Below are 144,179 nucleotides of genomic sequence, written 5' to 3' on the forward strand. Positions count from 1 at the left end.
GAGCATCCTCGCAAAGCGGCTCGCGGGGAAAGGGACAATTTCCCCGTGGGGTGGGGTGTGTAGGTCACGTAGGGTGAAGTGTGGACAGCACAGACCTGCTCTACAATCACAGGGCAGGGCCAGCAGGGGGGAGGGGGGATGCCTGAACGCAGCAAAGCCTCAGCACGAGGAAGGATTTCCTTCAGCGCCAACATTCAGAAATAAAAATGTAGCATTTCCTATTTGTGAGGAGCTGCCTTGATGTGATTTGACCTCTCGCTGTTCAGGTAAAGCAAACACGACAAGGTCGCTGCGTATTTCAGTGGCAGCTCTCCTATTTCCATAGGGGGAATATTGGGGAGTATTTTTTCCATACTTTACTCAGACTCTTCAGCTCACATTCACTCAGGAGGGAAGTGCTTCAACGTTCGGTTCCAGCACAAGCCGAGTCTGTGCACTCAAATATCCTTAAAGGCAATTGTATTCTACAAATCAGAGATTACGAACAACAAAGACATCCTGCCTTTTCTCTGAAAAGAAAGCCAGAAAGCTGACAAGTAACTGTTGACTATCCAAAGAAGAGGCTAAGAAAGAGTCTCAGTATGTTCACAACATTCTACTATTTTAATTCATCTAAGAGGGAATTAAGAGAAAAGCAAGCACTGAGTTCAGCCAGAAGTCTCTCTTTGCACCGAGACTGCCTGGTAAATTCTTGCATTATTTACAAATGAAAAGGAAGTGGAGAACAGGAACCCAAATGACTAAACATGATGTTTAGGAGAAATAGAGTGTGTCTGTTTTCCATAGTGCCCTGGATATAACTCACATTTTGCTGTTACTTACCTGTAATATTTTTATTTATTCAGCATAGTAATTATTCCTAACTTACCTCAAGTGCATTTGCCAGACACAGAGGAGAAGACACTTAATAAAGTGCATTAATAAAGTGAGGATCACTTAATGATCACGCTTGCCTTATAATGATCAGGCTGTTAAAAGCTCGTGTAGTACATTGATTCTTACTCTACAATCACCAGGAGACTAAAGGCAGCTAAGGAAGGGAAATTCCAGAGGCAGGAACTGCCCCAACCAAGTTACCAGACTCTGACAGAGTCAGAGCAAAGACAGCAAGCAAAGCGCACAAACTGGAGGGAAAACCCAGCCCCAAAAAGAACTGGTGCTTCTTTGTACAGAGAATTTTTAGCTGATAAATTGCCAGTAGGCAGTAATTTCAGTATTCTCATGGAATAAATCTCATCCTTCCAGCATCCTGTCTCTGGTAACAACCAATATTCCCTGCAGCAAGGGAAGGTGTACGGCCCCACCTGCCCCACTCTGTACCTCAACTGGGCAGTACAGAACCACAGGGAAGGACAAATCCCACCACCCCAGCTGGGAAATCTCTTATGTGCACGAGCACTTATTTAAATCCTGCTTGGAAGGACTATAAGCTACAATTCCAGCATTGCCATTTGCGTTTCTGGTTGTAAATAATTTGGTTCATTTCCTCCTGCAGCTCTGGGTCCCCCAGTTGAACGCCCGAGCTGCCCTTTGTCCCTCACTAATGATTCCCTATTTGGCCCATTGTTGTTCTATTCTGAGTTCTCCCTTTTGCTTTTGTTACAGCCAAATGTAATGAGAGGCAGCAAACTGGCCCGATCTATGCCCTTCATTATTTTATTTTATATGCCTCCACCACATTCCCGCCTGCTCCTCTTCTTTCCAAACTAAATAATAATCCTGCCCTTTTTAAGGGAGCTTTATGGGCAAGACTCTCAGAGGGTGCTACTCATTTTCTTCACCCTTCTCTGGACCATTTCTATTTCTGTCATGTCTTTGAGATAAGGTGACCAAAAGTGACCACGATTTTCAAGGTAAGGACATGCCATTGATTTATAAATGTATGGCATTAAAATATTTTCTTCCTTATGGTTTATCCTCTTCAACCACCCCCCTGTTATATCCTGTTTCTTTTGGCATAACAGCCAGCACCATCCTAAAGAGAAGCCTCCTTAACTGAGCTGAATTCATTGCCTCTTAAGTAAGTACTAATTCAAAAACTAAAAGCACACCCAAGAACCTGAATTTCACGGTGGGCCATTTCATTATATTTACCAATACACAGTCAGATTAGCTCTGGAATTCATCAAAATGTTATAGAACACTGATCATGTCAGTCCTGCAGAAAGTAGAAATGAGTAGTGGGGTACAAAAGGAGAGGTTTAAAATTCTATTTTTAATGATATTTTTCAAATCAGCCCTAATTATCAGCATTAAGATCAGCAATTCTTCGTGTTCAGCTCATCAAAAACATCAAGACATCACTGTCTTGCTTTTTGTTCCTTGTTGTTCCTCACAAGTAGCAACTGCAGAGGAACTAGGATAGAGGTTAACTTTTCTGTATTTTTTTTTCCTCTTTTAAAAATCTGTTGATAAATGCATCACTGAAAGACACTGAATCAGAGCCCAGAAACTGTGAAATTTAAGGATATGTGAAGCATGCACAGAAAGAACATATGCTTCCCAATGTCCTCAAATCTGCTTCAGTCCTAATCCTGGAAGGACCAGCTCTAAAGGGGAGAGAGTAAATGAAACTTCCATCCCTCTGTCAAACACAGGAGCACCAGTGCCCAGAGCAGCAGGAGTTTTACTGCTACAAAAATTGGGAATGGAACCAAGAACACCAACACATTTCACAAAAGCCACTGGGAAGCCATTAGTCTTTTACTCACTGAATTACAACCGGGCATAGGCAAATTCACTTCAATAAAATAAAGCCCAAGCCACCCCAAACCTTATCAGATACAAACCAGACCTTTCTGAAGCTTTGCAAGAGGCCGTATACTTTTGTTATCATTTTTTCTGGTTTGTATATTCTTCAGCTCCCTGGCTTTGGATAAAAGCACCTGAAATGTCAAGATACCAACTGCTCCTGCAGCATTTTCAATCTGTTTTATAGATTCAAGTGGCTTGGATATTTAAAGTGCAGTTTAGTTTGCCCAGTGCATAAAACTAGTATCTGCCTTCAAAAAAGAACATATTAAAAAAAAAAAAAAAGGTGTAATTTCTGCCTTTGCAGTGCACCAGTCAGGGGGACAACCACACAGAAAGCTAAATTAATACAGGTAGAGTGGAAAGATTAGGATCTTTAACAGTAGTCAGTTAAACTAAACTCGAAGAGAAGATGGAAGTAAACATTCAGCTTAGGGGCACTGTGGTAATCCTGGTGACAATAGAGTTTTTTCCATTTGTTCTCTTGCGTTTAATGTTAACCAGTGCTCTGAAAATGCAAGTATTACATTATTTCCTTGACCTGTCAAGAATGGAGAGGAAGAAATGTCGAATGTTAATTGTAAGACGGAAAGGAGAAAAAAGAAAAACCAAAAAGTGAAAGGACCGTTTGAATGCAACAGGTACCACTTCAGGCTTCACTGGAGGGCAGAGATCCTGCCCAGGAGTGGCTCTTCAACCCAGGTGTCTTTACTAAGCCAAGACTGACATAAATGCCCATCATGCAGGAGCTTTGTCATTGGTAACAAATGTCTGCCAAGGCTGGGATGACAACAAAGCCGCAACTTGTGCAGCTCTCAGTAAATGGGATTTCAGCGTGGGTCTTCAGAGATGAATGGCTGGCAAAGCTGCCTTGCCTGCCAGCTTCACCTCTGTCACCCAACCCACAACAATTCCTTAGAGGAAAGCACATTATGGAGCACAATATCTGCACTAAAAAGGATTAGATGTACTCAAACCTCCTTGCACTCTGTGGTCTTATTCAGACACCACCATGGACTGAACTGCTCCCGTTGGTTTTATTTAGACAAAACCTTTTGAAACAGTCAGTGCAAAATGATGGCTACAGAGTTACCAGCATGTACAGGTTCTTCCTTTCCACTTAGGTGTCTGGAGCCTTGGGTCAAAGGTCATATAAAACAGACACATTAAACTTTGGGAAGATAAGGTCTGGAAGAAATTATTTACATTACTGTTTTTTTCCCCCCAACTCACTTGCCCAGCCTGAGTTTGCTCTAGAGAACAGAACTGTCCTGATACCAGTCTCAGGGAAGTGTTCAACCAGCACCAGGCCCAAGGAGGCCAAGCAACTGAGGCTGAGTGTCTGCAATAATCTCTACAACAGCCTGCACAATGTCCCCTGCTGCTCTGTCATCCCAGCAGGTCACCCCCACTGCACTTCTCATGTGCTGCTGCCAAGCAGTGACTCAGGTATAAAGTGAGTGTGGTGTTTTTCCACAGGGAAATTCAGAGCTCTAACAGCTCCCCCAGCCTGGACAGCCCAGGGAGCTGGAACCTATCCCTTGGGAAAGCAGGATTGATCCCTGCAGCCACAGATCTTTGCCCTGTATTTCAAGTTTGGTATGTGCTCAAATCCCTGTTCAACGGTGGCTTCCTGGGAGGTGGCTCAAAAAGGCTTTCACACAACTGCTTCAACACTACTACTAGAAAACAACTACTGAGAAACACGGCAGCAATTCCTGCAGCCCAAACCAATCAGCCATGTGGTTCCTTTGTGGAGCTGGGGATGGCTCCCGGGGCAAGGAACAATCCGTTCCCACTCTCCTTCAAACATCCCCTCGCGGCGTGGCCCGTCCCCAGCTCCCGAGAACCACCGTGCCCTGCTCTCCTGCAGGTGAAGCCCTGGCTCTCTGCTGCTTTACTGAAAGAAACCCTTCTATTTTCCTGCTCACAAGTGCTCTCGGGAGCGTGGTCACATGACCGGGATAATGACAATCTGTCTCTCTGCTAACATTTCTCTACTTTGGTTATTTGTTTGATAAAGTGAGGAGCTTCCCTTTTGTTGCCCTTCATCAGAGCTTAATGTCTTTACTTTGGGATCAATATACTTTATGAATAATTTTATTTCCTTCTATTTTTATGGTCTTTTCTCCTCATTATCATACTGAGTTTATTAGCTGGTGCTGTCAGTATCTTTACCCTGTCATATGTTCCTGAGGTACAGTAAATATCACTTGTGTTGTAATTAATATGCACACCCTCTGCAGTAATTAAAGCACAGACCCCTTCAACCAGCTGAGCTTCCTACACTAATTCCACCTTATCTTCATAATGAACTTATTGTAATCTGAAACTACCACTGAATATTGTTCAGTAAGGATAGAAGAATGAAATCTAACGAGATGCAATAATATTTGTGAACATGTTAATATGGAAAAAAAAATGAATTTAATTAGCATTAAATCTAATTAAATTTCCTGTACAATCAAAATCCCCCCATTTATCCCACAAAAACACCGATGGTGCAACACCAGTGCCCCTTCCGAGATTTACCCAAAGATGGAGACCAGAGGCCTCATCCTCTACCGATGGAATTCTCACAGTTATCTACCTACAGGGCTCCCAGCCCAGGGATAATTATAGAAAGGACTTGGAATCTCTACTCAGGGATGTCATTTGGAATGATGATGGGAAGGTAAAGATGGAGAGACATCCAAAAAAGGACCCAGCACTGGAACGGTCTGGCAAACCCTTCCAGCAGAGGAAAGGAGAGGAATGCCGAATGTATAAGCATGGGAGTGTAAGAGAGGATGATTAAAGGGAGACTGGCTACAAGAAATGCAGTTCCTATTTTCTGAAAACATTTCCATATGGGAGACCAGCGCCTAAGGTGCAGACTCACACAATAGGAGGAAAACTGGCAGGCTCCATCGACTGAAAATTGGCTGAAGGGCAAGAAACAAACAGTGGAAGTAAATGGGATTATTTCAAGGTGGAAAGAGGTTACCAGTAGGGTACAGCCCAGCTTTCTAATTACTCACAGTAATGACTTGGATGATAGTATGGGAAGGATCATTTCCAAGGTTCTAGTAACTGGGAAGCACAGCAGTAATAAATACCAATGTAATCCAATAGCCATTTCATTAATAGTTAATTTGAGAGCCAGGGAAGGTGCACAGTGTTTGCCTGTACAATGAGGCAGGGCTGGGACACACAACAGCACAATGACCTTCCCTTGTAAATGGTCATTCTAGAAGAGGCTTAAGCACCAGCTCCTTGTGCTTTATTGATTGGTGTCAATCTGTCCAGTTCCAGAGCTTTAACTTTGCTTGAAAACGTGCCCTTTGCTGTCATTCTTTCCCTGTAACCCCCTATCCATGCCTCGTTTCCTACACCCAAAAATGACGTGGCCACATCTCGATTTGGGACTCCCTGGTTGACACCTGAACAGTGAGGAAATGAGTTGGCTTAAAGACACGTGTGGGTAAATAAGTAAAGGAAGAAAAAACCCCACCCTTAAACTTCTGCTAAGCTGGACTGACACAATCGAGTGAGTAGGAGAGCAGTAGGATTGTTCTCTTCCATCAGGGTATGGAAAGCTACCCGAAAATGAGAAGCCTGTTCCCAAATTCCCCAAAAGAGGAGGAAGAGTCATATTCCATAAGCCACTGTGGAGGGACCCTTGGTCCTGACAAAAAATGACCTCATCATGGTGATTTTTTCTGACTTGTGAAAGAATTCCTATCCAGATGCTTTCACTCACCTTGCAGACCCTGTGAAGGCACACACAGCCAAAGGAGGGAACAAACCCCAAACCTACAGTGCTTCCTCTGTTCACGATTCACCGGCTAACCCCAACGTGCACAAAAACCACCTGAAAGGTCCCCTCCCTGCCTTCTTTCTTCTGAGAGAAGTACCAGAGACTGACTCCACATGTTTGCTGAAGTTGGAGGACTAAGGAATAAGCAAATCTGAGCATTTTTAATTTTCTCTCCAACTCTACTTGGGAACTGGTGACCCAGCTTTAACCTCTCACTAAAATGAAATATTTCAGCTATTACCACTCAAAGCCACTCAAAGAATTTTAAACTTGGCAGTTCAAAAGAGTGCCAAGATTTTAAGCTACAGTGTATCACATCATGCCAGGGAAGGAGCACGAGAAGAGAAGGATATAGAAGGGGCAAGAAAAAAGAACGTGCAAAACTAGGAGTGATAAGAGAGCAGAAATAAAGATATAAGGGCAGAAAATACGGCAGTTTTTTCTCCTCTATCCCTTTCATGAACCCCGCAGTCCTTATCTTACTCCTGCTTTCTACATTTTACATGCTTCTTTTTTTTTTTTTTTAACCCCCCTCTGGCTGCTTCCTTATTTCTGGGCTTGATCACAGTATTGCTCAGTTTAGAAGAGCAGACTCTTATCCTCAAACTGTCTGCCTGAGGACACCTTCTAGGAGTCTGCATCCCCTAGACCTGACGGAGGCAGGTCTGTCTGCAACAGAAGTGCTGGTACCTCCTGCTCTCAGCGCTGCAGGAGCAGGGTGTAGATGGGCCACTGCTCGGCCTCAGGAAGGAATTTCTTAGGAACCTCTTAGTAACTCCATAGTAGGGTGTAAATGGGCCACTGCTCAGCCTCAGGAAGGAATTTCTTAGGAATTTAGTAATTCCATAGCTCTGTCCCTGCAGCAGGTGCTGTCACCACAGCTAAGGATTCTGAGCACCAAAGGATCTGAGCGCCAGGGAGAAGCAACTGTGGGTTGTTCCTCAAAGGAGATGAGGGAGGAGGGTGACAGTGAAGTGGGCAGGGCAGTGCCCTCACCACAGTCCCCAAAAAGGTCCTGTGACAGAGACTGGCATCAGCCAGTGATTGCCAGAGCAGCTGATGGAGGAACACTCCGGTGAATCCAGAGGTGCATCAGCAGGTCAGGGGGCCAGACCAGGCCCAGCCAAGCACAGGCTCACCTGCAGCAACGCTCGGGCAAAGAGCCAGGCAAGTGCCTGAGCCTAAAGCAGCTCGTGAGTAGAGTGGAGGAAGCCCCAAGCCCACTTTTCCTGCAGCTCTTTTCAGCTCCTGAGCAGAGTGGAGGAGCCCCAAGCCCGGTTTTCCCGCAGCTCTTTTCACAGCAGCCGTGTCCAAGGTTACGCAGCTGTGCCATGGCACAGCCAGCAGTGCTGAGCACAGGCAGCTCCAAGTCTGACAAGGTTCCTGACACTAGGAGGGGAAATGTTAGCTTAATCAAAAGGATTGCTGCAAATCTCACTTTAATGTCATCCTTAAATAGTCAAACACAATTTTTTGTCTTCCATTCAAGTGCCTCGTATAATCCAGAGTCACAGGCCAGTTCTGGCAGTAGCAAATGGCAAAGTGCCTGCCTGTGTGGTCCTTCTGCCCTCCATTTTCTTCATCCTCTTTCTCTCTTTGTAATTTTTTTTCTGAGTTATCTTTTTGGAGCAAAGAATAATACTGTGCCCCCCTGCAAGTATTTGGTCATGTAAGTACATAGCTCTTACTCACTTTGAATAAATTCCTAAAAACTAACTTATGTTCTGCAAGCAACATTTACAGAACACACCCCAAAGCATCAGAGTGGGGAAAAAAGCAAATGATGAGAAAAGATCTCTCTCAAACTTCCTGTGATATTTTAAAGAGTGAGGAGGGAGCACAGGTGGCCTCTTCTGTCCCCTGCATCTTTTGGACTGCTCAAGAGAGGTATTTAGGCCAGTGCCACCTCCTGTTCTTTGCAAATCCAGCTTTTCCCCCCTGACTGACTGCAGATACAGCTGCCTGTTTGGGCACAGCCTGGTCACACAGAGAACAGAACTGGATGTCTGGGCCTTACAGCTTTGAAAGGTTGAGTCCAACACCTTGGCAGGACCAACTATCTACTTTCTGAGGCCAGACACAGGACAGGACCTGTTTTACTAATGGCTAGGACAATTTCTTCTGAAGCCCAGAGGTGGATCAGGCAACAGCATCAGGTCTTTGTGTGAAACTGCCTGGTTTAGCCAAGGAGCATGAGAGAAGTCCAGCAGATTTACTCCAAATCTGTCCTCATGTTATTCTGGGTCTGACAGGTTGGTCTTTTCTGACACTGAGGTTTTTCATTGCTTTGCACCTTGTTTAGTCATCAGTAACAGCAGAAAAGGTGTGGAAAGTGCCTGTCACTTCTCCTTCCCGTCTCACATCCACTCTGTGCAGGTGTGACTGACTACAGAAGGCAGACAGGAAGGGATAACCAAAATGCCAGTGTCCATAATGCAGCCTTTTGCAGGAGACTGGCTCCTACGTGTGCTCTTGCTGGATTTCCAGGGGAAATCTGCCTGGGATCTCCACTGCACCAGGGATAACAAAGCTGTTGTTACAGTTTCTGTGGCTGAGGGATGCATTCACTCACTGAACAAGTCCCCTCTCAGAATCAGTGGGAGATGTGCTTTTTCAGAGGCCTTGCAAAACTTGTTCCTAGGCAGGTATTTAGAAGCCAGTCCATGGAATTAAATACAGGTAAACAGCACAAGCCTTCTGAGCCAGTCCCACTCACACCAGGCAAAGCCCTCTCTCTTCAGTCTGCTCATCATGTGGGTTTGAAGGCACTGATAAAGGGAACCCACTGAGAAATAAAAATAAACGGATGTAGATGAAATCAAAGTGAACTGAGGAATGAAATGTTTGCTGTCAGCTCCCCACCTCACACCTCAGAGCCCACAAAAGGCCAGCTGTGCCAATACAGCCAGGGAAACACCACAAAGAGTGAGAGGATATGGTGACCTGCAGCAGATTGACTGTTCCATGAGCAAACAAAGGGGAAGGAGGTGCCCCTACCTGCTTCAGTCTTGGAGTTTCTGTAACTGCCCCCACAGTAGTTACTTCATCAAAGATTTTTTTTTTCCCATTTACCTACAGTAGCTTCAGCTAATGAAGGTAGTTCTCAGTAACATTTGGATTTTATAAAGGCCTAAAGGACCTGTTTCCAGGGTCCCAGGTTCCCAGGCTGTGGGAGTAGCTCAGACCTGAGAGGGGTCCCAGCCCAGCAGCAGCAGAGGCGCGCTGTGACAATCCCTGCTGCTGCCACTAGTCTATGCTGTTGGATAAAGTTCCAGCCGGCTGCGGGGAACTCGGCACCAACGCGGGGATGATCACTTTTGTCTCCAGTCCTCTGAATTCAGTCGCAGAACGGTTTGCTCTATTGTTCTGTTCTGTAAAGTATATTTAGCTTGCTTAATTAACCTATATTTCAGACAAGTCGTGCAGGCGTTCACCTAACTCTGTATATGCCTTTGTGATTAAACTTTAATGAAAGGGAGACCAAAGTAAATTCCTCCACGCTGTGGTTCTGAAACAGACACACAAAAAATCACAACATAATACTTCTGTCAGGTGAATTATTATTATTATTATGAATTTTCTCCGTGAAAGAGAAAAGAATATGGATCAGAACGAACACAGGGCTGAGAGGAAAAGGTGTTTCTGATTATGCTTAATAAAGGCTACTTCAACTGAAGGCAGGCACAGAGATGTAAAACAGTTTGATGTCAAATTTGGATGGGGCACAGAGCACAAGGGCTGGTACACAGGTGTCAGAAGAAAGTTTACATTTCTTTGTAATGTGTGTGAACCCCCACCTAATTCTTTCTGTTTGTACTTTCTCCTAAACAAGAACACAGTAGTGCTATTCCTAAATCAGAAAAGAAAATCAATGCCAGGCAGACGTGCACTCATAAGCAGCCCTACAATGGCCAACCAATGTGTGTCCGTGAAGGAAAAAAAAGGGAATAGATAAAAACCAGATTTCACTTTCAAGCCTCTGGTGGATTCTTAAAAACAACGGAAGGAAAAGATGATTTTATCCACTGCTGGGAGAAAAATGCTTTGCCCAGTGCCCTCTCAACTTTCAATTACAGCAACTCGAGGGTCACAAAAATACACATTTGTTTGCTCCTCAGTTTCATGTTAAAAGACATTTTCAAAAGATATTTATTACTAGAATGTGATGAAGGTTGATCTGATGAAACACTGGCATTATTATGATCTTAGTACATATTAATGAACTTTTAAAATGCAAATCATTGACCCACTAGGTGGTCTCATGGTCTCATAAATAGCAATCTTTTGCATTCCAGCATCCAAATACCTAGTTAGGAGCTTTCCAGAATGCACATTATAGGTGATACAGACCATAACAAGTACTTTGGCAAGGGAAAAAAAAGCCATTCCAGCCTATTGTGTCAATTAAAATGAAGGGGGTTTTATGTTATGAACCATATGTTCAAAGAACATTACATGTAAAATTACATACAATCCTTCTGACTAGGAAGAACACAATAATCCTGGGACATTAGTGGATGGCTTCTGGTGGAATTTAAGGAAACATTTAAACACAATTAATATTAAACTACAGAAAATGTTTACCAGTTTGTAAAATTATCAATTCCGGGTTTTACTGATCCATTTACGAAATTAAGCCAATATATCAAAACTAATGTCTTTCCTCTCTAATTATTATTAATAAAGACTGCTTATTTCCCCTTAATAAGAATTCATTTTCTCCCTTCAAATTAATACCAGTCTGAGGTAGCTCAGGCACCACAGGGCCCGATTCCAGGCTCGTTGTTGAGAAGTTCCTCTGGAGTAGCTGCAGAGCTTTCATGTGGCAGGACCTACACCTGGCAGGGGAGCAGGATCTACCCCTTCACCTGCAGGCTCTTTCTTGGAAATTTTTCTGGTCTAAACTCCAGATCAAACCCTCCCTCAGTGCTGAGCAAATTAAAACCATCAGAACCATCAGCAGCACTATCTTAGCTCAGGTTTTGGGAGCCCGTGGAGCGACATGCGCTGATTTTCCCCAGGTGAGCCTCCAGTTTGGCCACAGCCATCAGCAAATCATTCCACATGCTCAAGCAGGGGAAGAAATACGCAGGAAGGGCAGAATGCTCCTAAAACGAACCAGGGAACCCTGGCTAGATTTCTGTGGCTGTCAGGATGGTCATCCTGGAGGCTTCTGTGGATGTCCCGGATCACCCTTCCCTTGCTGGAAGCGCTGCAGCCCCAGACATGGGATCTCACATCTCTCCTCTCACTCAGGAGACACCTGGCAGAGTACAGCAAGGAGAATTCCCAGCCTCTAAGGAAGGGGAAGCTGAACCCCCAGGTTTTACAGGCAGAGAAGGGGGAGATTGAAGGCTCCCTGCCTGCAGCCCTCCTTCCCTCCTGCCACCAGCCCGGGCTGCTGGGTGAATGAATCAGGCACTGCTGGAGGGGAATGCTGGGTGAATGGGGCACTGCTGGAGGGGGCTCAGAGGATTCCTGCCTCACACCAGATTTTTGCAATTTTCTGCCCCAGTTTGGTGCAGTTTTTTAGCTTCTGCCCATGCCTTTCAGTGGAAGAGAGTCCAACTCTGCAAAGCCGTGAGGGCTTCCCTTGTTGTTGGGCTGTTTTTCCCTCTCCTAAGCCTCGTCTGTTGTTTTAGAAATGCCCTCCTGACACACACTTGTGCTTGAGGAGGTCAAGGAACTTTTGCCGCTCAGAAATGATGTTCTCAGTTTATCCACAACCTCTGCACAGCGACAGCAGCTGCAATCACACACCCTGGTGTTACCCAGCATTTAGCACAGCCCTGACCTGACAGTGCCACCCTCTCCAGGGAGGAGAGGTAATTTAGACTCCCTGATAGCTTTCCTCTGTCCCACTCGGGAGCACCGGATGCTGCTTAATTGTATGTGGGCTGTGCTTTGCTTTGTGCCTCTTTCCAAATTAAACCACAGCTTCTGTGCTCCTGCTTCAGCATCCGAAAGCTGCATCTGCACGGCATCTTCACCCAAGCATCATAAAAAATGCTAAATGACTTACGTAGGTCTTCTCACTTAAGGTCATTTCAATTATGGCAACATCAACAGATGTATATGTTCATTAATAAAAGTGTGATATGTGTTTGTGTCCCTCTGAAAGTTCAGTCAGAAAATTATAGATTACACTGAGACACTCCAGGAATTGCTACTCTGTAAGTCAAATGCTCTATTATTAAAAATGTCATCCCATATGAATTTCATAAATAGCAAAGCCAAGAACAGAGTAACCATTTTAAAAAGTCTAGAGGGGATTCCATAACAACATTTAAATGCATTACTACTCAAACAATTTGATTGGATTATAAAATATTTAAAACTGCAGCTGTACTTGTGGTGTTTAATGTTGACTATTTTGATTTCTGGAATACCTTACCTAAGAAGTACAAGTTTACAAAACTAGTTCTCTAATTAGACTATAAATATACCAGAAAATCTATAACCCATGGAAACACAGAGTTTCCAAAGTCCTGTGTAGAGCTGGATTATTCTACACACACAAATAAAAGAAATCCGAAAAAAGAACATTAAGCATTAGAGTTCATTCAGGACTTGCTCCTGCAATAAAGCTGGAGCTGATTTTGCCAAAGGTATCCTAATGACTAAAAATAAATATCACAGGAGACGTAGGACAGTGTGTTCTACACAGAGACTATGGCCAGATTCTCGGGTGGTGTAAACTGGCACCGATCCACTGTAGTTAATGGTTACACTGACAAGTTTTGGCTGTGATTTCCTTCTGTGTCCTCTAACATTTTTTTCCCAGGATCTCTCTTACATATGTATTAGGTATGTTTGGGTTTATAATTAAATCTTCATTGACATTTTAAGCAGAAAGGACAATTTTAAAAGCTATTTTTCAGGAGAGTAGCTGTGTATTAATCCACAAATATATCCTGATGCCCATATGTTATAGATAGCCTTTCATATGCCGACTGCACCCCTCCTGCCAAACTCCCTGTCATCTCCGCTGCTCCACCTGGATCAGTGTCAACACACGATTCAGCCAGCAGAGTCGTGTTATTGGTCACTGCATTTCCTCAAAAAGCAGAACCTGGGGTGGGTTACCTTGCTTCAGCCCCCACTGTCCCAGGAATGCTCTAATATGGGAGTTACATCCCCTCATTCCTCAAGATGCTTTGTTTTAGGCCACCTCATCTGCACACATGCAAACTCAAAACGCCCTTCTGAAGCTTCTCTAACTGTGCCCACCATTTAGGCTTGGCTTGAAAGCATCAGCCCCGTGGCTCAGCGAGCCAAAGGACCTTGCAGCCCCTGCTTTCCTGAGGGAGAGTCACCTGTGTTTATTTCTACTAAACAGGAATTAACTCGGACCTCCCTCCACAACCTCATTTGGCAGAGTTAACTCCAGATTCCAGAGTCACCGTTAAAACAAAGAGCACATCTCACCCGTTGAAATCAGTGGGAATGAGACTTAGTAACACACACAAGGCTATAACAAAGATAATCAAACAGCAAAAGGATAATCCACTAATTGTTGCAATGAGGCGGAACATCTCCACGGCTCCTCTACAGCTCGCCCTGGGCTGAGCCGTGCTTGGAGTTCCCCAAGTTTTTATCATTTTAAAGTATGTCAAGCCTGTGCACTCCAGGGCACAGCAGGGAGCAGGGGGAGGGCTTTGCCTGCCCTCAGGTTGGCAGTTGTAGTCAAGGAAATGCAGCTCACCCAGTTCCAGCAGACCGAGGAACGCTCCCCGTTCCAGACGAGGACGTGCGAACCCACCGGGCCTCCCAAAGCGGGCCAGTGCCTCGGTCTGCTTCCCCAGGAACCCTTGGAACAGCACCCGGGCTCCAAAAGGGACACCAGCCTCAAGTTTCTGTCATTTTCTGGGTTTCTATATGACAAAGAGGCCAAGGGCTGCTGAAGCAAATTAGGATCGTGCTCTCAGTATATCTTTAGAATTATTTTGTTCCCAGCCTGAAAGCAGAATTTGACATTCGGTAACCTTTGTAAGTCTAAAGAAATGCTATTGACTCCACTGCAACTACTATCAATTTACCCTCAGTGTAAGTGGCAGTGGAGCTGTGCCACACTTTGGCCATTACTCCAGGAATTCCTATGCTACAGAACAAGCCCAGCAATTATTTGTGGTGTTTTTATTTTAAATGCCTGGCTTCTTGGAGCGGGGTAATTTTCATGAGTGGTCCCTGCCCTTGATCATTTCAAATGGTGTTTGAAACATTTGGATCTTAAAATTCTCACTGCCTTCTAGGAATATCCCCTTTCCTCCGACTGCTTCTGGAGTCAGAGCTGTGCCATTCAGGAGAGGAGTTCAGGAAAAGGTGCACTGGAAATCTGTGCACGAACCAATGTACAAAGTGGAGAGGTGAAAACATCACAAAATTAAAGAAAATGCAATGCCAGCAGAGCTCTTAATTTTTGGCTGCCTTTACTCCTCTCACTCTCCCTACTGTGTGGTCTTCTTGGAAAAAGAAGTAGGTATTTGAAAAGTAGATGAGCAAACATTTACTTTTGGATGCAGTGAGAAGGAACCTGCAATACCCTTCCCCCTTATTACAACTTCCAGGATGATCTGTCAGCCCGTGGTCACAGGGGGAGCAACTTCCACCTGGAGAAAGATCAGTCTCCTGCTGCATTCCTACAATATCTTGGATGTAATGGAAAGACATCTCTCAACATTTTGTATTTAAAAGTTTACTCCACTTTTGTAGATGATCCTCTAAGTCTAATTAGTCCACAGACTACTGGAGAGACAAAGCATTTCTGGGAAGGATCAAATGTAAAAAGACACCCAGCTTCACTCTTCACCACTAAGGTAGGCTTTAGTACTCCAGTGTTAGAGTGGAGGGGCTGTATTTTGCCTCAGTGGAGTTATTCTTGATTTACACCAGGTTAGAATTAGTCCTCACAACTGAAAAAATCTATTCTACCAGGCTGGTGGGGAAGGCATTGATCCCAAACAAATAAAATGACCTTCTCCTTCAATTACTTTGGTCTTCTCTAATTAAAATAATTTTGCTAATGAAAGCTGCAAAAACATTCACACAGTCTCATGCAGTCAGTGTGACCTTCTGCTGATGCTTCTGATGATGGTAAATACTTTACTCACCAGAAAATGTACGAGCTGTAGAGTCTCCTGTACAGTGTGAGAAACCAGAAAACCTGAAAATGGAGGTTCATGAGATCCTCCAGTGGCAGTGGCAGGCCCTGGGCTCTGTGCACGGGGGCTTGAAGGAGCTGAAGCATCTCCTGACCTCGTGGTTTCATTATTTCTTATCACCTACCAACCCCAGCCATCGGTATGATTTGCAAACCACACCTGCAGGGCCTCTGCAAATAGAGGATGGTTTTGGTGACAGTGTTCCTGGGGATGGAATTACTGACTCAAACAGGCAGGTAGAATTTAGGCAGAACTTCAAACTAGTCTATCACCTCCCTTCAGTTTGGGGTGCATTTCACATTAATCTATATCTTCCAAACCTTTAGGCAGATTGACCTGTATGTTAATCATTATCAGGAATGGAAAATGTGGGCTAAATACCCTGCTCCACTTTGAGAATTCCAACCTCTTATTTTGTGCAAGTTCAGCAATCACAACACAGTATTTGAAGAAGCCTCTTCCCAGAAAAGTTCAGATTCCCACTGAACCACCACTTGCCATGCAATCAGGAGTGAGGATCACAGCCCTGAAGAGCCCCAGGATTACAGAATTACTACAGAATGCATGTAAAATAAATGCATAAAATTCCTGTGTCCAAGAAACAACTGGACATGGCACTCAGTGCTCTGCTCTAGCTGATGAGGTGGTGATCAGGGAAAGGCTGGACTTGATGATCTTGAGGTCTTTTCCAACCTCAGTGATTCTGTAATTTTTCCTTTCCATTTATCAAAGTAAAGAAAAATAATTAATAAAAATATGTATGACTGGGCAGATCATGGGTCTGGTGTGCTGAACACTCCTCATCTGTTCTGGACAAAGGTTATCTCTGCCCAGCTGCTGCAGGCACAGGAGCAGTCAGACACCTCCTGCAAGGAGCACGTGCACTCCTCCCCAGCTCACTTAGGTAATGTCTGCCATATGCTTTGAAGTAGGATGGTTTATTTCCCTACAAAATTTTTTCCTCCTGTCTTTAAATATTTGCCATTAGAAATCTGGATAGTCTTGTTATATTTATATAAATGCCACTCCTTAGACTTCCCTGATATCTTCTGGCAATGAATTATTTATTCTAAGAGCACACTGTATACTCGTTTTTAACACACAACCCTTCACTTTCATTGCAAGTTCCTTTTGCTCATACTATAAACACTGCATGGTTGAAAATCAGCAGGGGAAGAATCCCAGAAACCCAAATCCTGATAGATGCAATATTAACATCCCTGAACCAGTGTGTGGTTTCATACAGGGGCGTGTTTTATCCTTATTTACTGTTTGTGTGGCTGCAGCAGGCAGAGAACCACACAGCTGGGAATCAGGGCTGTGTTCTTCCAGGTACTCTGCAAAGAGCCTGGCACCTCCCCAAAGGCCACAGTAAAGGGCAACAGAAAACCCAGGAGGTTTTCCAGATGTCATTTACAGGTCCCAGCTTCCAATGGCCTCACACTCCCATCCCTGTGCCAATCTGTATTTGGGGTCTCACATCTCTCACTGCAGACACTGAACTGGTTTGACTCCGTGAGGCAACAGTAAATCAGATAATTTCCCTGTAAACTGGTGTGCAAGGAAGCCTGGAGGCAGAGGAATTCGGAGTGAGCTCCCAGCAGGGCTCCTCTGGTCCTCTGGAAGCACAAAGGCTGCATGCCCATTTTCCAGGGTCAGCCCACTCACAGCCAGGTGTGGGGGCTGGGGAGAAGCAAGAGGGTTGTGATGGGATACCTTTCTATATCTGGGATAGCTTTCCATGTGTCACATCCCTTCCCCCACACAGCCCTGTGTAACTTCCCCGATTTCCAGCGTTCTGGCATTTACAAAGGATTGTGCCAGGCTACATCCTCCCAAAGCAAAGCCTTAATCTGTTTTCAGTCAGTCACTTTTTTTTCTTTCCTGGCAGCAGATATAAGGCCACACAGTCAAATAATGAACTTGTCTTTCATTTGGATATAGTTTATTAATGACAAAAACACTAATCCATTAATCAATTTAAAACAAGTTGGTAAATGAAAAAAAATTCTCAGTCTCCTTTAGTAAGAGGATCACATGCATCTTAAAAGGGGGCCATTATCTCCATGGGTTTCTCAGCTGAAGTTAAAAATCTAAAAATGATTTTCATTCATTTCTCATTAATATGCAAAATTATTCAAATTAGATAGTAATTAACCATCTACTCAGTAGAAAACCTTTTCATGATAATTTATGATAAACTCGGTAGCAGCTTTGATTGAGATTGATTTTTGGTGTTGAGAAGCTATCATGAATACAAAAAAGCACCTGAAAAAATATTTTTAAACACCTAACTCACTGCTCAGCTAATTATATGGGAACCATGTTCCCAGATTATTTCAAAGGAAGGCCTATAGGCAAGATACTAATGCTGAATGAAACAGGCAAAACATCCTTTTGAGTTTGTCCTACATTTCATCTTAAAGCTCAGCTTTCTTCACATCTCCCAGCCTAATTCATTTAGAATGTTAAATGTTTGGCGCTGTTTAATTCAGCAAACGGCGACAGTGGAGCCAGGGCTTTGCTCGATAAGGCTTTACAGGATCGCTTTCAAGATAAAACTGTGCGGAAAAATCAAAAATGCATTCAAGGCAAACTGTTGTTTTACAGCAGGGCGTTCCTGGGAGCATCGCTAGGATTTGTAAACAGGCTCCAGGTCTGGTTTGGCAGATGGGGCTGGGGGCCAGGGGGTTCCAGGGTTAATATCACGGGCACGCTGCACGATGGGGAATATGGTTTTGTTCTCAAGAGCAAAGAGGAGCTTCAGGAGTGGGGACGTGGTGGCTCTAAACACTGGGGATTGCTGTTCAACACTCTTATTCTCCTGAGGTGGGAAAACCAGAGGGAAAGCAGCACTGACCTCGTGCTGCTGGAGCAGCATCAGGGGGAGAGGAAACCCCTGTTCAATACCCACTGCTACCAGTGGGAATTGCTGTGAGCACCCAAGACAAAGAGGCAGGACGGTGGAGGGAAGGAAAAACTGATATTCCTAAAGGCTTTTCCTCTGAACCTGATCACAGAACTAACAACTGATGCTCTCCTAACTCACATTCTGGGGATTCTGTGTCATTTAAATAACACCAACAGTAACGGGAGAAACAGGAACCCCTGATGCCAAACCTCTGGAACTCTGTCACCAGGAGGGAAGGAGAGAAGAAGAGGAGGGGAAGGGATCAGGTTTTGGTTATGAGCTCTGTGACTGTCCCAGGTTTAGCTCCAGAGCTAAAAGTCTGTTCTCCAGGGTGAAATCAAGGCCATGCCTAAGCTGCACCTCACCACAGGGAAATCTGTTCAGTCCTTACCAAGACTCAGCACTGAGCAAACAAGTACATGTCTAATAAACCTGTAACCAGCAGCAAAAGGAAAGCTTTGAGTAAATCTCCACTCCTATAGGTGCAGTAGCACCAGCATTCCCATACATTAGGGCTTGGCTGAGTTCTATTTACTTTGCCCCACTACAACCTGCAAACCCCTTCTCCTCCTCAGCGAGCTGTGGAAATGTCCTGGTTAGTGAATAGTCCCACCTGCACTTCTCAGCCTCCTGTTCTTTCTTACACTGCAATGCATTTGCCATCCCTTGAGCCAGCACCTACAGAAGCCAAGGAACACTGGATGTATTCCTGTATTCCTGCATTGTTCCTCATCCTTCACCCTGCCTCGATTGCTTCCAGATGGCCCTGTGCTACAATGGCTCCTTTCACTCCTCCTGGAAGGCCCAGAGCGTGGCAATGGACAACCTTCCCCCAGAGCCCTCCTTCCCGCAGGCAGGGAAGGGACCACATTCACCCTCATCACATTCATCCACAGTCCTGACGTGGGAATGTTTGCAGAGCGTAATACAAACTCTGTCAAGGGGTTACTGATGATACCCCAGTCAGTATTCCTTCTTCCAGGGACATGGGAGAGTCATCTTGGATGTGGTACAATCCTTTCAGGATACCGAAAGCAGAACTCCAGCTCAGGTGACATGGCACAGATGGGCCTCAAAAAGAAAGGCCATTTTGGGGAAGAAAACATCATCCCTCAGCTGACATATTTAACTGCTGGATCAAAGGGAAGGGAGTCCCACAGGGAAAGATGATAGAGAATTTGAGAGGGGCTGCAGCAGTTAACAGTGCTTTCTGGCACAGCAGGGCCTAAAAGGAACAAGGAATTGGTGCCAAACTTCCCATCCCTTGCTTTTCAATGATCTACTTTTCCTACTTTTTGAGAGTTAAATAGATTCCAGGTAGCCATGTTTTTGACAAAAGCAGAAATAATAACAATCCTCCAAGTACCTAAAACCTTTTCTTTTACTCCTTCCATTGGAATGTCTCAGGGGAGTTTGTAACTATGAACTTCCCAAGTGGTGAAGCACATTTCCACTTATTTTACTGAGCTGGAAATGGCAGCAAAGGACAGGTTTGGTGACTTGTCCAATAGGTCAGGTAGGAAGTTTTTGTCAGAAGTAGAAAGAGTTCCTCAGCATTAACCTGGAGCCCTCAGCATCAGTCACTGGATGTTCTTTGGGGTTTGGAAAGAAGAGGTGCCCGTGCAGAAGTCTGGCCAAGTGAGTCTGGAATCAAACAAGCCCTGATAAGCAGGTGCTTTTCAGGCCATGGGGAACTGCAGGAGCAAATAACACCCACACTTCAGTGGGATGGGCACTTCTTCATTTGGAAGACAAAAGCTTAACAACATCCAAAGGCTGGCAGTTGGCTCCTGAAAAAGACCAACTGGAAAGCAAGTGCATCTCCCTGACCACTCTGCACCGCTGCAACGAGAACAAAGCTCCCCAGGCCAGCAAGGCAAAGCCAGCAGACCAAAACAGAACCCAGCTCAGGAGGCTGTGCCTCCTCAAGAGTGCTGGAACAACCCCTGCCAACAAAATGCTACCTGGATCCTGGAGCTAAGGCTGCAGCTTCAAAGAGGATTCAGCATGAGGTGGATTAACGTGTGGCCCAGCTGTGGAACTGGGCAGCAGGGACACCACGGGGGCTGCACTGGGCAAAGCTCCCCAGGGGACAGCCCAGTGACTCTTTGTCAGGGGGTGAAACTGCAGCTTTGTCCTTGGGGGGTTTTTTGGGTTAATTTCTTTTTGCTGCTTGTGGAAATGTGAAACAGTTAACAACCTTGTTTCAATAATATGCAATTCTGAGGGAGGAAAAATTGGGGACCTAAGGAACCTGCCTTTTTTTCCTTCCCTTATTATAAAGTCATTTTTCAAATCACCTTTCTGACACATTTGTCCATATTGATTAGCTGCTTTCAGAATGACATTGTCTGACCTGTCTAAATCCATCAATTGCTCTCCTGCTGATGCTTCATTCCCAGGCTACTTTAGCTTCTAATGGCATGGTATGAATATTATTCATAAAGTCTTTTCGCTGAAAAGATCAATAATCACATACATCTTACGTTTGCATTCTGGGTGTTGTTCAAGAAGCCCTTTAACTGGCCACAGACTCCTCTATTTCCCTTTTATCACTGCAGACTGTAAATGTTTCATTAGTAGCATTTAGAGAGTACATACTTGATACTATATCCCCAGGAGTTTCAAGTGAGTTATTAGGAACTTGTTCAGCATTAGGATTAATGCATATTCCCAGTAGCTTTCATTGCATTTCCATTCCATGTGCCACAAACTCTACTGTTAAATATGTTTTGTCCACTTAGGAACTGTTTGGTAGGGAAGGCATTGCCTTAATTGTTCCCAAGACATTGGGTAATGCTCTGCTGATGGGCCTAAGGTTGAACTAATAGGCAAGTAAGCTGCAGTTTAGCTTCAGCAGGTTTTAAAGTACTAATGAGGCACAATATAATGAAGTTAAGAACTTGTCAAGACGGGCAGTTCATATAAAAAGTTGAAACAACCTTTACTTTTTTTTTTTCCCCTTTAAAAAAAACCCAAGATTATCCCAATGCTGAAGGGATTTATTCAAGTTAAATATTTGCTGGATTATTAGAATTTTTAGGAAAGGTTTTTTAAAACTTGATGCCCTAGCTGAGCAAGGGGTAAAATTTATCTGACTATCAGTAGGTCAGATACATTTGTAAAATACAGAGTTTTTGGTTTGCAGGAAGGGTGAGTTGGATATTTTGTATTCCAGGCTGCTTTTCATGCAACTGCTTGTCTATATTTAGCAGCTTGGCAGGCTGGGCAATTTTAGAGCCTTAAAAGACCAAATACTGACTAGTCACCATTTTAACTTTATGGTAGTTTCCTGGAAGAACAAAAATGCAACATTCTAGGTATTTTAGTAACTACAGGATTGATTGGAACTTCATTGGGTTTTAACTACTGCGTGCCAGGCTGTTGTGCTCAGAGACAGAAAATATTTCATTTTCATTTTCTGACATAAAAGCCTAAGTGTCCTGCTGCTGAGATGTATCAATCAAAGCAGGGGCTCCAGTGGAATATTATCCCGGTGCTGGCATGAGAGGGAGAAGGACGCTGCAGCTCCCAGTCAATCGGTACCAAATGCATTCCCAGGCATGAAGAGGCTCCTGCAAACACTTGAGCAGAGCCATCACTTCAGGGTTCAGAAAGTGGAACACGGCACTTCTCACCATGCTGGGGGATTTTTTTTCTTTAGAACATAAAAGTGTTGCTTTTACATCGAAAAGGGAAGATTCAAACTCGTTTTGAGAAGGTTCATTTATAGACAGGCATTGCAGACAATTAAAGTATTCTGTGGGCAGTGCTGTCTCACAGATGTTTGGAGAAGGGTTATAATCTGCCCAAATCCAGGTTTTTTTTTTATGGAGAGCACTGGAGAGCTGCAGCAGTGGGGAGGGACACTGTAGACAACACATTAAATTTGGTTTTTTCTGACCACCTCTCTGGCCATGAAGCTCATGGTTATTGTGGATGACTAAAATAAACGTATTCCCTGCACTTGAAAATCTCTAACAATTTTAATGCTGAGGAATGAACAGAAAGGTTTAATTAAGAAACATCCTGGATTATATTACACCTTAACTGGGCTTTTTCTTTCTAACTTAGCTGCACATGGATCTGTAGTGCCAGGCTTTACAAATCCAATGCAAACCTGTGCCAGTGGACAGGCCATCCTCCAAGCACCACTCCCAGTAGCTCACTGAGCTGTGGAGCACAGATTCTTTTCCTCCACGGGAGCTATTCAGTCACATTTCCTCAGCCAGCTGAAATATTCAAATGAAAGTTGCTGCTACAGTTACAACAAAACAGAAGTTTGGGGTCAGTTGTGTTTTGCTGTGTCTTGCTTGCAGTGAAAGAATAAAAAGACTGAACTGCTTAAATGATAGATAAAGAACGTATGACCTGCACGGAGAAACCAAACCTGGGGGAAAAAGGAATGGGAAAAAAAGAGTCCAAAAGATGAAGTGCTCAGGAATGTGGGATCTTCTGGAGTGACTGGCCCACTACAGGAGAAAAGGTGCCTTTTGCACTGGAAGCCACAGAAACCATTTCTGCACATGCTTTGGATGCTTCTCCTGGCCCACTGCCAGCTCCTCTTCCTCCCTGCATGCAGCCAGTGCCCAAGTGTTCCTGAACCAGAGACCTGAGCCTGCTCTGCAGGAAGGCATCAAGGGCAAAACCTAATGAGTGAACATTTGCTAAATTTTGATGGTAAGAGTTGCTTCTTATCTCTCCTTAGCAAGCTGCCCTTCTCTAAGGGAGATGTGGGTCAGAAACCTAAAGAGGCACAAATGAGCCTCCGGAATTGGACCCTGACTGTTGCCATCAAGAGTATTTCCCTTGGTACCACCAAGAGGGGAAACATTTCCCTCCCACACACAGTTACGCCTCATCACTTTGCTTTTGCTGACCCTTCCCAAGCCCATCTCCTCTGCGGCTTCTCCTACTCTAAGTCAGTTTGAAAGTGCTGGGCTTAACCCTGACCCAAAGGATGAAAATCACTGCCCTGCAAGGAATGCTGCAGCTTTTGTGCTGGTTAACACTTACTCCTTACTTCTGCCCACCACATCATGGACTTTTTCTGGACTCAGGATAAAGCAGCAAGGAAGAGAGGGAGAAATCCAAGCAGAGGAATTGTTCTGAAGGCTTGCTGTAATACAATTTATGATGCTTCCTGAGTAGGGCTTCCTTTAATATAATTGTTGAGATTTTCACAGTAATATCCCTTTTTTTCTAAGTGAAGTAGATAATATTGACAATGCTGCCAAGTAATTACACCGGCAAAGCAAATCCATGGCATTGTGCCCCTACAATTCCTCCTCTGGCTGCCCAGCATGCAGCTCAGCAAGCAGGGATACAGGCCACTGACAGTAGAAGAAATTGCTTTATTTCTTAATTGTGAAGCTGCAGGTTACAGAGATGCCACTCACGCTTGCAATGCTTCCCAAATAAATAAGGGATCGTTTTATAGCTCAGCAGTGTTACTACAAGAGCACAGAATGCAGAGAGGAACAGGCACTTGTTGACACTTGGGGCAGTGTGTTGGGAACTCAGTGGAAGCCAGACAAGATTTGTTCACGTGGTCCCTTCCCTCACCAACCATTTGATCAGACCAGAGGCTGAGTTACTGTGGGAACTTGCTCTGTCACTGATGAAAAGGAGCTGACAAAAACACTTGAGCCAAACTTACATTTTCTCCCAAATTGATGCCTGTGATTTGGTGACATTCAGGGTGACAATAAAAACAGACCCTGGAAGTGAGTAAACAAAAGCCATCTCCTGCATAAGCTCATGCTTTGGGGAAGGGCTTGTAAACTCCAGCTCTCACAAAGTCCTCACCAGTACAGGAGCATGGCAGCTTTTTTTCTCATGCATATGGACAGACTCAGAGTTCTCAGGACTGCACGGAACCCACAAGTAATGGATATGTCATTGAACCCAGAGCTCTAAAGTGGAAGCCAATGACAGCCATTCTCTACCACCCTTCTAAAGGAAGATTAAAAACAACCAACCAAGCTCCCAAAAAAATCAAAACCCCAAGGGTTTCACTTTCAGCAACAGGCTGAGCTGTGCAATTCCTCCAACACTCATCATCACTGACCTCAGGACACCTCTCAGCACCAGCTGATGACATTCCACATCTTCCTATGGCAACCACCTTTGCTGTATTCTGATTTAGATGTAGAACACTGCAGATTTTGGAACTGGTCCACTGTAACTGACCACTTTAATTACTGGGGCCTTACTCATTTGAATTATTAGTTCAGATTAATTGAAGAAGTTTGTTCCCAAGCCAGTGCTGCTCTTTCAGCCCCAGAGAACCTGAGCCAAACAGTAACACTGTTCAGAGGAACAGGGATGAAATTTTGGTTCACCATCTTTAATTTTTATTTTTAAATGTTGTAAATACTGCATTAACTGTGTTATAGTATAGATGGTGATCTCTTGAATTTCCACTTTTTTTATGGTCTGGTTTTTTTGGTACAACAGTTGCTGCCTTTTCACTCTCAGCAAATCAAGCCCCAGAATTTAAAGTGAGATCAGTGTATAACTATATATACATATATGTATGTGTGTGCTATAAAAACCACAGCACAAATATCTGCATATGCTGTGTGTTTTAAACACACTAATCTAGGGCTCTGAAAATATCCAGTATGTGAGCATTCTACTTTTAGGTCCATGGTATTTAAAATGGCTAAGGCTGGCTTTTTGCATTGCACATGAGGCTTTTTTCTGTTGGAAAAATAATAACTGTAAATCTGTTTTCCCATGCCCAAGTAGTCCTTGATGAGACACGTAAGGAAACGCGGCGCGGACTGTCACGAGCGGAGCAATAATCATAAAATTAGAAACAAAAGAATGAGACAGAACAAAGCCCTTTTTTTTTTTTAAAGATTCTAAATCACACACAAAACATTTGTTCTGCTCCAGCTCTTTGTGAACTAATTGGCTCTCCTGGAGGGACAGGTAATTGTACTTGACTACACAAGCTGTCCTGAAGCTCCCTTGGAAAGCTCCAGTAAGCTTCCAGTGTTAGCAGCCATCAAGGATTTCACAGGTCAGGCAGCGGATCGATACAGCTAAAAGCAGCAGGGACTGCAATGTCGACAGCAGGTTTCAGAAAACGCTGCAAGTGCCAGTTTGTTCCCCTTCATGCAGAAGCTCGAGACAGCTTAATTAACCCTTGGAAAATACAATTTATCCAGAGGCTCTGCGGGTCTGTACTGGGCCTTATTGGTGAGCTGATAGCAGAGATAGTGTGGCTGGCAGCTCTGAATTCCCATTTCCCCTCCTGTCCTGTTGCAGTGGGGATGCAAACAAAGCCCGTGTTGGGGGATGTTGCCCTGTCCTGAGGAGCTGCTCCAGGAGCCCAGGGAAGCAGCTGCTTTGTTACAAGTGGCTGGTGAGTGCAGCAGGAGCCGGGCTGGCAGAGCATTGATCACTCACGTCCTGGGCTCTGTGTGTGTGTGTGTGCAGGGAAAAAAGAGAGAGGGGGAAAGAGTCATCTCCCACAGGTCTAAATGCTTCTTTGCCCTCTTGTAAAGATGTTCCCTTGTTAGTTGTCTACTTTTACTGTCTTTTAATACCACATGGCCATGAAAAGTACAGACAAGGTAATTTTCCACATCCCAAAACACCTACATTTTAGAAGACAAAGAACTTGCCAGGGGTGACAGACCAGTAAGAAGTGAACTTGTCTGATGTGATATTCAAATTTGTGTCTCCAATGTCAGGCCAACAGGCTGAAGGGTTTTTCCTTCCACAGCTCTTTTCAAGCTAAGGAAATCTTCTAAGACATGCACAGAACAACCAAGAAAGAAAAAATATCCCAGTCACTGAGGCTTGGCAATTTTCACACAGAAATCTGCCTGTGAATCCAGGTAAATTATTTATACTATTAACTACTTTTAAATATGAACTATAAGTCCATTAGTTGTGTTTTTAACGTGTGTAGTTTCAACTAAGGCATGTAAATGTATCTTGCTCAGTTTATATTTACTTCCTTTAATGAATGAAAACCTGTCCCTTTTGTTTGGGAACAGTGAACTCTCCCTGGAGGAAGCAAGGCAGACACCACTTCCTTTCCACTGCTTTGTTACTGTTTCTGATGGTGAATTGAGTAACATTAAGCAGATAAAATCAAATTAGAAGTCTGATTTCCATGTGTGTGCACACGGATCATCACATACCCTCACACATACACTTGAAGACTTGTGACATTAACTGTGCAGCTCTGAAGCCACATTTTCATCTCCAATAACCACTCAAGGCATAGGAATTTATGATGAAAATGCTGAACAACAAGCAATGAGGATTCTAAAAAGGCAAAAGCAGGCCAGACTATCTTTATGATTCTCGAATAAGCACACTCAGAAAAATGGCACACGAAAAGCACCTGACAGAATTAATGAATGCATCTATGTCACAGTCCCACCACCCAGGAACTAGATATTAATTTTTCAGGATAGCTTGTAGGAGACACTCTGCCAGAGGGAGAGGAAGAGGCTGTCTGAAGGTCTGCAAGCAAAGGGTGATGACAGACACTTGACACATTCCAACCTGGGGTTCCCTACCTACTGCGGGGCCAGGAGGGGCTGAGGTGGGTCCATCTCACATTTGTATTAATGACAGGCAAGAAAAAATAAACCCTGTGGATGAAGAGCTTGGACTTCCCCATGGAAAGAGCAGTTTCACATGAGCAAAACCATCCTCAGTACAAGCACATTGCACTCTTCTCAAGAAGAGGGTTTTGCAGATGAATTGGCAACAAAAAAAGACGGAAGTAGGTGACAGAAAAGAAGTTTTATGGCCACTTACACCAACTGTAAGTCTGTCTCCAGAATCTGAGAAAACATCCTACTGCTTTAGAAGTCTTCCCTTCCAGTTTGGACTGCACCCAGAGCCCGCTTGGAAAGAGCACAGAATCCAGCTGGCTGTCCAAGGCTGGTGACATCAAGAGGGATAAAAGAAGCATTGCTAAACATGTTGTCCCAGTTCTTAGGAAAGCCTGAAACTGGACTGAGATATGTGAAAGAAAGATTTATGATACTGCTCCAACATTAATTTTAACTGAACATTTCTGACTTCAGAGTACACGTGTGTGTCCATGCAAAGGTGCTGAGGTGCTCAGGGATGAAAAGAACTTTCTCTTTCTACCTCTGTTTCTGTTTTTCCTGTCACATTATCTTTTTATCTATACTGCCCTTCTGTTTTTTACTGGTTTGGGGTTGAGGTTATCTTGCAACATTTACCACTGTAAGGCCCTCATCTCTACTGGAACCACTTGGTGCCACAACACAGCAACATCTGGCCAGCTGTGGGGTGCATGAGAACAATCACAAAATCTGAACTTAACATCACAATATTCTTTTGTGCTTATGCAGGAGGTACAGATCCTCAAGGAGAGCCCTGCTCTGACATATTCCAAGCAGTGTTATTCATCAGAATCTGTAAGAGCAAAATCTAAATCTGACACACCTCCAAAATTCCATTTTAATAATATCAACAAAGAGCTTTTACAGTCCCACAAAACAATTTAAAAACTAAATCCTCCTGTTAATTATCAGGGAGTGCAGGCTCTCCAGGGTTGAGTACCTATTTCTGTTTAAAGGTCGACACTTTAAGTGCTCTAAAATCCACGCACTCGCTCAAATTGCCTTGAAATGTGGGGCTTAGGGTCACGTTTGCCTGGGCTTTTCAAGATATGCCTGAAAAAACCAGCTTTTCCTGAGTGATAAAATGCTGATAAACTGTTTTTTTTCTATTCTTGCATGTCCTTAGTGGGTCAAACCACAGCTTTATACAACGTTTAGATGTTCTTAACATTCAGCACTTGGCACCCTGAGGAGGTCAGGGTCTAAATCCCAGGCCTGAGAGATTAGAGAACATATCAGGATTCTGAAATCAAGAGTGGCTTCCACCTTACTGACCAGCTTTAAAATGAGCTGGAGGGTATAAGAGGATGTATAAAATCAACCTCCTCTATGCCTGGTGGCTGTTTTCCTTTGATCCTCCAAAGGAATTCTGAAAACCAACCGGGTTGGTATTGTTAGCGATGCAAAAACCTTTGACCACAAAGACATATTTTATCGTGTGGGGTAAATACAATTAAAACATTTCTCAAAAAGCAAGTTACACATATGAATTCTTGCTTTGAAGGCCAGGGAAACTAATGAAGGAAGGTCACAAGACTGCAAAGAACTTGAGGAGACAAAGGAGGAAGGGGATGAACAACTCTAAAGCTCTTTTTCTACCCTCTTAAATGTGTTTCAGAGGCTCCTCCGCAGCAGGTTGAGGTCCTGGGGAAACTGTTCCTCTGCAAAGAAAGGATGGGTGTCCAAAAGCATCTCCTACTCACATGAAAGGAACAGAATTTTAAATCTGTGAAAACCAGGACATCCAAAATAAGAAACCTGCCTTTTCTCTCAGAGGGTGAGTTGGCCAGACCTCACAGGTGACTTGGACAAAGACACGGAGAACAAGGCCACAGCAGTGGGCTAATAAAAAGTCAGCAGGTTCCAAAAAAAAAAGGGATTTATTACCTTATTTCTAAGGGGATATTGGCTTAATGAGACAAGAGAAAGGGTCTGGAAATTGTGACTGGGGAGACTCCGTGTTTTCAGGGAAGTTACAGAAGACAGACTCCCTCACCAGTTTTATACTGCATATTTAATATTCCTGTAGCCATCCCACAATAAAAAAAAAACCACAACCCAACACCCAAATGTTGGGCAATGTGTCATATTTGTGATTTCTCTGTTAGTAAGCAGGAATTTCTGATTACACAAAGCATCTGCTTGCTGATGGTGTTGTGAGGAAAATATGGTGGAGTTGCTGACCAGACGCCGAGTTATTTCCCTGCAACGATTTGCTGGGGGGCTGGCTCGGCTCAGGCCATGTGGTGGCAGCTCAGCAGGGGGAAGGGGACTCGAGCTTTGATGTTGTTTCAGCTCAAAGAGTCTCAAACTCATGCCTGTCCTTATATATATAAAAGGAAGACTTCATTTGTGCTCCCTGCAAGGGCATCAGTTTGTTTTTACGGAGAGCTTTGGAATTGGCAGTTTGGAAGAGTCAGAGGCCCCTCCTTTTCCACCTTTACATGCTTGTAATGCTACCACACCAAAAAAAACCCTCCAAAATAGTTTGTACATTCTTATATATGTGAAACAGGATGTCTGTGTATGTGCTTTAATCAGTACAAAGTTCTGAACAGTGGTTTAAAAGATCCCCAAGCTGTCAGTGTGGTCAGGCTGAATTAACTTAGAATTTCAAGCGAAAATGGTGCTTGAAGAGAAAGTATCCCAAAAGGAATTTTCCCAGAGGAAACTTTGCCAGCACCAAAAATGGGTCAGTTAAGTTTGTGCTTGTACAATGTTTAGTCTAAGAACTCTCGATATGGGTATCACTTATTGTAAGTGTGACTTTTTCTGTCACTGCTTCAGAGAACAGTGAAAATCATTATATAACCTTTTGGATTTGTTCTAATTAGATTTTTAATATTTCATTCATGTATTTCCCTGATGTATCACATAAAAATCATGCAAAATAAAAGCTTACCAGGTCATAAATTCACTCCTTTTAAGTTTTATCTATATTAAGTTCAGTGTCTTAACTCTTCTAACCTTTCATCACTACCATCCACAGAAGACCAAATGGTTTTGGAAAGCCAAAAGGCATCAGGAAAGTCACCAGAGCCATGAAAACTCACAGCCATTGCTCTATCCCAGAATGGGGAGACACACAGAAATGGCACAGAATAAACATGGATTCAAGTCAGGAAAAATCACCCTCCTGCTCCTATTGCTGCCAGAGACAGAGAGAATACAATCTTGCTGCTCCTGAAAGGAACTTTTAAACTCCCTTTGCAGCAGCTTAGGAGACCTGGCCTGGACACTCCAGGAGAACTAATCTGCTTTTCCAGTCTAGCCAAAATACACCAGTGCCCAGCCACAGCTCTGAGAAGGGTCATGGTTGGGGATGTCACACAGAGCAAAGGGATTTTTGCAGAAGAAATGTTGCAGTTGAAGGGGATGGAGTCAAGGACTTCAAAATGTAGCACCATTCAAATGCACAGAGTCAGGATTGGAAACGGGACCGTTCCAGTTCCTCTGGCAACACTGCTCAGAAAAGCAGGCCCTAAATGGTTCTGTCAGCATTGGTGTGGCACACAAACATTAAGTAAATATTAAAAATACTGAAAACCGTTTTATCTCTTCACATGAAGAAGTTCTCATCAGGCACTTCACTGCAGCCGGGTGGCTCAGGCAGGGTGTGTGTGACAAATAATGACAATGGGATGATCAGCAGTCGGCCCCTGACACGATGGCTGGAGAAGCCACCAACACATTTGTGCACAGACACAACAGCTCCCAAAGCCACAAGTCTCTGCTAACACAGGAATTTGTTGCTCTAGGTAACTACCCCCAGGGGAAGTTAGTCCCAGTTTTCCCTTCAGAGGTGTTGTGGCTCCATTCCCTGAGCTTTTTAAAGGCCGGCCCTGGGAAACAAGCATATGGAAGAGGGGTTTTGCCTTGCTAGGAAGAACACAAGGACCATATGGTTAGAAAGGGACAGGCTTCAGCTTTTCTGTCAGCATGAGGACTGTGCACACTGCAGCACAGAATAAAGCTTCTGAAAGCTGTGGGAGAAAATGGTTAGTGTAAGCTATTAACTCTGTAATTTTCTGCATGTGCTGGGCAAGGATCCTGGGAAATAGCAGGACTCTCTCTGCGGTCACAGGGACTATAAAGCAACCCTCAACAACTGTTTAGAGAGGAACCTGGTTTAAATCTTGAAAGCCTGGAATCACTTTATTTAGTCAGCAGTGGGGCAAAAGACGATTTAGAAATAGCTTCCTGGTGTGTCTGGAAATACATCTGTATTTCATCACGTAATGGAACAAACACGGCGTGTTCCAGTGCAGGAATGGGGTGTATGGATGATGTGTTCATTACAGGTACAAATTAGGAAGCTCCTTTGGGAAGATCAGGCTGTTCTGAAGGTTGCTGTCAGGTCAGCTTTACTCCAAAGCAGCTTCTTTTTACACAACCTGGAACTGCCACACGTGTCTAGGCCGGGCTTTTGTTCAGCTTTCAGAAATTAACTTTTCTTTCAAACAAAAAAAAACCAACCAAGCCCCAAACAAAACTCTCCACATATATAACCTTTAAAATCAACAGAGGAGGCTCTAAGCCAAACTCTCAGAAAGCAGCCTAAAGCCAGCTGAAACACAGAGAATTTGGGATTCAGTTTGGAGCTGCCATTACACACAACAGGTCCATCACCACAGCAGCTTCCCAGAATGAATATTCTGCAATCTTGCAGAGCCTCAAAGAAAAACTGAATCAGACTGTAAATACACCTGATCCAGGGATGATAATCCTGTCAAAAAACCTGTGTCCAAGTTCCTTCTGAAGAGCCAAACACTTTAGGAAGAAGAGATACGGACCATATTTTGTGATGTTTCTGTACAATGACAAAGGTCTTGTTGACAGAACTGCTTGGAAGAATCTTTGAAAACCTTCTGCCAGAATAAGTTGTGCAGGAAACCTTCCTTTTCTTTAATAAACTACAATTTCATAACACTATATTTAATAGAACATTATACAAACCTTAACTAAATGAAAATTACTCTAGATATGCTGTTCTATATGTTACAATTTACTCAGTGGATTTGTTCAGAATTACAGAAAAATGACAAATCATTAGTAATTATAATCCCTAAATGACAATTTTAACAAGGGGGAAAACCAGAGGAGAAGGCAAAGAACAGCTGACAGAATTTTCACTTGATTTAAAAAAATTAAAGCTTTTAATCAAAGTGTACCTGTGAAAAGCTATTTTGGTAGTGAGTTGGAATACTACGTCTCTCACACAAGGTACAATTTACTACGTCTCTCACACAAGGTACAATTCTATGGATTAAAATATAAAAATATAACATTCAAATATGTTCTAAACACATTCCTTGGAATCTAGAGATCATCTGGTATTTCACTCTGTTCCTGAGCTTTTCTGGGAAATCAATGCTTTAAATCAAGAGAAACCAACCAAACAAAAACCCAACTACACCAAACAAAACCCCACACAGACTGAGACACCCTGTGAAAACTCAGATTCTTATGACTGGCTGTTACACAACTTGGTCAGGCACCTGCAAAACATGCAGCTCTCACCACAGTCTAAATAGTGATCCAGGTGAGTTTGTTTGGCTCCCTTTGGTACCTCACACTGCTCAGTTTTCATTAATGAAGTCATCAGAGTAATTGTCTGTGGAAGCTCAGTGAAGCAGAGACCTGAGATGCCACCGAAACCCTGGGAGTGACTCTGGACTTCACTGGTGAGCACACCAGGAAAAGCACCTGCTGTTCTCCACTCTCAACTGCTTCCCTCTCAAAGCACTGCAAGTTCTTTAACAGGTTCTGCCCCTCCCTTTTATGATAATCCAGAGTCTAAAGCTTGGTGCAGACAAGAGGCTTGTGAGTGGTTTGATGCATAAACTACAAAGCTTTGGTTTTTTTTTTCCCAAACTGCCAAATCCTCAAATGACCCTGTGCATGAGCACCATGTGTCACTGGGGACAGTCCCTCACACACCAGCTCACAGCACCTTACAACACAGGAGCTGTTTTCAAACAAAAGAGAACCAAGCAACAAACTTGCCTGTTCTAACAGAACAATAAAACTCTGAAGAACAGCAGAATAATTCACAGAACTCTCGGACTTTCCAGTACTCTGTCTGTATTTCTGTTTCATCTGCTTGTGTTCCTTGACTCATGCAAATGTCAGCATGAAAATCACACTTATAAACACGGCCCTCTAAGCATTTGTGGGGTTTACTGTGCATTTTGAACAAGCTTTTTGATATTTTCGTTTTACAACCAATTAATGAAAGCCCACTCTGAGCCATAAAGAGGAAATAATGTCAGGTTCTGACAGATGTTTTGCATGCATTCTGCATTTATTACAATGTTTGCACTGTAAACTTGGAATGAGAAACTGCAAATAAGGTTTTGTTTATCCATTGCACCTTAAAAATAAATCTTGGGGAGCCCTCGGGAAAATAAATGAAAAATCATCCCAGGCATTGAAAACAAAGTTCCTTGAAGTTACAGAAGTCTCCAGCATTCCTGCCCAAAAGAACAAGGAACTGTGTTCTTTCCTGATGCTCTTTTACTTCTCTTTCTACAATCTCTTTAAAGCTGGGATAGAAAATGTCTGTTGCTGTTTTTCCACTTACTACACTGGATGTCCTTTGCCTTGTGTTCCCTGGATTTCCCTGCAGGAATCAGGAGCTGGATGACTGTCACCAGAACCTTCTGCAGAGGCTCATCTGTGTCTTTCTGTCTTTCTCCCCGTGATTATTGCTTGCAATATCTCATTAGCCTGTTTTGTCCCCAACTACAATAAGAAGGTGGCTTTTATGCTTTCTCTGTTTAGAAATGACCTCTTTGTCTAATCCATAAAACTCTTTCTTCCCTTAAATGTTCTTTTTTTAAAAAGCTATTATTATGGCAGCAATAACAGTAAGTAAGAACAGTGATGAAATTAAAGCCTTGCATTAGACAAACAGAAAAGCATCCCAAAACTGAGGAATCCCATACAGAGAGTGTTTGGAATTACCTTACTCTTCCTTTTGCCAAAAACTAAGCCTGTGTCAGTGCAGAAGAACTGGGGACAATAACTGACTTGCAAGAACTAGAAATGAACCTCACTCCCTTGTGCATTTAGCTATTAAAAAAAGAGATTTAAAAGCCACAGTGGAACTCCACTAAAGAGTCAAGGAACAAAGCACATGAGAGCTACAGAATGACAAGATCATTGATAGCTTGAGGGGAACTTGAGAACTTAGACACAGAAAGAAAGTGTTGTGAAAATTAAGCAATTCTAATTCGTCTAGTTGTGGGGAACAAGTACCTTCTGCAGGGCATTAATACTGAACTGGTTTCTTTTTGGATTACAAAATTATGTAAAACTACTGAGCACAACTGCTACGAAACTAAAAATAATGAATATATCTGACTAACAATACAGCTGAAAGGTCCAGAAATTCCAGAGCTGTGAAGGCTGTGACAGCCTCTGTGATCATCTGTTCTAATAACCTACAAGCTATAAAACTTCACCCTGTAATTTCCACACCCAAGTCAGTTAAAGGGGCTGAATTTGTGGCCTGTCATAACTTGGTAGGACGGAAGAGCCAATAGAAATTTCTTTTGAAACAAAGTTTACTTTTATAGCCTGTGAGCAAGAATTAATTTCACAAGATCCCTGCAAATCTTCCTTCTCTTCTGTAATTCATATTTTGTGGTCAATACAAGAAGCAAACCGAAAGGGTTTCAGACATTTTAAAGTCACCCCATCTTTGGAAAGCTGAGGTATAGATTTGCTTCCTCTCCCTCAATCCTGGGACTCGAAATCCATCTGGAATGGCCTCCTTTTGGTTGTGGTGCTCCTTATGCACATGTCCTTACATAGAGCCCTTCTACAGTGCTTGTGTTCCTCTGCTGTGAGGGTAACATTTACCCTGGCTGCAGTATTGCTTCTTTACTTGCCTTGGGGACAAATTTACACAGACCTTCCTTATAGATTTTCTGCCACCCATTAGAATAGGGGATGTAATTCCATTTTGTTTATGCATATTGTCTCTCTCATTTGGATTCAGGTGCCCTTCACTCCTCAAGAGCAGGGTCAGCTCTTTAACAGAGGAGAAGTGTGAGACTGCACTTCCCAATCCAAAGGGGATGTGATCCAGGTGGCCATCCTTGCTGGATTACACATGGCCCTTGTAGAGCTTACAATGGTTTGACAGAATGCCAGCACAAATCTGTATGACTTTATAAAGCCACACTGCACACAACAGTTGCACAGCTAAAGCTACTTCTTTCTCCTCACAATGTTTCACGCCCACCTCTGACAGAAACTTAGCACATGCCAACCAAAACCTCTCCCCAAAATTCCTAGGGTGTCAGCTGGTTTCCAGCTTCCTGTCCCCAAGCATTAACTCCCTCAGGTGCTGCAGTGAGCCACATTACCAAAAAGCATTCAACAGAGACCTACTGACCTCCTGTGCATGGACACAGGCAGTGGGTAACAGGGGAGCCTGGAAGGTGTGTTTTTTCCCTGCTCCACAGAGGCAGGCAGAGAACTGTGGGTGGGGGAGTCCCTTTTCCCAGCTAACAAGTGACAGGACGAGAGGAATCGTCCTTAAATTCTACCACAGGATATCCAGTTTGGACTGGATATTAGGAAAAAATATTTCCACAAAAGGGTTGTCCAGCACTGGAAGAGGCTGCCCAAGGAAGTGGTGGATTCATCCTGGAGGGATTTAAAAGAGGAGTAGGTTTGGAACTCAGGGACCTGGTTTAGTGTGGTCTCAGCAGTGCTGGGTTAACAGTTGGACTTGACAATCTTAGGGGTCTTTTCCAACCTAAATGACTCTGTGATTCCATTCTGTGTGAACGAGGGGATGGACTGGGATAGATTATTAGAGCTTAATGACCTCTTGATTAATTTGCTGTTGACATTTACTCTGAGGAGGCAGCAGAACAGAGAAGACAGCCATAAGCAAAGGGAAGGCTGTCCCTGGAGACTGTCTGGGGTTTGGTGTTTTCAGTGCTTTCAGTGGTTATGCTAAACAGCTGTTTCATTATTTATGTAAAAAGTAGTAGCATATGAAGGCTGGGATTCTTGGAAGGCAATCTTTTTTCTTTTCCTAAAGACACATGCCTCTGGATTCCTGCAAGTGGTATTTACATCCTTAAGGGATTTCCTCAAATGCCTTCCCATGCCAATCTACTTTCCATAAAGCCCCAGTGGATGAACCACTCAGTTACAGCAGGTCACTGCAGTGACGTAATGACAGTGGCAGGGACACTCACACAAGGCAGTTTTATCTCATACAGGCAGAAAAATTGTAGTGAGCTCAGCTGAATTTCTATGATTTTGTGAAATTCTAGATACCAAAGTGAAATATAAATAGTCTTGAACTTTTATGCAATATTAATTTACATCTTCAAACTGTAACTTCTACGTATGGTACAATTAATTCCTCACCCAGTATAAAAGCCCTCATTAGATGTGCTGTGTCACAAAAATTTACGTATCATCTAAGGAATCAAATCCCCAGTAAAGAGATTAATACAGTACATTACACCATAATGCACAAAGAAATCAGATATTTCTTACAAAAACTTTAGAACCACAGTCCTTTATCATCATGTGCAACTCACAGACTCTCCTGACTAAAGGTGCTGGTTTAACACTAACACTTGGACTTGGGTCTGTTTTTGCTTCACCTGTTCTTCCACACTATGGATGCATTCTCCACCAGGGTTTGAGTTCAGACCAGGGTTATACTTCCAAAGCAAAGCCCCTGATTGTCTCCCCTTACCATGCCTTGGTTTGTGGTACAAAACAGTTGAGGAGTATGAGAACTAATTCCTCCAGGAGTGAAAGAAGCCACGAGAATCTTGGAGTGAGAGTGGATACATCTAGAAAGGTGAGCTCTAGAACACTGATGCTGCTGGGCTGAGTTGCCTTTTTCAACTCTGCACATCAAGCATTACTAAAACCCAATCCTGTGGTGTCCCCAGAGGGTGAGTAAACCTGATCCATATATGACTGATGTGGGAGGAGAAGCTGAATGCAGTGGCCCATCCTGACAACAGCACAGCACCGGCAGAGCAACTGATGGGAAGCCCAACTTCTGCTCCCCTCCCTCCTCCAGCAGCAGATGGAACTGCTGTGTCAGGAAGTGAGAACTCTTGCTAACTAAGCTCCTGCTCAGAGTGCCCGAAGTCCTTGGGATACCCCAGCACTGAAGGAACAGTTTCTGCTTCCACACCCCCTTTGACACCCTGTTTGCAACTCTGAGAGATGGCTGCTGTCATTTGCCCCAGCTCGCTCAGGAATTCCCAGGGCCACTGCTGTGCCTATAGAATACCTTAAATATTGCCCACACAGTCTCCACTGAGCAGTTACAGCAAGTCTGCAGTGTACTGTAGTAAAGCAAACAGCTGCACCCTACACAGAACAGTTCAGAGCTCCAAATGAAATACTGGAATGATCTCTCCAGTGCATCCAGCTTTATTGCACAGAGAGATGAGTCCATGAAGACTGTATACACAGAAGCATTATTTTTTGATGGAAGGATAGTACTTAGCTTTTAGAGAAGCAGAGCTGCCTGGTTTTCCTGTGCTCCACTTGTGAGCACCGTGTACCCAGCTGTCCCCTTTCCACAGCTTTATGTACCATTCCATGTATTATTGATACTTGGGAAAGGCAGAGCCACACAGGAGTCAGAACTCGTTTACATTTCAGTTATGTGCTACAGCTATTGATGCTATTGTGTCAAAGGTATTTCTGTTTATTCAGCACTCTCATGATCCATAGAGGATGCAAATAAATTAAAAAAAAAATTAAAAAATGAAGTTTCAATTAAAGGAGTTGTGATATTTCCCCCCAAATATATTATAGTTCTATACTGATTTAACGGCCTGTTACTTTCAAAGTGACTGCTTTTAAAACAGTTGCACACAGTTGCCTGTATCATTACAGAAGCACTGCCAAGTGTAGAAGTATGGAATTAGGGCACTTACGTTAAAGAAAATTAAGGCAGAATGCCCATCTCCTTAACTTTATGTTCCCTTAATAGACACTCATTCTTCATCTTTTTCCTTTCAAATGTAAGAAAGCTTGAAAGACTTAAAGCAGGGTTCGTTTAATAAGAGAAAATAAGAAGCCTGCCACACAGAAAATTACTAAATTATGCTCAGTTTAGGGGTTCCACTCTTCTCTTTTGCCTCAGGCTTTTGGGACATTAAGGCCATGTTATAAATCCTGGTCAGTGCTTTTTTCTAAAGAGCAGAAATGAGAGTTTATTAGCATCACAGTGGTTGCCTCAATAATGACAAAACAGTTGCTCATTACTGCTCATTAGATTCATATTAGATTCATTTGCAGTAGCAATACATCTTCTATTCGTCCTTCACTGCAAAACAACAGATATGATTTGACACCTGCTGTAGTACAGAATTCATCAGAAAGTAATAATACAAATAGGATTTCAATGGATGGACTTGGTCTTCTGCCTCTGATGGGTCTAAAATTTGTCATTTAATGCAGAATTTATATAGGATAAATACCCCAGCAGGCAATCAGCTCCTTTAAATCATGTGCTCCAATAAAATATCACACCCAGAAGCAGACAAGCGAAGAGCAGACACACATACAAGCAAATTCATAGGACCCTGTGCAGTAACATACATTAACTGTGTCTGTTGATAACCCTAATATGTAAGTTAGTTACTAATTTTTAAAGTCACAGCAACGTGCAAAAAAGTTACATTTTCATCAAAACATTAAGCCAGCAAGTAAACAGTTCCAATTTTCCCTTGAAAACTTCTGGGACAAACTGAGCCCAGGATGTTACTGGAACACTAGTTAAATGCCATTGTCTTAATTTACTGGAATAGCCATTATTGTATCTCTACACTTTGGAAGCACCAAACTAATAACAGTGCTTAAATTGGTTGAAATCACTTCTTTTCCTAGAAAATCCTATGGGGAAAAAACAAAATTATCTCAAAACTCATCAGTTCTTGCCTTTTTTTCCCCATGCAAGGGATGAAAGTACATGCAAGTAATAGGTGTTCACATCATGAAGCAGAGAAAGATGGGTTGATTGCAAAATCCAGCCCTGAATATCCTAAAACATTATAATACCTACTTATAATACACATCATGATACCTGCAGCCTCATTATTACCTTTCTTGGTACTTCTGAAGGTACAAAACAAATACTCTGTTTCTGTTCTCTGCCCAGCTCTTCAGTCAACTATCAAGATAATTAATTCCCTACCACTTACTGTTTATGCAAAGAGGTTTCTGTGTGTTCCTACCCCTCAACACACCTGACATCTGAAAAGCCACAGAGTTCTGTTTACTCTGCCTCTGGCAAGAAATTTCTTCCCCATTTCTTATCAAACCTGTTTCTTACAGGAATTGCCCTCCAGCAGAAGAGTTCCTCTTCCACTCCAGAATCCAGCTCTGCTTTTCACAGAAAAACTGGATATGATCATTGCCCTCTGCCCTGTTTGAGACAACCTTCATGATTTAACACTTACAGAGTGGACAGGATGTGAAGTTGAATTCTCAGTGAAAGGCTACCAAGTATGTGTTCTGAATTTCATCAAAAAATATTTGATTTGATACAACCTTAGAATCAGGTCTGACTTTTCTTCAGACATCTAAAGGCCCGTTACCTGCTCATGGTCATCCTGTGATTCTTCTCTTCTTCCTCCAAACCAGCAGTTTCAAGAAGCACAACCTTAAGTTTTGTACCATGAAATTCTGTTTTGTTTCTCTTACACCAACACTCCAGTGCCTCACAACTTTATTTTGCAGCAAATTGGTTAAGGACACATCTGTTTTGGTTTTGTTGCTCATGAAATCAGCAATACTGAATGAAACAGGTCCTGAGGTAGATCCCTTGGAAACTGGTAACCTCTCTGTCGGTGGGTATTTCCCCTTTCAGTTTATTACTCATTGCCCATCATTTCATTTTTGTACTTACACATTCTCCAGCTTAATTAATAGTTCCCCATGTCATTCAGCATTAAAGCCCTTGAAGTCCCAATGAATTGGTTCTATCACAATTCTCTTGTCTACCAAATCAGTTTGCTTAGCAAAGATAGATACCAAGTTATTCTGGCATGATGTAGAGCAGTAGTGCCTTTTATTCCCCTTTCCAGTTATTATAATGGACTGTGATTATTCTTTCTTTCAAAATTAGTTCTAAAGCTGCAAAGTTTTGAAGTCAGGCTCCCAGATTTTTAGTGGCTTATAGCACAGTCCTTTCTTAATTGTAAGTATTTCCTGTATGGCAATGGGTCATAGTGGACAAATATTTATTTCCTTTGGTTCTACACACTCTGGAATGGAAGCTGTCATCTTCCCTGTCGACTTGTGTCAGCTGGCACAAAGCACTCAAAATATGTATGAAACAGAAAGACTGCTGATACAACAGGGTTTATAAATCCTTTAGCTAAGTGGGTACTGTTTTCTCAGGAATTATAGAAACTATTCAAAGGTTATTTCAGTGTGTGATCTCTTATCCCTGCTCTTTATAGAGCAGACTTCAGAAAAAAATCACATACAATTCTTCTGTGAGGAGTATTTAAAAACAACACACTTGCCTTGGTTCAGCCAACCGTCAGAACAGCAGCTCCAAGCCTGGATTTTCAAGAGTCACTAAAATGCAAGACAGAAGAGAAAAATAAATTAATTAAGGAAACCCTCACTTGACTACGATAACTGCTTTTAAACATCAGCTGCTAAGAAAATTAATAGCCTGATTATTGAAGAAATCAGAGCCCCAGACACTGAATGCCAAACCACCAAATTCTCCCATATCTTCTCTCCACCGTGATTCTGCTCATGGAATTGACCCCCTGGCAGTGGGTGGTGGAGCACCATCAGGTTAGGACAGTGCCTTGCTTTCCTGGGAATGCTGGACACATGAGACAGCACTATTTTATTAGGCATATCATACACTATATTTGTCACTTCACGGCTGTTTTAAATGAAAAAACTCCCAAACACACCCCAAAACCAAAAAAACCAAAACACAACAACAAATTGGAAGGAGTCTTAACAGTCATTAAAATCAACAGCTTCCTGATCTTTCCTGGGAAAGAAGGCATTGGCACCCTGCCTCCTTCCTTCTGGATGGGATCTGAGAATAACAATGCAAATATATTAATATTGCATGGTCAGGGCTACTTTCTATTAATATGCCATTAATAAAACAACCTTTGCACTACATTTAAAGATCATGAAGATCAATATTTATTCTGAGGTCAGGGGAAAAAAAAATCAATCTTGCAGTAAAACGAGTCATATTTAATATATCCCCTCATCATAATTAAGTTTATACATAAAAAGTAGCATTGATATGTGAATAATGAATGCTATGACAGATGAGTTTCCCTTCTTGAACAACTTCATGTGGTTAATCTCAGAAATGGAAAGACTGAAGTGAATATGTGCACCTTCTCCCCGAGTGCTTTCCAAATTCCTCTTGGCTTCTCTAAACCTGTTCACATACACTGCTACAGAGTTCACTGCTTCTTGTTGACCAAGAACACTGGTGTGCTACTACTAATATTCCTGTAATCTCTTTATCCCATTCCTGAGAATCTCAGTGCCTCCACCCAAGCCACCCAGACTGCTTCAAATGGATAAAATGACACAAAAATGAAATTATTCATATAAAGTCAGTCAGTAGCAGAGCCAGGATTAGGACTCCAGGAATTAGTCCCATAAGGGAAATCATTCCTGATCCCCCTCTCTGCTCCAGCCACTAGACATCCTGCTCTCCCTGCAAATACAAGGCATTCCCACAACAGCAGTAAACTTAAATCACCTCTTCACACATTTCTGAAAGAAAGTAAACATGGGAAAGAAAACGCTTTTCCTTCAGTGCTCCGAAATAAGTGCTTTCTAAAGGCACCAGCAAGGAAACCTCTGACACCCAAGAGGTAAGGAACACATCCAGGGTCTGCCTGTCTTTTCAGCTACAGTGACAGGAACAGGGAGTCACATCTCATCCCAACAGCCATGAAAATGAGAACAGGAACAGGCTCAGGGACAGGAATCCTGGCCCTGGCTGAGCAGACAGATCCTGTAGCTCATTCAAAAACCAGACAGCCCTTGTGACCTGCTTCAGGGCTTTTGGTGCCTCTGTTGCCAAAAGGTTTGCCCTTGTATTGAATCCCCGATCTGGTTAGTTCAGAACTGCTGCTCAGTTCCATGGCATAGGTAGCAGGGGGAGTGTTAAAGGAGACTGGGTACATAAATTCCAGAGGCTAAAGCGTCCCCTCTAGAAGTCTGGGAGTCATTCATTCATGCCACTTCACATTAAAGCAGATGTCACCTATTGCCATTGTCATCTCCTGTATTTTACCAGCACCAGTCAAATAATTTCCAGTATTATATTTCAGAAGAAATTCCCAAGATCTCCAATGTTCTGTATTTTCTTTAAAGAGAGGAGTATTTTCTTACCTGCCTTTTAAAACTCTCAGCTGCTTTCCTCTGCTCTGTTTAAAATGTAAAAGCCTTTAATACTCTGAACTCACCATGAGATGCAAAATACAAGAAGTGTCTACATGAAAAACCTTAATCAGTCAGGAAGTTGGTAAATGATGCCTCCATGCCATCCATATTGAGTGTCCATTACTCCTGGACATAGCACATTAACTGACTCATTAGCTATTTCAAACCATATGGACTTAGGTTTGGGTGGGTTGCTCTCATAATATCCTGAGGTGAGCTGCCTAATTATTGTAATTAGGTGATCGCAATCAGGGGGCCAGTCACACAAAATGGAGCCAGGAGTCTCTGAAATGGGTGTCAGCGCACCCAGACAATGACTGAGTTGAGCAACGTGGCCCCTGGATGTTGGAGATCCCCTGATACTGCAAAAAGTAATTACTTCCAAAGTTGTGAGGAGGTGGCAGCGAGCACAGTGACAATGGAACAGGCACAGCCAGAGCAGGGGACTCTCGGCAGATGCACCAACACAAATAGGTTTCCCAGCAGAAACCGAGAAACTTGATGCCTTGCTCTCAATGGTCTTAATACAGGGATGTTACATCTCTAGAGTAAATTTAGCCGTGATATTTTAAGCAACAGTGAGGTCTGGAGAAGGGGGGGGAATTAAATGTGGAAGGGCTAAAATGTCAGCGTTAAATACCACAAAAGCATCACAATGCAAGAGTGAGAGAAGCTACAAGTGATCACCTACTGCAGTGAATTTGAGGGGCTTTGAGCATGTGATACTGCAAGATTTCAGATAATTGACTGCAACAGTCTGTATTCAAGCTTGGGTTTGAGCAGTGAGAAGAAAAGAAGATTAGAATAAAGGGAAGATGGACCGAATGTTGAACGCAGAGTGCTTTAGAACAAAGACAGAAACAAACACCGTTGAACTGCACACAGGATAAATCCTCCAGGGCAGGACCTGTGGCCTTCAGCTGTTTGCAGCCATGTGCCAATTGTCAAACAACAGCAATTTGACAGCATTTCTGGTTGATAGAGGTAGGATTTGTACAATTTTACTCTTATTAGAATACACACCTTTCTCCTGTAAGGATTCTTGAATCTGGCAGTAGTATTGCCTTGAAGGGAAATTGCTTCTGTAATATTTAGGCTTTCCTGAAAGAACAAAACGAAACAAAACCACCCTGGTATCTATAATTATTTTGGCCCTTCTTCCCCCTTACATCACCTAATTTGCTAATTTGTAGCAACTATGAAGGCACAGAGGCTTTAACCTGCCTAAATGAGGCTCACTTTTGGAGGGTTGCTAATGAGAAGGGTAGAAGGAAAAAGCCTTGTCTCCAGTTCAGCCCAACAGGAAAAGAGGATTCCTTAGTCCCACCCACAGACACAGGGATGTGCTATTTATAGGGCCAAAGGGCCTGCTATCAAGTTCTAATCTGGTTAGAGCCTTTCTCAGGTAAAGCCTTTGGTCTGTTGATTTTTAAAAATACGTATGTGGCAATTTTGTGTTTTGCAGTGTCTGAAATGGAATTGTAAAAAATTTGCTAGTAACATTCACATACTTTTTTTTTTGGTGGGCCTACTAGTTACTGTTACTTATTAATAAAGATCTGGATTTAAATAATAAATGCATTCTTCAGGAGTGGTCTGGTATGTGCAGGAAACTTTTCTTCTTAGTTTTGGTGCTTTTATTTTGGTATGAGTGATATTATTAGTCTCTATTACATTCTTATACAATTGCCTTTGTAGATTTTAAACTGTTGTAATGAATGATAAAAGCTTGAAAATCTTTTAACTTCATACCTATTCTCTTTCAAAAAATAAAACCCAAACAACCCAACAACTCCACAGTAAATTTCCATGACTTGTAGGATCCATACCTTTACACCACAGAAGGTTAAACTGCATGAGCTGTGAAGGAGCTGCAAGACATCACGGATGGCTCAGGCTTCAGATACTCTTCCATTCGGATGAAGTTGAGGCTCTCAACTTGCAGTTTCTTTTCCTAGAACAAGAAAACTTTCATTTAAAAACCTTAACTACCCCTGCAGGTGAGTGTTGTAGGAGTCAAAGGGATGTCATGTGGTCTTGATGCCTAAAATGGAAGAACTTTCTGGACAATATTAATATAGATAAAGACTGCAGCTTTCAAAGCCTGTAATAGATTGCATTATGCTCCTGTATCCATTAGCGATTAAACAGACCCCTGTGCACCTATTTTTACTTTTAGTTTGGCTATTAGCTTTTAATGGCTATTTTTGAAATAGCCTTTTTTTGATTGCTTCATTATTCCTCAGAACTGCATGAACTTGTTTTCTTTTTTGGTGATCTTGCTCATGAATAAAAAGAGCTAAATGAGCTCAAAACAACTCATATTTATAAGCTGGGAAGTTTTGCATTGAGCCCCAACCTTTTATTAAATCAATGTATCCTCCCAACTTCCTGATGTTAAAGTATTCTCAGTGGTTTTGTGGGGACAAAAGGCAACTCCAGTTCTAAAATACTTAAAAATAAAGCAAAAATAGGAATATCTAATCAGTTTTGTTTCTTTAGGATCACATCTCTTACTATCCATTCATATTCAATTTATTTTTTTTTCTCCACACAATGTCTACAAATTTTGAGTTTTTTAATTTATGGTGTTTTCTCCTGGATCTAAAAAAAAAAAAACAAACAACCACACACACCCCCAAAAAAAACCAAACCAACAAACAAAAAAACCCACACAAAAAAAACCCCAAACTGCCTTGAGCTATGTAACAATGTAGATGTCTGCTAAATGTCCAGATGACAAAATAAACCACATCTGACTTGTTTCACTTTCTTATTCCGGTGAAATTTTGTGGGCAGGGAAAAAATCAGAAGCAGGAAGATCTCTAATACACTTTCGTTTCAGTTTAATCATGTGGACACCTCTTTGCAACAGCTGAGCAAAAAAAGCCTTTTCCTTAAACAGAGCCTTATCCTCTGATTCTCAGGCAAGTATTTAGAGACAATTTACTTCTGAAAAGGTTCTTCACCCCTAGCAGAATAGTGGTTTCACCCCAGGTAACAGATATACTAAGCACTGCTCAAATTGAATATAAGTGTGAATTCTCTCCATAAGTGGTGATGGTTTCTTTGATGCTGGACTGGGCATCTGTGGTTGTTTGTTTCTTTTAAATAAACAAAACAACCCCAACACCACCCTCTTATAGTCTGTTTTGACAGCTGTTGCTAAAAGGGGAAACCCACCCTATGAAATGCTTAATGGCAATCTTGAATTTGTACTCTTTAGGGCCGAGCTTTCTGCTGGCGATTTTTCATGGTCCTTTCACTGATGATAAAACCACAAAGCCTGCAAGTCTGATGAAGCAGAAAGGGTTTTTCCATTAAGGCTTAATTTACCGATAGCAATATAGACTTCGTAGTGTCATAATGTGTATCGCTACTTTTAAGTTCACCTGCAAATTATGTGGTTGGTGAAGACAACTCTGGATTTTGATTATTCTGGAACTTTTTTTAAAACTTTTTTTTTTTTAAAAAAGGACTTAGAAGTTTAAGTTTTAAACCTCCCCTTTTTTTTCCTCCTCAAAAGGACTTGTAACCATGTTGTGGTGGCCCCCAGTGAGACCTACCTGGGGGAACAGGTCTCGTTAATAAAGCAAAGCTGACACAAAATGGCGGCCTGTGCTCAAAATGGCGGCTTGTTTCCCTGGGATCTCGGGGAACTAAACCCCACCTCCCTGTGTCCTTTACTGCTGCCTTCCAAAGTGGTGGGGCTGAACCACCCCTGGGTCAGACACGTCTCCTGGAGCACTGGCTGACCCACCATTGCCCCTTCCCCTGTGCTGTTTTGGGGTACCTGTGTTTCTCTGTGTGAACAGCGATCCTTGTCCTCTGCCAGGAAGATCCTGAGGTAAAATCGAACTGGCCTGAGGGGTGGCACCATGATATCTGTGACTTCACTGCACCTCCTGAAGGGTTTTGCTGCACCCCAAAGACCCTGTGAGCTAAGGTATTTTTTTTACCTCAGTCAGGAAACAGTCTAATCACCTATTTCACTACACACCAAATAACTTTTTTTTTTTTTTAAAAAGGGAAAGAAAAAGTTCTTAACTTGCAACGCACAGATGAAAACAGTGGGAGAGCTGAAGAGGCCTGGGGCAGTTTTGCATGTCCCATCTCCCCACTCCCTCTCTCTGCTGCTCCATCCCCCATCTCCCTGCTCCTCCATCTCACTTTTCCTCACCCTTGGGGCTGAGGCGGCTTGGCAGGTGCCATCTCCCTCCTCCGACTTCCATCATCTCCCTGAGGCGAGGAGCCAGTGCGCCTGGGGGCTGAGGCAGCTTCGAGGGCGCCATCTCGCTACTCCGTCCCCCATCCCCCTGTTGTTCCGTCTCTCAACTGCCAGGCCCAAATCCCCTCTCCATCTCCCCATTGCTCTGACTACCAACACGCAGCTCTTTCTCCTGGCTCCATCTCCCCGTTGCTCCGTCGCCCTGAAGGGAGGGCGGTGTTGGCGCCTCACGGCCAGGCTGAGGGGAGGCGGGAAATGGCGCGCGCCCCGCCCCGCGCCGCGCCCCTGAGGGCCCTGAGGCGAGGGCGGGAGGCCCGGCCCGGCTGGGGCTGTCCCGGCCCTGCCCCGGCCTTGCCTCGCTCCCCGCCCAGGGTTTCCCCGCAGGAACAGGGCATCCAGACGTCCGCTCCTCCTCCTTCTCCTGCTGCTGCTGCGGAAGTTCCCGGCCGGGAAGTTAGCGGCCGGCGGCGGCGGGAAGCCCAGGGCGCTCTGTGGAGGTGCGTGAGGGGCAGCGGGACTGAGGGGCAGCGCCTCGCGCCCCTGCTCGCGCTGCGGGCCAAGCCCACCGGGGGATAAGTGTATCTTCCCGCAACTTTTCTCAACAAACTTTCTCTTTCATTTTCTCCCCCTCTCAAGGTACGATGCCGCCCAAGGGTCCTGCCAGAAGCAAACTGCCAGTCCCTCTCCCTAAAGACATGATCCTGAAAGACACCGAAGGAAAAACCTGGAGGCTGGGCAGTCAGATCGGCCAGGGAGGCTTTGGCTTGATCTATTTAGGTAAAAAAGCGGTGGTAATTAAGAGGGTGACTTGTAACTTCTGAGCTGGGTAAAGCAGAAAGGATTTGAGAAGTTACTGTTGTTTACATGCTGAAGCGTGGTTTCTTGAGGGTGATCCCCTGCAGTTCCTGTTCCATCCCTGCTGATGGTGCGGAGTGTTTTCCACGGGCTGTCCAGCTCAGTTTCTGGTTATTCTGGTGCGCTTTTCTACGGATCTTGGGTGGGGCAGTCACGGTGCTGCTGTCAAAGAGCACTGCCAGGTGATGCTTTTCAAAGGAAAAGTTGCTTTTGTTAGGCACTGCTTTGGGTTTATGCCAGTCTCATGCTCTATAGCACTCTTTCAGTTTCTGGCTGTTGGAAATATTGTTTTCTGGCCAAGAAAGCATCCAACATATGTAACAGGAACAAAAGTTAGCTGGGTGTTGCCTCTAAATTCAAATCTTTTCACCAGAGGTGGAAATGCCGTTCTTTATTTGCTCCGGCCTAGATATGAGTCTGAGTTTTCTTCAGAAGTAGCTGCTGCATTTCAGTGAGATTGTGCTTTATGAGGAGTGAGTAGTTCTGAAAGGCAGTTTGTAAAGCATTCTGGGTCACTGGAGAGTGTATAATGCATGTTACTGTTGCTGGGCTCTGTGAAAGAGCAAATCCTGTGTTCAAGGCGGTATTATGAGTTTGGTGGTTTGGTTTTTCTTTTTTCATTGCATACACAAACTAGTCCACAGTGACTGTTCAGGACTTGAACTTGTCAAAATTGAACTTGAAATCGTGCTAGTATTGAGACAGGAGTAAAGAATTACCTAGAAGCAGTTCAGTATGTTGTCCCTGGAGCCAAACATGATCTATTTAAGTTAGAGTAATACTAACTCCGTTAGGAATATTAATGCTTACAACTTCATAAGCAACTCACTCCTGTACACAAACCAACTTCCTTTTATGCATAAATCAGGTATATCCTCTTTATTTAAGCTTCTCCTTTTTGTGCGTTTCTGCTGTGGAAAATACAGTTTTGATTGTTTCCCAGATGCTGCTTGTCAAAAGGGGTTCCCAGTTGGGCTGTTCTTCCAGCTATTTACATGTGGCTGTAAACTACAGGAGAGTGAACCATTGGACCTGTGCATCTGGACTGAGGTTGCACCTGCACTTCAGGTTGGAGTGAAGAAACTTTCTAGGGGGGAAAAAGGAGTAGTCTGGCACTTTGTTCCACCAAATGCTTGTACAAACAGAGCAGAGCAATTTCAGTAATGACCTAAATTCCACTGCTTCTGCTTTTCTGCAGAGTAAATTCATTCACTGAGAAACCTGGAGAAATCTAAGGCTGTGTATGTGCTTGTGAGTAGTTCGGTGTAACCAGGGAATGAGGAAATGGCAATAATCAGTGGGTATGGCCCTACACCTCCCCTTTACTGAAATCCAGGGTTTGTTTTATATTTGGCTGGATTTGGTGTGGCCTGCTGCACTGCATTTCCTCACCAAGGGCATGGTTGGAGGCTGAAGGAATTGGTTTGAACCCTGATGTCACTGTTAGTAGTTGGAGCACATCTGAGAGGTTCCTGTAGTGGAGTTTCTGGTTTGGTTTCCTCTGGAATTCCTACAGTTCACACCTCACTGCTCTGCAGATGGAACCAGTGGGAATGATGGGGGTTTCAGCTAAGTGCAGATACAGAGGAGTCAAAAGATAGGGCACTGTTAGAATATTTGCATTCTTTTTCCTTTTGGTATCTGTTATCTTATGACCTTCTTTGAAACATTAGTTGGTTACATTTGAGAGATGCTGTGCATAGAGCATATATGAGATGTAACCATAGAAAATAGACCTTAGCATGAGATAAGTGAAGTGTCTCTGGATATTCCCATTCAAGGATAAAGGAAAGGAAGCTGGAAACTTGCAGAAGTTTCCCACAGAAGGGTCTGAGGGAGCTGGGGGTGCAGTGCAGAAAGCAAGACCATAGTGGGTGTAGTTCTGCAAGAGTAATAAACCAAAAGACACGGTGTTCCTGAATCACTCAGGATACAGCTCTGTCATTCTCTGCTGCAGTCAGATCCCACTGGGCCTTGTGGGTGCTTTAGCACATGGGATTCAGTCAGTTCCATGCAGATTTGATGAGTTTTCTGCCTGATCCCACCGACCACTGAGGTGATTTCATATCCTGTGGTGTTTGTTGCAGTTTGGCTCCCACCGAACTGAGGTGGATTAGATCAGAAGAAGAATACAATCTGGGACCACTGGTGTTCTTTGTTTTCTCAGAAGTGACAGAATGGCTGAGGAAATGCAGCTACCACTTTTGTAATGGTATTTGTGTTCATTTAATCTCTTCTGTCAGAAGGGACAGTGGATGTTACCTGTAGCACTGAACTGAAGGCTCAGTTCCCCCTGTAGCTCATCCTACAACTACAGAGGAAATGGACAACATTTGTCCATAAGTATTGACACTGACTGAAGTTGTCTTTCTTTGTCCACCTCTTGATCTCTGATACGTGTTTATATGATGTGAATCATACCACTGAGTAGCTTTTTGGGGCTTGATGCTACAAAACAGCTTTCTCTGAGAGCCAGGGGATGTGGAGTAGATGACAAACCTTTGAGACTAAGATAGGGATGGTTGGTGAGAGACACCTTTGTGCTGTTCAGACTGATTTTTGGTGCAGATTGTGAGAGAAGCACTAACTTTCAGGGAGGGGTAAGATAACCCAGAAAGGACTGTGGAGAACTGGGCAGACAGGAGAGTGGAGGCAGGTTCGATTGCCTGCCAGGAATGAAGAGCACAGCCCTTTTATGAAAGTAAAGGTTAACTTTGCCAGCTATATCTTTTAATAAGTGTTTTTACAGTGGCAGTGTAAAGATTTTGATGTGCGTTGTTATAGCTTAATTTCCCATTAAGACTATTCCATACTCCATTAATCCATAACAATGTTCTTGGGGAATTTTACAGTATCTCTGCAAAATATATTTACAAGGGGTGCATTCCATGGAGGAAGGTTCTGTGCACTAAATCAAAGCTGTTCAGAGCCCTTTACTGACCCTGAGACCCAGGATGCAAATAGTTCCATGTGCTTGGAAGTTACCACTATCTGCAAGTTCTGTCCTTTCTGTCCTGCCTCACAAATGTTTTCTGATTATTCTTTCTCTTTCCAGTCTGTGCCAACTTGCTCATTTCTTTGTTGCTTTGTTCCTTCCCTTGGATTCCCTTTGCATTTTCACCTCAGCCAGAGCAAATCCAGCAGCAGCAGATCTCCGAAACTGATTCCTCCCAGTTGCTGACAGAAGCAGCAAAAATCCTCTGAGAGATGTTCTAGATCTCAAAAGCATTGCTTTTGTCATAGCAAGAACAACATGGATCATCAACAGGAATTACACCATTGTACATTAGAAGTTTTACTGTTGTGTGTTACTGATGTTGATTTGGTTTCAGGCACCTCCGAACTGTTATCCCTTGGATAAGGGGGAGCAGAGGGAAGAGCAGCTGAGGAAGAACATGACATGGTGGTGGTCTCACAACTGGTTTGTAGCCCTGTGGAGAACAGTGGCAGCACACTGGAAAATGAACCAAGAGTTGAGGAGCCTTACATTCTCTCATTTGTCACAGTCAGTAATTAACAGCAGTCTTTATATAAATCATCCTCCAGTCCTGCTGCAAGCACTCTATTAATGCACAATTTGGAGTGAAAATTTAAATGCAGAAAGGTCACACAACGTTTTGTTAAGATTCCTCTGTCACAGTGGAACCTGCTGTACACAGCACTCTCTCCTTGCAGGCTTCCTTCTCATGGAAACTGGTGGTTCTGCAAAAAATGTATTTTTTTAATATTTGTATGCACAGGGGTTTGTTAGATGGTGTTCATCATAGTACATTCTGCCCTCGATGTTCTGGCAATCAGGCTGAGAGATTGAGAGACATTTGTTTCTGTTTCAAAAGCACTCATTTCCAGGGGTAGTTTGTATAGTTTTGAGCGGGGGGTACAAGTGTAGAGGAAGAGAAACATTGACAGAAGCACACTCTGTCCTTGTCCTGCTGTTCATTCCTTGGTTGCTGGGAAAGTTGGCTTTAGCAATTGTTTCTGGAGAAACAAAGTACTTCAGCAGTTCCTTAAATTAACTTCACTGAAAATATTTATTAGAGTGAAGCAAATGAATTAAAAATGCAGTAAAAATGGTACCAAAAGATATAAATTCAGCACGATTTTCATTGGCTCAATGGAAAGAAGAGTATTAATAGCAAAGCCCTGTAATTAAAAGCACTGGCAGGTAACTCAGGGTAGGGATGGATTTTTCTTAACCCTCAGATGTTCAAATGCATTTCATCAAAGGTCTCATTGTGAACCTTAGTGTGAAAATAAATTCATTAGCAGGCAAACAGCAATTCAAGAAGGAGTGTTTTTGTCTAGTCACTAATATTAAACTGTACAAATACAGATATTGCAAGCAGATTACCTGATCTTTCACACTGTAGGCAGACCAATTATAAATTCAGCCTGATTTTGCTTACTCAGGGGGTACTTAGGGCTGAGCACAGGGTACAGGGCCAGCCTGCACCACCTGTTCAAGACAAAATACTCCCTCCTTCAACTGGTCATGACCGCTTCCCTTTGAATCTTCCCCCTTCCCTTTGTTTGGGTCCTGCCCGTGAGCTACAGTGAGTCTCAGCGCTGCAAGTGTAACTCATTTTTATACAACATTCTAAAGCCTGTTTGTTACAAAGTGTGCAGAGACCATTCCTGTTCTGCTTTAGTGTTGTGCCACATTGTGTGCTGGGTTTTTTCCCTATGTGAATGGCCCGTGATTTGGGAGCTGTTGTGCTCTATCTTAGTCCAGCTTTGGGGAGTTCTGAGAGGGACTTTGATCCTGCTTTGCTGACTTAATAGTAGAAAGTCAAGAGAGCAGCTTTGACTTATCTGTTTGTTCAGTGGGGATGTATTTCCGAGCAGGAGGAGCTTTGGAGGGAACCTGTTGCCTTCTGGAGGGCACTCCTTTAGCTGCCTTTGGCACCTGGACCCTGCTGGAACTGGCAGAGGATCTTCTGAGTGGGCACCATGTCAGACAAGCAGATGGGCTGGAGCAAAACCTTGCCAGGAAACAGTTTGTGCCTCAAGTTTTAAATATTAGAGGCCTGGACTCCCATGTGAGAGGGCTGTAAGAGCAGAGCACGCAGAGCTTTTCTGCCTGGGGTTAAGGGATGTGTCACACCTCTTCCAGCTTAGAGGGATTAACTTTGAAAGTCAAACAGTGGCTTCATTGCTGTGCAATACAAAACTTTGGCTCTGCTGAGTCAAGATTCAGGTTTCACAGAAACGTGAGTCAGAAACGTTCTGAGATTTCCTACCGGTGCTGAATGCTCTGCACTTGGAGGCATTTGGAGTCATCTGCAGAACAGTTGAGCAATTGAACACGATTTTCTCCCAAAATCAGTTTGGTTGGGTCTTGTGGAAGATGGCTCCACGAGCAGGGGATGGAGGGCTATGTCTGTGTAGTTTGTATAATAAAACTCTGTATTTGTAAAGCTTCCTGGGAGAAGAATCCAGAATAAAAGCTGTTCAGAAACACTGCTCAGAAAAGAGCCTGTCCAGGAAAGGAGGATGCAGCTATAAAGTGACAGAGAAGCAGATCTTCCTTAGGCTGCTTTAAAAGTGGAGTTTAAACACTCTTCAAGGACTGAATGTTTCAGTTCTTGGGAAATATTGGATATTGCAATGCCAGAGAGGGGGAAACAATGTGCTTTGTTTGCCTGTAAATATTTTATCTTAGTACCCTCCTCATGCAGGAAATAGTGATGTGTTAAATGCTACTTTTTATTTACTTATGTGCGTTTTGTTCTTAGTAATTCTATTGCTGCAACTTGGATCCTTTTTTATTGTTAGATAACACTCTATTTTATCTATTTTATTGTTAACAACACTTCCACCCTGTTTGTTACCCATTAAATTTAACAGCTCTTGGCTTGACTGAAATGGGGTCTGAATTTTCCCAGCTTTTTTAATAGGTCGCCTGTAACTCTAAAGTGGGGTATTTTTGAGATTTGTTTCTATTTCTGCAAAAACTAAACTGATATATGGCTCTTCAGGATTAGCTAATGAATGGAACAAAGCAAAAATAAAATACTAGCAACCCCAGAACTAATGAAAATAGTTTTCTTCATGTTTCCCCAACAAATATATCCTGAAAATATCCAGCAGTGGCAAAGACACCAGCTGTGGACAGGAGCAGGGATGTTCTTCCAAACTGCCAAACCAATGCTGTTTTCTTTTCCACTGTGTAAACTTTGTCAACAAAACTGGTTCTGTGAGAGCCATTGAAAATATTTCACCATATTCCAAATGTGGCTGCCACAAATTAACTGCTAAAACTACAACAAGCACGTTTGAACTGGCACATGGAGCTGGCACGCTGCTCTGTCAGGCTGCAGTTGTGGTTGGAGGAATTGCAGCTCATCCCAAACACCCTTTTGTTACTGTGTCGTATTAACATTTAGAAGGACACCTTAATTAAGGTGGTGGCAACAAAAGGGCTGAAATCCACGATTAAAATGGATGAGGAGACCAACACTGCTGTGCCTGGGTGAGGCCAGGGAATCCTGGACTTGGGATAACTGGGGTAAGTTATCTGCTGTGTTGTGCAGGCTCAGCAGTTGGAAATGATGGCCAAGGCTGTGGATCTTACTGCACTGCTTCATTTACAGGGGGCATTTTAAATGTGAGTAACTGGCTGTGGTTGTGGGATGGAGGGGAAAGCAGAGCTGTGCCCTCTGCAAATGTTTTGTGAGACCCCTCTTGGCATGAGGTGGAAACAGGCACAGCCCCCTCCACAGCTTCACCTTGCCCCGGTGTTCCCAGTCAGCAGTTATGCAGACAGTGGTTTTGATTGTGCCCCCACATCTCTAGCTGATAAAACCAACATAAAAACGGGGAACTCTCCCACTTGTTCAGCTGGTATAAGATTTTTGCAGACATAATCTCACCATCTAGTACTCCTGTGCCATCAGAGCCCTCCTGCCTGTCAGCACAGCCTCCTGCAGAGCCCGTGCTCACCGTCCTGCAGTCTGGCATTTCACTGATTGTAATATTATAAATAGCCATGTGCCAGCACACAGAACGAGGCGAGCACATGGCTAATTACGGGTGTGCAGTAATTAACCAGGAGCTAAACTCGCAGGAGAGTATGTGGTGGTGGGCTATGAGGTATGTAATCAGACTGTTTGTTAAACCTTGGGAGCCTTTCCAGTCTGTTAAGTAACTATACATAGTAATGAGACAATTTTTTAAAAACCATTTATGTTTGTTTATGGACAGAAAAATAGTCTGTCTCTTTTCTGAGCTGTGGCTGAAGCCTGAAATCTGACTGGTTCATTTTAGTGATGTGACAAAAGGTATGCACACAACTTGTGCTTGTCTGTGTGCATGAGATGGACTGGCTAAGCCCTGTCTGTGTGAGGTTTGGTGTTGTTCCTGGGGAATGTTGTGCCTTGTTTCACGTGTGTGCAGTAAAATGCCATTTCTGCTCTTGTAGGTTTGAATGTTGTGTAACTCATCGTGTGGGGCACCTGTTCTGGGATCCTGCTGAGCTTTGTCTGACTGTCCTCCCTTTTCTCTTTGTAACTCTTGCCAGTTAGTTTTGGTTTGATTTTTCCTTGGGATGTTGTTCCAGTGGGACTCCAAAAAGCATCAGTGTGGGGCTCAGGCCCCTTTGCTGGGCTACCTCCCGTTAATTGCTCTTCTTCATTACCCTGACAGCTGCTGCTGCCTGCTCCACACTACCAGCAATGAGGCCTCTCTAGAAAATGTCAAGAAGTCTACAGGGAAGTGAGATCAGGCTCTTTCAAATACATTTAAATTTGATACTTCTCTATACCTATCAAAGCTCTATTAAGTAACTTGGTGCTAAAATACATTTATACAGAGGTTCTACTTTGGTTTGTGTCTGTGAGGGAGCACATCTCATTCTCTTTGGAGACTGTGATGTTGTTGAAGTAGAAATGAAAACACATGGGATGTGCTCCTTTAAACTGATGTCTTCCCTAATTCCTAGTTCAGTACAACAATATGGCAGGAACCAAGTTTACAGAACTTCCTGGCTGTAGTTGTAATTTGTGTCCTGAACGTGCCTGCTACTTGTCTGAGTCTAGGGATGGTCCACACCTTCCAGAGCTACTGTTTTAGGATGTTTTCATTTTATTTCCATGTGCTACCAGCACAGGAGCATTCAGGTGGGGAAGTGCCAAGCAGAGGGCAGTGGGGACCATGTGGGTGTTTGGAGTGTGTGCAGTGCCAAATTCAACCCAGATGCTGAACAGAATTGAAGGGAGATGGCAGCTGAAGGAGTCTGTTCATCGTAAAAATATTTTTATGCCCTGACCATCAAAAGAAGTAAGGTTGGGTGGTTTGATTAGATCCAAGTTTACCTGATTTTATTATGTGGATAAAAGTGGTCTATTTTTGCGTGTGCTCACAGCTGAAGTGTTTCACACCTGGACTGTTGCTGGTATTTGATCATTACAAGGAGTTTGAAAGGAACACTTATTTCCCAGAACTGTATTCTTTTGAGTTTTTTTCAGTGATGATTCTAAAAGATGATTTAGTCTCATTAAATTTTAATCCCAGTGTAGCTCCGTGCGGCTTCAGTAGTCTCAGAGAGAACTGATGGTTCTCTCAGGGTCAGAAGAAAATAGGATTGCATTGTCTGTGCACAGAGGTTCTGTCTCCTGGGCTGTAATTGGCACATGTGGTCAATTATTGTCTTGAAAGCCCCACTTGCACCGAGAGCACAATCCCTCACTCCCCTGGAGGAGCCGGTGGCTGTGCTGTCCCCAGCTCAGGCCACTGTGTCAATAATGCCAGCTCAGAAATCAAGGCTTGGGGCAGGAGTGTGGAAGAGAGCAGAGCAGACAGGCCTGGCCAGAGGAGGTCACAACTTCCAGGTGTTGTGTTTGTCACGACAGTGCACTGACAGCAGCCAAATGCCGAGGGTTTCCAATGCACTGCAATGACTTCAGCATAGCCTGTCCCAATGGAATCCCTCACTGGGGTGCAAACCTGCAGGGAGGAAGGACATCCTGCTCACTCCTTAATTAACAGCCATGGAGAGACTCCTGAAAATGTGGGTTAAAGTCATCCTCTACTTGTTGATTAAAACTTCTCTCTGTGTGTTGTTTCAGTTTTATTTTCTTTGAACGTGGCAAAGCTCTGACCTTTAAAAGCAGGAATTCAGACAAAATGCTGTGTATCTTTTTGGTTGCCTTAGAGTGAGCACAGTCTTTGTTTGCAATGATATTTTGTTGCACACAGCCTGATCTCCATCTCTTTCTTCCTTTGCAGCATCCCCTCAAACTCGTGTTCCTGTACAAGATGATGCAGTTCATGTAATTAAAGTGGTAATTGTAGCTCTCATTTCTAAATTATTAACTTGCATGCAGTTCTTTCTCTTAATTATCTATCCTTGTTTGCAGCATTGGGTCTGTATTGCATGCTTTGGCTTTTGTTTTTAATATACTTTCTCTGCTTGGGGATATATTTGGCATTTCCATGACACACAGTATTTCCTGGACTTGATTCTCTCTTTTCCTTGATTGCAGCTCTTAACAGTTTAGTAAGGAAAATTAGACTATGATCTTAAACACACCTGATCTACAATATTTCTGAAAATAGTGTCTTAATGCCTGAAAGAATCTGTGTTGTTTGTGAATATGTGTTGCCAAACAACTTTTCTTTTTAGTTACTTATTAAAATTGCATTTCAGATGGTATGGATGTGGGGGGAAAAGGGATTTCATCCTCTTGGAATTTCTTACATGCTTTGCTTTAGAAATAGTTGTCTTTCTAATGCCTTTTAGGATACCAAGTTTACTTATTTCTCCACAGGAATATCTCGAAAATGGCCCCTTATTTTCTGAGCTGAAATTTTACCAGAGGGCTGCAAAACAAGAGCACAGTAAGTAAAGTATCAATTCTGATTCAGGTGGATTTAAGGACAAGTTTGGGTTTGACTACTTCTAATAAGAGCTGTTGCTTTAGAGCTTCCCAGCCAACTCATTTCATATCCACTGAACTAATCCTAGCTGGTGCTGCAGTATTTCTAGGTGGCTGTAGTTTTGTTACTTGGGTGCTATCCTTGTTCTTTCTGATCTGAAGGGAGAACAGGAGCCAAATTTATTTTGTGCACAACAATGAATGGGCTCCAGAGCCAGCCCAGCCTTGGACCAGAACAAAACACACCAAACCTGCAGTTCCCGAGCTACCTTTAACCCCATGTTATCTTATTATTGCAGTAAGAAAATGGATGAGTCTCAAAAAAATAAGATGCTTAGGAATTCCAGTGTTTTGGGGATCAGGCTTGGCTGAGTACAAAGGAAAAAGGTAATAAGACAAATTGTAATTAAGCCTCACATTGACTGAAGATCCATTTTCAAAACTGGAGATTAAGTTCTTTCAATCTGGCACAAACTTGCAGTCTTGTCCTAAAGGATTCCTCACTTTCATGTCTGTCCTGGTAGTTATAGATTCATGGTCATGGAGAGACTGGGGGAAGACCTGCAGAGAATCTTTCAAGACTGTGGGAGCAGATTTAAGAAGGAGACTGTTCTGCAACTTGGGGCACGAATGGTACGTACAGAGAGAGGGAATTGCTGAGTTCAGCTGGAGAATTATCTTCCCAATACAGTTCCCTTAGGTGGCTCTTGAGGTTAGAATTCAGCATGTGTTAACACTATGTATTTTATTATTTATCGTATTTTTAAATTAAAATGAGTATTTAGTAGAAAATCAAGACCCTTTAGTAGAAAATCAAGACTGGAATTTGGGGAGCTCAACCCAAATGTCTTTTCATAAAACACAGACCATGTACTTCAGACCACAAGGCTGAGATGTGTGAGCCTGTTCTCTTGTGCCTCAGCATGTATTGATTTATTTTCTCAGTGTCTGAGGGGTATTGTATTAGACATCCATATTTGTCAGAGCTCATTGCATGCCTGGATGCCACATTCTCGGTGTGTTTGCTGATTGTACAGAGCAGGGTTAGGCTGGTCTGCAAACACCAGTTTAGTTTCCAGGCGTGTGTGGGTGGGCACGTTGTACCAGCAGATTGTGTGTGCTCCTCTGTGATGTGAGCTGTGCTGTGACACACTGGGACATGTTGCTGTTCCTGAGCACGGTGAGGCAATGGCCACAAGTTCCAGGAACAGGAACTCTGAGTATAAAGGAAAAGGTTTTTGCAGAAAGAGTCTTAGCACTGGGATGTGCTTCCCAGAGGCTGTGGAACACCCATTCATCCGTCTTGGACAGTCTCTTGTACAGCCTCATCTAATTTATGTTACTCCTGCTTTTGAAGGAGGGGTTTAGGCTGGACACATCCAAAGCTTCCTTTTAAACTAAATAACAATACTAAAAAAAAAGTGAAGGGCTTTCGTAGTCACATAATTGACAAACTTGTGACACTCTTAGAACTTCCAAAAGTCAGGATAGATTGGCCTTTGTATGAGCTGCAAAGTGCAAATGTGTTTTTTAGTAATAACAATTAGAGCTATTGTACCTCAGTGAGGAGCTGAAGAAGGATGAGTTTTATTCCAAACCTTCCGAACTGACTGATTATGTTCTTCTCAAGAGCTTGGTGTTCTCAGCATCTGCTCTGGTGTTTGTAAAGTACTGATTTCATTCTTGCTTTGTGGGCTTAGAGGCTGGTACTCACAGGCAGTTACACAGGGACACCTCATGGAAAAGCATGACTTGTTTAGCTGTTTGCTGGTGGCAGATCCTGGTGGGAACAGACCCTGTAACAGACTGGACGGTCCCTGTGCTCCAGCTCCAACCAAATTTGCCAGCTCAGTCTGTGTAGCCCTTGATTTGGCTGCATAAGTAAGGAATATTTCCTGATAGGCTTAAGGGCGAAGTGGCAAAGATGATGATGTTTTCCCTCTGTTCTACACTCTTTCCTAGCTGGATACTTTGGAATACATCCATGAAAACGAGTATGTCCATGGAGACATTAAAGCAGCAAATCTGCTTTTAGGCTACACCAACCCCCACGAGGTAAGCATGGTTACTCACCTGCCCTTCAGTGTTTTATAACCAGTTACAACTTTTAAGTTCTGTACATTCTGCAGTAACAATTCCTGCATTAGAAGGAGTTTGTACATGAACAGTCACATCCTCCCATGACAAATCTGACAGTGGCTCTGTGCAGCTTGAGGCCTGAGAAAGCAGCAGGACCAAACTCTGCTGTGTCCCTTTGGTGTTCTGCTGCCTGGGACACTGGTGTGGAGGGGGAGCTAAGGTGGGTAAGTAGTAGGATGTAATTGCTGCTCTGGGCTATGCCAGTTGAAGTGATTCAGTAGAGATTAAGGGTGTGACCCATTGCATTTTCCTTCTTGGGAAGTTCTAGCTTTGTAATATCGCCATGACTTGTGTTTCACTCCACGTGTTCTTCAGTGAATAAAACCTAAGTATGCTTTTTTATTAGGAAAAAAAAACATTTAGGGCAAAAGGACATTTCTCTCTTCACTTAAATATAATTAGCTGTAAGCAATACTTCTCCTTGCAGTTTTTGTGTCTGCTGCAGTGATAAAGAAGCTGCTCCTGCAAACACCTCACTGCCATTGGAGTTGAACCTTTCAGGGATTTCTGCTCTTTTGAAAAGTTTTAAGTTAAATGGCTGAGTCAAATTTAAGTTTTCAGCTTTGTAAAACACACCATTTGCAAACTAGCAGGGCTGTTTAAGGCAGCCCTGTTTTTATGCAGTGGCAGCCAGTCCATAATCTCAGTTTATGGTGTTTACCAGCCTGCTGAATCCAGAGGAGGAGGCTCTTTGGAGGCAAAACGATCTGCTGCCCATTAACACAACTCAAATGACTTTTTTTTTGTCTTGGCTATTGTGTTTTTTTATGACAGCAAGATATGCTGCTGCTTTCCACACTGAAATCACTTTGTGTCCATTTACAATAATCATGAAATTTTAAGACTTGTAGCTGCCTTTGAATTGGCCAGGGGGGTGATTTTCTGATTTCTTTCTCATGTTCTCCGTATGGAGATTGTGCTATATTAGTAACTGGTTTTAATGAGTAGTAAATTCACTGACAGGTTAAAAATAAGGTATTGTGAGTTAGTGGACAGAGGTTTTGGGGTTTATTTTTTAGGTTTTGTTAAATAAATCAATAGATATTCCAGTTTGAGTAGCTTCTAACTCAAATTGTGTGCAAATTGTGTGTTATAGTTGGGAGGTTTTGTGTAGAATTTTGTTTCAGCAAAATTAATTTTCCACTGAAATTATTCTCTAAAAACATGTTAGAAAGTTCAGCTTCTAATTCAGAAGAGCTGAGAGGAGACAGTTTCTAATGTTTGCTTGCATTTCTATGCTATGAATTAGACTTCAATACACTGTATATGTAAGAAAATGCCTGTGAAGTGTTTTGTCCAACCCTCTCTCTCTGCCAGCACAGTGGATAATGGTCTTGCTTTTTTCTTGAAAAAATGATGAAGTGATCAACCTGATCTCATAAACAGGGAGTGAGAGCTTCAGCCAGTGGCCAACTCCAGCCCAGGAACACAAGCCTGTGGCTCCAGTGGGAGCTGGTGTAATAAAACTGTCTACCTGACAATTTCTGTGCTGAAGTTTGTTGACAGAATTTTATGCTGGGGGTTCTTGCTCTTTTGGGGACTAGGATTTTAAGAGAAAATAAATTGTAAGTGTTCTTTAATTCTAGAGATTTGTTTTTGAAACAAACCCATAGCTTATCTCTTAAAAATAATATATATCTCTATTCAAGATGTATTTCCATATTCTGGTGAAGAAACATAAATCTCTGTTCAGAAAAGCACACGTACCTTTATACTCAACTTTGCATTTTTCTGTCATTTAGTGGCTGTTGATGTGCATTCTAACGTGTGAATTTGTCACCGGCTTCCTGCAGTTCCAAAAAAGATAATTTTTCTATTTTAGACTCCGTGCTGCTGCTCTCTCTCTCTTCTGTAAATTAACCTGGTGAATTTACAGCACAGCCAATAAATACCACAGTCCCCTTTCTGACAGAACGTGTGAAATCCATACTGCCACCCCCTGCCTTCTGCGGCAAGCTCATTTAAATGGTGATACTATTAAAAGGGACAAGTGGTCACTAGACAAGAGCTTAAAATCTGAGTTTTATATAAATGAAATAAAGTTCAGGAGAACACCTCTTCAAAACAATCCCCATGTAGTATTTTTCCCCTAGGCAATATATGGGCAGACATCCTACAGTGTTGCAGACTCAAGTCTATTCCAGAAGTTGCCTATTTGGATTTTTAAGCTGTAAATTTTAGTTGCATTCACGCCTCGGTTCTGACTTTAATTTTAAGAGTCTCTTAGACAAGATAGTTACAGAACAGAGCTCTCAGACTTGATTATCATAGATAGAATAAAAAAAATATTTCAAAATATAACTTTTAAGACCAGCTTTCAGTGGACCAGCCCAGGAAATACAGAGATCACACACTGATCATATGGGGAAAACTTGCACAAAAACCATTCCAACTGTGAGAAGAATCATTGTGATTCCTGCTCTTTAGCCCAATCTGACAGACTTGCTGAAGAGCAGATGAAATGAAAAAAAATGAAAATCTATTCTGTTCTCCTTCAGGTGTTTTTAGGAAGGCCATGGAAGGCAGAGACACCCTGTACCCTTTCCCCTCTCTCTTTGTCCACCTGCTTTCCTCCCTCCTTGGCTTCTGGTTTGTGAGAGATGCAATTTCTGTCCCAAACACTGAACTTCACACTTCCCATCCCAAAATGGGCTTCATCTTGCCTTTACCCTTTTGGAGTAGTGTCCAACTAAGCTTGACAGCACTGTGGCCATTAGCAACCAATCTGTCTCTGATTAGTAGGTATCTACTTAATTATTTACAGACATGACACAAGCCTGGTAATGGAACCACTGGAAAGAAAATGTCCAGAGCAAATCACTGCACTGTCATCCTTTCAGCAATAACTATTTCCAGGACTGGAAAACAAGAGAGTGAGTGGGAAGGAGTGTCCAGTGTAACAGCCAAACCCAGCGGGGCAGTGCTGCTGGCCCTGCTGCACCTTCACCATCCCCATTCCTTATTCCAGTGGCTTGTTTATCTTGCTCTGCTCTGCTTTGTTCTCTTTTTGTTCTTATTTGTTTTGTTGTCCCTATAAAATGCATGCAGGTGAAAAATATTTATGGTATCAAAACACATACTAACACTGGCTTGATTTTTCTCAATATTCCTCATTATTCATCTGCTTCTCCCCATCCCTATACCCTAAAAAAAACCTGCAGCAACTCTACATTCATTACCTACCTCTACTGTGTTCTGAGCAAATTTGGAAGGGCACAAAGTGTTACATTATCAAAAAGTGACAACCAGCTATAAAGAACTATATATCTCTGTAATGATGAAAGGGTTATAATGAGAATTGATGAAATGAAATTAATGGTAATTTAAAATAACACAGTCATTGGGATAATGGCCATGGCAAGGTTGTAATGGGGCAGTGCTGGTTTGGTACAAGCTCAAGGGGATTGATTTTTGGGGGTGGCCAGGAGGCTTTTGTCACATGTTTGTGGCAAAACTACTTCTCACTTTTGGGAGGGTTCAGTATAAATTGAAAATCTCTTTGTTGGTACTACTCCTGAAGGTATTTTAAGCAAATGCATTGCTTAAAAATGGAGTACTTGATGGAGTCGCTTTAAAAGAAAGAGTTCATAGTTGCTGTGATTTTCCTGTGTGATTCTATGTTTGTTTCTTTTTTTTTTTGCATACTTCAAATCTGACTGGCAAATATTTGTGGCTCCTTCCTAGCTGGCCTGTTGTTGAGGTAGTTTGAAAGAGCACCAGGCTGGGCTGTCACATGGGAGTGTCTGTGACATCAGCCCAAACCAGAGAGCTGCCAGAGGTGCTTTGGGTGTATTTTTCCCCTCATTTTAATAGAAGGCATAGCCTTAATTGTTCAAGGTGTTTTATGTTACTGTACATGTCAGAAATCTCTGGCCAAGTGAAATCCAAAGTACAGCACTTAGCCTGAGAAGAATATCCCTTCTAGGCTCCTCTGTCCTTCCCAGCCCACAGAGGAGGCAGAAGCCTCCCAAAATTTGCTCTCAGTGTGAAGTTAGTTCTGTGCCTAACTGAGTGTGGGCTCAATTAGCACAGGTACCAGAGCTCCAGGAACACTCTGCAGAACAGATGCAGCAGAAAATCAAACCAGTCAACCCAACGGGGTTTATGCCTTGTCCCAGATTTTCTGAAGGTGCCTCCGGCCTTTCGTGTTGTCTCCCGGTTTGTGTGGTCTGTCAGGTGAAACACATCCCGGATCATCCTAAAGGCCTCTCCCTGCAGGAAGTGAGCGCTGCATCCCGGCTCTCACGCCCCAGATAAGCTCAGATGCTTTTGCAGCAGAAGCTGTAAAACCAAGAGAGCAGCAATCCCAGCACTGGGAGCTGCCTGGAGCACAAACAGCATATTGGCAGTTCAACACAACGTGCTACAAAATATAACACCTTGAGTTTTCTTGAGGGTTGGTTGGTTGGTGGTTTTGCCTCTAACAGGAGTGATGTGATTAAATTACAACTAAGAGACAGAAGAGTTTATTGTAGACTTTTGTAGCATAAGCTGGTTTTTAGGTAAAGAGGAAACAAAGCTAAGGTTCAACTAAGAAAAGGTTTTTCTTTATCATATAATAAGATTTAGTAGAAGTGATCTCTATGTGCCTTCAGATGATTTAGCTTTTGCCCCAGAAATCAGTGCCATTGGCAATATAAATGCCTGTAGCATTATTTTTTAAAGGGAAAATCCTATCCTTGGATAATTATTTCAAAAAGCAATTGCCTATTGTGAGAACTGGTCAATGTAAAGGGCAAAGGGTGGGTGGGAATGTGGAAATGATTGAGAAAATAACCCATGGAATACTGGGGGGGCAGACTGTGATTAAATTCCAGCTGCTTTCAGCAAGTTACTTCCTGTGAGCTGTGCTGCAGTGACTGACCATGTGCATGCATTAAGTCCAGCCCTGTGGGAGGGTGGAACAGTTTAATCTAAACTTCCTGGGGTGGGTCTGTGCCCTTCATGTAAACTGTGTGAGTGGCAGAGTGGATGCAGCGCTGGGAGCCCTGTGCCCATAGAGAAATGGAGGTGTAGGAGCCACGTGGCACGTTCAGTTTGTCGTGACGGGCAGCAGCAGAACACAAAGTAAATCTCAGCTCTCTCGAGCTGTTCTTTTCCAGCTTCAGATGCCCTAAAAGGCAAGGTGCAGTTTCAGTCACTTCACACTTCCCCAGGGAAGTCCCAAGGACTTGCTGTGGTCCCTGCCAGGCTGGAGCTCCGTGCCCAGTCCAGCTGGGGAAGCTGCTGCCTCTTCCTCTGGCTTTGAGGTCGCCAGAACAAGAGCAGAGCTGAGTTTGGGCAGTGTCAGCTGCTGCAGAAGCTGAGCAGGGCTGTGTGTCTGTGCCTGCCTGACAAAGGACAGCAAGGAGGCCCACAAGCAACGTGAGGCTGCATAAAAGGCATATTGCAGTTTATGATGTCTGCATGCCCACCTGGAGAGCAGAGAGCTTAGGAACAAAATAAAACGACTGGAATTCCGCTCCACTCTGGAATAAGAGACGAGAATAGCAGAGGAAGGATTTAAATGGGGAGGGCAGCTGTTATAGCCCCCAGTTGTACATATTTTATCCTGAGGCACCATTTGGTTTAATAAAATTTAGATCTAAGGCTGTCCTTAACCTATCAGTTTCTTAAGACTTAATTATAAAGGTTATACTTTCAAAGGACAAAAGCATTATTCATTTGTCTGTTCATGTCTTCCAGGTTTATCTTGCAGATTATGGACTTGCCTACAGATATTGTCCCAATGGGAACCACAAACAGTATCAGGAAAATCCTAGGAAGGGCCATAATGGGACAATAGAGTTTACCAGCATAGATGCCCACAAGGGAGTAGGTAGGTCTCTTTTTTTATTTCAGATGAGTGATTACAGAATGAGTAATCGGGCTGTGGGAGCTGATGGACAGCCTGGGGATTGCTCTGCCCCTCGTGTGGTGACCTCCTCTTGTTCCTGGGAATGTTTCTCCAGGGCTGGGAGGTAAGGAGGGTGGCAGGATGGACCCTGAGAAGAGCTCACCATTCAAGTGAATTGGTCTGTGTTGGGAGCACTGGGAGGGGTTTGCTGCACTGTTTGCTAATGTTGCACTGGGAAGGAAAAACGTCTGGAGTGTGCACTGTCCTTTAGGGAGAGCTGTGCCTGAGTGTCACCATCTGTGTTATGGGAGGGTATTTGGAGGATGACATTCCTTCTGCAAGGAGAAAAACCTTTTCTGAAGCCATAAAGCGTTAACTTTTTGAAATCTTTTTCCAGTAACCTTTCATATATCTTACTTATTTAAACTCGCTTTGATGGTATTGGAAACACATTTGCAGGTAAATTACATACATAGTCCTTTTATTGGATATTGATTGTACTGCCTTGCATTCCAAGGCAGACTTAATTCAACAATTCCCTAATTAGTTAAAGTCATAACCTATGTCTTGTATTCATTTACCATTAATTAAACCTTAGCTGTTTATTACACTGCAGTCCAAATCCAATAGCAGACCCATGGAGCCATGGAAAAGGGACTGGGAGGTCAATATTGAAAATATATGGTGTGAAGTCCCACTGATGGCTGCATTGTTCACAATCAATATGGTCAATGCAACACAACTTTCTTAGTTGCTATGTCAGCAAGACAAAAAGTCAATTCTAATGTTATGCTAGTGAAAAAAATGGTCATTATTGAAAAACTTGGACTCTTGCTATGAAAGTGTGTTTTTGTTAACTTTTCTTTCCCCTCTCCCCCCTGAAGATCTTCTAAAAAGGACAGGTTTGGTGCTGCCAGCCTGGCACGAGGGAGAAGTGCAGAAATTTGTGCTTGTTAATAGCTGCTGAACTGTTCCCTTAAACTGATACTTTCTAACGAGTTTTAGTTGGCACAAACAACTGTATATTATTGCTTTTTCTATTAAAAGGCCCATTGACCATGTAATGTAGAGGGGCCTGATAATTTGCCGGAGCTGTTAAAACCCGCAATCGTTTAACTCTGGTCATTAGGAAAAATGAAATAAGACTGTCAAGTATTTCCTGCTGAGACAATTGCACCTTTTCACCTGCTGAAAAGTATTTTGTGCTGAGGAGGGATCTGCTCTGGGCTCCTGTGGCCCTGCCAAGCACGCGGGGTGTTTTCTGGAGCTCTCACTCTGCTTTGCCTCCACATCAAACACCAGTGCACAGCCACAGTGCTCACGATTGTGAGCACTGTGGCTGTGCACTGGTGTTTGATGTGGAGGCAGTTTAGGAACAGGTGGAAGCTGGAGTGTTTGGGATTTGGCAGTTGGATGGTTATAACATCCAGTTTGGTAGTGTCTGGTGATTACAGGACAGGTAATTCCTTTGGTTTGAAAGCGCAGGGAAGTCTTACAGATGTGGTTGCAGGTGGAAGTGTGAGGTAAGTTTGGCAATCTGTGCCTTAGATAAACCCCCTCAAGTGGCTAAAGCCAGGATGGACGTGGTTGCAAGTGGAGAACTCCAGAAACCAAAAGAGAGTTAATTTTCATCCCAGTAGCTGGTGCAGTGCTGTGGTTTGGATTTAGGGTGAGAATAACACTGATAACAGGATGCTTTGGTTGTTGCTGGGCAGAGCTTTCCCTAAATCCAGGACTGTGGTGTTCCCATGCTCTGCAGGTGAGGAGCTGGGAGGGGGCTGAGCTGACCTGGCCAAAGGGCTATTCCATAACGTGGAATGACGTGGGCAGTGGATATTCTGGGGGGTTGGCTGGGAGGGGCTGATTGCTGCTCAGGTGGCTGCCTGAGCAATTGTATTGTGCACCACTGGTCTTTCCTGCATTTTATTCCCCTCTCTCTTTGTTGTCTGCCTTTTAATTACTATTTTTTGAATTTTATTTCAAGTATTAAACTGTACTTATCTCAACCCCTCAATTCTCCCTTTTTTTCCCCAGTTTCCCTTCCCATCCCACCAGTGGCTGTGTGGTGCTTTACCTGCTGGCTGGGGTTAAACCACGACAAACAGCCCGAACCCGTTGAGGTCAAATTCCCAGTTTTCCCATTTGCAGTAGATCTCTCAACATCCCAGGGAAAAGGTGCATCTGCAGCCACTTCTGCTGGAGAGTGCACAGGTCCAGAGAGCAGAACACAGTGACTGGGTCCCCTCATCCCTTGTTGTGAGGTTTAGAGTTGAGGAGAAGTTTCAGGACGTTCAGGTGTTCTTCTGAAAAATGTTTCACCACTGTTGGCAAAGAAGAGCTGCACGGCCAGCCCTCATTCTGGTGGTACCCAGCTTTTCACAGTGGAGTGGTTTTTAATTTCGATGCTCTAGGAATGTAGTTCTAATTTTTAAATGTTATTTTATATAAATGAGATCTTTTCCAGAGGGCATTTCCCAAATGTGTGTAGCAACATAAGTATCTCAGCCCCCCTGAGCAGCACTGAGCCAGACAAATGAGCACATTTTGACTTGCTCATGAAGCAGCTACTGAATATATACAGAAATTTGAGGTACATGCTGAAACTTTAATAAAATTATGAATTTGTTGCTTTCAGAAGTGCCTCTTGGCAATGCTTGGAGCTGCATAAAGCCAGTGTCTGGTGGCAGGATCCCATCCCAGCCAGTGTGTGGGTGTTTTAAACTGCAACCCTGTTTATTTTGATGGCAATTTCCTATAGCCCAACTGCATTGACAGTTTGAGCATAGTTGGAGTGTATTCACTGGATCCATTTTTAAAGACCATGCTGTATAAACAGTGTTACACTTTGGCTTGTTGATTGATAATTAAAGAGAATTATAACGGTACCCAGTGTACATTTAAAAAATTGTTACATAGTTAGTGTTAAAAAGTAATATTTGGATCAATGGCTGCGATGGATTTTTGCAGATTCCCTGCTCACTGAGGCGTGCAGTCAATACCTCATTTCTCTGGAGATGCACCACGCTTAACATATTGAGGCCTTTTAAATACTCCAGGCCCGGGCATTGAGTGTGTAAGACCAGCTTTAATTTGCTACCATTGATGAACACAAGAGTATGAACTGTCTGTGCTGAATTCCCCCCAGCAGATATTTGTGTTTGCCATCGATTCAGAGGGGATTCTGCTCCTCCTCCCCAGTGTTTCACAGTGACTCTGAGCAGGGTTGCCACCCAGAACATCGGGTGCTCCACCAGATCCAGGCAGGACTTGTATCTACACCTGGAACAGGAAAGCTGCTTCACTCAGCCATGGGGATTTCTGCCAAGCTTCTCTGTGCCCCTCACATGGGGTTATTCCAACATGTGCTCCTTGAGATCCATCAGGAGGCTTGGACACTGTTTGTCCCGGGCAGTGCTGGCTCTGGGTGAGGGCAGGGAAAGCTCTGCAGTTCTTCCTGTTCTACCCCTGCTCTGACAGAGCTGCTGCTGTTTGATATTAAAAACACAGCCCTGCCTGGCCATTGTTCCTGTTCTGTTCCATGCAAGGGTTGACTGGAATATATGCAGGGTTCATTTGGTGAGGAAGGATGTGCAGGAATATAAACACCTATGGAAACACATTCCTTCTGAGCCTGCTTCCAGAGAACAGAGCTCTAAATGGCTCTGGATCAAGAGGTTTATTTGGCACCTGTCCATGCATAGTTAGGATTCACAGGGAGCCTGCAGGATTTTTTTTTGTTGTTGGTCAAATGAATTATTGATTTGCTGCAGTTTGATATGTGTTTCCCAAAGACTGTGTGCAGGACAAACTGTAAATCCTAAATAATAAAAGGAAAATATAACCGGTCTGGCGAAAAATGGGTGGAACTTTACAGTGTGACATAAATAAAGAGATGGTTTAGTTCCTGGGAGTTGGATTAGAAATGTGTGCCCAGCACAAGAAAGAGCAGGAGGTGGCTGTAAGGGAAAGAAGAGTCAGTTTTTTATCCAGGAGAAGATTGGATAGGTTCCTACAGCCACCTCTCCAAGCTTGTTCTGTCCTGCCAGGAATGTCCAGAAGCAGCAGAAATAAGAGGAGTGTTACAACTTTCTGTCGTGGCTGAGCAGTGTGGCTGGGAAGGGGCTGTTCAACTTTGGCTGTTCTCCACACTAGGACTGGAGAGACGTGTTCCCCCACACCTGCTTGTCAGGCCCTCACCTTTGTGACTCTCTTTTTCTGCCACACAGATGTGAGAGAAGAGTAAATCTCCCCGTCCCCTCTCCTGCCACCCGTTCTCCTCACTGCAAGCTTGGAACCTTTTGCTTCCGACCAGGTACCTCCTCTCCTGCCACCACCGTTTTCTCTCCCACCCACACCTCGTGGTGAACTTCCCTTGCATCTTCCATAGTCCCCACTGGATCAGGACCCCAGCCCTCTTCCTTTCAGCCCATCCCATTCCAGCAGTCCTGCTCATTCCCTCCTGCCAGCTCTGCTCCATGAGCCATCCAGTGTGGAGCTGTGGGATCCCAGCTTAGGAGAGAGGCCACGGCTGGTGCAGGAGAAGTCCCTGTGTGCCCTGTGGAGTTGCTGTGCTCCAGCTGTGGTGATGCCACGTCTGCACTGGGTTTGCCTTCCAGCATTCCCTGGTGGTGGTGATTGTCAGGGAGTGCTTCTCCAGCGTGCCAAGCTGAGGGTGCAGGGCTGCACACGAGGACAGGAGGGATTGTTCCCAGCTGGCACCTGCCCTGCCTGAGACTGGAGAACTCCAGAATGGCTTCCAAGCACCAAAATGTGTTGTAAATGTGACTGTGTTTCTCTGAGCTTTCCCCTGTAGCTGCCCACCAGCAGTTGGTCACAGTGAGCTCCTCAGGCTGACCAGGACCTGGGGCAAGCAGTTCTTAATTATCCCGTTTTGTTTGTTTCCTTTCTGCTGCCCCTAATAGAGGCACTGATTTTTGGCAAGTCTTATATTCGCCTGGTTTTTTAATCACCTCAGCCTTGAGTCCTGTCACTTGGGGATGATACATTTTTATCTGAGTTACATTTCACCGTGGCCGTGGGAACCCTCCTCTCCTTCCTGGGGGCACAGTTATGGTGTGAGGTGTGTCTGTGGGGTTTGTGGTGTGTGCTGCCACTGAGAATGGAGGTGCCCCTGCACGAGGATGAAACACGAGCAGCCAAAATGATCCTTTTGATGAAAAGCTTCTGATTGGAAAAATCACTAATAGTGAAATTATAACGTAGCAGTGCTAATTAACAACGAGCAGAGCATTTCATCTGCCACTCCTTGGCCTCCCAGATCTTTACAAAAGGCTTGAGAAAAGCAGCTAAATAGGGGCTCTGGAGGAAAACTCCCATTTTTATGTGGGTTTCAGGTGAGTTCCTGGGAGCAGTTTAGTTTTCAAAGCATATTGTGGCTGCTGCAATATCATTTATGATCTATTTTGAAATAATAATCTGGATATAATTTAGAGCTCAGGTAGTTGTAAATCCAGTGTATTTTCTTCTCAGGATGAATTGCTTCAGTTTTATTCTGAGGTATTTTTGAACCCTGTGCCTGCATGTTGAATGTGTTTGTGGTGCACATAAAACTCTGATTTCAGTGATGTGGTTGTGAGTTCGTTAATTTTGGTGGAGTTGGTCCTGATTTATCTTGGCAGGACCGAGGACAGAATCAGACCTTAACTCCTTAAATTAAAAAATTAAACTCTAAAATTATTGTGAAACAAAATACCACCGATATGTTCCCATTAAATTGTATCTCATGAGACTAAAATAATACTCAAAAATTCCTGTGAGTAGAAAAGCAGAAATCAAACATCTACTAAAAACAGAAGGAAAAAAAACCCACCAGCAAGTTTTTAGTCTGCAAAGAAGAGAATTTGATTTAAATAAGCCCTGTTTTGAGTGTACACTCCCATAACAGTGACAAGTTATCAAGCAGAATTGTTTTATTTTTGCCTGGCTGTCGTATTTAAAATGAAGGCAGATTGATTTCTCTCTGTTGATGTTTATCAAGAATTCCTGTAATCTTCAATTGTGTGAGCAGATTTATTTTTCCAAGTAAACATATCATTGAAATTTATCTATTTGCAGTGAAAATCTAATAATTCCATTGTTCATAGGCAATATTAATTCATTAAAGATTAGTCAAATACTTTTTAACAAGAATGTAAATGATTTTAAAAGTTGAGGAATTTAGTTTATGGTGAGCTGATGATGGGGCAGAGAGAAACAAGCACAGGCAAAGAATCCAACACTGACATTTCCATGTGGTTCTCTGACACACACATGGAAATGTCTTTATTTAGCAGCTCTTGTGGTGACCTGGCAGATGAAGGATGGGGAGTTTGTGTCTGTGAAACATTTCCCTGGCCTTTCTGGGGCTTTGGTTGAGCTGCACGTACCTCTCTGTCCTGTGGCTTGGGGCAGGTGTTGTCCGAGGCTTCCTCGCTCCCAGCTCCTGCTTTGGGCTGGCTTTGTCCTGGGGTTAGTCAGGAAGGGCTGGAGGAGCTGCAGGTGAGGACAAGGTCGTTAGTCACCGCCAAACTGTTCACTGTGACGTCAGCTTTAGTCTCTGGGGTGTGTTTGGTGAGAAAATGAGTTATTTTGGTTTGCCTTGCGGAATCTGACTGGCCTGGGGTTATTTACAGATGCACAGCAGTTAATCCCCTGTGGGAAAAAGCCATCCATGGTAATTCTGACAATTTTCCTCAAAGGGCCACTTTCTGTAGCCCCTCTTACACAAACAGGTGCCAGAACAGCCCTGTGTGAAAAGGAGGGGCTCTGCCGTCAAAACCTCTGGCTTATGTGGATATAATCTGGAATTGCCATAATGGAAAAAGGAGTTGTGAACACATGTGTATGAATGGAATCGTTCCACAGTTAAGGGGAGATTTATGGCTGGAGAAATCACTACAGAGCAGCAAGTGGTGGAGATTGTGTTTTTATTTTAATATGGGAGCCAAGCCTTGCATTAGGACGGTGCTGAATCCAGGGCAGAAAATAAACGGTGCCTGAGGGACAGAGCGGAGTTGTGTGGGATCCAGGGCCTTCAATAATCCTGGCCTAAGAGCAGTTAAGATAGGGAAGGTATAAAAACTAATCTGGTGCTCTTACGATGACGTGTGGAGGGTAACAAGGTGCAGTTATGATGTGTTGGCACCGCAGCTTTTAGCGGATGACTCCTTAAATTAAAAGATAAGTTTGCTGAGTGACTTTCTGGAATTTATTTAATGAAGGCCCATAAAATATGATATCTGTTTACAGCCAGATTAGCAGCACAGTGCTCAGCTACTGGGCTTTACAGTGGATAGAAAGCACCCAACAAGCCTGAACTCTTCTTTCCTTCCTGGAAAGCACAAACCCATTTTGGAAAAGCATAAATTTTACTTGTGCATGTGTCTGTCTTTAATCACAACAAGCAGTTCCTGGCTCTGACATGCGAACTGCACAGAGCAATCCTGCAGTGATCCTGCTTGTTCAGTTTGTTCAAGTTTGGTTTCCTCTGAGTAGCAGCAAAGCAGTAGCAATTCTATGACTATTGCACTGTTTCCACCTCTTTCTCCTGGAAAAGTCAGTCCATGGATTAACTTCAGTTACCTGTTTTCCTGTATAGACCGTGTTGGGGTTAATTTTGGTCGAATTTATCTCCTGCATTTGCGTTCTGCTGGGGGTGAGCTGAGTGGCATTAAGTTGTTCCCAGATAACTTCCTTTTGGATGCAGCAGTGGGAGGCTCACCCAGGACTCACCAGGCTGCTCAGCCGGTGCGTTTTGGGTTGTGCTCCAAGTAACCGAGGCTTCCCGGGGCCGGAGCCGCGGGCTCGGTGAGTCAGTGCTCACTAGATGGCACTTTTGTCCCAGCATCCGAGTTCAAACGGCTCCGCGGGAGAACAGGAAAGGCCATCAGTGTTTAGTCTGCTCTCACGGAGTCCCTGCATGACCAATGTGGACCCCATGGACTTCCTGGAACATGTGTTAGCAATTTAGCAGCAGACATTTATTTCTTTGTTTTACTGCTTGGCTCTTTGAGAAAGTGTTGGTACTCGGTTATGGGCTGTCTGGATCATGTCAGAGGCCATGGGGATCAAGTCCCTGTGACAGGCCAGACTGAGGAAGGATGGAGGTGGAGGAGGTGAGGAAGCTGACCCTCACTCCAGCAGTAACAAGTCGCTGCCTGTCTGTGGCCTGTGGCCAAGTGCCGGGGCGGTTTGGGGCTGGTACAGCTGAATAAACAAAACACTTTGCCCAGTTGGCTTTTTCATATTTCATCAGCACCAGTTCAATCAAAGTCTTTCTATTTTTTAAGACGAGGTTCTTATTCTTAATTGTATTTTCTTTTCTCTTCCCCCCTCCTTTCCCACATTTTAGCCCCATCCAGAAGAGGTGACCTTGAAATCCTTGGCTACTGCATGCTGCAATGGCTCTGTGGGAAGCTGCCCTGGGAGCAGAACCTGAAGGACCCTGTGGCTGTCCAGGCTGCCAAAACCAAGTAAAAACCCACTCGTGTACACACCCCACCCCATAACCCTGCAGCATCCTCAGCACTCCACAGGGCTGCAAAAGGCAGCTCTCCATGCTGTACAGCACCTTAGGAGAAAGCTCCAACAATTTTCCTTAATTAAGAGAGATGGTGGAAGCAGTTAAAATGTGAACTTTATGTGCATGTCTCCCCTCCTTTGCATGTTTATGTCTGTGCTGCTGCAGAGAGAGGATGAATTCCAGTGCACAGTACACAGGCATTTTGTCTGCTCTGTATTTTTCCAATACTCTTTTTTTTTCAAAGAAAACATTTGTAAATGAGCCCAGGCCCTGGTGCATGTACAGAAGGTTGTTGTGTGTTCCCATTAAACTGCACGGGTGCTTTGTAGGTTCTGTAGGACAAACACCTCTTGGAGGTTTCTCCACACGTGCATTCAATTTATTTAACTTTCTCTATGATCCTTTTTTTCAGATGTTTTTCTGTAGGTTTTTAATGTTATATAAGCCTAGTGCCTTTACAAACAATTAGATACCAAAACAGTGAGGAACTCGGTGAAAATCTTTCCTTCTCTCCCCAGCGTGACTCACTCAGAGCTCACTGAAGCAGCAGAGTGTGGTGGTGTTTTCTTCCTCTGCCTTCACAGTTGGGGCTTGAGAGAGTTAATTGCAGCGGCACCTGGAGCCTGTAGTTACCCAGAAATGGAACATCACAATTGCAGGAGGCAGCAAACTTTTAAGTAGGGCAAGTCACAACAGAGGTGCACAATGGGGATGGCTGATGGTGGAAATCAATGGGCACGTTCCGGTGGCTCCGGCTCTGGGCCGTGCTCTGCGGATGGTGCCGATTGCAGCTGGGAATGTTGACTCCTCTGCTACGTCCAATATCCCTCCTTTGGAAGTTCCGAGCACCGCACAGCCCCCTGCAAGGGCAACACTCCCACACGTCAATGGGAGATCGATTTAATCAATAGAGCTGCTTTGATAGTTCTTCCTTTGTTAACCCTTGGGTTGCTGGCATTCCTAGCAAACACAGGTTCAAGGATGTGCGCTGGGAAGTTTGGGGGACTCCCTCTCCCCTCTGGCCCTGCCTGTGTGGAATTTTGAGAGCCATTGCTACAGGGCAGAAAGAACCTGATGCTCGATGACCAGAAGGCAGAGCAGAACTGCTGCCTGAATTCCAAAATATAAACAGGAATCATCAGTCTGAAATCAGAACAAGCCATTTCAGCTTAAAGGGCTTTTCTTTTTCCCGCTAGAACTCTTAAAACATTTGCAAAGAAAGTGCAGTTGTAGCTGCCAGCCTGGAATTAGGTAACTTTGGTACCCTGGTGAAACCAGCAGTGTGCAAAGCGTTAAAAACAGAGCTGAGGGCAGATCAGGGTTCAAGAGCAGTGCTGGGAATCATTAGCTATCCCGGAGGTCTGCTCCCTTTGGAACTGAGACTCGCTGTCTTCCTAAATCCCAAATGAAGAATCACCTGCTCCAAACCCCCCTTAAGCTGTTCGCTCTCGTGTTGTTTCAGACTCCTGGACGAGCTCCCCGAGTCGGTGACGAAGTGGGGTTCCTCTGGACGAAGCTGCAGTGAGTGTGCTCGCACTTGCACCACCTGCTCCCCAGCCCGGCACTAAACACACCCAAATGTCTCACTCGGGGGGGCAGAAGAGAATTGGAAGTAACACATATTTAACAAAGTCTTCAAAAATAAATAATCTCATCTGGGATTATCCCAGGGAGTGACATAAGGGATCTTGGCGATATGTAACCCGAGGTGTTGGGAAGCCATGGCTATCCTGGAACCAGGAGTAGCTGTCAGTGTGGAAATAGGAAGGAACTGTTTACCAGAGTTTTACTGCTCAGTGTTCAGAGTTTGAAAAAGCAAATGAATGGACAGTTTGTGTCACGTTGTTTCTTCCTTCACTGAAATACAGAAGTAACCCAGGGAAAACAGAGGCCAGGAGCTACTTTTGATTTTTTTCCCTAGCATTTTGTATTAGAATTATTGGAATGCATTGTGTATCAGATAAAGTATATTCATGGGGTGTATACATATTTAATAAATCTTTGCTGCTGGGATTTGACCAGATGCTAATATCTGGTGGAGCACTCCAGCTTTAGGATACACTTGGGTCTTTGACTGGAGGAAAAGTTTGATCCCCCCCCATATGTTTTTCCTACCAGCATTATTTCTGCCCGTTCAGTGGTTTCCCTGGTTTTTGAACCACTGGATGATAAAATATTGCTGCTTTACTTTTATAAGATGCAATCACAAAAACAACAGCTGTATTTGAAGTTAAAAAAAAGTTGCATTTTTTCCAAAGCATTCCCGGTATAACATCTAAGCAGATAAATAATAGAGTTGTCAGTAATTAATATTTAAAGGAGCGTTATGATCCATCCAGTGTAAAAGCCTTTGTTATTTTGTTATTTGTCGATATTTTGATTTTTACCCTTGGATAGTTTTTGATACTGTAGGAGTTAGAGGTGGAGCACTTAAGGGCTGACTTGTTTATCCACGTCTGTCTTTCCTTTTCTCCTCTGAGAAAGACGAGACACTGTCAGTTCTGTGCTGGCAGTGTGTGTTCAGCTGCAATTGTGTCTCCACTGTGTCGTGTTGGGATGAACCCTCTCTGAAGTTCTAGGTGCAATTCACACTCAAATCCTCTCTGCAGGTGAAGTAGCCAAGTTTCTGGCCTGTGTCTGTGGCTTAGCTTATGATGAGAAGCCCAAGTATCAGGTGCTGAAGAAAATCCTGGTGGATGGCCTGGAGCCCAGAGGGGTGCGCTACGATGGCCCTCTGGAATTTTCCTCGGCAGCCTGCTCGGGGAATCACTGCCCTGCTAAGGCTTCCAAAGTAAGTGACACAGCCCTGGGATTATCTCTGGCATCTCCTGCTCCTTGCCTTTCCTTTTGCAGGGGAGGAAATGGCTTCAGATCCCAAAATGAGACTGACACAGCAGTTCTTCTGCCTTAAATACACCGGGTTTGTTAATTCCTGTTTCCCCTGGCTTTGCTAAAAAGTGGAATGTCAACCCTCAAGGAGGAAGAGCTGCCATGAGTCCTTTTGACCCACGGGCTCTCACTTCAAAGCAGGAGGTCTGTGCAGAATGATTTACTTTCAGGATAATGGGGAAGTCAAGGACTTTGTTCACTAACATCTTGAAGACAAGCCTGAATGCCAGTTTTTTCCTTCGCCCCAGATTAAAAGCAAAGTTACCTTTATTAGTGAAAGCATTTAATTCATTTTCTCACTTCCAAACTGTTCTTAGTCATTTGCCTTCACACTCCTGCAGCCCCGGTGTGGAGGAGGAACGACTGGGGGGCAGAAACGTTGCTGGTGTGTGGGGCCGTGGGCTGCCCTGACGCTGGATTTTGGAAGTGGCAGCTGTCCTGTGCCATTTTCCTCTGGTGCTCTAAAGTCTGAAGCTGCAAGTTAATAAAGGCCTCAGTGAGAGAGGAGGGTGAGGCGATTAGAAAGCAGTGCTGGGAAATGTCAGTGCCGTCGAAAGTCCCGGATGCAGCGGCCCCGCGTGGGGCTCCGGGTGTGCAATAAGGCAGGGTCAGGGGACCGGCCATTTTTAATATTCCTGGTGAACTTTGGACCAGCACAAGTGCACGTGAGCCAGGAATGCGGGATGCAAACTAATGTGACTGATAGGCTGCGAGATGAATGGTGATTCAAGTATCAGTGCACAGATGGTTCTGATTTGCTGAGTTTTGTAGCTGCTGCAACTGAAGACATAAAATATCCTTCTAGTCATAAATTAGCTCTTTGGAAGCAAAACCTTGGCACCAGAGCTTTACAACCTTCAATTAGTAGGGAAAGAAGTATTTGAATGACTGTGGTATTGACATCTGTAGGCCTGCATAGTAATCATTCCTAATAGAAGAGAATATCTGTTTGAGGGGGTTTTGCATGGCTAATTAACCACTAGTGAGAATATGTAATTTTTTCATGATCTCCTGATTGTCACCTTTCTCTCATAATACAATTACATTTTATTGTAGCAAGTGCCTCACAAACCAATTGTCAGCACTATTTACGTATTGTGGAAGGCAGAACAAAAGTTCATGTTTAATGAAAAGGCACTGGGTTTTGATCTTGGTAATTACAGATACTTATTTTAGCAATTTTATTGACTTTTCTGGGTTTATCACCTTTTTTTTTTTTTTTGTTAACAAAACCAAAAGCTACTTTGGTGACAGGACTTGAAGGCTCTGATGGGGTGACCACTTTGTCCTCCCTCATTTAAGAAGCCTTTTTTAAGTTTGCACTGTTTTCTGAAGTGAATGGAAGCATCAGGTAGCTGTTAGCTGATCTCCAGCTGATCCTGTTGGATCTCTGTTTCACAGGAGTCTTTGATTTCTTAGTCAGATACTGAACAGTAAATCCTATTTCCTTCTTATTGCCTGGCCCAAGACTTGACAGGCTGCAGCATAAAAGATGAGCCCGACCTTCCAGGCTGCAGGAGCTGCTGCAATTTGCTATTTGCAAGTGCACGACCCCCCTGGAAAATCCCTGGCTGAGGAGTGTCAGTTCTCACCACTGCAGTGCCACACGACTAAGTGGAATTGGTTCTGATGGCCAGGAACAAGAGCAGAATGTCTGTGGATTACTAAATCTTGGCACCTGTCACCACTTTCTCAGAGAATTCTGTAATGCTGTGTCTCACTTCTTGGAGCAGCAGGAACACCAGGATGACCTGGGTTTTCCTGGAGTGTGTGCCTGCAGTTCTGCTGCTGACACGAGCGAGTTCCCTCTGACAGTCACTGCACAGCAGCTGCAGAAAGGCAGTTTTAGGGTTATTCAAAGGATTTAAGGAGGGCTTTAATACAAGTAGGGAGGGCAGAAAACTGAACACTCTCCACATTTGTTGCCATTTTCAGAAAATGCTGCATTTCAAGGGCCTGGTGCCCTTGGTGCTGCAGGGCAGGCAGGCTCTTCCCCCTGCATCTCTTCCTGGCACTGTCTGCAGTGAGCCCAGGTCTGACTTCAGCTCAGCATTCCCTTTGCACCTCTCCTTCCATTCCAACACCTCTTCCATTAAAGAGGCAGCCTTAGAACAGTGGGAGCCACTACAAACAACCTCTGTTGCTTCACTTGTTGCTTGTGAGCAGGCTCTGGCTCCAGTGACCTGTGTGATTACACCTGGACCAGTTTGGTACAGGACATGAGGCGATGGGGCTTGATTCCCTTCTGAAGACCAGTAAACACCTGTAAGTACCAGTCAGGGGATCCTGGAGCACCAGCTCCTTGAAGAGGATTGCTACAGATTTTAGGATACAGCTGCCTATATAGTATCTGAATCCAATCCTGAGATGACATGGAAAGATAGCAGTGGCTACATGCTGGTTCTTTGTTCTGACTGCACACCAAACACAGGTGATAAAATACCAATTGCATTAATTCTCAAATTTGTTTACCAGTTTTGGTTCTGGATAAATATTTTCAGCTCTGCCCCTCTGGTGACAGTGCTGGTGTTGGGACCAAAGGAAGTGTGGTGAGACCAGCTCCCTTCTTGCTTGAGCTTGTAGATAGCAGATTAAAAATTAATTACATCAATACCAACCTGTAATTCCAGTAGTGGGAAATAGGGTCCTTTTTACGTGTAAAATATGTATTTTTTTAAGCACTTTAAGTTCTGTTTGGAAAGTGATACTTGTTTAAGGTGTGTCTGTGTGGTGAAGACAATTGTTTGGGGAAGGTGTGGAAATGTTTACCCGAAGTTTATTTTCTAGCATCCTTCCCAAATGCAGCACAGCTCTACCTTGGTAATGGTTTGAGGAAAACATTTCTTGATATTTAAAATGCTGGAAAATATTCTTTTTGAGAAAGAATCACTCTCATTCTATGTTCTACTCATACAGTTTTGTGTGAAATACAGGCTTTTTTCACTGTATAAAATGCTCACCGTGCATCCCAGGTTCGCCCACCAAAGCCTCCACCAAAACCCGCTCTGCCCAAGGCTAAAAAGATGGAAGGTGGAGAAAACCCCTGTCAGAACAAGGCCTGTGCTGGGGGAACAGTGACACAGCTCGCAGGTGAAGAAAAGCCAAGTAAATTGAACAGGAGGCCTCACCAAGCAGAGCCTCAGCAGGTGAGGATTAGGGCACACAGCTCTCCTGGAAGTTTGCCTGCTCCCTGAACTCCATGTCCAGCTTTTGGGGTGGGCAAGGAGGAAAAGGGCTTGAAAAAGGCCAGGTGCTGTGTCACAAAGCCCAGTAGTTGGCAGATTCTTGCTGGCTTCCAGTATGCCAGCAGCCCAGGGGATAAGAGCCAGGAGGGCAGTATCTCCCCTGCCCCAAACCTGGGCTAACTCTGAATGTTCCCGAGTTCCTTTCAGCTGCCAGAGTTCCTGTCTGTACCTCCACAGGCCCCCTCACCCAGGCCCTGCCCCAAAGCTGTGGAAGCCAAGGAGAGCAGGGAGCAGGAGGACAGCTCCAGCTGCCTCAGCAGGCCCCACGCCCGCCTCACGCGCCGCCAGGGCCAGGCGGAGGAGAAGCCACTGAAATGTTCCACCACGACCCAGGAGCACCCACTCAAGGTGAGGGGCTGGGGTTACCTTACAACAGTCATGGTGTCCTGAGAAAGAAAGAGCAGCTCTTCCTCAAATGAGGGTTCAGAAAACCCACAAAGCCCAAACTACGTGTGTGCAACCTCAGTGTTTGCCACAAACTCTAAAGGTCATAGCACTCAATTAATGAAGCTGTTAAATCTGAGGATTTCAGTAGTTAACTAACTCACCTTAAATAATATTGGTAATTTAGTGCATAAAAGGGCTGAATGACTGTTTTCAGTCTTACTCTTCAACTCTACAGGAAAAAAAAAAGATGAAAAAATTAATCAAAGTTCTAGTACAAATAATGCAGAATAATTTATATCTCAGTGATCACCCTATGCTCCTTTTCTCTGGAGCTTCAGCATATTTTAGTGAAGGGATTCCACCCTATTTTACCTCCATATAAAAAAATAACTTGGTTAAATGAGGGCAGTTTCTAACGAGCACAAAAATGCAACTTGAAAGGTAGCTTTATTATTAATCTGAAATTCTTTGCTTCAAGCAGTCTGATCATCACTGCCTGGAGACTCCGGTACAAGCTGGGAGAGGGAAGCAGAAAAAGCACAGCTGTACCTGAGAGCACCAGGCAAGACAGTGGTGAGCAGAACCATTTGGGGAGGTGTTTTGGCAGCCAGCAGGGGAGGCAAAGTCTGAAAAATCAAATTTCCTCATTGAGGAAAAAAGCATGAGAAGACAATAAGGCAGGATTCTATTAGCTTCATTTTGTAGAATTCCTCTCACATAAATCAGGAGCTTGGTAAAGGAAAGCTGTCTAGGAAACCACAGCTGAAGGGCTGTCCCTTGTTCTAAGGGCCAGGGGAAAAGCCAGGCAAGTCTTGGTGAGAAATGCAAGGGTGGAGTTTGGCTAAGGATGGCACTGCTGCTGGAGACCAAAACCAACAGCCACCTGTCCAGGGAGGACAAGCCCTGCTGGCAGGTCTGTGCTCTCTGATAGCTCAGAAGTTCAGCTTCACTGTGAAATGTAAAACTTACACAAATCAAAACAGCAAATCCAACTTCAGAGTCATGTCTCAGGTTCCCAGGGTAAACCTTTATTAGCCCCAAACCAAGGAAGACTGAATATATTAAACTTTTTTGGAAACAAATTAAAGACAGAAATATTTCAGCTGTGGACCTGAATAGTAAATATAGACTATGTATCTTTACCCATACCTTATGTTACACACTTACTTTACAACATCCATACATCACCAATTCCAGAGGTAAGAGTCTGTAAGAATTGTGTTGCTTTCTCTGGGAAAACTTAAATACCCCAGAGTTTTCTCTGATTCACATCTCACTTAAAATATTAACAACTTTATTATTACTCTTCTTTTCCTCTGCAGAAAGACACTGCAAGAGATGTGCCACCATTTGACCCCTACAGGATATTGTCAGACTCCAGAAAGAAATACGATCACCTGCTCAGTGCAGTTCATGCAGTGCCATCCCAGGCTGGCCCTGAGAGCACTCGCCCTTCCATGGCTCTTGTGTTTAGGTTGGCCTTTACTGACCAAACGTACCCCTACACTGCAGCTGTCCTGGTGCTCCTGCTGCTCATTGTGCTGTCCTTGTATCTGCTGTGATGTTGCTGCTTTGGTGGCTCCAGTGTAAGTGCAGTGCTGTTCCCACCACACAGTTTTTCCTCAGAGTTTCTTTGTTGAACATTTCAGCGTCAGGGGCTTGAAAAAGAAGGTTTTAAATAATGCTGTCAGTACATACCTTGTGCAGGCACGTTCTCTTAAACCTCCCAGATCTGCACTAGTAGTTATGGATGCACTGAACTATTTGTGCTGCTTTCTGTTGCAAATGTTGAGATTCTTTTCAGTGTGTTTTTTTTTAAACTGGACCTTTGTTACAGCCACATTAAAAACATCATAAAGCACAACAGAGTGTGATCTTTAATTACTCTGGCATAGTGTGTTGTGACTGATATAGGTCTGTCTTTATACTGCGTGAGAAAACCTTTAGTTAAACACTGATGCATTACATGCATAGGAATTTACTCCAGTGCGTAAAGAGAAGATGGAATTTGTGGCTACTATTTTAAAAAAGAGAATGGAAGGTTCACTTTGATGAAAGGTTAACTTTGCTACTGGCTTAGCCTTTTCCTGAGCTCTCCCACACCCTTTAGTTCACTCCTATTCCTTGGATTTCCTTACCTTGTTGCAGTAGGGACATTCGCCAAAGATGACATTAAAACTCTGCCTGCTGGTAGGAAGGCCTTGTAGCCACTGCAACACAAGGAAGGGGGTGAAAATGCACATTGGTTTCACATCAGACTTAATATCCATCTATTTATTAGCAGGGTTCAGCTGAGGAACATCTGGCACAGTGCACTGAAAGTCAGAGGGGGGAGAGCTGGTGTAGGAACTGGGGGTGAGAGGGCAAGCGAAGCACAGTGACTGTGCTAATGTTCCTGAGGGGATTTTGCTTCATCTGGAATTGGAGTGGGCAGTGGTTGTTCTCTAGAACCTGCCAGTTCCTGAGCAGTTTGTGCCATTAAGTGCTTGCTTTACCTCATAGAGACAGGCCTGGTGGAAGGGTTGTCCGCAGCGGGGCTCGTCACACACGTGGTCGGGAGTGGCACCGTCGAGGCGATAGGCATAGCAGATCCCACAGTCCTTGGCAAAGTCCTGCAACACAACAGGGCTCAGCTCACACAGCAGCTGGGAGGGACCAGTGGGCTGCTAACACAGCGAACAGGCTCACCTCTGTCCTTGCTTTTGCCTGTTCTGTTAGCTAGAATCACTCTCCTTGCCTTCAGCATGGAAGTGTTGGTGCCATAATGGTGTACAGTGACACCGGTTCCCAGATGCACAAGACTTCACTGGTTATATCTTACATCTAGTTCAACAAGCTTCTCATACCTTTGGGCCCATTTTTTGTATTAACCACGACGCTTTGTCATTACATTTCACCATAAGACACAAGCCCTCAGTCAGATCTCAATTTAGAAATTTCACAAGTGAAAGCCAAACTCGTAATCCAGTGTTAAAGCATTGTCAAAAATTAATTCCCAGGTCTGTTTGAAATGCCCCAGTATTTGGATGGCCTCTTGTCCGCTGTAGGCAGCTGCACCTAATTAGAACCAAAGTCATCAACATCCATAACAGAATGTTTGGATTGTCCACATCTCATTAGCTATTCTGGAACTTCCTCTTTCCCTTTTAATAGTGGAGCCTGTTATTAATGGTCCCTGTGCTGTGAAGGCCACAGGGAAGTGTGCACCTCTAAGCAAAGGTTAACAAGCTCTCACAACTGCTGCTTGAAGTTCAGAAGTCCTCGAGACAATAAATTAATCCAGTTACCCCTCTTCTAAGTCCCTTATTTTTCCTGGCTGTTACAAAGTGACCATTTAAATGTCCCTTACTCAGATATAACAACTGATCATTAAAGAAAAGCAACTCACGCTTTTTTCCAACACCGCACGAGATGGAAAATCAATTTCCAGGAGGTCTTTCAAGTTTTGTAACAAACTGATTTCTGGATCCCTGTGGGTGGGAGAGAGGGATTAAAAATTCCACCCCAGGAATGGCAAACCCCATTTCAGTTCCAAACCTGTTTCACTAAAGACACTCACCACAAGTGCATGTTGTTGTTGAGCTTCACTCTCAGAGGGGCCACTGCTGCAAACCAGGGACATAACAATCACATCACCCACTGAACATCCCACATTTCAGGTAGGGCTTGGACTGGAGAAGAAACAAGTGGAGTCTGCTGCCTTACCATGATCTGCTCCGAGGAAATAACACTCTGGAAGCATGTTTGGATGGCGAGGATCTACCTCCACGTTCACAGAGACGTTGTTGCCTGCAATAAGAAAGCAGGGAAGGCCGTGGGGAAGCTTTGCAGTCAAATATTAGAAAATGGAAACATTTTTAAAAGCAGTTTCAAATTGGTTAAATCAGGCTGGGTTTCACTATGATAAATAATAAAAAAGCTGGGAAGTATCCAAATGAATTGTACAAAATATCAGTATATGTGAAATATTTGCATTTCAATGGACTGTAATTCAAAATAGCAACTGATTAAAAAAACCTGCCAGGCTTGCATTTCTTTTAGACTAGTCTTAACACTCAGGCTTGTTTCTGAATAATGAAACTCAGGCTAGATGACTAAACCCATTGGAAATCGTAGCAGAACTTTAAAGGTAGCAGAGATATAACTTATGAATTCATCCTTATCTTTTATAGCCGAGCAGAGAAGCCTGAGGACACTGTGACGCAGTGAGTCAGTGCCCTGCCCAGCACACCTGGGCTGAGCCAACAGCGCTGTGTTTTCAACAGCCAAGGGGAAAGGTGATCTTTTTAATACACAAAAAAGAGCTGTGTCTTTGGGTTTTCACTTCTCAAATCCACTGTACTCCTCCCATCCTTTTCCTACCGATGGCAATCCTCCTGGCCGTAGCGCTCCGGGGGGGATTCTCCGGCTCCAGCACCCACGTCTTGCCATCGATCTCATCCAGGGTGTCCCAGAATCCTCTCAGCGACTCCAGCGCTGCCAGGAACTGCTTGTAAATGTCGAGTAAGGAGTTCTAAGAAAAGAAAACAGATTTCCTATGGTTTCCACTGGTGGTCAGAATATTTAAAAACCGAACTATAGGTCAGTGAAAGAGTATTAAAATCCACGTGTGTGTCCCACTGTATCCTGGTAGCAGAAAACATGGAAGCCCACTGGGGTTTTAACTGAAACCACACAGGGAAAGCTGCACCCTGAGCACAAACACTTTATCCTGTCAGTTCTAACATGTGCTGTACGTACACCATGCCTGGATTTGATAGGGGTTTATACTCCTTTTTTAAAAAGCTGGGATGAGCTATTAATTTACATTGTTACTTTAACAAAACAGCTGTAAAATTAAAGTAAAATCATAATTTGTCCTCATTATCATCATTGTATTATCATTGACATTCTGATATTTAGTCTCTACTCAAGCTGAGCACCACAACAGTATTACCCAGAACTACAAAGAAATACCCACACATAACCAAAGGAGCTTATTTATTTTTTTTTTTAAATATCACCTACCACCATCATAATTATCTCAAAATCAAGCAGTTTAAAAAAAACAGGTGCTTAACATCAGATTTCAAACCATGTAAATAAGGCAAGAGGAGGAGAAACCATCTAATAATAATCAGAGGATTATACTTGGGTGACTTCAATATTTGAGAGTGGATTACATGGAATCAGAAAAATCTTTCATTAGACAGGACAATATACAGGACAATGCAAAAGAAACCTTTTGAATCATCCAAAAGGAAGTAACTATTTCTACAAGGAAAGGCTTCTGCAAGGGGAGAAAACACTTGGTGGTCAAGTGAAGCCCTTTGCAGGTGCCCAGGGAGAGCCAGATTTCAGATGCCTTGGGGTCCAAAAGAAAAAGCTTAATAAATTAAGTGTTCTGCTCTCAGCGAGGTATTTTTCTATAAATAAAACAAAATAGACAGGGAATGGTTTCCTTTAATCTGCAGTGATTATGTTCTTCCTTTCTCACCTGGACGAAGAGAAGCAAATTACCTGAGCGTCCCGAGATGAAGAAATAGGCTTTTTCTCTGTAATAACTTTTTACATTTGGCGATACATATTTTAGAAAGAAATGGCGCAGCTTAGAAATAAAATGCTACATTTTTTTTCCTGCTGTTATTAAATTATATTAAAGTAGGAAAGCACCTAAGCAGAAAAGTGTGAACACTGGCAATCTCCAAATGTAACGCTTATTATCTTTAAAAGCATTTTGTTACTTTTATAATACCTGAAGTGATATAATAGTGTCAGTCACTTAACCACATCTTAGAGTATGGTATCTTCATCTTAAGTACTATTATTTCCAGTATTTTAATAATTTTCACACAGTCCTGAAATGTGATCTTTTGTGCTCTGATGACACTTAAATTAATAGCATAATTTTCTGGTACTTGCAACAGTTGCTTTCCATTTTGATTTTTTACATTTTTCTATATCACATACAGATAAATCCTCTAATAATCATTTTTATCTTTATCTTCCGGGAATTCAAAGGGTTTCACTAGAAAAAAGAAACATCAAGGGATTATAACCCACAGATAAGTTTTAAAATCCAATTAATTTTAATACTAATTGTAATTTTTCAATGATGTTCCTTAAAAAGGTAGTTAAATCTTTTTTTTTTTTTATACACTGTTCATTTGATCTTATTTGCATGCTTCATTGATGTTGCCAGCTGTCTCCTGCTATAGACATAAATGCATCTATAGCTATTTAAATACATCACCTGCTTGTCATGCAAGCCATGAAAACCCCAACATTCCTTTTTATTTGATTACCCAACTAATTTTTGGTCGTTGCCCAACGCTTTTAGAACAGCCTGACGGTGCTTTCCTTTGGTCTCAGCTACACCAGGATGGGTGTTAATAACGTCAAGCAGCACCAACTCTTTGTTTGGTGCTCCCTTTTGTACAAAAGTGTTGGGATTTGTGTGAAATACGTCCAAATTCTTTGGAAAGGAAGGCAGTGATAAATCAGACTATCACTGCTGCTCACCCTGACCCAAAAAGCTCTTACAAAACCCAACTGGTCCCTCCATAAACAATGACTTTGCTGGTCCCTCAGCCACCGGTGAGCCCAAGTGACCTGTGTGTTGTGGCTCCTGTGTCCCTCAGCATTGCAAGTACTGAGTTTGTCCAGGGAGGCTCAGGTGCTCTGGACCCACCTGTCTCCCTGGGGAACACAACTTCTCTTCTGCCAGGAAGTCCCATGCCAAGAAATTCCTTCCTTTTTTCCCTTAGTCCAATTCAGACATTTCCCCGAGTTCCCCCTTACTGCCCACACACCACTGCCTCCAGTTAAAGGATTGAGAAGGAATTGGAAAAAAAGGTCACTCTACTCTTAGGTCTTATTTCTAGAGCCACAGAGGCTGGGATGAATAAAGGAAACTCTTGAGTCTGCTCCTGCCATAAAATCCAGGAAGCCTTTCAAGAGCTTGTAAGATGTGCTAGAGCCTCTATGGCTATGCTGCCAAACTTCAAGCACCTGCTCCACACCCTGGATGAATTAAATATTAAACCAAATATTGGTAAAAAAGTTCTAATTAAGGTAAATATAGCACAGTTGATTGCAAGCTATTTTTCTTAAAAAGATAAAAATGTGATTTTTTTAGCTAAAATGCTTCCTAATGTGCAATTTGCTTATCCAAAATTAAAACAACTGCAAAAGCCCTCTAATGGAAAAGGTGAAGTAGCCTGAACTATAGGTGCTGACACCTGCTTGTCCTTCAGGAATTCATAAATAAAATACAATTTGACAGAGCCAACAGTTGTTGGCTGGGAAAGGGATCACCTGTATCACGTAAAAAATTTGTGATTCTTCGGATTTGTTAGGAAACTGTTTCCCATGAACAGTAGTTTAACAATTTCCCCCCTCCTTAACACAAATCAGAGCGAGACACAACACTGAAATCTTTATAAAGTGTCTTGTCAGCCATCTCCTATTTACAGCTGGTGTCTGTGAAGCTCCTTTGCCAAGAAAAAGCACAATTAGGAAGCGTTTTATTGTGTTTTCATCGAAATAAGCAAGCAATAACCTCACACATACACTACACCTCCCGAACCTTGTCTCACTGTTCCCTTGCCTGCTGCTGCACGACCTCATTAGTCATTAATTCCCACTGTCCTGACCTTCATGTAGCCAACCAGGTGGGCAGTGGGCAGCACAGGAACCACCCCCTGCCACGAGGGCAGCAGGACAGACACCCCGAGCCTGCAGCACCACCCTCACAGCCAGGGCTAAAATTGGAGCCAGCACACTCATGGGGTTCTTTAGAAAAAGGATAGAACAGAAATAAGTAGATGTTCTTGCACTTGTCATTGAGAAGCACTCTGCATTTATTTGGCACTTTGAGCAGGAGCAGCAGCAGCAGCATTGCCCTTGGTGCTGATTTCTTACCACTCTAAAACGTCTCCTCTGAGCCAGAATCCACTGGCTGTTGCTGCTCATGCTGTGAGACACCTGCACTGGCTACTGGGCTTGTCATGACGCACAAAACCCCACCATCTTCAGCTTGACATTGTGCAAGTTATAATTATTCATCCAAATGAATATGTCAGAGCAGCAGCAGCAGACCTCTCATCAGCGCAAAAGAAAAATACATCAAAACATTATCAACCCAGCAGGAAGACAGGGACCATAAGGAAAATTACCCATTTTTAATATGGATGCCATAAAGCCATGTCTATTATTATACAGAAGGGGGGGGGGGGAAGAAAAGAAAAAAACCCAACCACCCAACAACCCCTCAAGTTTAAAGTCCATGAGCCTGAAATAGGCAGCAGCACATGCAGGGGGTGGAAAGAAAAATCAATTACCTGCAATCTATTTATATTTTCTCTCATAGGAGTTTATATTCTAATGGTGCAATTGCCCCGTTTTAGTTAAGCCTTGTCAGTTTATACATTAAAGAAGACCAATAAATAGTAAAGTGCAAGACCTCCTGGTGCCAAACCATCACGTTATTTTATTAGGGAACAGGTATAGAGTGTTCTTTTTACCTTTTAGGAACCAAAATTTCCAGGCACTCGAGTACCAGCTGAATTCTGCTGCCAGGAGTGTTTCAGCATTATCTAAGCTTAACCCATATTTTAGCACGGTGTGAAGGCTGCTCACTGCAATGATTTCCACACATTTGGAAAATAAACACAATTTCCACAATTACCAGAGCCATTTGTTGGGTTCATGTCACCCACGCAGACAAGGTCAGCGTTCCAAACCTCCTGTACAGCTAAAGCCCTTCTGTCAGCACACAGCTCGGGCTGCTGGGATTTGGGGCAGGATTAGAGCAGCTCTCTGCAGCTGGAATTACTGTCTCCTGATTTCCAAACAGGCTCCTCAGTTACACACCAACATCTATTGTTCATGTTTTCAAACAGCCCCCAGGTAATTCTAACTGTAAAGGGATTTTAAGCACCGGGATGTTGGATTTTTACCGTTGGATTTTCCTTGGTTGTAGTGCCAGTATTAATATATCCAGCCCCGTTTTTAACTTGTCAAAGGCTGCTCCGTGTCATGTTCTTCAAGAACATTTTATTAAATTACAAGTCCTGCCAGCAGCTTTAAAATTACTAACAGTAAACATGGAGAAGCAGTGACTGTCAGGGATATTTGAAGTGTTGTTAATTTGAGGCAACATAAATTGCAAGGCTGTAAAATTAATAAAATACTGTTAAAACTATGTATAAAGTTTGAGGTTAGAAACAGCACTTGAAATCCTGCCCATAGTTTATGGACTCCAGCAGAATTTAAGGGAAAACCAACATCTACTTAAACTGTTCCAAACCATCCCAGAGAATCAAAACCTAAATTTACATGATAAACTAAATTCATTTGCATTTGCAGTGCTTGATTCTTGCAGTTATTTGCTCAAGCTCCCAGTATTAGAGGGGGACCCACAGAGCCTTGAGCTTTGCAGTCAAAATTATATGCCCAGCCTAAACTCCTCCTGCTGCAACCTTCCAGCCAGGAATTCAGTACCAAGCCAGGCTTCATTGCTGGGGAGAAATCCTTGTCAGAGCTGGAATTAGCAGATGCAATCATTTATGTAAAATCTATTTTCTCGAATCAAGTGAAATTAAACATCCACTATTTTCTAGAGATAATTCAAATTAAGTTACATCTAAGTGGTCACATTTAAATTCATTTAATAAAGTACACACGATCTATTCAGGAAAAAAGGCATACTAAATAATGTGAGACTAAAAAAAGACAATGGCTCGTGGTTCTTTATAGTAAAAATATCAGTCAAAATAAGAAATCAGAATTCCACTAAATACTTCCCTGTTTTGATTATAACTGGATTATAAGTTTTATTATGTTATGAAAACTGTATAGGATAACCAAGTGGGGTACTGCCTTTTTTTAATGCCTGTCAACTTCAGAGGGTGCTTCTTTCCTAGAAGACAGTCATTTTTCATGCATTTCATTTCATTTTCCCTTCCCCAATGTAAGTCCTAAAGAAATTTCAGCCACATGAACTGCTTAAAAAAAACCCAGGCCGTGTGAGTGCAAAGATCCAACGTGTAAAGCGTATCTACATGGCAAGGGAGAGATTCCAGATAGTACGGCCAGGAATGCAGAGTTCAGTGTTGTTACATTTTCCTGGGCACGTACAGAACTAAAATGCACGCAGGGAGAAAAGCTGGAGTTAAAACAGAAAGCCCAGCCCCTCATCAGCACCTCCCCCCTGCACGTGTAGGTAAAGAAAAGCTGCCCAGCCCTGCAGGTACCTGTGGCATCCAGGAAATGGCAAACTGAACAGGGAAATCCACAAGGCAGTCTGGTGGTTCCGTGGGATACTGAGGGAGGCAAAGGAAATACAGTTTTATTGGTTTGGTTTTTTTTTTCCTTAGTGATTTAAAGTCAGGCCGATACGCAGCTGCCAAATTTGATAACAAAGTACAAGCACTTCAAGCATCTTGAGGACTTGGCTCTGAGAGGAAACAGTATGTAAAGCATTTTCAGAAATAATTAGGAATGTTAATTATCATTTAAAGAAGAAGTCTACATGGAAGTATTTTTATATATCAGCTTTTGGTAAAGGCAGGAGAATCCCAGTTTTCGGTGTTCAGTGGTCACAATGTGTCATTCAATAAACCTTAAGACAAAAAACACCAAATATTTTTTTAAAATTTCTCCTCAATTACCTGTACTGGGACAGGGAAATTTTAAAAACCCAAACAACCCTTTCACAAATCACCAACCAATTTCCATTTAAACCAGACTATTTGCTCTGACTGGCAACATTTTATTTTTTGAAACTGAAAGTAATCTGAGTAAGCACAAAACTATTAAAAAGAGTTAATAAGTGAACATACACCCGAAATTAAACAACCCCTCAGTCCAAATTAAAATATAACTGAGAAGAAAAGAAAAGCTGTATTAAAAATCCTGCAGTTATGAAAGGTTTGATAACTCCAATCAGAGCATATCATTGACAGCTTAGGTTATTAGTTACGACCAAATGTGCATGTCAGAAATCATCCTATTATTCTTTAGAATAATTTAAGCTATTATTAAACAAAATACTTATACTGCATTTCTAAGCATGCAACTAACTTCATCTAGAAAAAGCATTTTCAGAAGCCTTGCCAAATCATTCAGATAATTACCAAAGTGTCTTAATTACTACATGACATGCAAATCCTTGCAGTGGCCTGTTTGAATCCTTGGGGTCTGAAATGCTCCCACACTACCCTTAATCAAAGGAACAGAATAACAAAAATACCCGCACTTTCATTACAGCAGGTTATCAAAAGAAATCCCTTAAAATAAAGACTTCAGCCAAGTCTTTTCAAATGTATTAGATATGTGTATGAAGGGAAATCAAACCCCCAGGTCACCAAACCCACATTTCACATCCAAATTTTGTCTGGCGAGTTTAAATGCCAGACATGGCTTAAAAAGGACAAACAAATCGATCCCTCATCACAACAAACACCTGAAAACAAAACAAAAACAAGGAAAGAGAGCAGAGATGGATGATGACTTGATTAAACAGACAAGTCAGATAATCTCCTTTTATTACATACATCCTTAGTTGTCAGATGGTGCTTTCTTCTGCTATGAGGAGTATCCAGGTATTTTACAACAGCAAAGAAAACACCGTTTTGTACAAGGACATAAAATGGGAATCTCCATTCTCCCCTCAGGACAGGGATAATTTAAGGTTAAACAGAACCAGCAGAAGTGTCACAGTGTTTGACCATGGCTTGGTAAAAAGGAGCATTGCACTGTATATTTTTCTGCACTTTTTTACTTCCAAATAGTTCAAACACTTTACTCCTGTTGTCACCAGAGCACGTAAAGCTTTGAGGCAACAGGCTGCACCTGATTTCCAGTGTCACACTCAGCATGGGAGAGCAGCTCCCCTGTAAACAACACAGCCTGGTGACTCGGGTTGAACACTAAATAGACCATAATTGTACTTCCTGATGGATTTTTTCCATCGATGTATTTAATAATGGACTGACTAGCAAATGAATTATGCATTCATTACTCTGTGCATGTAGGATAATTTTACCCTTTTTAAAAATCTACTTGAGCAACCCTCAATTCCCAAACTGTTCTTTTTCCATAGGCTACTCTCCCCCCTCTAAGGTAAAATTAGCTCATCTTATGTATGAGTAAAAAACTCATGGTATTTAAAGAAATATGGGATGCTTGTGAAAGTGAAATCTAATCCTACAATGACCACTCCTCATGCCTCCCAGATTATTACTCCAGAGAATGTACCAAGGGTAGTCCCAAACAACAGTGTTCAGACACTTTTGGATCCACGTTTTCCCCTGGACTGATTTTCTGAAGACACACAACAGCTCTTGCCACCCAATTGTCCCCACACAGCCTGGATAGTCACAGTCTCTGATGGGAGATTTATGCCCTGAAATGAGACATTCTATGAAGAAACGCTGCAATTCGAGTTCAGTGCTCAGTACCAGGAAGAATTAGGATCTTTCTGTCTCTGCATACACCGTGGATTTGATTTGCAAGTGCTGTCAAAATTAGGCAATTATTTAGACTAAAAAGAAATCATTTTTCTGGCTGAATTCTGTAGTCAGTTTTTCATAAATCTGTACATCTATAGCTTTAAAAGCAGGACTTGTTAATGAACAACCCAACATCCTCTAATTCATGTGCTGTGCACAGTCTCTGGATGGAGTGATAACGAAGGAAAGTCCCCCAGATGGCTTTGTCTGTAATCCAGCAAAATGCCTGCAATATTATAAAGTGTTTTTCCCGGGATGCACAGTTGCATCTTGCAGATAACCACAATGCAACATTAATTTTAAATATAGTTAAAGTCTGAAAACTCTCTATAAAAAAATTTCTCAGCTATTACTTTGCAGAACAGACACATTAACAAACAAACCAACTCTCTAAAACAGTTACGAACTGAGAAAATCCACTTATTTCAAGGAAGCCTGAAGGTGTTCCTCCCACATGAATTTACCTTTGCATTTAACTTGAGAGTGATGAGATGCTGTCGACCACGAGAGTCTTCAGCCTTTAACTTGACCATGGTAAGCCCAGTGTCCACATATGCAACCCTGGAAGAGAAAGGAAACTCTTGGAGCCTGGGGAGAAGTGCAGTGCGAAAGGAGTGCAGTGCCCTGATTAGTGTGTTACAAATATTAATCAGAGAAGTCCTGCACGCCAGCCACTTGTGCTGCTGCAGATTTACTGCTGTTAATGCACCAGGCTGGTGCTTAATGCAGCCATATATCTCGGGGTTATTTACAGGCAGTGTCAGGCTCACGCTGTGGTCAGTGAGCACCGTGTTGCAGTTTTCCATCACTGGAACCTTTGACACACACAGCATGTTCCTGTCAGCCTCTACTTATGTTCACATTAAACTTCCTGTCAACTCTTTGATCCATTTCTGCACTTTCTTACTCTAGGAGACTTTTGTGCTCTTGATTTGCTTTGCTCCTCCATGGAATTCTCTTTTTTTTTATCAATACTGTAATTGTGGGAAATTCAGGGGGTATTGGTTCATATTCTGGAATTGATTTTCTGCAGGAAATAGTGCCCAAACAGGTACAAAATGAGTTATTTATGATGATTTGCCTTCGTTTCATGACAGCTTTACACTGTATTCATGTACCCTAGCAAGCAGCAAGTAGATACTAAATGTAAAAAAGTTTTAGAACTTCTGCCATAATCACTGAGTCTTTGCTTAGGATGGCACTGATTTGTGCTTCCCAGCACAATGAAGATGGATACAACTCTAAAAGACATTGTTCTCTAGAAATGGATTCTGCTGAGCAGAAAGGTTCAAACTTCTCCATCTTCTTACAGTAAACTGGACATGTGGGTATTTTGCCATTTTTACCGTGTCATTCTTGTGTAAAGATAAAAAGCAGTGCAAAATAATTGCTCAACTTATCACCCAGAACTGATGGAAAGGCCAGTCAGAGTTCAAAGAGAGAATTTCTTGCTGGCCTAAGTAACATTTGTTTTTTTACACCATTACATATTATAGACCAGTCACACAATTCTCTCCAGGGAAACTGGAAAGGAGTTGTAGAAGCTTGTACAAAAGACAGTAGATGCACACCAAAGGGTGGGCACAGCCCTGGGACGAAGTGAAAAGAAACTTCCTCAATATGAGGGAACTGAAAAATCCAGATGGAAAATGCAATAGTAGTAGTAGGAAGGGAAGGAGAGATATTATTTCATGTTAATCCTGATTAATGCAATATTAAAGAGTCCTACAGATTTCTGTATTTGTGTTGAAAGAAAGACAAGTCTTGACAGAAGTGTAACTCAACTGTAGTCAAACTTCATATTGGAGCATTCTTCCTCTAATTGGGGGAAAAAAAAAATCATTGCTCCCACTTTGCTCCAACTTAACCTCTAAACTGAATCACAGTTTCAGAAAGACAAGAAACCATGGTGGCACATGTGATGCAAGTCCATAAAACAAAGCTCTCTGGGGATTTCTGGAAAATCTCCACATGGCCCTTGAATACTCAACCCCAATGTGTGTTCCTTCACATTCCTAGAGAAGGTTTGAGGAGAAAAACCTTGTTTTCCTCTGTAGGAAGGTGAATTAAATTTGCTCTATGAGCTCATCTGAGTGTATATGTTACTGTGAATATTCTTATGAAGTTCTGGATTTATAGCTTTCCCAATTCTCCCCTCCACTAACATATTTTTTTGGTACATTTACCTTTCTGTGGATTAAATAAATCATTTTTTTGCCTAAGGAAATCCTTTTGCTACGCAGAGCAAAATAGAACTGTTCTTTAAAAATAACTATTCTAGTTCTAAAAAATGTATGAACTGTTTTTATGAAAGCACAAAGGTACATGGTGATCAACCATAGCCTGTGGGAAGAGTCAAAAAAAAAGCCCTACAAAGAAATGAAAAGAAGGAAAAAAAAGAGAACTACAAATACTAACAGTAAATATATTTACTATATCAATAGTTTATAGGTCAAGAAGAATTGATTTCTTAGTAGTAGCATCTCACCTTTCAGCTCAGTTATTTGAGACAGAAAACACACCTTCACTCGATACAGGCTTGTTATATTTGTTTTTAATTAAAAACAAATCAACAGAATTTTTAAAGGAAAATCAGTTTGTGAATAGGGTGAACTAACAGAACAAGTCCATTTGATATGTCCAGCTCACCAAAGAGGAATGGATATGCTAGAGACAATGTTTGTTAAGACATCAAATGAACATACTTATTCCAGCCCAGCGCTTCCAGATCTCTGACAAGACAGGAGTAGTATTCTGGCGGCCGGGGGACGTGCAGGTCTGGTGTGTTCTTTAAAGCAATTTCCTGTTTAAAAGAACATTAAAAACATCATTAAGAGAGATTTCAATATTTTTGCATCTATTTAGCCATGTGATTTTTGCAATTCAATCAAAAATATTAAGCTTATGTAAAATTAACTGTACACTGCATTTGTTTTGTTATAGCCTCCAGCTAAAGCAGACAAAGAGGCTGTTTGGGAAATTACTTCAGATACTGGTAATGAAAACATCTGCAATTTAAAAAAAAAAAACACAGATGTTGACAGCATAGTCTTCAGATGCAAATATCAAATGTGCCTCTTTTTCAGCTAATAAATTTGAAGTCAAGCATCTCAACTGAAAGAACATTTCAAAAGGAGGTTCTATTAAGCCCACAGCTGCCTCCTGGGCTCCACAGCCACAAAAGAAGATACATCTATTAAATCCTCCATTATATATATATATATATATATATATATAAACTTTATACAGCAATCAAAAAGCAAAATCCATTTCTCAGTTTTAACTTCATAGGATCCCAAAGAATAAGTTTTGGTGCAGACACTCATCTAGTATGTTGCAATGTCTCAAAAAGTTTTTATCCAAAAGGTAATTCCATGTTACAGGGAAAAATAAAATCGAATCATGTTTCACATTTGCATTGTGATACTTGTTCTTTAGAAGTGTTCTTAAGTTAAAATTATGCTTACAGGAGAAGTAAATTGATGAAATTTAGAATAAAATTATTAATTTAAAATAAACTGAATTTAAATAAAAACATGATTTACAATAAAACAAGTTCAACAAGCATTTCTGTCCAGTTCTCCTACACTATCTGAGGATCATCATTTTGAATGAATTGTACTTTCACTGCATTCTCATTCTCCGAGTGCTTGTGTATCCAGGCAAATAGACTGGAATAACTATTGTGAAATATTCCCAAGGTAAACATTCTTACTCAGTCCTATTCCAAGCATAGGAGAGCAGCAGTACCCGGAGAACATTTTGAACACTTCTTGTGTTTCACTCCTGAAATTAAGCTGCTTAGATGAAGAATTGTTCACCAAGAATGTTCCTAGAATGTTTTACTACTAGTTGAGAGTTGCCTGTTAAATGTTGTTAACCAAAGATTTTGCTACTCTTCAACCCCAGACTTGAAAATCTTTTCAAAGGATCAAATGCAGCCTCTGAACTATAAAAACAGCTCTCTGCTTTTATTGGTCAAGTTATCGCAGGTGAAAGCACCTTCAGCAACCCACTGACTGTATAACCCTTTGTGTGACTACAAGCTTTTCCTTCTGGACAATACCAGGAATTCCAAGAAAATCATTGTAAAGAGGATGGCTCCATACTGAGATTCCTTGCTGGGATTTCAATTTTTCTATAAGATTTCCCAAGAATACAGTCACTTAAAATCTTAAATGATATTGATACAAGTATTACATGAACAGCACACATACAAAATCATCTCTTCTTAATAAATCTATCCATAGCCATAAATCTACAGAACAGTAACCTGTAAAGAAATGAGAGTGAAACCCAAAGCCCTCAGAACATCCCATCTCCCACATATGTATTTTGTCACTCACCAAAACAGTTTTCAGCTCCACCATAAAACTGACAAGATCTGGGCAGCTGTGGACCCTCTGCAGGAAACACAGCACCAATTAATTTTCTTCAACTTGTAGTAGTTCAGTCCAACTTTGTAACATTGTCAAACCAACAAAGATAACAAAACCCAACTGTATATCACAAGTGTAAATATTTCAATTACAGAGCAGATCTCCCAGAGCACAGAAAACTTTACTGGAAAAGACTTTACTTGACTGTCTACAACAGAGTGAACTAGGTCTATCAATAATTAATGTGAACTCTCTTCTTGGCATTATGAACAACTTGTAAAAAAAATAAATATATAAAAAAGACAAACTCTGTTTCTAACTGAGAGATTAAAGAAAAATTCCAGTAAAATGTCAGCAGTCTTTTATTAAAAATTGTTCTTGCTCAATCTTCAAAAAAAGAATAAAGCTTGAATAAAAATAAATATTTACTAAATCCTCAGGCACTTGAAAATAAATCTTGGCTACACAACGAAAGAAGGGTTCTTTAACACTTTTAGAATATGTGAATGAGCATAACCTCTTCAGAATTATTACAAATATACATGTAAGAATATATTTGAAAGAAATTGTTTTAAACTTTTATACCTGCTTTAAAATATGCTGATATCGATGAAGGATCTTCTTCAGACTCCAGCTGCACTCTATCCTGAACAAACAGTATTTTATATAAATTTTAAATTCACAGTACAGGGTTTTTAAAAGAGAGCAGAAAACCTGCTGCATACAACAGCACAACAGTTTTCTTAAAAAAAAAAAAACAACACAGGAAGTAAACAATACTTCAAAACTGCTTTGAGTTTCTTGTTCAAAGTTACTTAAAACTTGCAAATGTCACTATCCTAAAGCCCATTAAAAATTAAGCATTTACCTGCAGAAGCCTGTTCTTTGCTGGAGACAACAACATAATTCTTGCAAGCTACTGTGCCTTCATAAAATACACTAATATTTAAAAGTGATAACCTGGAAATGTCAAAGTTCCCTCTAATGTAGTTTTAATTACCCACCCTCGAGTGCAATAAAGCCACGGAACAGCCCATCTGCTCTCAGTTCGGAGCGGGCTGGCCTGGCAGGAGCGGGGAATCCAAAGCTAAAGGCTAATCCATGTGGGTGGATCAGCCCCTGCCACCCCCTCCCCACACTGCTGCGAGACACAGGAACGAGAGCAGAGCTTTCAGACAAAACTTGGGCAATGCCAATTAACACACACAGGAAAGAGAAAATAATTACAACTTTGCACTGAATTTTTTGTTTCCCAAACTGTGACATATAAATAATCTAAGTGACCATTCTTGTCCAAATACGTTGCTTCATATATAAATACAAACAATTAATTACAACAAGTTTCAAAGTTAATCAACAGCAAAATATATTGATATAGGCAATGTTTATTGTCAGCACTTTTTAACACTGATGCCGTCCAGTTTTGTCACAAAGTTAAGTGGAAACCAGTAAGAATTAATTAATAACAGTGATATTGGAGGAGAGAGCGATTCATGTGCATGTCCATCGTTGCTTTTATCAAAATAAACTTTGTTATACCACACTTACAAATTGCTTTCGTAAAACTCTCTCACCTTGCATTTTTCAGTTGCAAATCCTCTGGTAACAATACCCTGATGTGGAAATCTCTACCCTTGAAAAGAAACAGTTAATAGGGAGGTCAGCAAAGAAAAGTATTAGAGGCTTCTGGGAAGTGTTCCCCATCAGATCAATTACTAAGAAAGAAACTTTGCCCTATCTAATTTTCAGGAACATTATTCAGAATTTCTTTATTTAGGGATAAAAAGCAGTATGAATGACAGTTACAAGTAATGCAGACTTTAATTCTGAAGTTGAAACACTCTTGATGCTTAATTCACAATATTCAGAAAAAGCGCTTCTGTACATCACACCTCATAAAGCAAAAATAACACCTTTCAGAAGAAAAATAAACATTATCTAAATCTGGACAAACCCAAAAAACATAACTTAATCCAAGTCATGCTGCAGTACATGAAAGTCTGCCTTCAACTCAACTAAAAGACAAAACAGACTCATGTCATAAAAGTACTACACTAACAAGAAACTTGGGCACTGATCCACAGCACATTCCAGCAACTGGAGTTAGTCCAGTGAGGAGCTACAAAGGTGATTTAGAGCTTAAAGCAACTCTGACACCAGGAGAGCCTGAGGGAGCTGGGACTGGTTAGCCTGGAGAAAGGAAGGATCAGGGAAGGATCCTGTCAGTGAGTACAAATACCTGATGGAGAAGGACTAAAGAAGGTATAGCCAGATCTGAGTGGCACACACTGACAGGATGAGAGGTGACGGATACAAGCTGAAATACAGGAGATTTCACCCAAAGGCAATGGAAAAACCTCAGTAACAGTGAGAAGAGTCAAAAACTAGAACAGGCCATCCAAGAAGTTGCACAGTCTCTGTGCTTGGAGATCTTCATAGCCTGATTGCAAATGGTCTTGAGCTCCAGGTGATCCTGGCAGAGGAACTCCAGAGGTTCCTTTCATCCTCAGTGTTCCTGTGACACTCATGAGGAAAAAAGCAAGGTCCCAGTTTCAGAGCTGAACAGAGCCCACTCACCAGCAACACCAGTTGCTTCCAAAGGCATTTAGTGTAAGCCTAAATTAAGTATATAACCTCAGACATTATGGCCTCAGCACTCACCAAAAATCACCTCTGAGAACACCCGTATCTTAACTTTCTCATTAATTCCAGGATGAATTGTAACCCACAGAGCACTTCAAAGCTGCAGTTGTTAAAGTAGCGCAAACATAAACACACCCTTGCACAAGTCTAGTGAAACTTGAATAAAAGAATCACCCAAAACCCCTTGCATTTTGACCACAAAACTACAATTTCGACAACACAAGTGCGACACGGCCCACATCTTTTTTCGCTTTTACTTATTTTTAGAGCAAGTGAAAAACCACACTATTTCTAAATTGAAATAGGCCTGTTCAGAGCTGTGTCTGTGTGATATTTCAGTGCTCCAGGGTCACCGCACAGTGTCTGTGATGGCAGAGCCGTGCTGAGAGCACCCCTGTACCCCTGTCCCAGGAGCTGTTCTGCTCCCTGCACTGCGTCCACCACATCCTCAGGGACGATGCCGCCGATGAGGCTGAAGCCTCACAAGTTCAATGAAAGCAAAACACCCCCAGTCAGTCATTTACCACAGTCAACTTGTACCGCAGGCCACGAGCGCGGGCACATTCAACCTGCCCCAGAAACACCTTTTGGCAGCACAACAAACCCATCCTGGGAGGCACCAGCGAGCCATTCCCCGGGCAAACCGGGAGTCTATTTACATAAAAATACTGTTATACCAGGGAGGGCGGCAGGGTCCCTCACGGCAGGGAAACGGCATCTCCAGACCCACATTCCCGGCCGCTCGGCCGAGAAGCGCTGCCCGCTATAAGACGCGGCAAGGGGGGAAGCGCCTCCCCGCCGCTCCCCACCCCCGTGCCGCGGTACCTGGGCGGTGACGAAGCCCTCGTAGGCGGTCCCGCGGCGGTTCTGGGGCAGCAGCAGCGGGAATTGCCGGAGCAGCGCCCGCGGGCCCGCCATCTTCCCGCCCGGCGCCGCCGCCGTTCGAATGCGAGGCCCCGCCCCCGGCGGCGGGCGGCGCACGCGCCTGAGGGCACGGGAGGGCGGGGCGGGCCCGTGAGGGGAGGAGCGGGAGCCTGAGGGGAGGAGCGGGAACATGAGGGGAGGAGCGCACCTGAGGAGAGGAGCGCACCTGAGAGAGGGGGTGCCGCACCCAAAAGGAGCGCACCTGAGGGGAGGAGCGCACCTGAAAGTAGCGGGTCTAAAAGGACGGCCCCTGAGGGGAGGCGCACCTGAGGCGGGGAGCGCGTGCCGCCGTGTGGGGGAGCGCGCCTGAGGGAGGGCGCGCGCCCCGCCCTGAGGGGGCTCGCGCGTGCCGCTGAGGGGAGCGCGCGCGTGCCGAGGGCGGGAAACCGTGAGGGAGAGGCCGGCACCGCCCGCCCCCGCCCGGAGCTCCTGAGGAGAAGCTCCCGCAGAACCCCGAGGAGCAGCCCGGGATTCTCTCCCTCAGCGAGGAGCGGCTTTTCCAGAGCGCTGAGCAGCGCGGCTTCCCCGCTTTAGCGCATCCCGAGGGGACACGCGCCCTGGATTAAGTAAGGAGTGATGATAGCTATTAAGCCAAGCTCGTAGCAGTCAGCTGCTTGTGCCAAGCAGGTTGTGGTGCCACCCAAGGCAAAGGGTTACTTCTGGCTCGATTTATGCTTTCTTTTTAAGGAATCATGCGCTGTTTTGCGCCACAGAACTCTGAAAGTCAAAAAGGCCTTCTGGCCCCTCACACAGGCGTTGGGATAAAAACCTCGCTCTCTTTTTTTGGGTGGGCTGCTACCAAGACCTGACAGCCACTGTGTTTGGGGAAGCTTGAGGAGAAAACTTAAACTTTGGTATTTATTGTGTATTTTTCAGAAAGCATTAAGACTTCACATATCACTGAGGCTGAGCATCATGTAAGACCCGGCAAGAGTTAATTTTTGCCTAAGGAGACGTGTTTGGGAAAGAAAACACAGCTTTCTGCCTAACTAGACAGGTTTGAGACAGAAAGCACACTTTTACAAAGGGATAGGTGAATTAGCAAAGAAAACAATAAAAAGTTGAATAAAAAGTTGAAGATCACCGGTGTACTCAGATAGACACATTGTATCAGGTCAGTTCTTTGCAAGAATGTTGCTCCAGGCACCCCTTTTTGCTCCAGGAAACTTTGGACAATGCAACACTGTTACCAATTCAAGAAACATTTTCTAAATATATGCACAGGAAGGTTTTAAATACCCCTGTGTTCAACCCCTATGCCCATAGTTAGCTCTCCTATGGTTGTTCATGAGTCTTTCGACTACAAAGCATGGCTCACCATGAGCAGTTAACCCAGTGCTTCATAGCAAATTGCATCCTTCACGTTATCTATTAATTTAATTTTGACCAAAACATTTCTTCTCTTGAGCTGTTTTCTCTCAGTAGGCGTTACACTAGAAATTACCTTATTTAATTGTGAAGTATCTCTGTACTTTACCGGGTACACTGATTATTTCTTAATTGCATCAAATGCAACACTGAAAACAGGGGGGGATTTTCCTTCTTTTGGCCATGTTTATTTTAGTCTCTGACATTAAAAAAGTCAAGTCATTTTAGCCAAGTGCAGTTTTGAAGTAATATATCTAAATAAAAATACTGTCTCAGAACAATAAAATATTTTGGTACTGGGCCCCAGGAAACATTAATCATTATCTTACACTGTACATACTGCACACTTTTAAACTTTGTATAAAAATGCAATTACTTGAAACATGTTACTTTGAGCAGGCACACAGACTTCAGCATTTTTAAAGCAGGAAAGCAACAAAACAAGAGCAAGAGAGGTTGGACAGATCTGCTTCTCAAGGGAAAGGAGCACTGATCTGATCTTTCAGCCACAGGCCACATTTACCAATTTAATTACAATTACTGTTTGCCGGAAGAATCATAATGGAGTGTGTTATTAATTATTTGTCCATTCAAATATCACATTCAGCCAGTTAAGCCATCAATAAAATCATGACTTGAGTGGCAAAACAAACAATGTGCAGAGCAAACACTTGAAAGCATCAATTTCTAGGCTAGATTTTGCTAGTAAAGTTATCCCACAAACAGCCAGACAGCAAATACATTCACTGAAAGCAGAATCCACAAGGAACCACATTGAAACAATGTGGATTTTTTTAAAGAGTTGTGGGGTTTTTTATTATTTATTTATATAAGGATATTATGAAAGGCAAGAAAATAACAGTGCATTGTTCTCCAGCGCTGGTGTCTCCAGCATAAAACAATCAATTTAAATCCATGCAAAATGGTTAATACTGTTATTGCTGTCCTTTTTCATAACTCAGTGTCGTTTTATTCATCTTGCCCCTAAGAAATGACCTTTTCTGTGCATATCCCCACCTTTTTCCACAAATCCCCTGAGTGACAGAATCTCGTCCTAATCCCATTTCCATTTAGATGTTGCAGAAAAGCACTGCAGACCTTAGAGGAAATAAGTAATCATAATGGAAAGATAATAATATGTTTATGAAATCTGGATTTTATAATAGCAAATTGAAAAATTACAACAGTATTTCGAGCCACTGAAGGTCAATGTTTCTAAGAGCAAAAAGCCATTGATCAAGTGTTTCTAAAGTTTCTTACTTCAGGTTATCTTTTAACACAAAACATCTCTATTCCAGAAAGCAGCACCTCTCTTCTGAGGTGATTCCAAATTTACCTAGTGATCACAAAACCTGGTGTTAAAGCCAGTAGTTGTTTGTAAGGAAAAATATACTCAATATTTTCCTGCAGACCTAAAAAACAGAGAACAACTTCACAGGCCTCTACAAAAGGCACCATAGGCCACAGTGTAAGGACTCCACCCCTCAGTAATTGTTAAAGGTAAAAACATATGTAAAAACTCATAAATAAATGTATCAAAATACTACTTGCATATTATGCAGTTGTAGCTTTTTTTTTACTAAAGGTAAATTTGCTTGCTTAGGCCTAAAAGGTACACCAAAGTTGTACATACAGAAAACCACTGGAACTTCACTGAGGCCCCAGACAAAAAGAAAAAACACACAAAAAACAACAAAACAAACAAACCAAAAAAGCAAAACACAACAAAAAAACAACCAAACCAAACCAAACCCAAACACTTAAACCTTGTCCTCAGCTAATTAAGGAGTTTCCCCCTCTCTCTGAGCTTCAGTTTCCCACAGTTTTAAAACCCAGCCCAGACACACCAACAGGCGCTGGGACTAGATGGAGTTTTCTGTGACTAAAGCAGCAGTTGTTCCCTGAGAAAGGTTTGACTGTTCTACTGCTGTCCCTGAACGGCTCAGTGCTGCTGCCAAGGGAGCTTGTGCTCTTCCCTTCACCCTGTTCCTGGCCCTGCAGCCTCTTCTCTCTCATCCCAGCTCTCATTCCCAATCAATCCCTTGTACAATGGGACAGCTCATTCACTGACAAAAAACTAATTCTTTTTTAATTTTTTTTTTTTCTGAGTTCATTTTAGGCTGGCCTGGCTTGCTGAGGCTGTGACACCAGCACCAGAGCTGACCTGAAGAAAGCATCAGGAGAGCACATCCACACACCAAACCACAAGATGTGACATCAGACACTGCAATAGCACACAGGTGAGAATCACCACCCTGTCAGGCCACAGCCTGACTGTTTTAAAACCACTTGGCATCATTAAGAATTCACAAACTCGGAGACTCTGGACACGTCCATCATAACACCTCAAAGCAGTGTAGCTGCTCACAAACCTGTCTGAAGCAGCAAATGCCTCTGTTGTGATGATTTTGAATGCAATTATTCTTCTGTATTTATGAAGTTTAACATTACAAAACATATGTGATCAAACCAAGAACACCGATTATCTATTAACAGCATGAAATGATGAAGTAAGCGCTGGCTATTTTAAACTGCTTTGGGGCTAGAGGGCTCTCAAGGCTCATGTTCATCTTTGTACATCTAGGCAAAATCTTGGAACTGTTTTTGGCAGATGACCCAGCAAAATGACTGATGTATGAGCATTAATGCATTCACATAAATTAACTCTGCACATAAAAACCACAGCCTTTAAGCCCAATTACATCTTCCCCAATTGTACAAATACTCCCTTTGCAGTCAGTGGCAACTCAAGAAGATGAGGCCAATCCATATGTTATATTGATTCTAAAGGCACAAGAGTCTGCAGTTAATCCCTTTCAAACCTTGCAGAGCACAAACTCTTGGAGATCTTCCAAGCAGCCAGATGAAAGTTGCCTTTCAGAACCAGGGAATGTATGTTGTTAGAGATTCCAAAACATGCTGGGCCAAAATCTGGCCTTGCTTCTACCAGTGTAAAGTGGGACTATTTCAGGAGAGATGTGTATTCATACTGCAGTATAAAACTGATCATCATCTTGCAAAAAGGCCTGTAATGCTAACGTGCCTTCCTGGTAATTGCCAAGAAAATCAAAGCAAAGATCAACAAATGAAAAGGCCTTCTTCCAGCTAGAAATGTTGTAACCCCTAAAACACTTGTCAGACACTTCATAACAGTTCTGAGTCTTCTGTGCTGCTAACAGGTTTTACCTGGAGATAATTCAGATACCAGAGTGACAGCGTAAATCTTCCCATATAAGTAAAAAACCGAGCACCATTTTCAAGGTTTCTTCACCACAGTTTAGAAAACTTACATAATAAAAACAAACTTTGAAGCAAAACAAAATATGTCATTATAAATTGCCCAGTGAAATAAACGTGCGAAACTAAAAGGACCTGACTTTGCATTTTTAAATGATAAAATGATTCCCTACTCCCAGATTGTTGGGAAGCGCAAACACTAATTTTTAGAACATCAAGATCAGAAAGGTAAGTCCTTGTTACCCAGTTCATCAAGATTATGTTTAACTACTTTTAACTCTTGAACTATTTTAAAGACTTGACTCAAAACTCACAGAAAAAAACCAACCATTATTCACAAATAGCCATTGATACATTGGGGAAAATCCATTATTTGTCTTAGAAACAAAGAAATTTTAAATGTAGACAAAACAATAAATATTATGGGATCAGTAGCTTAAAAATTCACTGTATATGCACCTTATGAAGAAAGTTACTCTTTGTCTAAATTAAGAAAGCCAGAAGTTGCAACTCCAGTGATTTTACACTAAGCAAAGAGTTTACATTATAAAGTTAAATGTAATAAAGGGCTATAACTGTTTTAAGTAAATGCCTAAGAGGAGCACAGACTATAAGAGCAGAGAATACTGTGCAGAAATTAGAAAGAAAAGAGAAAAATACATAATGTATGATGTAAAAAAGAAACAGATAACGAAAATTAAAAGGATTTTACTAGAGGAAAACAATTTCATTTTATTGTAAAGCTCTAAATGAATAAAATAAAGTCTTTGAATGTGAAGATGATTAAAAAGACAAAATCATTAGCTAAAGATATTTACAAGTTTAGACTTTCATTTTGATTGTAATTTTAATTAGCTGGACACTAGGGGGGATGAAAATGAAAGCCTACATCATCTACTTACTCTTTAAATTGCATTCCACCTTAATTTTCTGCTCTTCAGTTCTTAATTTTCTCTATTTTTGTTCTAACTAATCCGGTTATCAGAATAAAGTGATTTTCTCTCAGCCAGGTTTAACATTCAGTATTTGAGTCTGTGAACCAAAAGTTCATCCCACTGCTTCAATTTTTATTCTTTCAATAGCAGAAACTCTCCAGGAAACTTTTCCAGTCTTTTGTCTGTTCAGCAGGGTGCTTTATGTACACACGACAGTTATGGAGCTAATAAGAAAGGATTCTATTTTAAAAATAATTATGTTCCATTTACACAGTTTCCCATGAAATTTACTCATAAAATGCAGGATGCACCGAAAGATTAAATGCCATTTTCCTCTTCATTAAAGCCATTTTTCTAAATGTAACTGAGTTATTTGCCTTTTTGTCTTGAAGGAACCACATGCCCGAGCAGTGGTTAGACTCAGTTTATTCTTAAACAAAAGAGCTAATTCCATCTAGGCTGCCTGTGCAGGGCACAGTTAACTCCCAGATTTGTGTCCTCACGTCAGACCACGGACACACAGACACCCCTTCCACGAGGAGCTGCACTGGGGGAAGTGCTGAGGACACTGCTGGCCCAACTGTTCCTCCTGTGCCCAAAGCCCTTCTCCAGAACACAGTCCATCTTCCTGCATCCACCAAAGCCAGCCAGGCTGACTGAAATACTGGATGAAGGCAGTTTAAACAGATAACATTGCCTTTTCCACACATCAGGGCTTTCATCTGCACTGCACATGGAAGATGTTTTGTAAAAGGGAGCAAAAGCCTCTATTTCAGCCCTTAACCAGATTAGCTGGTTTGGGCCAAAATTATCTGCACTGCAATTGATGTTTGCTCTTAAAGGGCACCAGGGGAGTTAATGTTATCTCAGTAAGTCCTTGTTTCTTTAAAAAAAAAATCTTTCAGGAGAAATTCAGTCCTAGGAGATGTCTTATATACCATTCTCACATTGGCTGGATAAAAACCAGCAAACACAGTCTGATCTTGACAAGCTAATTTTATTTTTGTTTAAAGCAGTACATTCAGAGGCCTTCTTGCCCTGTCTTCTTCTAAGGAACACAGAGAAAATTCACTCAAGGCCTTTTTCTAAGAGTTTCCACTGAGAGTATAAACAGCTTCAACAAAGCCTACAAACACCTCTCTGTACCTGAGACTTCTCCTCATTTTAGAGCCATTTCAGTTCCCATCAGCATTGTGCTTTTGAAGTGAATCTCTGATTGTCCTGATGTCCTGTGCTTTGATTCACATCATGATGTGGTATTGAAGCACATGAACCAAATTCCTTTTGGATTAAACTGAAGTGGAAAATGCTGAAATGCATCTAATGCAGTCCAGCTGCAAATGGGCATTCAGTTCAATTGAACCCAACTACAGCTTTTTTAAAGCAAAAAGAAGAAAAACGTGGCATGGACATCCCACCCTCATCACCACATGTTTTACTTTAAATTCACACTCCTCTTGGTCTGTGAACACTGTTAATGAAGACGCAAGTTTAAGGATAATCCACTTCAAATTCAGCACTTCCCTATTTCCAGTTTTTCTTCTTTATCTTTCGTGGAATTCCATGTTCATCATCTAGCCACTCTCTCCCACCTAATTCTACCAGGTTCAGAACTCTGGCAAGATACAGTTGTCTGTTCCCTGGGCAGAACAGCCAATTGCAAATGTTTTATTTAAAACTAAAGGTCCAATTACAGGACCAATTTATGATCTCAGGCGAGCCAACATAAATCTGATCTAGTTCATTGCCTTTAACCTGCCTGCAGTAGCTTTATTCCAGATTTGCTCACATGTCATGAAATGGAGTTCAGACAATGGCTCCGATTATTGCTTTTTAAAGAATTAACTGGTAATGTAAGCTGCAATATAGAGTCCTTCCACCTTTGCAACAAGGCTTCACAATTGTCACTTGTGGGTCAAAGCACATGTTCAATCCAGCAGTGCTTCAAGGACCAAAGTGCTTTAAAGACTTTATTGAAGGAAGTGAGAGGTGGACATACCAAGACACCGAGATTTCAACAACACCGCGTGAAAATAAGGATAAAAAATTTGATTTTGTTTTTTCCTTTCCCACTTCATTCGTTTATTCTTATAGGAACATATATGTATCATTAAATATGGACTAGAAATCTATATAGAGTTTGGGTTGGGTTATTTTTAAAAACATCTCATTTTTTGGCCATTCTGCAGAATGTGATAAAAAACCCCAAGTAGGCAAGTATGGTTTCCATAGTGCACACAGCTATTGAAAAAGTCAGTGCTGCACAGTCACTTTTCAAATCACAACTTCAAGTATGTTTGCAAGTTTAGGTTCAACATCAAAAGTTTTTATTTGGTTGAGGGTTCTGATTTTGGGGGATTTTTACAGGTTTTTTAAACTTTATGCAGCTCAGTGCTGTTAGATCTCCCAAATAATTCAGTGCTAGTTCTCTTTTGTCTTTTTTTTTTTTTTTCTCCTCCTTATTGGTATTTTTCAGAAGGTCCAGTTCAAATTTCCCTGTTTCCCAGGGGAAAAAGAAAGCAAATAAAACAAAAATTTTAAAGACCAGGTGAAAGAAAAAAATAGTAGGGATACTCTTTTGGGCTTCCTCAGTCAGTCCCCTGGTTTCTGTGATAACTGCTTGTGAATTGAGAATAAGGAAATAATTATTCCTGTAGGTAACTTGCTTGTGTTAAAGAGCCCAGTTACCATGACTATTTACCCTTCCCCATAGTGAAGAAAAATATTTAAGTAAACATGTAAAAAATATTTGTTTCAGAGCTGTCCAGATCAGGTACAGGTAGGTGCTATCTTCAGAGAAAATTTGATTCAAAATTCAGGGATATCTCATTTTACTGCAGGGATTTTTATTTCAATCCCGTTAACTAGAAAGAAGTGAAGTATGTGAATAAATTCTCTACCCAGTTCCTGTGCTGGTAGTTGATTTTCAGAGTCTACAAGAGAAGAGAGACAGAAACTGTCGACAGCAAGGGCCACATCCAGCAAAGCACAAAGGGACTGAGCACAGGGTTAAACCAGGATGCACTTGTTTATGCCCAACTGACACCACATACAGCACATTAGACATAATAACATCAGAGGTATATAACAAATAAACATGTTTCAAAAAGTGGATTTCTGGACACTGACAAAGTTTTGTTGCCTGGGACTCAGAACACAACAAAACCCAGCACGGCTCTGTCACCTTCTGAGCTCTTTCTGGCCCTGGGTTTGAGTTTGTGCTGGAAATTATTTTCAGGTGCAGGGATCACAGAAAGAAAACACGTGCAGGGACATAACTTTTTAAAGAAACAACAAAACTGAAACAGGTTTAGAGAATTATCCATCAAATTGCACTTTTAAGAATGGCTATTAAAATGTTGATGAAAGAATGGAAGATGATGAGTCAGGAACACTAAAAGACCAAACGCTTGGGTTCTACAAGATATTACACTGAGTACTAAGAATTTCACTTTATAACCCAGTGTGATTAAACAGCATACTGCTGAAAATGCAGATGTTATACTACTACAGTAAAAACAAGGCATTTTTTAAAGATGTTTCCAATTAAATCATGAAAGACCACGAAGAAAATAGGAAGGGGCTTTGCTCTGAGTGCAGTCAAATAGAGGGACTAGGATTTGGGGCTGATCTTTGAAGTTTCCTTCTTCAAACTACACGGCCTCGAAACTATTGAAAGCTTGAAAGATTTTCCTGGTGAAACCGCGTAATTCTACAGTTATGTTGTTGCTACTCAGTGATCTGTGTGAGCTGTTTGTAAGGAAGGATTATTTTTAAGGAAAATCTGTTCTCAGGTTGACCTTGGGTTCGTATTTCCAAAGCAGCTAAAGAGAAGGCACCATTCACAGCAGTGAAAATTGCTGCCAGGAATGTAACATTCAAATCTCAGTTAAGCATGTTTTAAAATGGCAGTGGGAAACAGAACACTTCCAATAACTCACCAATTTTTCAAAACACAAGTGTTAATATAAAATAATGTTTCAGCGAGGACAGCGGGATTTATCAAAAGAATCCTTTTTATAGGGGATATTCTTTATTTTAAAACAATCCTGATTTCCTGGGCATTAGGCAAGAAACTTTTTTGAACTAAAAGAAGTTTGAGAATTCTGTTACCTTAGTACTTTAGTATCTGAGCAGTGGGTGGCTGTTAGTTTTGCTGCAGATATTTACCACTTGTAAAACCATTGCATGCTGCCTTTATTTCTAACATCCCAAACTGTTTCTGAATTCCTTACTTATGTTCATTTAGAGCTTGCAAGTATTATGCAGTCTTTTTTCACATCTCTTGATCCTGATGGGATTATTTTTCTTTGTGTGTTTTTTTTTTTAATTGCTTAGCCTAGAATTTTGTATTTATTGAGAAAAATTGTGGTTTTTTTCACTGAGATGCATTTCAGTTATTTTCCCAAAACTTGCTATTTCATTTGAAAATATTGCTGTTCTTAATGTAAATATTCATTGCTTTTGGAATATCCAAATTACTTGAAGCAATAATCCTGTAAAAAGATAAGTAATTATACCAAGATATTCACCCTCCAAACAATTACATGGACCACAAAATTTACTAGATTTTTAAAATATTTTGCAAGAATATTTATTTTATACTTATCTAGACTGTATTTATTTAAAATGTTATTGTAATAATTTTTTCCTAGAGTTACTATTTTTCATTAAGACAAAAATATCAGCAATCATTCTTACAAACCTTCTCTAGATATTTTTATAAAGAGCAAAAGACATTTTTATAGAAAAATAAACAAATCTAAAAAGGTTCTTGTGTTCTTCACAATATTTATAAGCTTCAGTTAAAAAAACCCTGAAATAAATTGTTTCAGTCCAGCCTTTCGAGTGTTCCATGAGTAGGATGTTCACATCTTAAACACGCTTCCCTGTCACATGTATGTTCAAAATATCACTTAGTGGTCTTTCTATGCCTCTAGTTTGAAAAGGAAATGTTTCTGTTTCAATAAATTTTGGGGTAGACAAGTATTTATTTGATTTTTTTCCCTAACTGTCCAGCAATTTCTGATTGCAATGAAATACTCAACAGACCTTGAAACCCTCAGTGCTTCTGACTTCTTCCAGGAAAATTTGGGAGCATCTCAGCTGCTTCTGGGGTTGCAAAATTCCTCCCAGCATGAAGAACAGAGGTAAGTTCATATTTAAAAAGCTCTGCTTTTGTCAAAATCTCATTTATTTATGACACTTCATACATAATTTGATCAACTGGTATTTAAAAATTCTACCCCAAACTGGCATCTCACATCTTGGCACGTTCTGGCTCACAGATCCTCAACAAAACAGGAGCTGATACACATAAAGAAAGTATTTCTTGCCTTTTTAAAGACAACCCAAAGCAAAAGCCCCAACCATTTAAACAGAAATTCATTGGGAAAATTAAATGTGTTCAACAACACCATTGTAAAACACCTGATATTTTAAATCTATGGCAAATTTCAAGGACATTTTTACTGTTCTCCCTACATTACCTCACTTGGATCATTTGTCTTTCAAAGGAGTAGTAAACCTTAATTTGCTTTAGCAGCTTTGAATGGATTTTTATTGTTTCTTACCACAGCCTTTCAACTCTAGTAATTTGAAAACTAAATATGAACTGCAAAACTCAATCAATCCTGTAGTATTCTTTTAATATCAATTTTTATGTAATTAGCCCCCAAACTGTGTTCAATTACTGACAATTATTCTGATGCACTTTGAGGGACAACACTAATTTCACACTTAGCAGCATTTTAAAAGGAAGGTGAATCAAACACTATATAAAAAAGTCCCTCTCTCAGTACAGTCTCTCTGCTCAGCTCTGCATTGTTGCAGACTTTGGGAGAAAAATAGGATTCCACTGTGGTACAACCCCAGAGCTCAGCTTGTACAAACCCACACGTGTGTGTGATTCTGTCTGGCTGTGGTTTGTTATATCTGTCCTTAGAACACCAACTGGGCCTATTATAAGCTTGGCTGTGCTCTTTTTAAACCAATAAAATCAGGGAGAAATCCACAGAAACGGATTCACCACATTAAGACTAATGATTAAAGTGGTGTAATCAGGCTCTCTTACATCCAGATTTCTTTCTCAAGTTGTCCTACAGATATTAGGAACATCCCTCTTTGCAAGGTGCCTTCCCTCAGGTTATAAAATCATGATTTGTCACCTTCAGCCCGTTCCTTCTCCCTATCCTATAAGAATACAGGTGGAAGGGGTTGCTGATGTCATTGTGGTTCCATGGGGATGATGTACAGCTCCTGTTCCTTTGGGGTCATTGGAACTATCAGTCACTTTGTAGGGACAAATTATTTTTGTTATATCCATTTTGCTGTTGGACTCTGATGGATCTTGTGACAACTGGAAATTCTATTTATTTATGTGCATATTTAAAAGGTTGTCAGTGGAACCCAGAGCACTGACTGGGTGCTCTTATTAGAGAGTAGTAAATATCCAAATAAAGAAATAAATCAAATGACACCTTCTTCAAACGAGAGTTACAAAATGGAGCTAACAAATATTGATAAGCAGCAGTCTCCAGAAGACCTTCTAAATTATGCTCTGAAGTCTAAGCAGAGGAGACAAGGAAACAGAAGAGTTATTGTCAAAACAGCAGGTGCACACTTAACAACAAAAATAACAACCTTCTGCTGGTAAATGACAGCCAGTCTTGGCTCTGGTGTATACCTCAGTGATATGAAGGTAAATTTTATGGTAAATAAAGTTGTATGCACTGCAAGTCACCGGGAAAAAGTCACACCTTTATAAAACCGTGGGAGTCAACTACAGCCCGTGCCAGTGACTGCTGAGGTAACAGGAGCAACAACGGGAGAGTGTCATCATTAAAGGAGGCCCCAAATCATGCTCAGTCAGCAGCACTGGTAAAAAACAAGACCCGACTTGGGGGGAAAAGGTGACCAAAATGCAGTGGAGCCCCTGCAGGACAGAGGGAAATGATGAGTCCTGGGCTAAGCAGGAGCTGTCTGGGGAAAAGGGGGAGCTGTGCACGTGTCAACCCCAGCTGGGAAAGGTGCATTAAAATGCAGAATAGCCCAAAGCCCAAGTGAGGGCTCTAAGATTTGTTCCTGCTGACTCGGGAGGCGTCGGAGGATGAACCCACAGGTGACAGCAGCAGCCTCAGAAGCTTTTGCAGAGTAAGGAAAGGTAAGATTTTTACAGGATCGCACGGTTTGTAAAGGTACAGGATGGAAAACAAGTAGTAATGCTGAACAATCCACAACTTCACGGCAGCAATTATCCTCTCTAGAGTGAATAATGGCTGGGAGAATTAAGGGCAAAAAGCACTTATAACGAACACTAGAATGTTTGTGACAAAAATTTTTACACTTTATCAGGTAAGTAATATAATTTTAAAATTGTGTTGCTCTAATGAACTCATTGCAGCGATTTTTAGCATTGTAGATCTAAACTATTACGTCAATAATGTAAATTAAAACAAGTTAGCTAAACATTTTATATATTTGCACAAGAGATCACTAAGGATATTTGGTACTGGATCACATAGCCTTGACAAACATTTTAAAGCTGAAAAACTGAAATAGCAAAAGATGAAATTGGGGTTTCCAAAATTCAGCGAAAGATAAAAGGTCTGGTTAAAAGAGTCGGGCACAGAATCTCCCTCTGTATTGTGGGTTCACCTGCTTCTGTTTAACTATTGCAGCAATCCTGGGCTGTACCAAACAATCTGGGCAGCAATACCCAGGCACAATATAGCAAGTTAATAACAGAGCTTCAGCCTTAACTGTGAATTCCCTTGCATTAGTTGGTATATTGCTGATCCAGACAGGCTTTTGTGGCTTAATACGAGGCAGCACAGAGAGTGTCAGCTGGAAATCCATTTTGGAGTCGTGGAACAATATACAGAATATAATAAAGCCATTCCCACCTTCCCATTCCTTTCTTGCAGTAGGAAGCCAACATTTAGAAACCCATAGCAAACAAACACCTGCTAAGCATAAATCACGGGCAGGAGCACAGCTCTGGACAAGTTCAGAGAGATAGGACGGGAGAAAAACCCATGAAAAATCCTAATAGTCATTAGGAAAACTGAACATTTATATCACAAACTGACAGGTGGCCAGTGAATCGCCTTCAGAACAACCATAAAGAGAGAGCTGGTTATTATGCCAGTAAAACTTAAACAGCAGAGCTTTTTAATAAGCTGCACTCTGTTAGGAGTACACTGAGGGAGCCCAAGCAGGAAAAAGCAATAATCACATCTAGCAATAACAAGAGGATCAACTAATATCCATCATAATTTCTCCCTGTTTTGCTTCTCCCTATTAGTATGACATACAGTAGAAGTAGAAGCTGCCTAACAAGGTAGCGAGCAGAACAGGTGCAGAAACTAAAGCGTCTTCCATTCCGAGAGTCAGCATTTTTCTTTGGAAAACCCTCCGTGCGCTGTGCAGGTTGGAGCCTGGGTTGCCCATTGCTTCTCCCCATTGTGTGATGTGTGCACTATTTTATCTCTTCCTGCAGAGTTTGGTTGTGACACACATAACACATGCGCCCGTAAAGTTCCCCAGAAAGGCACTGCAAAGGTTCAATACATGTCATGGCGAGCGTATTTCTTTGTTAATTCCATAAAGACGGTCTGGAGAAGCCAAGTCTCCTACAATTTTTGCGTCCGCAGCGGGGAGAAACCGGCACTTGGCGTGCCATCGTTATCCCAGAATTATGGGGGACTGTGTGATACTTTTACTCTTGCCAGAGAATGAGAGTGGAAATGGCACTGCCCCGTTACTAATGCTTAATGTATGACCAATCAGGAGCTGGAAATCATATGACCGGTGGCAGCTTATGCCATCCCATCAGTTCGTAAATTGGATGCAGTTTGTCAGATGGACACAATATCCCTCCACCGTAGGTGGTCTCTGTTTCATTAGGTTTCAGATTGATGGTAGCGAACAATAATCCAAAAGTGTGCAATAGGTACATCAACCTCATTTTTCATTAACAGTGCTTCCCAGACGTATTGGGAGCAGGTACAAAACATAGATTTTGTTTGGCTTACTTTGATCCATGCAGAGACTATTGGGTATCTGACTTCGCTGCTGGAGGCTTATGGTTTCGGTTAGCAGAACCTGGTACAGCAACTGCATGAGGTGTTTCTGATATTATCTATTCATTCAGCTCTGATGCAGAAATAGTGGGTGGCAAAGCTGCTAATTTTTATTTTTTTTTTATGAAGTAATGAGCAACCAACAATTTATTTACATACGAGGCACTGGAGTTACCAGAGCACCCTCTAAATTACAGGGTAGATACAAGCCTGGGAGTGATTTTTTTTCCCCCCCTTATTTCCCATGAGATTAACAGAAATGTTGGTGCATTTTTGCTGCTTCTAAAAGAAATTAAAAGACTGAAAGTCTTTGCCAGGGTCACTGAGATGACATACACAACAGCTACTGGTATATCTTACACAGTTTTGACTTATGGGGATGGGTTTTACTTCACAGTGAAATAAATTGAAGTAGTATTCGGTGTTGCTCAAATACTGAGTAATTGAAAAGGCATCTTTAAACCAGGGGACTTTAGATCCCTGCAAATAATATAATATTTATAAAGCTGGCAGAAAAACTGATATTAGAGTCTGCAGCAGATGAGTAAGAAGCTCTATCATCAGGACTGATAGGGCACCACATGCTTTCCCTATCTTTGATACAGTTTTCTTTCTAATTTGTATATTAAGAGAGTCCATCCACATCATTAGCAACTTAAACATACTTATTCTAAAAACAAAAGCAAAGCTCTAAGTAAAGTATTACGAAGCAAAAATCACATTTTAATGTTAAGACGAATGGATTTGATTATGCAGAGGTACATGGGCTGTTAATCATGTAACATCAAACTATCCATGTAGTCAAGACAGGCAATATGGTTTACTCTTCGGGTGCATTTCTTATCTCAGTTGTACAAGAAGTTTCCATCCCCAATATTTCATTGTCTCGTTCTGAGAAATGTTCCCCCAGGTGCCGAGGATTTAAAGAAGCCTCTCCATGTGCAGAGCACGAACAGGAGCACTGCTCTGTGTGGGGCTGAGGGAGGGAGAGGCCTCTGTGTGCATAGATTTGCCATGAATTCCTATGGAAGGGACTGGTGCAGGGGCTCACATCGTGCCACTCTTTCAACAGCATCTCTTATTGTTTAAGAACGTCTTTTCACTTTCATGCTTTTCTGTAGTTATTTAACATAACTGGGCAACTTTTCTTCTGAAGTTCTAAACCATGTGTCCATTGCCCTGGTTTTCCAGCCTTGAGCACATCTCTGTAATGGATCACTTTCAAGGTGATGAGACATTGATATTCTGCTTTAATTAGTGCCATGAAAGAGAAAAAGCCCTTCAAATGTCAATGGCTTGCAAAAGTTGTTGGAGCATCTTCTTAAAGCAAATCTGAAGGCCTGGCCCTCACATTTTTTCTTCCTTTCACATGATCCTATTAGAGGAGTTTTTTTGTAAACTGGTGTTATAAACGATTATTTTTAGTTAAGAGAAGCACCGGGAAAGATTAAAAAATGGATATAAAGACATTTTGGTTCTTGATCTTCTTTCTTCTCATCTCAACCTTTAGAAAGTCTTGCTGGAAGAACACAAGGAACAGCAGGAAGGTTTCTAACAGATCTTTGAGACCTCCTTGCAGTCAGATCCCAGGGGAGCTAGAACAGTATACCTCTGTGGTTCAAAAACTCTTTGGGCCAGAAAAAGGGGCCTTTATCTGCTGACATTTCAAACATATTCAATCAAATATTGATCTAGAAAATCAGCCACTTTTTCTCTAGCAAAGAAATTAAATTAGTGCTACCTACTGAAGATCTACAAATGGTTCTCCTGAAGATAATGATAGTACCCTAGGCTGTTCCTAGGATCAAAAGTTTTTATGGACACCAAACTGATTTAATATTTTCTGTAATGCATGGAGAAAAAAGGGTGAAAGATCTGCTTGCCAATAGGAATGTGCTGGAGATTATCTCATGTGGCGAGTCCTTGCATCAAGGAGCCAGGTAGGTTTTTCAAATCCATCTCATCTTTGGAACAAAAGGAACAGAATGTAGCCCATTTCACCTGACACAGAGATTTTCCTCACCAGAAATATCTGATACCTCTCATTTAGGTTGGTGCTGGTAGCATGTGCTCCTGTAACTCATAAACATTTCCTCTCTGTTGTGTTCTGCTGCCAGATGGCACTTCTGTTGCTTTGGAAGAAGTGAGAAGTCTCCTCCTCACCCCCTAAGCACTAATAGTTCATAAAACGTGTCTACTGTGCAACAATGGGACAAAGATTCCTTCAAAAATATTTCAAGTCCCATTGTTGAAACATTTTCATCATTTGTGCTCTGAAAAGGGTAGTCTGCACAAAAGAGCATGAGGGTTTAATGATTTAATTAGGACTATTCCATGATTTTACTGGGAAAAATAATGAGGCATTAGCTCTTATTAAAGAGTCTCTCCCGTTCTCACCCACAAAATCACGTCTCGGGGATGTAACTACACTGAGACAAGGAACTGAATTGTTGCTGATGGAACCAGTAAATGGTGGATTTATCACTTCTCTCACTTCTTGAGGGAGAAATGTTTTGAAATTCTGACAGTTCACATTCCTGTAAGATTGGACTAAATCTATGCACATAGAAGAGGTACTAGGTATAAACTTTGTAAATGGGTAGAAGCATCTCAGAGGTTTTGAAGGACCATCTTCAAACAGAGTTAAGTGGTTTGGAAATTCAGAGCTTCACCAAAGACTCACCTACTCCCTTCTAGTGTTTGGCTTGGCTGGTTTTGAATTCTGTTTGAATTATTAATTAGTTCCTGTGTTTAGACTGTTTAATGGTAGCCATAGCTACCATTAAATCATTTTAAATAGCAATCATTAAATGTTCTGCCTGCACTTACACAGGGTTGTTTAGGTTGGAAGGGACCTCTTAGATCCTGTAGTCCAAGCCCTGGCTCAAGCAGAGCTGGCAGGAGCTGGTTGTCCAGGACAGTTCCCAGTCCCCACAAAGGAACTCCACAACCTCTCTGGGCAGCCAGTTCTGGTGTTTGTCCATCCTCACAGGGAAAAGGTCTCCTTGTGCTCAGACTACACGTTACACTTTTTGTGTCCAGGATCTTTTGTCCTGTCAGTGGGCACTGCTGGGAAAAGTCTGGCTCTTTATTCTTCCTTCCCTCTGATCAGATGTTTATGCACATTGAGATTCCCCCGCCCAGCCTTCTCTTCTCCAGCCTGTCCTCATAAGAACAGGTGTCCTTAAGTCATCAGTCACCAAAAAGAATTTCAGTGCATGTATCTTGAAACCTTTTTCATAAAGCAAAATACATTTCCAAGGAATTTAGAACCCCAAAAATGGTATGGGCAACACTTGACTGGGAATTTTGCTGTCAGTGATCTTGTATAAGGCACATAATCCAGCAGAGAGGTTGAGACTCCTTCTCATGAAAGGACTCCTTTGTGTAAAAATACTTGCACTCCTCTTATTGAGCTCTCAGAGTTCAAAGAGGACTGAAATTCTAACACATGGAAAATAATCCTGTGACGTGGGTTCCACGCAGATGTGACATGATGGGAGGTTCCAGAATTCCCAGCAGAAATATTAGCCCTGTGTATGATACAATGTAACCCATGTTCTTGGGAAAATAGTAACACAGTTTCCTTTTAAAGGAATTACAGGGCACCGAGATGTGGAGTTAAATATTAATATAACTTAGAGCATTACTTTCCAATTTTAGGGAAGCATCAGTGAAACAAGTTTAGCTTCCATCTACTAAATCCCCAAGTTGCTGGTTTCTGGAAGGGATAAAAGAGGCTCCAGGTGTGCTGAGTGTCCTCTCAAACATAAATGACAAATGTTCTGAAGGAATTAAATTAACCCCTTCAGAAGAATCTTCTAAATAAAGATGCATTCTGAAATGCCCAAAGCTCTCAGAACAATACTCCCAAAACTGGGATAACAGGAGCACTACTTTTAAATGAACCTGATCTGCTAAATAAAAATTGTCTTTCTCATTTTCCATATACATCAGGACATTCCCATAACATTTTATCTATTAGAACTCATTGGATATGTCATAAAAATAGGTATAAACTGCTTAAGCATTTAAGTGTAGCCTTTCAAACCCTCCCAAAATGTAAAGAAATTAAGCAGTCACAAAGCTGGAGACAAAACCAGAAACTCCATGCCCATCAAACTTCCCACAGCTATCAGACAGAAAAGCTTTCACTTAGCTTTGGTCATGGATCAGTCCAACCAGGAGCTATAAAAATGAGGCAGGAATGAATTCTCAGTTTTCACCACAGTGGAATTTGACATCAAGTATGTCCTTTTCTGCAGCAGGACTGGCACAGTTTAATGTATTTTTTTAATGAACTGGAAAAAGGGATGAGCATTGAGGTGATAAAATTTGCAGGTGACACAAAATTATTCAGGTTAATCAAATCTGGAGAGGGTAATAAGAAACTTCAGAAGAAAATAAACAAGTTAGGTGAATGATCAGTCTGCTGGCAGATTAAGTTCCGTGTTGATATATACAAATTAATGTAATTTACAAGGTTGGGGTTTTTAAAAATCTATTTTTACACCTTGGTGAGTTCTAAATTAATTGTATCAAAGGAAAAGGACCCAGAGAGCACTGTCAGGAGTGCAATAATGGCCTCCACTTGGCATGCAGCTACAGCAGAAAATTTTGGTACAGGAAGGAGGAATAATATGAAAACCTCTTTGATGTCATTAAACTGATTGTCCTCTGCATTTCAAACAGCAAGGGCCATCCTGGTCACCAACTGCAAACACAAGGTTTGCAGAAGTAGAAGTGGCTCCACGCAAAAGAATGCAGGAGGTGAGGAGAAAACACTGGACCAATTGGTATCCCCAGCTGCCCAGAAAGGCCTCCTGGTAGATGTGATCCAAAGCCATGAGATGACACCTGGATAGGGATGGTTGGGATTTGTCATGTATGAGGAGAACACCCAGGGAAATTTTAAGCAGGACACACACTCCCCAAACACTGTGGAGCTTGTTGCTGTGAGCATTAGTTTGGCAAAAGTAAAAATAAAAAAAGGGATTGGACATTTGTATGAACTCAGAGGTTTTAAAGTCTGGAGTTGAATTCTTCAGTTTGATTTTTGCTTTGCTTTGCAAAGACAGTTCTGCAGGAGTTGCTTCCACCTATTCCATAGAGGCTGTTTAATCATAATGTTCCTCACAGTATTTCTTCAGGATAATTCCCCATTAAGAACATCTGTAGTAAGAAAAAGAAGACTAAAAAGGAGAGCTGGAGTGATAAAGAGGATAAGAACTGTTAGGTAAATAGAGCCTAAATGCGCTTTCAGCGTGGGTCAGCTGTGCTGTAATTGGGAGCTACATTTAGTGGAATTAGGAGGCTGCAAGCAGGTGACACAGCTGGCTATAGAGCTGTCCTTGAGGTAATTCAGCACACCCTTCTCCTTGGGAAAAATGCTCAAAGCGTTTCTTTAAGGAGAGTCTGCACTGCTCTGGTTAAGGGTGATTGCCATTGAAATGGAACCCACAGAAGCAATTAACAGTCAGCAGCGCTGCACTGCAACCAGGGTAGAAGCCCTGCGCTGCACAGAGTGGCAAACAGGAGGTTTAATAAATAGAAATTCCAAGGGATTTTCACAGGTTTAGTGGAGTGGTGACATATGTTATCATCCTGCTCACCACAGACTGCAGCATGATTTTGCACTGTCGTGTCACATCGGCCCGTGATAACCAGAAGTCATTTATTTCCTAAGAAAATAGTAACTAGATATGACAACCTGGGTTGCCTCATGGCGAGGTTGTGGTAGTATTTACTGATAACAGGAAGTATAACTTGTGTCATCTATTATATTTTGCAGTTGAAATTCAGAGCATTTCTAACGTACAAAGGACAGCCCAGCTTTTTTGTGTCTTGTCTTTTTGGCTGATAACACAACAAGAACTTCTATCACTTGCATACAGCTTGCATTAAAAACTTATAGCGATTCTTAAGTTAAGAATTAATCTATCTTCCAAGTACAGTAAATAATCAGATCACTTTTTAATTACAAAATTCCTCATTATTTAGCTCCTTTTTTGGCAGAGGTAGGGAGAGATGTATTTATCTGTCTCTCTGTGTTTCTATCTATCTATTGGGCCTCTCCTGCTTTTATTATTTTAGACAGGATATACTGGTTGTATTTTAATGCTGCAGAATCTGAAATGAGTCCTCTATTAAACTAAGAATGCATAGTTACCATTCTGGTTTTATTTTCCTCAGGAAACATAAATAATTAAAGTTGACTTCAAATAAAAAGATGAAGTTAGCCTTCCTACTGTACTCCAATCATTTTCCCTTTATGGTTTGGCTGGCAGGGTGGTAATCCTGTACTCTGGCTAGAAATTACCACCTGAGACTTCTCTTCCTTTGAGTCCTTTTGCAAGGTGGATGCAGTGGATGCCTGCAACACAATTTAAAAGGCTTTTCATCAGGCTTCATTCTTGATTTCTCCTGTAAATTCCACAAGCTACAGTAGTTTAATGCAGGAGCGTAGATGTCCATAAAAAGCTGGAGGGAATGGTGTAAGTTATAATGTGTTATAAAACTGTCCGGGATATTAACACACACTGTATATTAAATACACAAAACTGTTACAATAACTTGAAGGCTGGGACAAACTCATGAAAACAAATAAATTCTTTAGGACAGTAGGCAAAAGGTTGTTCTTTGCAAAAAAGATTTAAATACACTTGTACAGCAGTCCAAATTAACCCCCTCAAATAAAAAGCTTCCTCCACCTCATCATGTCGTCTGTGCACAAAAATCCACGCACGAAATAGATTTTCCAGGGAGGTCTTTCACCTCCATGTAAATTTGGGCTCCTGATATATCTGTGTATTGGGGGAAAGGCAATACCCCTGTATGTGAAGAGAGGGAAGGACCCTCCCCAGAACAGTTCAGAGCAGAACCCCAGCTCAGGTGCTCTCTCTGCACAAGCTTTTTTTCCAGCATGGATTTCACAGGAAGCTTTTGGAGACTGACCTCCTCACTGGGACAAGGGTCTCAGTGGGCTGTCAGATAGCAGCAGGAATGTTGCCTGTCACATTCATACCATTGGCCCTCCCAGTGTGGCAAATAATGTGAAAACAAACCAGTGAGAACTGCACCTAAAAATGGAATAAGACACAAGTTCATGCTCCCACTCTGCTCATAGTTACATTACTGTACACCCAGAGTAACTCCAGTGGCTTAGCTCAGGATAGGACAGAGCACTCTCACTTCATTTACCAAAGCATGTCATTTTTTCCCCTCAATTTACAGCATTGCCAGCTGAGTGTAAGACTATTTCAGATGGCAGGGTCCCTCATTTGTGGCCTAGCACAGTGCCTGGCTTTTCAGATGCCTCCTAACCCCACTCAACATCCATCTTTTCATGGGGTTTTTGTCTCTTGAAACACCAGTGGAGGGGGAAGCACGGATGTGCTTAGGCACAATTGCACTGAATCACAGGTGACTGCCATTTTAGGAAGTCCCAAGGTCATGAATAGCAAAATATGAAAATTTCAGCTCTTTACTGTTGGTCAAACCCTTAATATGTTCCATGACCCTCTACTAGATTCAACCTATAAAATGAGAGAAGCTTAATAAATCTCTCCGTAATAAGTATTACACATTATGTCAAGGAAAACTCAGATCAAGCTTCCCCTTTGAAGTTTTAATGGACACTCCAATTTGATGACAGCAACTCACCTGTGCTTGTAATAAATTTGCAAAGCCTGGAGCAGCTCCAGTCATCTGGGACTGCAGCTCTGGATGACAATGAACCCAGGGAACTGCAAGCTTCAAAGGGCTGATTCAAAGAGTCCAGCTCTGGCCTCACCAGGCAGTGCAGGCAAACTTTGAAATACTTTTCTCCCTATCAAAGAGTATTTTCCAGGTTGAGCTGTTCATAATAATTTGGTCCTGGAATAAAATTGCTAAGCCCTCCAGTCTGAAAAAGGATTAATCAGATTATGCCCCTTTGCTCCACCCTCGTGCACGCCAGGAGAGGGGGAAGGATAAAACCCCAATACCATTCCAAATAATGCTGGATTAAGGGAAATACATGTAAACGTTCTCAAAGACTGGGTGAAATGGCTGTGGAGAAAATTCTTCTAATGAAATGAAGGGGTTTTGTTTGAAAAAACCCCTTACATGGGAGTTATTATGACCCAAATCTTGCATGGATTTATGGACAGATTTAACTTCCTGCACTGCTTTCCATTTCAGTGGAACTGCCAACCACATGTACAGACAATCACTTGTACAAATCTATCTGATAATGAGCATCTAAAGGCTCAGAACTGAATTTGCTCTCTCTTTGCACAGGAAGGATGAAGCCAAAAAAATGCTGTTTGTCTGGCATAGTGTGTCATAACCACAGTGTTATGCACCCTGTAGACACGAATCCCTAGTGATTAAAACTGCTCTAAAAGGCAGGGAAAGTCACGAAACATCTGTAAGATTAAAAGAGGAGGATTCAGCCCTGTACATTTTCAAAAATCAATGATGCAATAAGGGGGTAGTTTACCAACAGAAAACATGAGGCAATCATTTTAGCAAGGCTGTTCTCCCCATGAAAACACGGGATCCCCTGTCCAGGCAGATCTCCTTCCCTTCTCCCATGAGTCAAAGATAACTTTGATTTCCTCAATGATCCTTCTTCCTGGGTGAATGTGGCACCACATTATCTTGGCTTTTATTTTTCATTCCCAGTTTAACAGTTATAAACACCTTTCAACATCAAATAAGAGCAGCAGGGTAATCCAGATAAAAGAAAATTCTTCAGCCCGAACAGCGTGACTCAGATTTATGTGCCTGTTTCAAATTTCTGCTCCTCATTCCAAGACTTGCAACATTTCACAAGTACCACATAATGTGCTACTTGATTGGCCTTTCCAAGGATACAATGTGCTGCAGCACATTGTTGGGGAGTTTTATAGGTGTGTATCCCCACCACTTCTGGTAGTCATTGCAAAAATATATCACGGGCTCCTCTTTCTGTGCTCTACAGTCCTGACGTTTCCTAATATAAGGTTGTCTTCCAGGATGTCAAACTGGGGTTGAATTATTTTACGGTGTTCTCAGTTAAAACACTGTCATGTAAATCAATCACACCCTCAGTTCTGTGTCAGGGAACTGCAATCTTGAAGTACAGCCTTCAAATGGAAGCAGTGCTGTTACCAGATTTCACTGTAGGACAGCAACGACCAGGCTGGGATTTACTTGTTGCTGTCTCGGGTAAAAGCTTTGCTAATAAATTATTGCCGAGGGTATGAGCATTCCACAGGAGCTTTCACTTGTTTAACCTTGACCCAGACTTTGCCAGTTAGCACTGTTAACCAAGCAAACACCGGTTACTATTTTTGGCCTGATGCAGCTTTCAAAGGCCCTGTGAGGTTTCTTGCAGCTTTGTCTCCCAGCTGAGCTGTTCTCCCTGCAGGTCACAAAGTTCCACTGTAATCTCGTTTTACAGACTGGACACTGAACCCTTGAGTCAAAGATCTTATTCGGCATTATGCTTTACATGGCTAAAGTAGGTGTAAATCACCATCACTGATTATTTTCTTATTGCTACAAAGTTGTCTTTAAAGATTTTTATAGAGAACCATGGTTTATAAATTATTTGCTATGTCCCAGAGCATTGGTGTTGATAGCTGGTAGTTAGAATATCATTTACTAAACATCTTTTAAAACATCATCCATATGTGTTCCCACACATTAAAGCACACCTACAAGAACTTAGTTTGAAAGCAATTTCTATTAATCATGTAACATTAGTAAAAGCATTATAAATGAATCTTAAAGTGTCACCACTTTATTCTGATAAGTCAATAACTGGTGACAAATTACTGGTGAAGAATAACATTGCAGTAGAATAATTCACCATTTTGGAGACTTTAAAGCCTCAATACCTAGTTGTTTCTCCTTCTATTGTCAATATATACCATTTTGCTACTTTTCCCTCTTTCTGACCCATAATGTATTTCCTGTTGCCTCTTTCAACACCCTCAAGTCCTGAGGGGGCAATCTTGTAATTACATGCATTAACTCCATTCTATTGTGGACTTGTGTGATTCTGCACCCCCAGAATGAGAAGCTGCTGTGTTCTTAAATGCCAGCTACTCTTTAACTGTAAAGGCACCTACTATTTTATTGGAACTATTCTTGCTTTATTACTGTAAACAACTTCCATCATAATGATGCCATTTGAAAGAGCTGATCAAGCTGAGAAAAATGACACCACAGTCATAAAGTCACACTAAATTTTGCTATTAACATTTTATAGTGCATATAAGGAAAGTGTTCCAAGTTGCAACTACAGACAAAAGAGAAAATTAATTTTACATAGAAATGTAGATTTAAGCATTAGCAATATACTGGTACAATCATTTGCACCATATTCTTAAGCACAAGAGATGACCCTCTCTGTAGATAAGAGAGTGTGCTGGTTGTCATATCTTAGATGAATCTGTGCTTGCTCTGTGGCAAACATGAGAATACATTACCCCCCTTCTCCCTGAAACAAAGATGGAATGATTATGTTAGGAGGAAAGCATAGAAATCTCCTATAAAACAGTCTGAAAAGTTAGCAGAAAGGAAACTCAGTTCACAGCAGAGCTCCTGATAGAAAAGAAAGCCTTAGCTCAAGGCTGAATGTCTTTATCCAGCAAAACTGAGCATCTGACCCCAGGATAAGTTTCCTTTCTGAGATATATGCAAAGCATGAAGGTTGGAGGCAACTGCTGAAGTAGTATTGTCCTTGGTCACTCTTAAAAAATAGAACAGGCTGGTATCTGTACCGAGAACTTCATTAAAAGTGAGTTAGTTTGGGCTTTAAGGTAAAACAAAGTGATTTTGGTACAACTTATGTTGTGTCACCAAGGAACTGCCAGTGACAGATCCAGATCCAGTCAGTGAAGTAGCTCCTATAGAGGAAACTGGAACAGGGTGACAAGAAATGACAGTTTGTAAGAGATGTAACTCTTTCAATGTGAATTAATGCAGTTAGATGTGCAGGGAGACCCAGCAACCACTGGATCTCTATTTGAAGGGCAAAGAGGGCTGGAAAGGAAGGAAAATGAACCTCCAGAGATCAGCAGGTAATTTTGAAGGGGTCCAGGCTCACAGAGCAGCTTGGGAGGACATCACGGTCCAGAGACAAAACCAGAATGAAGTTTTGTCTAAGCTGCAACCATTTCCTATTCCCTTCCTCCTGGGGAGGGTGATATTTATCATTTACAACTGTGAGCTTCCAAGTGACAGGGACACTTGTGCCTTTATAGGTGCACTGCCTTCACTTGCCCAAGCTCAAGATGCAGCAGAAAGTCAGTGCAGTGACTTTTTAGAATATCAGAATCCTTGCTGAAGGAAGGTTAAACCCAGGAGCATTTGTGTTCTGCTCACCATCCTTCTTTACTAGGCCACAGCTGAGGTGTTCCATCCTTCCTGGGAGGTACAGCCCTGTCTGCTGCAACAGCAGGAGCTGCTTTGCCTTCAGGGGGGAATGGGGGAAGCAGGAGCCTTCTAATGGAAAGCACTGTGCTCACTGAGCTAATGGCAGTCCCCCCTTCCCAAGGAGAGCAGCAGCCCTGTCTCCAAGTGCAGCAGGTGCTTGCTGGAATTATTCTCTGCCTGCCTCCTTCAGGACACGCTGCCCTCAGTCTCAGATCTTTTCTTTTTGCACAAGACCAGGAGCAACATTTTTGTCTAGAGAATTTTGTCTAATTTTACAGATTTTGCTGAATAATGTGGAAAGTTCTGGAAGACCCACAGTTTTGAGAGGATATTTTTGTTTTACTGTTAAGGCCTGGTAAAGTGACATTATAAACAAACACCTGGTAAATTAATAAGCTTCATAAATTACAGAATCTCTGAACAGCAGCTGCTGAAATACAGTAACTCTCTGACATGACCCTATTGAGTGAAATTCTGCTGAACAAAGTGTTCACCAGTGCTATACATTAAAAGCAGCTTATGTAAAAAGAAAGTAAGATGTCTTTGCTAGAAGCAGGACTCCTGTCCACTAATACTCATCCAACAGCACTGATCCTCTGCTATTTTGTAACTTTTATTTTTCTTATTATGTCGTTTTCTAGAGTTGTGCAATTATCAGCAGCTTGGTGATTTGGCTCCTCTTGGTTATGACACAGGTGGATGGCTACTCTGGTGTCTGGGATGCTTTCTCTCACGCCATATACATGTAATTTCAGTGTACATATGTATATTCTGTTACACTGTCTGCTCTATCCTTCCAAAGAGTTCCCTTAACTTCCTGTAAATAGCTCTGCCTGTTTACTCAATCACACACCAGCGACTCTGTGTAGTTCCCCAAATGCTTGAATAAGCCTTTAACAATCATAAAATCCTTTTATGGTGTTCCTGTAACACTGGAATACTTTAATCATCAGGAAATCCAGAAACCTCTGTTAGTGACATCTAGTTCTGTTACCATGAAAGGGGTGTAAGTTTAAGAGGTTGGATACCTGTGTTTTCTACAGTTAAATGCAAATGTTGGTATCTGTGGCTTTGGGATCTTCTCTGACATTCAAGCTTGATAAATGGCAGCTTGATTACTCCACATCCCAAATGTTCCCACTCCTTATAAAGGGGAAAGTTCCACATAACTGTGTAAGAAGCAAGAGGGTGTCTAAACCAAACCAAATTAACCCAAACTAAACCCTAAGCAGGTCTCTATAAACCACAGTAAGAAATGCACTGATGCACGTGGAGAGAGACCACCTGATTTCTTACTGACACTTTTATTTCTCTAACAGGTTTTTGTTTATTCTTCAGGGCAGAAAGGCTGCATTTTCTCTTGCCTTGAGCTAAATTCTCTAAAGCTGCTAGGCAGGAAATATAATATCCAATATCCTACTATTTCTCACTTCATTATACTAATATAGTCTCACATACAATGAGGCAGAAATAATGAAGAAAATATGCTGTAGCAATGAGTCTTTATGTGACTACTTTTTTAATAGAGTCTTGTGCAGCGCATTTTCAGGTCCCTTATATGTGATTCTCTCCCTCTATCTATTCTAATACATTTAATTGTGTATTTTCATTTGATACAAAAGCTGTTTTGAAAGAATCTAAACCCCACCACCATTCAAGGGCCCTGATTCTCAGCTGTCATGCATGACCTGCATGAGGGTCTTCAGGGGGTGGAGCTTCTCCAAGGGAAATCTTTGCCAATGCCAACAGCATTGCACTGCTGCAAGTGGGCATTAAAGGAGGGCCTGAATTTCTGGGAGGACTCTTCTGAAGGGTGAAGTTTTAGAAACAGTGCTCTCAAACTCCACTGAAGTGACAGTCACTCACCACCTCCTTGCTGTAAAAGCAGTTTCATCACCAGCATTGTTTGTGCCCCAGAACAGGGTTTGGGACAGAGTTGTTGGATAGTAACTCCTCTTGGTCACTGCTAAATGTGCATGAATTCAACCTCAAGGCTTACAAAGTTTCTATATTCATCTGTAAATATTAACTCAATCCAGCTGCTCTCCCTGGATGTAGTTTTCTCAAACTACACTTCCAACCTAGTTGTCATTATTCATGAGGCTTTCTGGAAGTGCTGATCCTTGCACTTAACCTCATCATTCATTTTCTCCACTATATTCCATCCAAAATTGCATCTGCTACTTGTAGATTGATAAACACTGGATATATCTCCTAAGGGCTCCTAAAGTTTCAAAGTCAGATTGGTTGCTTATTTAAGGAAAATGTGTCATTAAAATACACACACAAATAGTGCAGACTAATAAGTTACATATGGGGAAAACATTTTTTTTTCTGCATGAAAACCTTATTCCAAATTTTCAAAACTCTAAGCAAACTTACAGAACTTTCAGACATTCTGTTGGGTTTAAAACATAAAAGTTATTTCACCATTACAAGGACTCCTCATGTCTGTTTTCCATAAACTGGATTTTAAATACATTTACATAGTTCTTGTGTGGAACACAATATTATAATTGTGTGGTTGAAGGGTGATTTTTAGGCAGCATAATGAAACAATTACATGTTTTAAAGTCATTTTTCTGTTGAGTTGAAGAATTTACTCCCTCAAACTAATCTACCTTGTTTTATTTCCTGCACTGTTGACTCCTTTCTCCCCTAACAGTTTGTCTTGGAAGCATCTTTACCCTTTTGTTTTCAGTGTTGTCAGGTCACACAACCATAAAAAACTGACAGTGAAGTTGTGAGGTTGCATTTGGTGATCACTTGACTCTACTGGATCTCATCAGCAATTCCAGAGGTTCACTGGGAATCCCAAATGCAGGAAAGGGATATTCCAGCAGGATGGTGCCAGTTCTGTGGTTTGTGCACCAAAGCTCTTCTGGCTGGTTTAATGCAGAAATCCTCCTTTCATCTGACACTCCCTTTGTTGCAGAATTTCATGTAGTAAAATGGTACAGTAAAACTTGATAGTAAATAACAGTAATAGTAAAACTATATAGTAATAGTAAAATAGTAGATAGTAAGAGTAGGGGGGAAAAGTGATAGTAAAAAAGCCTAGATGGTAATAGTAAAATAGTAAAATTAGATAGTAATACTAAAACTTGATCATAAGATGCAGTGAATGAATTAAAAACAGGGTAAATGGCAGAGAACAAACCATAAAATGAAAAGAGATGCAAAAGTATCTCAATGGCATCTCATTTTTAATATATTACACAGCAGGAAAGTTTGGCAGGTTTTACTTTGCTATGGGCAAAGCACCCCTAGAAAGTAACTTGGAGTATCTGACTGATTTTCCAGGACAGGTAAATTGAGGTTCTTTCCTTGGATAATCTCACCTAGACTGTTACAGGACTAGTACAATAAAAGACTGGAATACTGTTTCCTTAAGACATTGTTTCAGGATGTATTTCCCACTTGTGGAGAAAGTGCAAAAAGGAGAAAAATCTGTCAAGCGAACTATCAAAAGGAAGAAAATAACAAACAAAATCGAGATAATAACACTTCAGTAGAATCACCTGCTCTTTTGACTATCAGGGAATCTCACAAAAGGCTTCAGAGAACTTTGAAGGATAAAACGCTCTCACATGTTGGCATCAGAGCATTTCAAATGGAAACCCGTCCTCCTGGAGCCGGGGAGCCTGATCCTGTCCTGACACCCCCCAGATAAACACACAAATGACTGCTGAGTCACTGCTGGGCAGCAGGAGGGCACAGAACACACACAACCCCCTCTTGGTGCACAGGGGCTCTCCCAGCTCGCGGCAAACGCACGGGGCAGTCTGGGAAGCGTAAATGCCACCCTGGATCACGTCAGCGGCCCAGTGCCCCGGCCCTACAGTGAGTGCCCAGGACCAGATGCTTCCCTGGAATTCGCAAGAAACCCCATAATGGACAATTATTGAATAATTTGCTCGTAGGGAAAGTTTCTCCCTAATCCCAGACAGCTAATGATTGGTTTATGCCCTGAAGCATGAGGGTTCATACATCTCCACCCCCAACCATTTTTATCCTATCTAAGGTATCCCTGGGCGCTCTCATTATCCAAATAAGTGTATAATCCTTTTTGAATCCTACTAAGCTCTTGGGCATAATGATAGCTTGTTGCAGGGAGTTCAACAGGCTAATTATGCATTGTGTAAAAAAGTATTTCTTCTTATCAGTTTTAAATTTGTTTCTTTTCAGTTTAATGGATGTCACTTTGTTCTTACATTATGGGGAAGAGTAAATAGGAGCACCCAATTGACCTTCTCCATACCATTAATTATTTTATATCTCTCTATCATGTCCCCACTTATTAATTTCCTCTTCCAACTGAACACGTCTCATCTTTTAAATCTCTCTTAGTATGGAGGTTTCTCTTTGTCCCTCTTCCCTTCTGTTGCCTAACTTTGGGCTTCTTCTATTTCCACCATGCATTTTAAGATGGCATGACCAGAAATGAATATTGTATTGGGGGAAAGGGTGCCAACAATGTGTATAATTGCACAATTACAATACTGTCATTGTTTTCCATCCCGTTCTTTCCACATTCTCGCATTTTGTTTGCTTTTTTAACCTCCACTGCTCATTGATCAGATGTTTAATTGAGCTGCCCGCAGTGACCCTCAGGTCCTTTTCCCAAGTTGTTACAGTTAATTTAGAACCCAGCAATGTGCATGAGCAATTCAATCTGTTCCCTCCAATATGTATTTTCATATTTGTCAATGCTGAATTTGGCTGCCACCGTGCAGGCTTATTAGGTCTCATTGAACATCTCTGTAGTGCTGACTAACTGAAATAACTCCGTGTAATCTGCAAAGTTTACCACCCTCCCACGTGCTCCTTTCCAAATGACTGGATTACTTTGACAGTACCAGCCACAGGACAGTGTTTGTGGTGTGCTCTGTGCAGTCTGTGGCTGGATATAAAAGTACTTTTGATTAAGTATCTGACTATAACATACAGGTTAGAGTAACCGGGATTTCCAAACAGGAAAACTAACCCCTACCTGAAGTTACACATTGAATGAACTCCGATTGCCTCCCATTTGGACACAACCACAGTGAATTGCCACACCATGTGCAATTTTGTGTGCAGGGACAACCATGTCATGGGATCTTCTGAGCACTGCAAAGGGACAGAAGTTTGCTGAGAGCTGTGTGGGAGACTTTAAATAATATTTTGTATTTCAGACTGCAAAAGCCAAAGTTGTAGGCTGTCCCTTACCAGTTTGTATTTAATACAAACCAGTTAATACCTTCCTGCCTCTGGTCAAGGCAGCCACAACCTGGAGGAGATTCTAGCTCTTGTATTTCTCTTGTACAACAGAGACTCAAAAATTGTCTTTATATTAATTAATTAATCTTTATCAATAAGGTCACACTCAAGTTGTGAGAGTGACCAGAACTTAAGTTAATCACTGGACAAACTTAAAACAAAAAGAAGTTTCTACAACTAAACCAGAGACTTAGGTTCTCAATTCCAAACTTGTACTGACAATTGGAGTTCCCAAAATATTATCCAAAAGGCAGCTTGTGTTGACAAGTGAAAGAAGTGTCTTTGGAGAACTAATTTTTTTGCATGTTTTCCCAGAGAAATCAAGGTAACTGCAGTGGCAAACCTTGCATTTATTTATGGCCTCTTGCAACCCACTGACCAGCAGGTTTTTCTGTTTTGCTGCATTTTCACACATCAGCTAATTGACAATTTTCATGAGCACCACAGCAATCTAAAATCTTAGCAGGCCTATGTACTTTTAGTAGTGCTGATACGAGAGCTGAGGGAGCCTGTGGGACCGAGCACACAGCCTTGCCCACTTTGGGATAGTCCTGCTTCCCCTCATCCCTTTCCCTCTGAAACTGGAAACTCTTCTGTGCCCAAATAACACAAAATGGAGAGAAAATCTGGGGGAAAATATCTGGAAAATCTGGAAATATGGCTTGTCCATCCAGAACTCAGAAAATTTAAAGCAACAGACTTGTAAGGCTGGTTTGAAGAAAATAAATGTCCATAATTAATTTCAATTATTCTAATTAATTAAGAGGTTTTTGCTAAATAATATTATTGTAGGCACAATTAAAAAAAAATCTAAGTGGAATAAGATATGTAAACTCCACTCCATTATTGTTTTCATTTAACAGGCCTACAACAAAATGTGTTTACTCACCATAACAACACAAAACTTCTGTTCTAATTTGCAGTTTTCATATGCACTGAAAACTGAGCCACTTCTCCATAGTAGGTGATAGGGATCATTGCTGGCAATTACCAATAAAGCAATATATTTTAAAAGTATCAGTTACTAATTACTTCCAAATATTTCATTAAATGCATTATGGAAACTGGACACTGGATATTTTTAATTGCAATACACCTGTTATTTTGGAATACATACTTAGCATTGAAAACTTGACAAATTCCTTCAGCTGATACGAGATCTTTGATATCTGTATCTGCAGAAGTTTCTTGTGGGTAAATATTCAGCATCAACAGAAAGTATTTAACAGTCACAATGACTTGGCATGTGACAACAGTGCCGTGAATGGCACAGAAAATGAGATGCAAATAAATCAGCCCTTACAGGACTGAATCCTAAAACAACCGAACAGAAGCACCAAGTAAAGAAATTACTTTGCTTCTGTAGTTTAAATGTCTTCTGTATGATCCAGCTGAAACTTTTATGTCCAGCAATAGTGAAAAAGATCTCAACTGACTTCATAGAATAGAATAGGCCCTCAAAAACACATCCCAATTGATGCTCTCACTGTGTATTATTTATTCTTTACAGCAAAGTTCTGTCACTTCTAGTAATTAATATCCTGGAAGTTATCTAATAGTAGTGATGACACTTGGAAAGCCAGGCATTCCAGCTTTAATGCAGTCCTGGCCTGCTAACTAGGGACAGATTCTAACATAAAGCAGTGATTCTCCACTCAAAAATCCTTATCTCTTCCTGTTAATAGTAGTGTAAATAAGACCATGAAACTGTAGTAACGTGACAAACTTCAGGTGTGATGTAAATAATCACAATATATGGTGAATTCTCTGTTCAGAAAATGTGCCTGTACAACCTGCAGCCCAGGAGTACCTGGATGCTTTATTGCAAAGCACAGTTTAGGAGTTTACAAACATACAAGGATACTGTTATTAAAATTAGTAATACAACTGATTGTATATCTCCCTCAGCCAGCTTTTCCTCTTTTACCCTGGACCGACCAATTTGCTGAACTACAAAATACCTGAGTGTCTGTAAACTTACGAAAACTCAGTGATATGCTGTCCATTCATTATTAACTATTACAATTACGGTATCACATCATAAAACTGTCCTGGGAACTTTATCAAGACACCAGATGTTCCCACAGTCCTTGGTTGTCTCTCACAGCATCAGGGACTGCAGTTTCCAGTAAAGATTTTGCCCTAATAACCTTTATGTATTTTGGAGATTTCTGTTCTACAAAGAAACTCCACAGTCTTGATAAAATTAGAGTGAATATTTCTACTCTGCTACCGAGCTACTTCAGTGCCCTGGATGGTGGGTGATACTTCCAGTATTCCTCCCTTTTGTTTCCTTCCACCTTCTAGGGCTGTATCTATCCCGCCTGGATAAAGCAAGGGGCAGACACAACTTTTGCCCCTCAGGGCAGGGAGGATCAGCTGGCCATGCCCACGGTGCTCAGCACTTGATGCTGGCTCCCCTCTGAGCTTGTGTGATGTCCCCATGTCCACACACCAGAGTTATCCTTGTGTGTGTCCTTGCTCACAGAACTGGAACACTGGGGGAGTTTGTTGCCGTATCACAGAGAACGGCATCAGGGCACAGAAAATATTGGAGGTGGGACAGTGCTGGAGGACTGAAGGGTGGTGGGAGGCAAGCTCAGAGCAGTCCTGTCCACACAACCTGCCGGGAATGGCCTCTTCCACGTGCTATCCCTCAGCCCATGTCCAAGTGTGGCCTCAGAAGGGAGGCAGGAGCAAGTTGGACACTGAGCAAGCCAAGCTTCTCTCTGCTCCAGGCCACATTCTGAGGCCCTGGCCACCCTGGAGATGAACCTGTAGCTGCTCCTGCAGATGACTGCCTGCGTGTCTCTGGCTGTTGAGCAAAGGATTGCTGAGGAATCAGGGCAAGGAAGTCGGTATGGGCGGGTGCCACAGCGCAGAGCGGGGAGGTGCAATCTCTGTGATAGATTTATCATGCTGCAGCTCCCACTTGCATTCATATGCATGGATCCTCTTAGAAATGTGATACCAGATGCTGTTTCCTGGCAACGGGCCCAACACCCCCCTTCTCTTAGGTGTGAATTTTGACAACTCCAATTCACTGGAGCCCTAGTTATGTTATCTTTTCTAAATGCTTAGAGACTAAAAAGACCTCTTGCTCTTTCTGCCGTGGACTTCAGTGCCACTCGGGCCAATTTGCAGTGCTGTATTACTCCAAAAATATCTTCTTGTACGAGTAGCACAATTATTACCACTAAACAGGGAAGGATGGAAACATTCTGAATGGAACACGGATAACACAAGTCCTCTTTTGCTGTGTTGTCAGTCAGAGCTGTTGTTATGCTTGGCATATGTCACATCAGTGTATAAAAAATGCCCATGTCAGTCAAATGCACGTTACGTGGAGATCGGGTGTCAATCTGATGTTTTGTATTAAAATCAGTGCCACGAAACGTGCACAACTTCATAAACATCACCGGGGAGGTTTTCATTTTGAAGTGCTGCAGCTGCTTGCAGCTGCCTCTTGCATAACACCTGAAGAGCTTAGAGCTACTTAGTAAATTAAAATTCAGAAAAAGGACAGTAAAATGCCCCCTCCACTTCTCTGCTGTTGCTCACATAGCAGGGGGAGGTCAGCCAAGCACAGCCTAGGTGTCACAGCTGCACACACTTTTGCTCACAGAGATGCTGTGGCCTGGCTTATCCAAGAGCAGTGTTGAGAATAAAAGCTTTTTATAAGCATTAATTAATCTTTGCAATGAGGTCACTGCTATTAACCCTGTTGTGTGTGGGGGTCACGTCTGTGGTTGGTTGCAGTCTTGTTCAGGGGTCTGAGGGTCTGACTCCCCCAGGATGGCTCCAGCTTAAGGCAGTAGGGATTTTGTCCACAGATAGTTTAGCAACAAACAGACTGAGGATTGTTAGACAGATATTGGGAATTCTGCTTCTGATTGTGCTCCTAAACCGCCAAAATACTTTCATTAGGGAATCACATGGTTAAAGGAAGAAATGTTGCACAGAGACAAGCCTTGAATGTAAAGGCATTTTTGATCATTCTAAAAACTCAATATATTTATCATTTCATTTGCATTTGACTGACTGGGCTCAACTAATTATTGAATACAAGGTCCGTCCAGTCTGACCCTTGATTTCATTGTGGCCTATTGCTTGGCCATAAATACTTATTTTTCCTGTGTGACACGCTGTTGTTAAGCAAATGAAAGCTATTCATGTCTTCCATTGAATTAGCCAAAGAAACTGCTTTGGAAATGAGAAAACAGCCAATGCAAAGTAGATGCATAAATGGGGGAAATGTTGTGTTTTTGCTGGCTTCCAAACAGAGGAGAGGTTGGAAATTTTCCTCTTTGTTTCACAAAGCAGTGGGTAAAACCAGTGACTCCAGTTCCAAACTGGATTCTTGGGGTTTGGGCAAAGTTTTATCTTTTTTTGATTCTGAGGCACCAGATGTTCACAAGGCAGGGAGCAGGAAATCCACTCTGTAACTCCATTACCTAATTCAGGTGGTTACTCTTAGAGATCTTGTGTTCCAGAAGTTCACTGGACACTGCAGACTCCCAGTCCCCAACAAAAAGGGAGTTGATGGCCTCAAACCTTGTGCCAGGGGTTGTCAATGACAGCACTGAGGCTTTTGAAAGGCAGAACATCCAGTATTAGAATCATCCAAGAATACACACATTTGGCATAAATATTTTGAAATGGCTCCTGAGGCTTGGACAGAGAACTCTGTAAAACAGTCTCTTTATCTTTGCAAGAAAATATATGCTCATTGAAAAACTGCTGGATTGGGAAAAAAGTGATTTCCTTGCAGTGTTAGAGCCCCAAAGCCTTGGCAGCAATTTTTCATCATTTTGTTAATTTTCACTAATATGACAAGTATGCTACTAATATGATTGTTCTGTTTAAAAACTAATACCACTATTAATATGTTACAGTGATGAATTACTAACAATAATCTATCACGAAGGAAAAATAGTGACATAATTAATGCACTGTTACCATTGTGCAATAGCAATTTGTTAACTCGGCGCAAAGCACTCAAAGAAAACTTTATTTTTCATATTTTCTTCCGTAATTGCTTTTACCCATGTTTACAACGGAAATATCTGCTTGCAAAAAAAAAGAAAGTCAGCACCTGGATCTTTTCTTTTTGGTCCAGTAGATACAAGCTCTCAGACTAACACATTTAATCTCTACCTTATTTTAGGATCAGGATGTTATCTTTTTAGGGAAGGGATTTTTATTGCTGTTTTAAAGATTTTTGTTCTGCTCCCTTGTACAACAGTGCAGCTTATTACACAGCTCTCACATTGCAACCATTTTCTGACCGGGGGATCCATTGTCATATTGCATTGATTAAAATACTCCCAGTCTACACATCACTGCTTTTCTACACACATTTCAGATGCAATCTCAGGGAAGGTAAACTAATAGACAAAACAGCTTTGCAAAGGAACTGGTTACTTTAGCAAAAATACTTAACCCTCAGGTGGGAAGAATGGAGGAAAACAGGCATATTCCCTTTATTTGAGCTTCTTTTGGTAGCTTTAAAAGACTGCAACATCCTTTCAAACTTTGAAAACCAGCCTTTTAAAGTGCCCATTTCCTGCATGAGATACTACATTCTAATACCAGAGAACACCAAGATACTCGGGTAGGATCATTTTACTGCAGCTCTTTGCACACTCTCTCCTATGATCCTTTATGTCACAACCCATCCCTCAACTTCCATCCCCACTTGGGCCACTAATTAGTCCCCTCCTGAAGATCTGCCAACCTGTTTTAACATCTCTCGATCCTGCTCAGTCCTGATATTACCAGTAGCCCTGCCATGGTCTACCATGCTGGGCACTGTAGTATAAAAGTTAAATACTAAAAAACCCTGAAGCAAACTAAAGTTTGACTTGGTGGAAACATTTCTCAAGCCAGTACTCAGCTGGGTTTATACAATGGAATTCATCTTACATTAAGTACTGCATTTGTTTTTTAAATTGGTGAATAGAGGAAGGAAATTTAAGCTATCCAATGTAATCTAGTTTAATAAAAATCTGTGAGTCATTACCTCCTCCTCATGGCTGCAGAGGCCAACAGAGCACAGCCTGAATAGTCACAAAAATTGATAACAAAAACACAATTGTGCAAAACTGTCTTTCAAAGCCTAACAAAGACTTTTGCCCTCTTTTTGCCCACATGAAAACTGGCTTTGCTGTTCAGCGAGCCATATCTAAGAGTGCAATAAAAATACCCTTGTGCATCCACAAGGCTTCATTTTCATGAAGTTGGACGCTGAAATGGCCCATTTTTAAAGGATTGCAAAGCAACATGTTTCTAAAGTCACGTCTCAAATGCTCTGGCATGTCCTTTTGAAAAGCTAGTGGAATGAAGACAAGATCTGAAAGCAGTACAGCGTGATGCCACCATTTGGAACCACAACAAAATTATTTCTATCTTCACTCTCATTTAAAAAAAAAAAAAAAAAAGCCTAAGAGCTGCGTACAGATTAAATATAGTAATTCAAATCTGGCTGAGAAGCTGCGAACTTTTATGCCAAGTTCTAGCCTGAAATGAATTTAAATGGCCACAAGTAAAAATTCCACAAAGGGGAGATTGCAATGAAATCCTGGCAGGGAAATAAAAATAGCATCATAAGCAAATAGCATAACCTTAAAGAGGGAAGAAGAGAAAGCAGAAACTGGGAAATATTCTCAAACTTCTCTTTAAAAGAACTAGAAAAAAGTAGGACAGCAGAGTTGGGGTCACTGTGAAAAACTAAGTGATGGTGTTTGTTTTGGAATTCAGGAGTCATGCCAAACCGTAAGAGGTGGCCTGAGAGAACTAATATTGGTTTTACAAGGGATTAGTGATGCTCAGGGAAGGTTTGGGGGTCCAAAGTGGTGACCCCTTTGCAGAACCAGGACCTCTGCCCATGGCAGGCACAACAGTTAAGGTGCAACAGTGCCCAAGGTGTCGGTGTATTCTCAAAGCTGAGGTGGTTGGCTCTGGGAACGGTGATCATGGCTGTACCAACAGTCTCAGTGCATTGGGAATCTGTTTGATGACTGGCATGTTGCCACTGAGCATTTTATCTTTACTGCTCCGTAAATCACCTTGTTTTTCTATATAATGATTTTTTAATGTTGTCTTTGCAGTATTGCTCATTCTACACATCAGCTGCAAAGCTACCTCTGCAAATGTTCTGTGGCATTTGAAGACCTCGTAGAAAGGAGTGAGGGTTAAGCAAGGAGAAATCAGGAGGTAGTGCTCTTACTTAGCACAAAAAGCAACAAAATACAAGTCAGACACAATTTCTACTCTTTGACACAATTCTTGAGCAAAGTGATGCCTAAAACTCCTCACATGTCCCATGGGAACTGTGGGGTGCCAGGTCCTTGCTGGGTGGTTGACATGTTTGGCACTGCAACTCAGCCTCCTGCTTCCTCCCTGGGCACTTCCATCAGATTCCTGGGAAGCTGGGATCTGCTAGGATCGGGTCTGTGAAAAGGGATTTATGGACAGTGATGAAGTGCACTGCGGTCTTTTTCAAGTAGCACTGACAGGAAATACATTTGTATTTCCAAATGGAGAAACTTACTGCCAAAGCAGGAATGCAGGTGGAACGTGTTTGAGTCATGTTAACACTTCCTGTGCATTTCCTACAACAAAACTATTTCCTGACAGGGAATTCCCGCATAATAATAATAATAATTATAATAGGAAATAGCAACAAGCTTGCGCTCATGTCGAGCTTGAATTTTCAGGAAATGCAGGGATAAAACTTAAGTCTGGAAGTTTCCACGGGTCTCCCCCGTTTCACGCTGCTCCCTTCCCTTCCCGTTTGGAAACGCTGCCTTTTCCCGGGGAGCGCCGGGCTCTGCGGGAAGCGGCCGCTGCCCCCGATCACGCCGGCCCCGGCAGCAAAGGAAGGGAGAACAACCGCAAACCCCCGAAACCTGCGGGAATAACTCCCCATCCTTAAATCCTCCCATCGCCTCCTCTGCATAGGGATATATATTTACAGATAAATATATATATACACATAAATATTTGTAAAACCAGCAGTGGATAAATGCGGCTACTAAATAACCACCCTTTAAAAAAAAAAAAAAAAAAAAAAAAAAAAAAAAAAACCCCCCACAAAAGCCATAATGATGATGATGATGATGACGGGAGGGGGGGAAATAAATAAATAAATAAGAGCGAGCGGGAGTCGGCGAGGGAGAGGGAGGCAGGTTCAATTATCTAAACAAAGAAATCATGGCGGAGTGTTTACATTTGGCAGCCCAAAGCCTGCTGGATTACGGAGCCCCCCCCAAACCCCAGCGGCCCCCCCGGCCCCCCGCAGTCGGTGCTCGCCGGAGCCCGCCCGCCGACACCTCTCCGCGGCCCGGGTAAGTGCGGGGCGAGCGGCGGCCGGACCGGGCGGGCGCCGGGGCGGGGGCGAGCGGCTGCCCCCGCCCGGAGCGTGTCTGTGTGCGTGTCTGTGTGTCGGTGTCGCGGGGGGGGGACACGGGCTGCGCTCGCCGCCTCTCCCCGTCCCCGCCGCTGTCGCTGTCCCCGTGCCCGTCCCCGCCCCGGGGTCACGGCGCCCGGCGCTGACTGGCGGCTCCGCCCCGCGGCCGCCCCCGCGCCCCCGCCCGCCGCCGCCGCCGTGCCCCGCCGGGCGCGGGGAGCTGCCCGCACGGCCAGGGGGCTCCGCTCCCGGAGAGACGGAGGCCCCGCCACCGGCAGAGCTGGGGGAGAAGGGTGGGGGGGCGGCTCGATGCGGCTCCCGCGCCCGCTGTCCGAGAGCCGCAGCGCACAGCGAGCGTGGGCACCGGCGGAGGCGGTCGGGAGCTGGCAGAGCGCAGAACCCCTCTCCCCAAAACACCTGCCGAATACCCTTGGCCCAAATGCCCTCTCCCTCAAATGCTTTCGCTCTGCAAACGCTCTTATCCCTTTTGCCCCCCTAGCGCCTTCAGCCTCCAACGCCCTCAACCTTCAGTGGTCCTTGCCCTTGCTCCCAAACATCCTTGCCCCCAATGCTTTTGTTTAGTTTCCCTCCCTCCCAAACGCCCTTGTTTGCAAACAGCTTCACCTCCAAACAGCACAAACTCTGATCTTCCTTGCACTAAACCATCCACGCTCCTAAATCTTTTTCTCTCCAAATCCTCTTGCCCCCAGTCTCCCTCAATCAAGTAAGGGGTTTAGCTGCTCTTGGTGTTGCTCCAAACCGTGTCATGTGCGTTCCCCCCTTACCCCACCCCAAACCTCCGCAGAAACAGGCAGAAAGAAGGCTGGGTCCCTCCCCCTGCCAACAACAGCCCCCAGATGCTGATCTGACACTGCCCCCCCTCCATAGGCCGCTGCTGTGAAATGTGGAAATGACCCTTTCAAGCAGACTGCAAGTGTTGCTCCCTTGCGTCCATCAAAAAGTCCCCTGGCCCCAGACACATCTCGGTGCTGGAAAGCTGTAAAACTAATTTGGCACCTCTGCCCTTCCAGATCTGGCTAAGGGGCAGCGACCTCCCCCTGGCTCTGTGACCCCAACACAGGGGCTGTGTGTCCTACTGGACCCCGCTCATCCCTGTATCCCAGTGCCTGGGAGGTGGCACCGTGCGCGTGTTGCTTCCAGGGCTTTGCAGGCTGTTTTGTTCTGGCAGCAGAAGGACCAGCGAAACGACTCCTGAGGTAGTGGGACGTAGGGGCTGGGGGAGGCTGCTGGCTGGTTCCACGCTTCTCCTGTCACAGTGCTGAACCCAGGAATATTTCTGCGGCTGTGCTCCCACATGTCCCAAATTCCGAGTGCAGTGAGCTATGTGAGATTGAGAGAGGGAGCAAAGATACATCTTTCTTTATTAACTCTTTGAACTGCTTGACTTAAAGAGTTCGCAGAGGTCAAATTCATGAATGAAAGAAAAATATCGTAGAGTTATGAGGCGCTGTAAGCAAAAAAGGGTGTGGGACTGGGACTTTGAGACATCTCCCCTTTCATGTTTGTCCCTGGCAGTGGGTTTGACAGCTGTGTGCTGTGTGATGGTGACAAACCTGTGTTCATATCCACGTGGTGGTGGTGCACTGAAACAGTGAGGGACACAGAAACGTCGAGGTGCCTGTGGGTGCCGTGGCTGGGTGTGCTTGTCCAGGGCCTGGGGGGTCAGTTCTGGGTGTGTGGGTCCCTTTGCCAGCTGGGGGGCACAGGGCACTCAGGGAGGGGCAGTGGCCCGAACAAATTCTGTGGCTGGCTGCAAACCCTCCACGTCTGCCTTGCATTCCCAGGTGTTGTGGTGCAAGCTGCGTGACAAGGGTACAAAGCACAGCTTAGCACCAAGTGTGGCACCATACAAAACTGTGGCTCTGGAGACATCAGCAAAGGAAGTTCTGTTTCCATTGCTCAGGAGGTCATTACTCAAAATCTCTTGTTTCCTTTCCTTTCCTCTGGTTATTCCCTCCTCTCTGCAGCTCCATTCCCCTCCATCTGCAGTTCGGCCGGGCATTTCTGCCTTTGTACATTCTGTGGATAAAAGGCCTGGTGAGAAAATTCCACACGCACTTCGATCTTTTACCACTTTACTTACTAGAGTCTCTGAAGGTCTGAGGCTGTTTTTTCAAGGAAAGCTCTTAATTTAAGTAGCCTGTTAAGTGTTAATTGCTGTTCAGTCCTGGCTATTTGCTTGAGTATCATGTCAAACCCGCTGTTCTGGTCTGGAGGCTACACTGGTGATCTGCTCTGATCTCTAAACTGCTGTTGCTTTCTGCTGTGCTATTGAAGACCAAGGTAATATTTCTTTTCTTAATGCAAACCGACATTTCCTTAGATTTAAGGATTTTGTTGAGCAAGGTGCCCCACTTGAAACTGCTCATACAAAAATCTCCATTTTATGCCTAGTAAAAAAAAAAAATCTCTGAGACTTAGTAATCAGAGTTTTGTTGTTTCTTGTTCTCCAATATGGATGTATTTAGAGGAGAAAAACATTTAAAGCTGGTAAAAACAATGAGGAGTTGATGGGTGGGTGGTTAACGGAGTTTGACAGGAACTCCTGCTTATCAAACTGCAAACAGCAGTGTGTTCAGTGCAAGCAGAGCTCAAACTTCTAATGTGTTTCCAGGCTGACTGGAAGTTTGGAGAAGGGCACTCTGTCTCCGGGGCTGTGTCGAGATCTGTGCAGTTATTGCAACAGTGGCAGTGCCGGAGAAATTCCATCCCTAAACCAATTTCTTTCATTTGCTGTATTTAGTCAAATCAGGCTCTGTTTTCTGGTAGCTGTAAAATCAGTGCCATGTTTAGTCCCCCAGCACTGCTAAAACAATGCTGCAGGATGGCTCTCATCATGTCTCGGGCTGCAGAGAGCGTTACCGGGGCCGTGCTCTCTCGGTGAGTGTTGGTGGGTTTGTGATTAATGAGAGTTCATTCGGGTATTGAGAGAAGAAGAGACCTCTCAAATGATGCTGAATCTGTTTCCCCAGTCTGTAATAGAATGGAACTCTGGGGCTGGGGCTGGACAGTAAGATATTCTGACATGAATATATATTTCGGAGCTCTGCACAAAATGAGGATTTCATGCATAGGCAACACAGTGTGACAAGTCATATCCTGTGTGACCTTGTGCTTACAGTATAAAGTTGTGTAATAATATATTCTGCTAAATTAATACACAAAATAAATAGGACATACCTCATTTTTATGCTAATAATGATATTTTTCAATTCTAAGCACCTTTTATGCTAAGACCTCAAAGTAAATTACAGGCAGGAATAAACCAAGCTTCACAACACCATTGTGAATTTTTTTATTATCATTCAGAGACTAGTTGGAAGGTATTGTTATT

General features: G+C 42.4%; 2 protein-coding genes and 1 long non-coding RNA gene across 4 annotated transcripts; 1 reads left to right on the plus strand and 2 right to left on the minus strand.

The window, feature by feature from the left end:
- Positions 1 to 40,804: 40,804 nt before the first annotated feature.
- On the minus strand, positions 40,805 to 72,113 carry LOC126640204 (uncharacterized). The gene is made up of 4 exons (XR_007628956.1): positions 72,025 to 72,113; positions 44,535 to 44,659; positions 43,729 to 43,806; positions 40,805 to 40,842 (listed from the first exon to the last, which is right to left on the minus strand). It is a non-coding gene; the product is annotated as an uncharacterized LOC126640204 (long non-coding RNA).
- VRK2 (VRK serine/threonine kinase 2) lies at positions 47,311 to 82,544 on the plus strand. 2 transcript variants are annotated; one of them, XM_050315794.1, is made up of 15 exons: positions 47,311 to 47,430; positions 47,570 to 47,710; positions 57,014 to 57,069; positions 57,556 to 57,625; positions 57,963 to 58,050; positions 58,188 to 58,296; positions 59,626 to 59,718; positions 65,488 to 65,620; positions 73,989 to 74,109; positions 75,622 to 75,680; positions 76,769 to 76,950; positions 80,021 to 80,194; positions 80,471 to 80,641; positions 81,162 to 81,253; positions 82,003 to 82,143. In XM_050315794.1, exons 2-14 carry the CDS (start codon positions 47,575 to 47,577, stop codon positions 81,231 to 81,233), a joined length of 1,464 nt encoding a protein of 487 aa, XP_050171751.1. In that variant the 5' UTR covers positions 47,311 to 47,430; positions 47,570 to 47,574; the 3' UTR covers positions 81,234 to 81,253; positions 82,003 to 82,143. The 2 variants fall into 2 exon arrangements, with proteins under 2 accessions (XP_050171751.1, XP_050171750.1); XM_050315793.1 differs by lacking the exon at positions 81,162 to 81,253 and having other exon boundaries at positions 82,003 to 82,544.
- Positions 81,690 to 101,154, minus strand: FANCL (FA complementation group L). The gene is made up of 14 exons (XM_050315796.1): positions 101,022 to 101,154; positions 99,128 to 99,186; positions 98,139 to 98,199; positions 97,521 to 97,577; positions 95,880 to 95,977; positions 93,639 to 93,735; positions 90,916 to 90,984; positions 85,043 to 85,193; positions 84,386 to 84,469; positions 84,240 to 84,285; positions 84,069 to 84,150; positions 83,176 to 83,292; positions 82,819 to 82,890; positions 81,690 to 82,338 (listed from the first exon to the last, which is right to left on the minus strand). The coding sequence occupies exons 1-14, from the start codon at positions 101,112 to 101,114 to the stop codon at positions 82,303 to 82,305; spliced, it is 1,122 nt and encodes a 373-aa protein (XP_050171753.1). The 5' UTR covers positions 101,115 to 101,154; the 3' UTR covers positions 81,690 to 82,302.
- Between the last annotated feature and the right edge of the window lie 43,025 nt (positions 101,155 to 144,179).

The sequence above is a fragment of the Myiozetetes cayanensis genome, unplaced genomic scaffold (assembly GCF_022539395.1).
Source record: "Myiozetetes cayanensis isolate MyiCay16 unplaced genomic scaffold, myiCay2020 scf2-11, whole genome shotgun sequence".
Classification (NCBI taxonomy): Eukaryota; Metazoa; Chordata; class Aves; order Passeriformes; family Tyrannidae; genus Myiozetetes; species Myiozetetes cayanensis.

What these genes read in the sequence shown, in the direction of transcription:
- VRK2 (XM_050315793.1), top strand. Translation starts at nt 47,575, where the DNA reads ATGCCGCCCAAGGGTCCTGCCAGAAGCAAACTGCCAGTCCCTCTCCCT. An exon ending in GGCTGCAAAACAAGAGCACA is followed by an intron (nt 57,626 to 57,962) that starts GTAAGTAAAGTA and finishes TTATTATTGCAG; the next exon opens with TAAGAAAATGGATGAGTCTC. An exon ending in GTCCAGGCTGCCAAAACCAA is followed by an intron (nt 74,110 to 75,621) that starts GTAAAAACCCAC and finishes GTGTTGTTTCAG; the next exon opens with ACTCCTGGACGAGCTCCCCG.
- FANCL (XM_050315796.1), bottom strand. Translation starts at nt 101,114, where the DNA reads ATGGCGGGCCCGCGGGCGCTGCTCCGGCAATTCCCGCTGCTGCTGCCC. An exon ending in ATCAGCATATTTTAAAGCAG is followed by an intron (nt 97,578 to 98,138) that starts GTATAAAAGTTT and finishes TGTTTCCTGCAG; the next exon opens with AGGGTCCACAGCTGCCCAGA. An exon ending in TTTCCTCGGAGCAGATCATG is followed by an intron (nt 84,286 to 84,385) that starts GTAAGGCAGCAG and finishes CCTGGTTTGCAG; the next exon opens with CAGTGGCCCCTCTGAGAGTG.